At 35.4% G+C, this 127,509-nt stretch overlaps 4 protein-coding genes across 5 annotated transcripts in view; 3 read left to right on the top strand and 1 right to left on the bottom strand.

Moving 5' to 3' along the window:
- Nucleotides 1-11,471, top strand: part of LOC110446965 (kinesin-like protein KIF21A) — a 137,696-nt gene extending 126,225 nt beyond the window's left edge. Inside the window, exons 37-42 of the mRNA XM_021492312.1 lie at nt 1,260-1,421; nt 1,921-2,038; nt 2,890-3,060; nt 3,809-4,008; nt 4,670-4,713; nt 6,112-11,471. Of these exons, the coding sequence (XP_021347987.1) occupies nt 1,260-1,421; nt 1,921-2,038; nt 2,890-3,060; nt 3,809-4,008; nt 4,670-4,713; nt 6,112-6,392 (976 nt within the window). The 3' untranslated portion in view covers nt 6,393-11,471. The remainder of the gene's footprint in view (nt 1-1,259; nt 1,422-1,920; nt 2,039-2,889; nt 3,061-3,808; nt 4,009-4,669; nt 4,714-6,111) is intronic.
- Nucleotides 11,472-16,451: 4,980 nt separating this feature from the next.
- On the top strand, nt 16,452-47,327 carry LOC110446964. The gene is made up of 23 exons (XM_021492311.1): nt 16,452-16,826; nt 21,493-21,580; nt 26,489-26,584; nt 28,140-28,253; nt 31,685-31,924; nt 32,454-32,546; nt 32,773-32,868; nt 33,244-33,342; nt 33,832-33,894; nt 35,391-35,483; nt 37,322-37,420; nt 37,932-38,024; nt 38,347-38,469; nt 38,935-39,048; nt 39,362-39,469; nt 40,105-40,173; nt 40,400-40,483; nt 41,666-41,737; nt 42,696-42,782; nt 43,877-43,978; nt 44,988-45,101; nt 45,776-45,871; nt 46,415-47,327. The coding sequence occupies exons 2-23, from the start codon at nt 21,536-21,538 to the stop codon at nt 46,490-46,492; spliced, it is 2,178 nt and encodes a 725-aa protein (XP_021347986.1). The 5' UTR covers nt 16,452-16,826; nt 21,493-21,535; the 3' UTR covers nt 46,493-47,327.
- Nucleotides 47,328-55,599: 8,272 nt separating this feature from the next.
- LOC110446963 (protein XRP2-like) lies at nt 55,600-82,614 on the bottom strand. Of its 2 annotated transcripts, none has more exons than XM_021492309.1 (9): nt 82,462-82,614; nt 68,244-68,361; nt 66,572-66,663; nt 61,680-61,852; nt 61,066-61,169; nt 59,256-59,384; nt 57,999-58,079; nt 57,455-57,554; nt 55,600-55,799 (listed from the first exon to the last, which is right to left on the bottom strand). In XM_021492309.1, exons 1-9 carry the CDS (start codon nt 82,545-82,547, stop codon nt 55,624-55,626), a joined length of 1,059 nt encoding a protein of 352 aa, XP_021347984.1. In that variant the 5' UTR covers nt 82,548-82,614; the 3' UTR covers nt 55,600-55,623. The 2 variants fall into 2 exon arrangements, with proteins under 2 accessions (XP_021347984.1, XP_021347985.1); XM_021492310.1 differs by lacking the exon at nt 82,462-82,614 and adding an exon at nt 70,376-72,407.
- A 5,922-nt stretch (nt 82,615-88,536) lies between these two features.
- Nucleotides 88,537-121,582, top strand: LOC110446984. Its single transcript, XM_021492346.1, has 24 exons — nt 88,537-88,588; nt 89,022-89,125; nt 91,586-91,792; nt 92,214-92,378; nt 97,442-97,459; nt 98,230-98,427; nt 99,632-99,796; nt 100,609-100,629; nt 101,246-101,496; nt 104,528-104,614; nt 105,466-105,697; nt 107,043-107,239; nt 107,976-108,067; nt 108,422-108,518; nt 109,226-109,408; nt 111,045-111,289; nt 112,352-112,625; nt 113,214-113,324; nt 114,316-114,463; nt 116,787-116,980; nt 117,834-118,217; nt 118,681-118,804; nt 119,392-119,539; nt 119,925-121,582. The coding sequence occupies exons 1-24, from the start codon at nt 88,578-88,580 to the stop codon at nt 120,028-120,030; spliced, it is 3,762 nt and encodes a 1,253-aa protein (XP_021348021.1). The 5' UTR covers nt 88,537-88,577; the 3' UTR covers nt 120,031-121,582.
- The last annotated feature ends 5,927 nt before the right edge of the window (nt 121,583-127,509 follow it).

Below are 127,509 nucleotides of genomic sequence, written 5' to 3'. Positions count from 1 at the left end.
CTTTATCAATGTGTGGGACATTCGTACCAGTCCCTCCCAGTGTGTCAAAACTCTCAGGTAAGTATCACAATGTCCCAGTCCTTTATCAATGTGTGGGACATTCGTACCAGTCCCTCCCAGTGTGTCAAAACTCTCAGGTAAATATCACAATGTCCCTGTCCTCGATCAATGTGTGGGACATTCGTACCAGTCCTTCCCAGTGTGTCAAAACTCTCTGGTAAATATCACAATGTCCCTGTCCTCGATCAATGTGTGGGACATTCGTACAAGTCCCTCCCAGTGTGTCAAAACTCTGAGGTAAATATCACAATGTCCCAGTCCTATATCAATGTGTGGGACATTCGTACAAGTCCCTCCCAGTGTGTCAAAACTCTCAGGTAAATATCACAATGTCCTAGTCCTATATCATGTGTGGGACATTCGTACCAGTCCTGCCCAGTGTGTCAAAACTCTGAGGTAAATATCACAATGTCCCAGTCCTTTATCAAAGTGTGGGACATTCATACCAGTCCCTCCCAGTGTGTCAAAACTCTCAGGTAAGTATCACATTGTCCCTGTCCTCGATCAATGTGTGGGACATTCGTACCAGTCCCTCCCGGTGTGTCAAAACTCTCGGGTAAATATCACAATTTCTCCACCCTTCACTGGCGTGTTAGCCGGGAAAGATCAGCTTGTCACCTCCTATGGGGAGATAGCCTCGTGTCGATTAGCACGTGTTCAATTGTGACGTCATTGAAATGCGTCACCGGTAATTGTGACGTCATTAAAAGAGAATGACGATATTCATACCCCACTTGTGTTTTTGTTTACAAACTTGGAAGATTATTGTTGGTGGAGTTGTGACTGAAATAATAGGATTGGAGAAAAAAATCATACCCTACCTTGAGGGTGTAACAGAGAAATCATCAACACTCGGGTGATATTTGTTGGTTGTCTAACCCTCGGCAGAGCCTCGGGTTAGACAACCAAAAAAATCACCCCTTGGGTAGGAGATTTCTCTGTTACACCCTCAAGGTAGGGGAAGATTCTATTAGTCCCTGTCTACATAAACATGTGAGTCATTCCGTCTTAAGCTCTCAGATAAGTATCACTACGTGTAAGTGTACATAACAAGAAGAATTTAGTGATGGCTCAGTAACTCTTTAAAAAAGTTTACAAGCAGTAATGGGGAAACCACAATTTCACTGGTATTAATCATAAAATGGAAGGATTTTATCAAAATGATATTTTGAATGGCATACATATTTCTTCTGTTGCAGTTCTTCTGGTCTGACAGATGATGGGCCCGTCAACTTTGCGTCGCAGCGACAGGTTGAACTGCCCCCTGGTGAGCACAACATCACAGACATTGCACTCAACAAAGACGGCACGGCTCTGTACAGCTCTGTAGGAAGTGTGGTCAGAGTGTGGGACCTCAAAAGGTGTGTATTACACTTTGGGACCTCAAAATGTAATAGTCGTCCTAACTCACTGTACATGACCTTCAAAGATGTGTTGTCTGGCTAACTCGGAGTACAATCCTCTGATAGCTAGCAATAGATTTCAAGACCCTGTTAAATTGTTAAGTAACTTAAGGAGATGATGGCCTGATACACTAATGTGCAAAAAGTCTCTTTGCTATACCTATACATAAAACATGGGAAATGATAGATAAAGATTACGGAAGCAAAATTTTAGATAAGAACATGTCAGCAATTTAATATATATCTGTAAGAGTAGATATTCTATTATCAGGGCTAAGAACTCTTGTTGAAAAGTACTAGAAAAACTATTTTAAACTGTGAAACAGTAAATGTTATTTCAATCCTTGTTCAGAACTGGGTTATATGTATGGACTAAGGGAAATGACTGTAGGTTAAGTAGAACATTCTAGATGTGCCATATTTAGAGTAGTCATGTACGAGTTGTCACCCTTTACAGCTTCAGTGCCGTTGGGAAGTTAAACGGTGGCCACCAGGCGGCAGTGATGGTACTGGCAGTAGACAAACAGGGTACCAATGATATGGTCATCACCGGCTCCAAGGACCATTACATCAAGGTACTGCCTCTCAAACTCATGTTCACACAAACAGCGTAGGCAATCATTTCTATTGAAAAATCTTGTCAAATAATAATGTACTATAGTCATATCCTGATCATTGGCTGGATCAAAGGATGTTACTTAATTAACTCATTCACCCCTGAAGACATATTTGAACTCTTCTAATTCAAAGGTTGGAATATTATAGTTCATTATGAAATTTCAGGGGTGAATGAGGTAATCTACCACTTTTACTCAGTTTCAATATATCTATCATAATACTTATAGTTGGCAGAGTTTTTAGTTAAGCAATACATGTATTTGTAGCCATAAAAAAATGCAAAATGTAAACATTAAATATAAAACTGGATTCGTTATTCTTCTAATAGAGGGTTAGTTAGCACTATATAGACCATTCCAAACTTCACACTCTTAGGAAATTGAAACTAAATATTTGTACATATTATGCTAAAGATGAAAATGAATCTGAAAAAAAGTAGTAAGTTATGATAAGTTGTTGTCAGAATGTCATCAAACTTAATCATGTATAATATGGATTACATAGATTTAAGATTTTTGTCAAACCAACCATCGGTTACAAATTATAAATTATTAAAAGTCTGTTGATGCTTATTGGCATATCTGTAAGAATTTGTAGTAATTTGTAAAGTTAAAACACCGAGCAGATACATAAAAATATGCTTTTGAAAAATATTGCGATACAGCAATATTTCATCTCTGTGTTGTGGTACGATAATTTTTACCTGTGTATTGCCTGTTACCTGTTTTCCGATATATTGTGACAGCCCTATAGTTTATATCAGTAGCATGTCAACATTAGGTCCTAGTGTAATACTGCTGTGTTGTAGGTATTTGAAGTACTGGAGGAGCGAGCTGGTATCATGGTACCGAAACATAACCTCGAGCCGCCCCACTACGACGGCATCCAGTCCCTGGCCGTCAACGGCAGCACCCTGTTCAGTGGGTCGCGGGACATGTGTATCAAAAAGTGGGACCTCACCACTAACAAACACAAACTGGTCAGTATAATGATAAAAAATATTCAAACTGGTCATTATGATTGAAAAGAAATCGAACTGGTCAGTATATTTAAAAAAATACTCAAACTGGTCATTATGATTGAAAAGAAATCGAACTGGTCAGTATATTTAAAAAAATACTCAAACTGGTCATTATGATTGAAAAACAGTCTACAATTAAAAAAATATTCAAACTGGTCATTATTGTCAATATTCAAACTGATTACTATGATAAAAAATGGGATCTTACTGCAAATGAATTCAAATAAGCCCTGATACCAGAAAACTTATCTGTGTGAATTTTAACTTACTGAAATAATCTTAAACTTCACATTTCCTGTTAAATGTTCTTTTTAAGTTATATTTTCTGCAATTCATCCAATGTGAATTTTCTTCAATAAATTCATTGAAAATGAAAATAAGGAAATCTGGGAAATCCTATAAACGTAACTAAATGCCTTGTCTGATCAGGTATATATTAATGCTTGTAAAAAACTGAATGGGAGACATATTTTTTTTTAAAGAAACATTTGTAAATTTTGTACTCCTCACTTTTACAGTGAGTGGAAAAGATATGAAAATCTCACTGTAAAATTGAGGAAAAATTAGGCAAAAGGGAGAATTTTCTGCATAACCTGTAGATTTGTAATGCAATGAATGCCTTACTTTTATGTCACAAAGAGGCATATATATATCCTTAAAGTTGTTATAGCCCTGTTCATGCTGAAATATGGCTTTGTATCCTCAGTCTCTGAACTCGGCCCACAAGGACTGGGTCTGTGCCCTGGCCTTCATGCCCAGCAGTGACATCTTGTTGAGCGGGTGCCGTAGTGGCTTCCTTAAGCTGTGGAACGTGGACACATGTCAGGCCCTCGGCGACATCAAAGCCCACTTCATGCCCATCAACTCTATAGCAACCAACTCAAACTCGATTTTTACTGCATCTAAGTAAGTAATTTGGGGTACGCTAGACTGGGTTTGTTCACCATAGAGAGAATGTGAATCAAGTATCAGTACTAAGTTTTATGTTTAGCATTCAAAATTGAAAATAAATGATGTGGAATATGATCAGATAGTTTCAAGGATGTCATTGGTAACTAGATCACTAACACACAGTACCTGTTATTGAAGCGTAAAGGAATATTAACTTCAGCATTAATTTTGCTAACACACCAAACAGTGCTTTCTGTCAATCTAGGGAACATCAGGATTCATAAGGGATGATAACAGATCTTAAGCTTGCGAAGTTTAAATTATGCGTATACACGGCTCTGTCTTGTGAAGTCACCTGGGGCCTGTTCGTTTATGCGTAACAACCGGTTTGTCCATTTTTAAATGTAACAATTTCAGGTATAAATCCTGGCGGACCTGCAAATGTTTATGCAGGCCTTGCAAGGCTTTGTCAAGGCTCGCCTGAAAGCAGTATCAGACTACTAGGTCAAACCTTATTTAATAAACGACCGAAATTTAATGGTCCGACTGGTTCAAGCGTTTAAACGAAAACGGCCTTGGTGACACCACACGTCCTTATCTATGTAGCCACCCATAGACTCCCTGCCCAATCTTCCACTCAGTACAAAATGACATTGTAATGCATTTTATCTTCCAGTGAACCTGTGGTCAAAATGTGGCAGTACCGTCGCACTCAGACATGTGAATTTGATATATGATCTCTCACACCTTCAGTATTCTCCCCTCCACTGGCATGGTCTCGTGGAGTTACCCCCCTTTGTACTGCTCTTATCTCCCCTTTGTTTGAGCTGCAGTCCTTGTTTTTTGTTTCTTACATGTTATATATTTAGATGGCATACTTTTGATTTTATCCAGAACTTAGATTGATGTTTCACATGACTCATCAGAGTTGTCTGCCCTTTGCTTGTTATGCATGCCAAGTACAGTTTATTTCGAGTATGTTATTGGTGTTGTATTGAATTTCACTTTCCACACTCTGATGTTGACAGATTGAGTTGGTTGTTTGTTGTTTAGATAGTCAATTGTTTATTTAGAATCTTTTTGTTACTTTCGCACCAAGAGTAATAATGATATTGAACATTTTTAGCTCACCTGCCCTTGTTTGTAATACAAATAATTTCTCATGGATGATTTATTTTCAAAATGAGCGATACAGGCCCTCTTTTTTTTTTCTTTTTTTTTTATTAATCTTTATACAAAATGGAAGCCAATTGTTAGGATTATTCTTCAAAGATAATTATTCATTGCAACATAATACAGGTAGTTTTGTGATTGGATTATTTCCAAACTTAGCATTGTGAAAGCTTTATGCACACACATTGTAAACAATCTTGCTCGACTTCTTCAGATTAATATTATTCTACCTAATTTCTCTAATGAATGTTAAAAAGCATACTTCTCTGGATCAGATTTCGCATCAGACTACTAATTAACCTACCTTGGTGGCTAATGCCAAGAACATTTTTTAAAAAATATATATGAAAAACTTATTTCAAGGATAATGAATTGCAGTATTTTATGGTATTAATCTGAAATCTGTTCGTGTACTTTGTAACTTGTATATAGATATCACCCACAATGTAGAGTTCTAGAAAAGATGTAGTAGACACAGCACAAGAGAAATATTCACCACTGTCATGTAAACAAATACTCGTCTTTGGACGAACATTGAACCATAATGATGGCACACGATATATGTATCAAACACACAGCTATAAATCAGTAAATAAAGAATTTGAAATCTGTAATTAATTGTAATTAAACGTAGCTAATACTATTTTATTGTTTATATTGGTTATATATACCATATATCTTCCTGATTTCCTGTCTCAGTGATGAGGTTTGATGCAGTTTACATTTATTTCGGACATGCTTTTTTGCTTGGCTTTCTTTTCCCTGAACGTTCAAAAAACAAATTCTCAAAACTTTTTTTATTCTCTATTTTGTTGCAGCTTTCAGTATTACAGTGTTTTTCTTTGGCAAATATTTACTTTTTGTTTTTTTTGTATAGTGATTTGTTTGTGATGCTTATATATTTTGTTTCTTTGCTTATTTTTCATTTCTTTCCCTCCACCTTAGTGACCACACTGTGGGAATCTGGAAGATTAAATCGCTCTCAGACTCGGGCGAGTCCAGTGCTGCCACCTCCCCCACTGAAGCCGTGGCGGACGACAAGTAAATACAACAAATCACTGGCGCCCTCTGGTGTAAAAATTTACAATAGTCTTAAGTCGTCGTCAAGTGTAAAGATCGACAGCCTCTTTGCGACGAAAATGTCAGCAGAGCAGAAAAATGATACTAACAGGACCAGTAAGATTGCTATTGGAACACACAGATCTAGTCTACACAAGATGTTGTGATACAAGACTTCCATTGATATCGAATAGAAACCCCTGGACTGCTTCATGGTTCTAGGGCTTTCTTGGCAACAGGATGAAAGATGAGAGGTGGATAGTTCAAGTCGTAATTTATTTGTTGCATGACATATATGGCAACCAGGATAAGCATTGAACAGTCCTGAATTATCATTGAAGTCACCTGATGTTGAATATGTGTAGATAGAATAGCTGATATGAAATGACTGCGATGACAGATTGATTTGATGAAAATGCAGTGATACAAATGTTTTAGAGTTTTTGAGTGAATCTCTTTTTGACCTTGACTGCTTGACTGTGATTGTAGTGACATGAACCAAGGTCGTGTAACAGGATTGTATGGTTGCTAACCATGGTAGTTCAAATGGTCAGGTACCAGAACTTTACTAGCCTACTGTTGCAAGAACTTCATAAAAGCAAAAATTAATAAACTTTCATGCCACTGTTATTGAACTTTTAAGGGGTATTATTAAAACAAAGCATTTTATAAAAACAGAATTATTAAAATTACTGCCTAACTGTTTGAGCATGTGTTAAAAACTAATCCATTTCCTTAACTAAATACTATAAGCTGATTGACAACATGTTTGTGGTTTAACTCATTCACCCCTGAAATTTCACAATGAACTATTCCAACCTTTGAATTGGAAGAGTTCAAATGTGTTTTCAGGGGTACATGAGATTCGTTTTTGTCCATAATGTGCTATGATTACATGCATGTGTCTGGGAGAGAAAAAGTGTGTGAATTTGTGGATGTATTTTTGTATTGGTGAAGAGAAAAGGAATACAGCTTAATTGTTTACCTTCTCTGTTTACACTAAACGGGTCTTTGCTTTTGTTATCCCTGTCCATTAAGGGGTTTTGTTCTTAAATGATATATCATGTATTTAAATTACTTAAAATTAATTTGTGTATATACTGCGAGTAAACATGACACGTACATTGATTATAAAATACCCAAATGTGATAAGGCAACACAGAGAACAGATCCTCACAGGGAAGAGTGTTTATGATTATTTCTGCACCGTTCATTGTTATGGTAAGAAATGTTGACAATCTCTGATAATGGTTGTGAAATTATTCCTGATAAGCTTACTGTTATGTTGTTATGAGCTTGCTTTTAAGATTTATATTGAACTGTTGATAGCTCTGTTGATTCACTTGTAAATAAATTTGCTGTAACTCATTTCGTTCCGTACTTTAGAAGGTACTCTTTAAATCTAAATTCTGGGTGAATTTTGATTGTCTCAGTCTTGGTTCTGCTTTGTTTGAAGCTGTTGAATGAACTAAAGGTTAACAGAGTTGTTGATTTTATCAGGGAGTATGGTAGGCGAGTATACCCCCCTATTTACAAATTAAGCATTTTCACATTGAAACTCAAGTATGTGCTCAGCCCATATCTCAACCATTTCTTGTCCTGGGGTCAAAGTAAACAATTTATAACGGGGAAATGTTACTAATTTTCCAATTGACAAATTGCTTACAAAATCTGATATTTTAAAAGGTATACTTTCTGAAATAAACATCTTTACCAAGAACCATTGCAAAACATTGATAGACCACCTTTATACGTACTCACTCCATCCACTGTGAGTTTGCGAGCCTCGCACTGTGGTCAAGTTTTTATCCAGGGGAGAGAACTAGGGGTAATTAATGGACATTAAATACATTTTGATCAGAGATCACTGTGTATCAACCTCATTTAAATTAATGTACAGTATATAAATGGTGATTGTTCATTGGAAAGTAAAGGTTGATGGCTATTTGTTTGTTACATGTTCATTAATGTAAACAAAGCTTTAATAAGTCTTCAAAACGTCAATCACTACCATGTCATCTTCATATTTTTTTCATATATTGCTTTCTCTGCCATTTAGGCCAAACACTGCTTTCACCTGGAGTGTCAGTTCTGTACCCTGCTCATTCAGCCCATCCTGCTTCATATCAAATATCTACAAAGTTGCTGAATGGGTGATGCGTCTGTCCTGGTTTCTGTTCTACTTAATTTGCCCCAGCAGTACTGATACATAAAATAATGTATGTTATATGTAAAAATGTATGTATATTAGCATAATTCATATATTTTAAATGGCCAGAAAGCTGCATGTCATGTGAGTTTTCTGGCTGTCAATTCAATTCTCAAAGATAATGGATTGCTTGTGAAATCTTCGAAGAAAATTTGCCAGTATATATCTTGTAGATTCATTATATTTCAATCTGCTAATATCAGTTTTTCAATTGAGAAATACTGTAAAGTTTGTAGAAATTATTTTATATTGAATTTTGATTTGCATTGTTTTAAGTTTACATAATGATATATGTATGTATATTATAGAAAGATTTAGTTTGCTTTTGTAAATAGATTTTGAGATTTTTTGTAGATGTACTATTGATTGTTGTATGTTTAAATGTACCGATGCTGCAGGGTGTAAATAAACGCTATCGGGTATGTTGGAATATATAGCACTACAACTTCCAATAAGCAACTGTGATGCCAAAGACATAAATGTATGGTGTATGATATATGTCAGTATAGCTTTTGTTTTATTATTCCTCAGTGGCTTTGCTCATTGTTATTGCCAAGTCATGTTGTCACGTTATGGTGCCATCACATACACCATGTCATGATGCCACGTCACGGGGCGATGTCATGGTGCCACGTCATGATGCCATGTCACAGTTGCAAGTCATGTCGGGTTATGGGACCAGTTAAGCCATGATGCTAACTCGTGGAACTAAGTTATGATTTTAGATCATTGATTGTCAGGTCACGGTGCTAAGTCATGGTACTAAGTCATAGTGCCAAGTCATGGTACTAAGTCATGGTGCCAAGTCCTGGTGCTAGGACGTGGTGCTATGTCCTAATGCCAGGTAAAAGTACCTATAGATCTGATGTTTGATGCATTAATACATTTTGTATACAGTTATTGCACCATTCCAGCAGTGTACATAGAGTATACCTAAGACATTTAGGTACCTAAGAAACTTGATCATTATTTAATATAACTAAGTCTACAGAGAAAAAATTCCTTCGGAGGGAAAAATTCACAATAAATGCATAAAATTTACACATGTTTTACAATGTCACTGTCTCCAGAGAATTGCTGTCTTCCCAGAATCTTCGATTGAGTTGAATCCCGGCTGTTTGGTTTGGTCAGCTGAAGGATAACTCTTACCAGGTCTTTAGGATGACCCTGCCCTGGGCTGGTCAGTTGTAGTCTATAGAGATGACTCTGACCGGTCAGTAGTAGTCCTTAGGGATGACCTTGGGCTGATCAGTTGTAAAATGTAGAGATGTCTGTGTCTGGTCAGTTTTAGTCTTTAGAGATAATCTTGGGCTGGTCAGTTGTAAGTCTGTAGGGCTGACTTCTGACTGGTCAGTTTTCGATTTTAGGGATGACCTTGGGCTGGTCAGCTGTACAGTTTACTGGGATGACTCAACCTAACTCGGTCAGATGTAATCCATAAGGGAGACTGGACTCTTCAGGCTCTACAGCTGTACTCTATTTGGATGACAAGGTTAAAATAAAGTTTATGTGTTCAAAAACATGTCTCAAATTGTTTGAGTTCCAATGCAACAGATCTCACTGTTTACAATTTGTATAGTTTTGCTGGAGAGGACTATCTCCATCAGTTTATAACAAAGACACATATATCATTGCAGGGTGTGTCAATTCATCTGGAGACTATTATATGGAACATATTTTTCATAAACTGGAGGTTGTTTCTGTAGTTTGGAACGAGATTAGAATTGTTTCTGTTTTACTTATTTTCATTGTTAACATCTGTGACCTCATTACATTCCATGCTGGTCTGTATGATCCGTTTTTTTCTCTCTACCATGCAGCATTAATCATTATATCGCCAAAGGTCTTCTGTATGTGAAGGTCAAATTAGCTAGCATTTAAGTTTACTAAAATTAAACAACAAGTTTGACCACAAATACAAACACTCCTCTTTTTCAAACATTATGTTAAATGAAGTGTGAAGCCTCATTATTCTGAATCAGATCATCCAGGCATGACATTTTACTGATCATTGATGTATCTTTGATATACCGTTTGGAAATTGGAGTGTATGGATTAGCTCATTCTCCCCTGAAATTTCATAATGAACTATTCCAACCTTTGAATTGGGAGGGTTCAAATGAGTCTAGTTAACTTTACATTTTAGTTTGTTACATTACAATGATAATGTTGGAGTTACCTCCCTTACATGCTGTCTGCTGGATCACCTTCCCACATTGTTTGTGTACATATATAGTATTGCTTGTTAACCTATTGTTGCTGTCGATTGTTCTGCAATTGTTGCAACGTTTGATTGTCTCAAGACTAGGACTTATGCTGCCATTGAATATATATATCTCCATATATTTTACATGTCACAATAAAATATTCCCACGCTGTGCTCAGTAATAAAGTATTTTAATGAATATATATATATCAGTTTAAGAAATTGACTGATTTTCTTTGTAAGTTTTTAAAACCATGTTCTTCTTTAGTAGACAAATGCAGGTTACTGCAAAGATGATTGATTTATTAGCCAAACTATAGTGCTTACTCCATCGTTTCAAAATATTTACAATTTGTAGTTACCATGCATTCAATATGTCAATAAAATCACTAGTCGATTACATGTATACAAAAAGTAACAATGCTTCTATATATACTTCATCTCAGTGTATCTCTTTTCACCAGACTTATTTCCTTCAAATTTTGTTATTTTGTGATAAAAACTCTGTAGAAAGTGTCATCTGAATACCAATTTTTGAAGGTCGTTTGTCCATACAATTATTCAGGGTTGAAAGTTGATAATACTGAAAGCAGTAATGTCTCATATATTCCATACTCATAACATTGATCAGGTTTTCATAATCACCATGTCTCATTTAGTATAACAGAAGGGCTCTAGGTATCCATGTATTGAGAGTTATCCTCCCTTGTTGTCAGGGATCACACCAGTAATATAACTTATTTAATGGCACAAATTATATATGTTACATGCTTTCCAGTGGTATGCAATGTGCATGTCGTTTTGGAAAATAAATGTATATTTTTCAATTTATTTTGTTTCATGTGTATTGTTTTACATTACCAGCAAGATATTTGTTGATATTTGGAGTATTCAAAAACAATGTTTACAAGGTTTGGACATCAAAACCACCAAACAAATGTTTGAAAGTGTACATCAACAACACTGAAAAACAAATGTTACAAAGTTAACCAAACACAGGAGTTTGAATCGGACCTTCATGCTACTGGCCTTGAAGGGGTTGTCAGAAGAGGGTAGAAAACAAAGTGTTAGAACTAGCTGTGAACAAACAGAAATATATATTGATGTAAAAGCTTTCTCTAGAGTCTTCACTCAATGTTGGCTTACAGCCGATATTTCAGTGAAATAATGACAGTTGCTACATGCTATCGAGGAGTGCTTACACTTCCTAACCAGATGATTTTCTTCAATTTGTGGATTTTTGTTTTGCCGTCAACAAGTTTTATTTCCAACTTCTTTAGAACCACTAAACTGATTGACTTTAAATTTAATACAGATATTTCTTATGATAGCCAGAACAAGTATTCTTATTTTTTTGTACAAATCCGAAATATCCAAGATGGCCACCATGACCTCTGATTGGCTGACACATTTTTGATTTCTCAAAATTGGCACAAGCAATTGACTTCAAACTTGGTACAAATCTTCCTCATGAGATCACCAACAAGTGTTCTACCTTTTCACACTGATTCAAAAATCAAAGATGGCGTCCCTTGCATCTCATCGGCTGAACTATTTTTGAATTTTGAAAGAACAGCTGCAACTCCTTTGGTACAATTTTTCTTTTTGAACAAATGTTCTTACTTTTCATGCCAATATAAAAATCCAGGATCCAGCCTCTGATTGGCTGAAATATAATCAATTTCAATTGCCTCCAAACTTTGTACACATATTCCTTGTGAGGTCCCTGACGGGTGCTTTTATGTTTTGAACCGAGCAAAAAATCAAAGATGGTTCCCCTGTTGTCTGAGACATTTCCGACTTCTCGGGAACGAATGCACTGATTGACTCCAAATTTGGTACACGTTCTTTAGGAGGTTCGCAACATGTGTTCTTATTTTACTGCCGATAAAAAAAACAAGATGGCCATCCTGGCATCCGATTGGCTGAGAAATTTCCCACTTCTTGGGAATGGCTGCACTGATCGACTCTAAACCTGGTATAAACCTTCTTCATGAGGTCACAAAGAACTGTTTCTTCTTTTTTGCATCGATCTGACAATTCAAGATCCATTGTGGCCTGAGACATATTTCGATTTGAAATTATGAGTGTTAAGGCCCATTGTGCCTGTTGTTTGTTTAGATTTCTCCTTAGTTGCTGTAATGTTTTGGTTCAGATTTTGTCCTGGTATATCAATGTTGTGGTCTTGTTTCCCCTTGTTTCTAGTTTACTTGGAGTTAGATACACCTTTCATGTGTTTATAATGTAAGTTATCTAATTTCGAAAACATACTGAAATATTTATAATTCGTGTTTGTGAGTCGACTAATGAGAATTGACAGCAGTTAGATCTGGGTAATTTATAAGGTATTAAGAATATTTTAGAAAAAAATGTTATTGTTTCAATCTGAAACAGATTTGTGTGAAGATGGAAGGGTCTTAAGGTGCTTTACCAAAATTGTGAATTTCATGACCCTGGGGTCTCACGTTTCCCCCTGGGGAGGGGGTAAACTTTACTATAGTTTATATAGGGAAATCACATTTTGGACCAACATTCGTTTAATTTCCATTGGAATTAATTCAATTTAGGTTAGCATTATCAGTATTAGGTAGCAGTTTGATAGTATGCACATATCAGCCTTGACTGACCTCCAGGGGCTGATGGGTGGGGCCAAAAAGGGGTGAATTGACTGAAATTTCAAAAATCTTCTTCTCAAGACCCAGATATGGTAGAATCAAACACTCTTCATAGATGGAAGGTTTTTAAGATGCTCTACCAAAATTGTGAATTGTATGACCCTGGAGAAGTTTTGGCACATTATCGATTTGTACGCATTAATCTACTCTCACGGGCCTATACCTCCTCACACTCTTTCCCAGCTTGGGGTGAACCTATTGAGACGCAAAAACCAACTAAAAGTCATCAATTTGAAATATTGAATTCCATTTACTTTACGATGTGTCTCTGAGCGTTTAAATGAACATCTTGTTCAGTGACAGAACAATCTAACATTGCCATTGACTTTTCTTCACCTGGGCGAATGTTCAGCATTAAAGCCAAACGTGAGGTATTGCCAAGCAAGGTGTTAGGAAATAAAAGGTAGTTGGAGGTAGAGAGAAATATAAAGATCTCAACTATTGCAATTGATGCAGCAGATTTATTTTGGTCACTTTTGTGTCTCCAAATAAAGGGCACCAAAGCAAATCCCCAATTCTGCAGTAGGGTTCCCATGTTAGTCGCCTCTTACGATACATGCAGTGGGTAACAGCAGGTGTATTCTTTTCTCGATCCCCGACCTGTATGGGTGTCCCGGAAAAAGGGGCCGTCACTATGAGCTCCTACTTGCTCTGCTGTAAGAATCATGTGCTTTAATTAAGGGACGGGAATGAACCGGACATGTAACACATTAGATGTAAATTGCTGAGGCCTCACCCGATGAATCTAAGTTACGATTGATAGACCATCAGGTCTTATCAACCCATCAAAGTAAGTCAAAAAGAGCCTAGCGATAAACTGTTAATGTCAAAGAGAGCTAGGGAGTAGTAAAATACTGGCGGAAGAAAAGAAAGTTAATTGTTATTAGCATTTTGTCCCAGTTACTAATGCAAAATCAATCACACTTTTTATAACCAACACATATTTTGTGACCGTCACCAAAGGATTGCAAATAACAGACATTCGGACATTATCGTTAGAAGAAAGTAAAACAGCGCAATAATAATTATAGTGATATATACACAAGGACAAAATTAGACCTCGAAGTCGATATGAAAACAACAGGAACTAAAAGGACATTACGAGAGACAAAAGAGCAAGTGAACAAGATCTTCCGGAATATTCCAGTGATTAATTCTACTCGCGAAGTTCTCGTCTTGATGTCTATATCGAATTCAGGAAAGTATGTATGTCACTAACAATCTAAGATACTGTCGGTATAAGATAAGTCTTTGATGATTGTACATACTGAAACCTCTGTTGGAAATCAGATCGTGATGAAAACATTCCATAACATTCAAAGTCGTTTTATAAAGAAATTGATGTTCATTTCAATGGTTTATAGAACATATATCTAGAGAAAATCCTTACTCTTAAGGCAAGATATGATGTAGCGATTCAGTTATGACATAGAAATTCAATAAACAAAGCAAGCTGATATGTTACTATTAAGGTAAGGAAAGTTTATGACTGAGGAATCACCGGCTTCGTGTTTGCCCTTCAGTTAAAACAGGTTGGAGAAACTAAACTAATGCTCACGGCGTCCACATTTTACTTTAAACGTTTGCATATTGTTGTCGGCTCTTTTGTGAATGCATTTCACCTTCTATGTATGCATATCATACATGTCCTAATTGGCATACGTAAGCATTTAGTGTTAAGGTCTGATAATTAGACAAATGTTGAAATCATTTGACCACTCATACAGTAATTGATTTAGAAGTGGATCAAATTTTCTACATAGAAGAATTCATTCAAAATTAATAACAAATGTAATCAACAAAAAGTTTCCACATGGCCCCTGAATACATACATAGTGTTTACATGAGTGAAAGCTTTTGTCTGCACATACTTAAGAGGAAGTCGTATAAAGAACATTATTTTTTGTTTTTTTGTTAATGGTACAGTGTATTTCGTCATATTTGTCATCTTATTTTAGACAACGGATGTCGAGAGGAATCATACAGAAGTACATTTTAATAGCAATGCTGTCAAGAAAAGAAAACGTAGATATCCTATAAGTATGAACAAAGGAACAGCAAATCAATGCTAGTTTTCCCATTGTTCTCTCAGCAGGATATAACCACGATTGTGCAGGGGTTTATAACGTCGTGCAGTGGGATATACCGGTCTGACGTGTCTATCTGAATTCAGCAGGGGATTTTCTTCAGGCTGGTAAGTATGGATTATGAAAAGTGTCTTGTTACACAACCAATAAGTGTTTCTATGCGACGTTTCAATTTGTGGACAACTCGTACACATTTTACACCTTTGTGTTCATATGCTTCACTGGTCATTTGTCTGATGAAGGTGACAGAGTTCATACCGTACTAGTCATCGAAACGTCACAAATAAACACTTATTGGTTATGTAACAAGAAACTTTTCATGATCTGCAGGGGAAGATAAACAAAGTAATAGTATACGAATAAAGAACAACAGTCCTTTACCAGTTGTCAGACTACTTGAATAAGTTGTTGGAGGAATTAGTTCAATGGTAATAACGGTGCTCCTGTTGTTCGGGTAGTTGACGTTCTTGCTGTATTTTACCATTTTAAACTTGAGCTGACAGTCCAGCCGCTGTTATTTTTTTTTTTATACATTTGTATATTTTTTTTTACAAATCTTCAAAACTAAACCCATGTGACTTTGTGTACTTTGTTTTATGTGATTGTATTTCATGCAACTAGGGAACCGTTTACAAAACCAGGGTTCATGTTACAAACAGTTCCTTAGCTGACTGCACGCTGACACTAAAACATACAACTATCATATAATTTCTTTATGAAAAAATATTTATGGTCTGTTAACATTCAAATATATTTTTGCTACTCCAGTAAGGTCACTGTTAACGAATAAAATTAAATTATTTTGTTCTGATACTTCAAATTAAGCACTAAGTCTCTTTTGCACAGACAATTTAAACAACTCATTTGTATATATTTTACCGAATGCCTGTTCAAATTATGTATTTGCTATGCTGTCTTTCAGGGTATATTTCACAACGTAGATATGCTATATGAACATGGGTTTAATTCCCAGTTAATTCTGCCGCAGTGTATTATACCTATGTCAATTTAATTACCTACAAGCGGGGAGTATTTCACACCGTTATAAGTCTATAGGTGTATCGTAGGCCGGGTTTTGTTTACATTCTCTATGACGATGACTTTGCCGATCGCTTACGGTCTGGGACAATACGCTACCGAGCACTGTCCTTATAGTCTTATTTAAATATACGTGTACCATTGGCCTTGTAAATACCATCGACGACCGTGGTACCTCTGTGTTAAAACATTGATCTACACCTGTGGAGCAGGCCAGTTTGTGACTCCTATCTGCCTCAGTAAAACCCTATGGATATTGGTGCTAACACGGAGGCAGATTATAGTCTCTCTAACGTGATACAGTCGGATATTGATATCCATTAGTACGGGTTTATGTGCTAACGTGGAATGTGAAATAACACTTCTGTAGACACCTTTATATACAGGTAAGGTTGTACATACACATCGTCATTGTTTCGCAAAGTATCTAGAATGTTTCGTGTCATAGATCTATTAATTTAAATTACTTTTAGTTGTAACGCTAACAGTACTGGTTGCTCCTGGCAATACATCATACACCTAATTTTGATCACCATCTGTTTCTACCTTACGTTTCTCCTGGTTTCCAGACCTCAGCTCTAATAAGAAACATTAACGACACCTCGCACGAATCATAAATGTGAAAATATCACTAAATAATGTCCCCACTTATTGCTGAAAGCTTGGTATAAAGAGGGATATTATGAACGGGACTGGTTTCCATTTAAGATCAGAATACTTTCATTTGCTATTCGTGACAAAGGAAAATGTTATGAAAAGGTGATCGTGAGCTTGATTGTTTCACAAAACCAAACGAATCATAACATGTGAATCCAGCCCTATTGGTGTTCTAATAGTAAATGTATTTTAAGTCGTTAATGAAATATTCTGCTACACGATTCAATGTTCATCCATTTAAAAGCATTTGCATCATTTTGATATGAGTTATATTTAGCTGTCAATAAGACGATCCTACCAGTACGGTTTCCTGTGTTAGGCCAGGTTTCAGAAGGGTTAACGTTTTCGTTTAGTTCCTGTGCGATATAACTGTAGAACGTGCACGACTTGCTAGTCGTTCGTGATGAATTATTCAGACAGTGTGCTGCACCACGGAGGGGAAGGGTTGGCACGGACTTGGTGGAGGACCCTCTGATCCACTAAAGGTTGTTAGACATTCATAGTGTATTTAGATCTTAAGATGTCGCTCTGTACTCGAGGTCAACAGTTTTATTACTGAAATACAGATGTCATGTCAGCAGGCAGACCTTCTTGGTTACCCGCTTGTCTTATGCAAGGGCGTATCATTATTAATAAATCATTTTAATACTAATGTGGGAAAAAAGTTAAAATATATACATATTCTTTCGAGAAAAATGCATACCACCATTACTTAACAGTGTCCATCATACAAGAGACTTGATTTAGGAGCATGCATGCTTACTAGTTATTTATTTATGTTCTAACAGCGAGCTTTTGCTATAATGGATCTGTTATCGTTATGACGCTAGGTTACGTTAGCCGATTAATATGTACATATTATAATATAACAATTGTGTTTTTCTCTACGAATCGATCGATCTGTAAGACGTAGATAGAGTATATCCCTGATCAATAATGGTGTAAGAATAAAACTGTGGATCTTCTTTATGAATATTACTTTACCTTGACAATAAAACTCGCATATGCTTCATACCCTGCCAAATATCATGTATTAATATGCTCTGTATTTTTCCCACCAATAACCCTGCCTAGATACTCATCTATATACTAACAACCTTGACAGTATACCGATTTAAATCGTCCCTACCAATAACTGGATACTACTTTGTATCTCCCCGACTAATATTACTGTCCGGATACTACTTTGTATCTCCCCGACCAATAGTACTGTCTGGATACTACTTTGTTTCTCCCCGACCAATAGTACTGTCTGGATACTACTTTGTATCTCCCCGACTAATATTACTGTCCGGATACTACTTTGTATCTCCCCGACCAATAGTACTGACTGGACACTACTTTGTATCTCACCGACTAATAGTACTGGCCGGATAATACGTTGTATCTCCCCGACTAATAGTAGTGTCTGGATACTACTTTGTCTCTCCCCGACTAATATTACTGTCTGGATACTACTTTGTATCTCCCCGACTAATAGTACTGTCCGGATACTACGTTGTATCTCCCCGACTAATAATACTGACTGGATATTGTTTCATATCTCCCCTACCAATAATACAGACTGGGTTGCCGATAATACTGACTGGATACAAATCTTCCTTACCAATACTTCCGTTACTGCTTTGTATCTACAATGCTACTTTAAATTGTTTAAACTGTGTAAATAACACTTCAACTCCCTCCTTATATATTGTTTTTTTCCTCTATCCAGTTGAACTTGTGGGGTCATGTGTTTGTCCACAACAAACAGAATACCACCTGTCTGTGCTCTATTGTATACCCCTACCTCAGGGGGTATTGTTGTTTTTAATTACTGCCTAGTTTTACATTGTAAGGCATACATACAAATCTATACATCAGTTGATATACACACATGTTTACCATACCTCTCGTTCAGCCGTTAATTGTTTTGTGGGACGGAATATGTTCGGTTAGATTTAACACGACCCCCTTTTTCTGTCTGGTCGATATCTGTACGTATATTACTGTATACCTGTTCGCCAAGTATTTAAACTAACATATAAGTGTTTCCCATTTACCTGAACGTACGCCTTACAAATTCGTATATGCAATACATCTAAATACCTTGTATGTATACATATATTCTATTCACTAATATTCAACGCACTAAATTTCTTTACAAACATATTCACGTACATTTTAATCCATAAGGTTTTGGAATTGAAATCTGGATGTGATAACCGTGTACCAGGCCGAGTGACGGTTACCTGTGTGTATTTTTTGTTTGACTTAACATATAAATGTCGGGTAGAAATGAATTCATCAGACAGTTTGATTGTTATTTATTCTGTTATAATGATTGTTGTCCCAGATTGTATATTTTATATCAGGTGATTATTGGATGGGGGTAAATACCGTAACAATATTTTGTGTTGATTATTCAAATTAGCAAACATTCACTCAATGAAGGTATTCGATCAGCACCCTATCCACCACTTTCCTATTGCTGTAAAAAGTTAGGTTCATTAAATGCTCTTGTTTGAAAAACTTAATGATATTGTTCGTGATTAAGTGATTCACTGCAGTAAAAGTCTAATATTTTATCAGTTATATGTGGATTTACTTCCTATATATGTAAAACACGGCTGGCCATTCATTTAAATTACCAGTATAACCGAATATAGATCTACATGTATTTGTACTAGGATTCTGCGATCGTAAGCACCTAGCCGTTATTTACGTGCTTTAGGCCATTGTAGAACTATTGGTTGTGTTAGCTCACACATAGCATTGTGTGTTTTGTGTCAGAGTGTGTATAAGGCAAGCAATGAAACACTTGACATTTTCTGCTTTTTGTTTATTCAGTGATAATAAATTGATTTCGCACCTGGCTGTTTTCTGTCGGTGTATATTGGCGCATTTCCCCTTCCACATTGATATGCCAAAACACACTCAACCTGTTTGTATTGTAACAGGGTGATATTTGTCTCAATTGATAAATAATTCAGCACAATTTATTGTCTGCTAACTGATTGTTCATTTCAGCCACCTTGACAACAAAGAACGTTAATACTTGAACATGTTATCTACACACAATTAAAAAAATAAAAATAAAAATCCAAAAATGCCAAACTGATTCATAAATATGTCGTTTAAATAGACTTTTGGAGTTGAAATAATCCTACGGCTACTTACTTTCGTGTATACTTACAGTAACGAGACTAGTCATCACAAGGTAAGAACCTCATATATAGCAACTTTAAAACGTAATTGCCACCTCGTCGCGCATAAGTCAAAATACGTAATTGTTCAGGAGGGTGTAAGCCTGAGGCGAGGTAGATTATTCTGGCTCAAACGATTAGGATTTTATTATGATAGAAAATATCTTACACACCTGTACTAGAAATAATGCATGTGAAAACATGGTTGTCGGTTTAATTATTTTGTTTTGCTAAGATAAACCTAATTAGGATACGTTTAATTTGTTAAACTAACATCCAATATTTTTTTCACATTTTTAAAGTTTACAATAATTACTTTTCGTTATGTTTTATTAGTTGTTCGAGACTGAATTAAAGCTTATCTATGGTAAACTGACTACAAATCCTTACGTTACAGAACACTTATAATAATAATAATATACAACATTTATATAGCGCCATACATAATTTGTAATATTACTCTAAAACTCTTTACAACATATTGATAATAGCATTAGTTATAATTGTTAAACAAAAAAGGCTTACAATCACCATTATACATTAAGCAAGACGATTATCATCTCAATATGAACATAAATGAATAAATAAAGAATAGTATGGACATGATGTCTGTGCAAAGAGCCTAAAATGAAGACGTGAAGAGGTGAGTTTGTATGTCCTTCTTGAATATGGCCAGGATATTCGACTTTCTAAAAGCAGATCGTAAGCTAATTCCACAACGTGGCAGAAAGCCTCCATTAGCACCGATTTCCATAACTTTGACACTGACATAGGTAAGGTCTTGGATCACATCAACTATCGATATTTCGCTTAAGTGTGAACACATAATCCAACTAAACAAACAGAGCAATATGGCAAGCAAATATAACATTTGTACAAGGATCAATGCTGGTCCTATGTTTCATTAAATTATATAAGATATTTTTCTGTATATTATATAAGATATCTAATAAAGAAAATCACGGGAGATATTCTTATATCTTTAAAGGTATCTAAAATCGTTTATTTTAATATCATAATATGTAAGATTTCTCATTGACGTTATAAAAAATATCTTATAAACGAATATGATAAACCTTTAACAAATGATTAACTTTGAGTTCCAGTGTTATGTCTTTGTTTGGTAAAGCTTGTTTTGGTTGATACTGTACGAGGTATGTTTTATGCGGTTTTTTTACTTTAATGGTATGCTATCATCTTTTCTTTACAGATGAGGACGGATTAAACCTGAATATTGAGACACATTAGACACCATGCCGTCGGAACCGGGATTCGACGTTGAAAATACAGCCCAAAAGGTAGAAATATTACGGAAAATTCATCAGAATCTATACGATACTACTCATTTGTGACAATGACGATGTACCTTGACTGACTGTAAGCACACGTGAAAATGGTTATTCTTAACTCCGGGGAATTCAACATACATGTACATAACACAACATCATCATGTATCATGTTATTTTCAATATTGATTATGATATATCGTACTAATTCAAGATACACCAACAGGTTAATGCCGTTCAAATTGCGCTGGAAAGAGTTAACTATAATACAGAACAAGACAAATATACTTCAACTTTTGTAGCATGTAATGACACGATTGTAGTATTTACCATTCAGGATGTGACCACTTACAAACCGTCTGTGTTAGTTTAAACTTAGTTTTATTTACATAACATATTTATCACATAATGTACTGTGTTATCCAGTGAATATATTTGCGTATTAACCCATGTAATATGACCTATCGGCCATGTGAGTGTTGTAAGTTTCAATTGTTTCAATTGTGACGTCACAAAATATGTTATATTCAGGAATTCGGTACATAGGGCCAAGACAAATCCTCCTGTTGCGTCATCGTTAGTACACATTGGTTTAAACTTTGTTTTATTCAAATTTTGTTTGACAATACATCGAAGTACATGTTTTATAGAACAGAAAAGGAAACAAAAACAAGTGTCGTGACACTTATGTAAATTTGTTACCTGCTTAATAATCAACTTTTCAACACTAGCTACAAGAATGAAGTATTATGTACAACAGAATAGTTACGGGAATAGGGGAGGGAGTAATGGATTGGTATGCAGTACACCTTAACGTTGAACATTGATTTACAGAAAAATGTATATGAGTAAGATAATACATAAACAAGCTGCAATATATTGCTGATATATACAAACCGTCTGTATTTGAGTCTAGTACATTTTGAAAATATCTAATTCGTCATTATGCGTCAGCTGAAGAACTTTGATAAAAGTGGCCCTTCGGTAAATTTCATAAACTTAAAAACATCAAATGAATTTGAAACACGAGCCTTACTATCAAAATAAACTGGAATAAGGCATTCAGTTTATATTGAGCTGTTGTCAACGCTGGTTATTAAGATATGGATTATATATGGCGATAATCCGATTAAATCAACATTTATATATTAGCCTGACCTGTTATAACTGACAAATGGGTCTGGAAGGACAATCCTACCTAACGAACAAGTAGAAGTCAGTAAGTAATTTCTTATGAAACATTAACTATCGACAGCAGATTTAAAAAATCCGGAAATAAATAATAATTCAATAAAAATTAGACGCTATATGCATGGGCATTATCTATATATAAGATTTTTATCAAGGAGAAATGTTAGCGATGTAATCTCCATAACATATCTGTAGCAGATCATGTGGCATAGATACGTAGTAATGCTAATGTAATACAGCCGGATCAATTCGTCGAGTCGAGTGGACTGAAAGTTGGCGAGTGTATTGACAGGTTACACATCCGATCCCGGGTAGATTATGACCACGGGCAGTTCGAACTGGAATCAATACTTTGATCAGCGGGGTAACCTATCTATCATTGTTACTTACATGGAGAGGATCAAACACGGCAGGATAGGGCAGACTTATTGACATTGATTGAGATGGCAATAGACTCGGTTTGCTAAGCCTCTGGTGCCATTGTCAGTTAAATAACGTTAATGCAGTGGTGACGTCACAACCTTTTGTAGTTCCTGCTGCTGAGATGATCGAAGCCTGTGTAATTTCACACTCACATTCAATATAATTCCACTCTGAGGAAATTGACGTCACAACCTTTTGTAGTTCCTGCTGCTGAGATGAAGCCTGTGTAATTTCACACTCACATACAATATAATTCCACTCTGAGGAAATTGACGTCAATATGGAAATACATTACTGGCCTATTATTAATAATAAATCTAAAGAAGATGATCAACAGATCGGAATCGATATGAAACAATACGACAATCTAGCTCCACGTTCTATGCAGATGTGAGGATCACAGCAAATGAACCATACAGCATAACGTGTGATGCGGAAACAGATTATTTTATCTCGTTACTAATAAATATCATGTCCCTATGCAAGATCAAGCGGTTTCCAATTTAATGCCATTTACAGTTGTTGACAAATGCTAGTTTTGATTTCAAATATGTATATGATATATTTGCTATGTCGTTAGAACTCCCTTCTCCAAGATTTTTATTTTATTTTAGAAATTTAATTTAAAACAGTACAACTTGTCTGCTTTTAAAAGAGAAGACTCACTAGCATCTCGCTATGCAAAAAAAAGTCATGTTACAAAAGACTGAAAATAAAAAAACACAAAAAGTAAAATATTATTCCCCCGAGTATCATTACATAGGTTTTTATTGGCTACATTACACTGTTGCTATCAAACGATTGGGTGTGTAACACATCACAAAAATGGACAAAGTATGGTGTTTCTCTGGTTTGATTTAACGGTTCGTTTTGTTGTTTATACTATGCCCTTCGTACGCTAGATCGATATATAAAATCTAAAATACTTCGGGCCGTCGACATTCACCATTGAGGAATCCCGGTAAGATACCTCTAGTTCTATAAAACGTACACATGTTGTCTGGGAGCCTAGATTCTGATCGTAAAACTCGGATTTTTATAGACTGTTTTATCGTTGGTATCATAAAACTCACATAGACATACATACATAGTTGGGAGTCGTCTGTGGATTGTTAGTAAAAACATAACAATGGTCGTTTGCGTCGTGATGACAATGTCAATTTGTACAAAATATTGAAAAAATGTATAACTGAAATGTTAATCTTCCTTAACTGAAATGTTAATCTTCCTTAACTGAAATGTTAATCTTCCTTAACTGAAATGTAAATTCTTCTTTCAACAAAGAGATGACTCTCTATCTGAAGGGGTCTCGCAAATCCACTGTTTGACAGTGGGTAAACAGTAATATTATCTACCTTTTAAACCTCAGCTGTTTTTATCAATAGCAGGTGTCTTTATATATTATGTATACTTATCTATGCCGGGGAATCGATGGGTCATTTGATATCTTATAACAGATACTCGGTAGGGGATATATAAGATTTTGAACAGACCTGCATATGGAGTCAACACCCAGACATTTGACGCTGTACTCTTAACACCCGAAATATATATGCATTGATATATATTCAATTTTCTATAAATAGGTAAGTTTGTGTTAAATTTACACATTTGTATTTATAACACTGCACCGATGCAAGATTATAGCTAAACAAGGTTAATGTTACATGATATGTTAACAGGCAATACTTGTGACGACTTATTACAAAGAAATTAATATTGATAATACATGTATAACCAATATTTACGTTGTTCCTCTGATAAATCGCATATTTAATTTACTGTATTTGGTATAACATCATAGATGAGACAAAGTAAGATGTTATGGTTCGTTATAAATACAGAATTCAATTGTTTTAAAGTCGGTTGCTTTTTGTATCTCATATGATTAAAGCGAGTTACAAGAAAGTTGGTTTTCGACAAATAATCCATTTTTGATTTTGAGAGAAACGTTTCATGAATACGGGCCCAACATTATTGTAGATACATGTATATTTCTACATTAAATATTTCCTGTGGATAGCGGAAAATATTTGTTGTTGATATGTTAAGAAAGTTTTAGAAGTGTCTCACAGGGGTGTAAAGAAATCAATCAATATCAAAGTTTTGTTAAAACCACCAGGCAGTGTGACACTAAAGATAAATCTGTACATACATAGTGAAGTGTTATCTACCAATCTTTAATCCTTTCCTTGTGACACACTTTTAAAAATCCTGCCATCTCGTGTAAGGAAATCCCTGCTTACAGACAATTAATGTCTATGTACTGTGTGTACATTTCCACAGACTTGCCAATACTGTGATGGTACTCAATGCTCGGGTCGACAAACCATTAGTGATTGTGTGAGGTAATCCCTCTCTTACCTGTTAAGTACCGACAGGGACGTGTCACTAATGCATTATACTTGGAGTAAACACACTGTTTACCTATGATATCCAAAATCGTCGAAAATAAAATAAAATCAGCTTAATAATAAAATATTAACGTTTCTAAACTCATACAATGACAATTGTGTTGTTTCTATTTATGAGATCAACCTAAAACCTTTGATTTGTTTAATTATTATGAAATTAACAAGCTTGTGCTATTCAAGTTCTGGGCTCAACATTTAAACGCTTAACGACACAGTAAGATTACTTTTTAATATGTAATATTTATATAATTTTTATTACTGCAAACACAATAGGAATTCCACTGGACTCATAACCACCCTACTCAGATAATATGAACATGGAATCGGATATTTTCTGCAGCAATTAAAAAAATATTTTGAAACTTTTGAATAAAATTCTGGTCCTGTTACTCATTATCCATACACGTACGGTACTTTCAGAGTTGTGTGGAAAACGTGGAATTTTAAATTGTTTTCTTACGTTATTGACAAATCATTAGCGTACAATTACAAGTAATGTGTATGTATGTCGGTAAATTTCAAATATTGTCCGAAAATAGGAACACAAACCTTCAATATTCGTCTGAGAACATTTCTGTTTTAAATATATAGACAAAACACGGTAATAAAATAAACTTAACATTTCCCTGACTGTTTTTACATGTTGTCTAACTAGTATCTGTATATAGTGACTATAACTATGCTTGTTCATTAATCAGTAATGGATCTGAGCTACCACGCTGACTGATCAATACATTTGAAAGTTCGGATATTTATAATACATGTGTATAGAGTAATGTTACAATACCAGTGATTCAGATCCAACTGTCAGGACGCATTGGGTGTAACTATATCTCCATGCTCAGAGATCTAAGTGTATAGATTTACTACTCAAAACCTCTTTCGTTTTCAGCTGTATGGGTATATCAAACACGGAGACTTCAGAAATGTTCAGGAGACGCTTGATCCCATCACGGACCGGGCTGTAGTGAGGGCTATAGAGGACAGGGTGAGTATATACCTACATTTATAAAGAAAAATGTGAGAATATACAGGATAGGGTGGGCACATACCTACGGTTATAGATATTAGGGTGAATATATAGAGGATAGGGTGGGCATATACCTCCGGTTATAGATATTAGAATGAATATATAGAGGAAAGGGTGAGTATATAGAGAATAGGGTGAGTATATAGAGGATAGGGTGAGTATATACCTACGGTTATAGATATTAGGGTGAATATATAGAGGATAGGATGAGTATATACCTACGGGTATAGATATTAGGGTGAATATATAGAGGATAGGGTGAGTATATACCTACGGTAATAGAGAATAGGGTGAATATATAGAGTATAGGGTGAGTATATACCTACGGTTATAGATATTAAGGTGAATATATAGAATATAGGGTGAGCATATACCCACGGTTATAGATATTAGGGTGAATATATAGAGGATATGGTGAGTATATACCTACGGTTATAGATATTAAGGTGAATATATAGAATATAGGGTGAGCATATACCCACGGTTATAGATATTAGGGTGAATATATAGAGGATATGGTGAGTATATACCTACGGTTATAGATATTAAGGTGAATATATAGAATATAGGGTGAGCATATACCCACGGTTATAGATATTAGGGTGAATATATAGAGGATAGGGTGGGCATATACCTACGGTTATAGATATTAGAGTGAATATATAGAGGATAGGGTGGGCATATACCTACGGTTATAGATATTAGGGTGAATATATAGAGGATAGGGTGGGCATATACCTACGGTTATAGATATTAGAGTAAATATATAGAGGATAGGGTGGGCATATACCTACGGTTATAGATATTAGGGTGAATATATAGAATATAGGGTGAGCATATACCTACGGTTAAAAAGGATAGGGTGGGCATATACCTACGGTTATAAAGGATAGGGTGAGCATATACCTACTGTTATTAAGAATAGGGTGAGTATATAGGGGATTGGTTGGGCATATACCTACGGTTATAGATATAAGGGTGAATATATAGAGGATAGGGTGGGCATATACCTACGATTAAAGAGGATATAGTGAGCATATACCTACGGTTATAGAGGATAGGGTGAATATATGCATGTACCTATGGTTAGAGCAGATATATTGAGTACTTAGCATATATGTACTTATTGGTAAAGACTATCGGGGCAAAAAATGCACCTAAAGTTATATAGAACAGGACAAGACTGCTGATTGCACAATTTAAGGTAAAGAATAATATGGATATATACTTGGGTTTAATTATGTAAGGAATGTGTATAATGTGAAACGAAACTGTTAATGTAAAAATGGATATTAGAAGATGATGTATTTCAAAAATGCGTACTATAAAATGACTATTTTTCGTTTTATCCAATTAGTTTATTATGATATGAAAAATATTTTGGTCAAATATATTTGACTTTAAATATGTAATTGGTTGAAATGTATCTCATTAATACATACCAGTATAAAATAGATTACATTGATTGTATTTTTTCGATCTAGAATCGTATGTACACTTCGCTGTGTTACAGTTCATCGGTCGCCATACTGATACAGACCCCGTGAACCTCGCAATAAAGCAAAGGGAGGAGAAGATCGCTATATATCTAGTGGAGAAGGCGTTCTCCACAGACAGAGTTCACCAGGTCAGTACATAGAGAGAAGATCGCTTTATATCCAGTGGAGAAGGCGTTCTGTTAGAGGAGATATATTGAGTACTTAACATATATGTACTTATTGGTAAAGACTATCGGGGCAAAAAATGCACCTAAAGTATTTCAAAAATGCGTGCTATAAAATGACTATTTTTCGCTATATCCAATTAGTTTATCATGATATGAAAAATATTTTGGTCAAATATATTTGACTTTAAGTATGTAATTGGTTGAAATGTATCTCATTAATACATACCTTTATAAACTAGATTACATTGATTGTATTTTTTCGATCTAGAATGGTATGTACACTTCGCTGTGTTACAGTTCATCGGTCGCCATACGGATACAGACCCCGTGAACCTCGCAATAAAGCAAAGGGAGGCGAAGATCGCTATATATCTGGTGGAGAAGGCGTTCTCCACAAACTGAGTTTACCAGGTCAGTCCATAGCGAGAAGATCGCCATATACCTAATAGAGAAGGCGTTCTCCACACACAGAGTATACCAGGTCAGTACATAGAGAGAAGATCGCTATATATTTAGTGGAGAAGGCGTTCTTCATAGACAGAGTTTATCAGGTCAGTACATAACGAGAAGATCGCTATATATCTGGTGGAGAAGGCGTTCTCCACGGACAGAGTTTACCAGGTCATTACATAGGGAGAAGATCACAATATATCTAGTGTAGAAGGCGTTCTCCACAAACAGAGTTTACCTGGTCAGTAAATAGGGAGAATATCGCTATATATCTAGTGAAGAAGGCGTTCTCCATAGACAGAGTTTACCACGGTTATAGATATTAGGGTGAATATATAGAATATAGGGTGAGCATATACCTACGGTTAAAGAGGATATAGTGAGCATATACCTACGGTTAAAGAGGATATAGTGAGCATATACCTACGGTTATAGAGGATAGGGTGAATATATGCATGCAACTATGGATAGAGGAGATATATTGAGTACTTAACATATATGTACTTATTGGTAAAGACTATCGGGGCAAAAAATGCACCTAAAGTATTTCAAAAATGCGTACTATAAAATGACTATTTTTCGCTATATCCAATTAGTTTATCATGATATGAAAAATATTTTGGTCAAATATATTTGACTTTAAGTATGTAATTGGTTGAAATGTATCTCATTAATACATACCTTTATAAACTAGATTACATTGATTGTATATTTTCCGATCTAGAATCGTATGTACACTTCGCTGTGTTACAGTTCATCGGTCGCCATACTGATACAGACCCCGTGAACCTCGCAATAAAGCAAAGGGAGGCGAAGATCGCTATATATCTAGGGGAGAAGGCGTTCTCCCCAGACAGAGTTCACCAGGTCAGTACATAGTGATAAGATCACAATATATCTAGTGTAGAAGGCGTTCTCCACAAACAGAGTTTACCTGGTCAGTAAATAGGGAGAAGATCGCTATATATCTGGTGGAGAAGGCGTTCTCCACACACAGAGTATACCAGGTCAGTACATAGAGAGAAGATCGCTATATATTTAATCGAGATGGCGGTCTTCACAGACAGCGTTTACGAGGTCAGTACATAGGGAGAAAATCGCTATATATCTAGTGTAGAAGGCGTTCTCCACAAACAGAGTTTACCTGGTCAGTAAATAGGGAGAATATCGCTATATATCTAGTGGAGAGGGCGTTCTACACAGACAGAGTTTGCCTGGTCAGTACATAGCGAGAAGAGCGCTTTATATCGAGTGGAGAAGGCGTTCTCCACGGACAGAGTTTACCAGGTTAGTACATAGGGAGAAGATCGCGATATATCTAGTGGAGAAGGGGTTCTCTATAGACAGAGATTACCAGGTCAGTACATAGTGATAAGATCACAATATATCTAGTGGAGAAGGGGTTCTCTATAGACAGAGTTTACCTGGTCAGTAAATAGGGAGAATATCGCTATATATCTAGTGGATAAGGCGTTCTCCACAGTCAGAGTTTACCAGGTCATTACATAGGGAGAAGATCACAATATATCTAGTGTAGAAGGCGTTCTCCACACACAGAGTATACCAGGTCAGTACATAGAGAGAAGATCGCTATATATCTGGTGGAGAAGGCGTTCTCGACAGACAGAGTTTACCACGGTTATAGATATTAGGGTGAATATATAGAGGATAGGGTGGGCATTTACCTACGGTTATAGATATAAGGGTGAATATATAGAGGATAGGGTGGGCATTTACCTACGGTTATAGATATTAAGGTGAATATATAGAATATAGGGTGAGCATATACCTACGGTTATAGAGGATAGGGTGAATATATGCATGCAACTATGGATAGAGGAGATATATTGAGTACTTAACATATATGTACTTATTGGTAAAGACTATCGGGGCAAAAAATGCACCTAAAGTATTTCAAAAATGCGTACTATAAAATGACTATTTTTCGCTATATCCAATTAGTTTATCATGATATGAAAAATATTTTGGTCAAATATATTTGACTTTAAGTATGTAATTGGTTGAAATGTATCTCATTAATACATACCTTTATAAACTAGATTACATTGATTGTATTTTTTCGATCTAGAATGGTATGTACACTTCGCTGTGTTACAGTTCATCGGTCGCCATACGGATACAGACCCCGTGAACCTCGCAATAAAGCAAAGGGAGGCGAAGATCGCTATATATCTGGTGGAGAAGGCGTTCTCGACAGACAGAGTTTACCAGGTTAGTACATAGCGAGAAGAGCGCTTTATATCGAGTGGAGAAGGCGTTCTTCATAGACAGAGTTTACCTGGTCAGTAAATAGGGAGAATATCGCTATATATCTAGTGAAGAAGGCGTTCTCCATAGACAGAGTTTACCTGGTCAGTACATAGCGAGAAGAGCGCTTTATATCGAGTGGAGAAGGCGTTCTTCACAGACAGAGTTTACCAGGCAAGTACATAGCGAGAAGAGCGCTTTATATCGAGTGGAGAAGGCGTTCTCCACAGACAGAGTTTACCAGGTAAGTACATAGCGAGAAGATCGCTTTATATCTAGTGGAGAAGGCGTTCTCTATAGACAGAGTTTACCAGGTTAGTACATAGGGAGAAGATCGCTATATATCTAGTGGAGAAGGCGTTCTCCATAGACAGAGTTTACCAGGTCAGTATATAGTGAGACGATCACTATAGATCTAGTGGAGAAGGCGTTCTCCACAGACAGAGTTTACCTGGTCAGTACATAGGGAGAAGATCGCTATATATCTATTGGAGAATGCGTTCTCCATAGACAGAGTTTACCAGGTCAGTATATAGGGAGACGATCACTATAGATCTAGTGGAGAAGGCGTTCTCCACAGACAGAGTCTACGAGGTCAGGCAGGCGAAGTTATGTTGGGAATTTGTTGATAAACACACATTTGATAGCTTGCTTCTCTCTTTTTATTTCGACAGTGGCCAGATAGGAGCTGTGACCAGTGGTGCTACTACGAACACGGTCCGGACAAGTGTAAGGCCGAATTCACAGCGGTTGACCATTCCGAGAAAGAAAACCTATACAAACTCACAAAGCGAATCAAGGAAATAAGTCAAGGTCAGAGACATCCGGGGGACGGTCTCGTTATCTCGACAGTACAGCACCACATGGTGGGTCAACAACCTATGGAGGAGTCGAAATCTCCCAGATATGAAAGGGTATGTTTAGTTCCTGTTTAGTCATCCAGAACAACTAGGCAAGACAATATCATGATTATGACAGGTGACAGAGAAAAATGTTTTCATGGTTCCGGTTATCAGACTATTCTTAAAAGAACATACTGTTTAAACCAATATTTCATTTATTGAATGTACGTGTTGTCTGCGCTTCCAATTATGTTTTCTTGCTATCCCAATATTCATAGTCCGTTCCAAATGTCCAGTTTGACTACTCGAATTGTTCGGAAAAGCCCTGTTAAAAATAGCGCCGATAACGTCACGTGACGGTTTTGAAACGAGGCAATCACCGAACCCCAAACAAAATGTTGGTCGGACAGGTAGAAACCCCTATAATTATTTTTATATTGTACATTTTAATGAATAAATAGAAGCAAAATTCGACCGTCATTTTCCTTAAGGAGATTCACGTGATATGTTTATGTAGAAGTGTGAAAAAAAGGCAAAAGAAATATGCTTCATCATGATGTCGCTTTAATGTACAATAACGTCATCTCCTTTCACAATTCAGCCAATGCCAGCATATGAGACGAAAAGTAGAAAAACGGCAGCTGATGAGGCCCGAGAAAAAATTCAAAAATATGGAAGAAAATATGTTGATACGGTTTGTATTCCTCTATTGTAATGCATGTATTATTATTTTCTATATGTCTGAATATCATTTATTTAAAATTTAAAATATATTATTTAAGACTGGTTCTTTAGGCTCATGAGTGATTTATTTCTATTGTGGTTTACTCACGTGAGAATGTGTCGTTTCAAGTTTATGTTTAATGTGTGCATGGTAGCAGACGAAGGATCCTTTATTGGTAATGTTTCTTTGTTTTCAGAACGGAAATACTCTTCTACACTTAAATATACGAAAGCCCCAGGTCTACACATATGTGTTTGCAAACGGGGGTGTTCCGGTCAACATACAGAACAAGGTAATATAGGCTAAAGAGCCACAATGTTTCAAAATGATATAGATATATTTCAATTGCAGTTATGTTAACAGCTTTAAATCAAACATATCCTAGGAAATGCGATAATAGTAGATTTTCAATAAAGTAAAAATAGAAAGTATGATATCTTACATCGTCAATACACAAAAACAGCAATATGTTCTGAGGATATATCAAAACGATGTTTATCATAAATCTTCAAAGGAGAATCTACGGATGGAAATCAGCTACCAATTACCATTTGATTTCAGATAGATTTCATAATACAGTTGCAAATGAGAATTCTACGAACTGTTTTAGGCATTAAAATGAAATGAAATGGGAGAAAATACAAATTGCGTTTATTTGTGTTTCTAGGGAGGTGACTCGGCATTACACCTTGCTGTTCGTGAAGGACTTTACGAAACAGCGGAAGCTTTGGTACAGTGTAGCGCGGACATAGCACTGCGGAACTTTGTACGTATACGTGTGTAGATAATCTAACATCATTCTCAGTGTCCGATACTTTGAAGGAGAAAGATTATAAGACTCTTTCATGCCCACGGGTGTAGGATAGGGAGATTCCAATCGAGGGTTTTTCAAATGATGTTCCATCTTTTGATGTCATTGTTAAGTCTATCAAGTAATGTCTAAGAGAAAACATAATGAATCTGTAATTGTTTTGCAGAAATTACTGACAAGATGAACACTATCTGGAAATGTTATGTTATTTAGATGGTATAACCAAGAAACTACCCATACTCTATTATTACTGACTTTTATGCAGTAATCCTTTCAATTTTTCAATGTAGGTCAACTGCTAAAAGTCTGAATTAATACATACTTTACGGTAGTTATTCAATTGAATCAATGATATTAAAATATATTTGAATATTATTATTTTTAAGTTTTAATTGTCGTGTCTTTCCTAATTGTTATGTTTTATTCTGTTTGTTTTCCATTTAGATGGGTCAAACCCCTATTGATGAAGCAGAAGGTCCAATTAAAAAAATGTTGGAGAAATTCCAGGTAAACGTAAACCATTTCTCCGGAGGAAATACTTCTGACATTCTTTGTAATCATGAAGTAGATTATTTTAGGTTATCATTACTTTTTATATTGGAGTGTTAAAAAACTTAACCTTTTATACTAATTCAGGTTTATGCAATCTTTCATCAAGAATAACTGAAAAGATCAAGTAAAAATAAAACAAAATTCATTAATTGAAATATGTTACATCATAATATACTCTGTTGAACCTACGTTTAAAAAGATTTATAACATTGACGGATCATATGAGTTCAAATCCTGTCAAATACGTATATTGTGTGTTTGAAGACTATGTTGATAGTTAATGAGTACTGATTTACTTCTGTAGCCTGGCTTTCTCGGTGTCGTGTTGCGCGGGAAAACACGCCCTTTAGAACAATTCAGAAAGTTCTGGTGTAGTACCGAGGTCCTTCCCATTAAGGTATTGCTATCGTTAACGAGGCCTGTTGGCTTGACTAGCAGTACTGACGTAGCTAATATAGCAGATGTGTTTAAACTGTGCCGTGAAATGCTGTGATAACGTATTTCTGATTTGTTAGAGTAGATCACTTTATTGATCACTGTCGTCCTGTCCACCAGGTCTGTTATCACCGCTGATCACTATCCTGACCCCGTCTGTTAGAGAACTTCACTACTCATCCATGTCCTTATACCTACATTCAAACATCAAATTTAGTGTTTAAATCCCTCCTCTTGCTTTGTCTTATTTTGAATGGTAAAAAATAAATTCGTCACCCTAAAAGGAGATAACATATGTGACGTACTATTTATTCCATTCCAAATTAAAATGAATCTGAAAAGAAATAAAAAAAAATAAAACAGTTTGGTCCTTATACATACAATGGAAAATCTGCATGCAGTTTACGCGATTGATACTCCGCTTGTGATGTGAAGAGTTGCCTTTGAAATAAGTGTGACCAGTGCTAGTGGTCGACCTAATTGTTGATGTGTTTTGTGATATTTATTTCATGTGCTTTGAATAAGATGTATTGGGGGAAAAAATGGTCAACTTCACCTTTCATTATCTGTATGCTAAATTATAATTTAAACGATAAGTTTTCAAATCACATGAAATAAATGTCTTGTGTTTGTCGTTTGTCTAGGATAACACATTTTAATTCTAATGTGACGACAGTTTTGATAGAAAAGGGACCACTAGATGTGTTTTTGTATAGAAAACGGAATGACAACCAAAACGTCAAACTTTATTGACTATGGTACCACTTTCATAGAAAAAAGAGAATACGAAAATATTTGAACTTGGAATCAATTATCAAAATCTAGTCAAGCAAAACTGTTTTTTTACTCCAGATACATGTACCCAAACAAATTGCGAAATCAGCATTTGTATTTAAATATTTTAAGAAAAAGAACGTTGTCAAAGAAACGGAGACAATTTGGTTGTCATTCCTCCTCCATAAGAGGTTTTTCGTGGTAGGCCTGAGTAGTATAGATAAGTTGTTTTTGTTCTCTAGCCAGGCGTAGTGGAAGCCATGTGTGGAAACTATCGACATTTTGAAAGAATTCTCAGAATTCTCGCGTGGGCCAGTCTGAGTAGCAAAGTCAAGGTTTGTAATCTGTCAAAAGTATATCCTTCCTTTCATAAACTATAGAATAGCAAGTTTATATCACTGTCATCATTATGATGTTTTTGCAATGAAACAAACACGTTCACTTCTGTTATGAAATCTGCATATCACTTCTTTACATGGTTATTGATCAAATGAGCAAGTGGGTCGTTTTTATTCTTAATTTGCCTTTTTACATAATATTTACCATTATAAATCATCTAACAGATGAGTTTCCTGAATCGCGGCAAATCAAAGGTTGGTAATAATTGAAATTTAATGTTATAAACATATATTGTACATGTAAATGACTCGTGCTATTAGATATTTTATAACACACTGTGTTGTAAATGGTCAATAGCACTAATGAAAATATATAATAGAGTTATATACAGTACGTGTTTGTATCATTCACCACAATCTGTTATGTGTCTACGGTACAAATGCTAGCTGCTTAATGTCTAATGGTCCAGGAAAAACATTTAAATTCGTTGATACACAATGTAAATGGTCGAGGCCAGTGAAGATATATATGAAAAGCGGACGTTTAACTATTAACATTATTCCGGTATACTCATTAAATCCAAAAAAAGCACACACAACATAACAGCCATGTTTCTAAATGTTAGGCATACTTTATAAGTAAGAAAACAGTAATTAACATGCAAACTACATTTTAATGGCGTACGTGTATGCTAATAGAAAACCTGATATAGATTTATGTAAGATTCTGATTCCTTAATATGTTTTCGTGTTCGTGGCGTTACGTGTGAACTCTGTGTAGTAACATACTAACTGGATTTGACTTACGTAACTACACTTACTGTATAACGAGGTTAACTTTGAGGTGGAAATGGAAAATGGACATAACCTGTCATTTTTATTATTTTAGAAGAAAAGAAGAATTTCAATTAAGATAATAATATAAAGAAGTATTTACTGTTTTGGTTAATGGATAATGTTTCAAAGAGATACGTGTGAATATTTTGTTTGAGCTAATAGTTTGGTTAATGGCTAAGTCTGCCCTGTGCATATATTTTTCTAGAAAACAAAATAGCAAGCAGATTATCACATATCGCTCCTTTGTTGGCAGTTTGTAGACAATATTCTTCTACGTTTTTCTTGTAACGACAGTTTTATTGGCCCATTGCCTTGTAAAAATAGCAAATAACAAAACGTGCGTCCAATAATTACAAACATGTGGAACTGAGATAAACGTGTTTGCATGTGAATCAAGGATTTTTTTATGTTTTGAAATTTCTGGTTAATTTACTGTTCTATTTATTTTTTTAAATGATAGACAGTATGATTCATTAAGTAAAATACTCATTATTCTGATGTCCACTGCAATGTGAAAATCATACAAAATTTTCGATTAGCTATAAAAGAAAATAGAAATAATCATGAAGTTTGAATAAAATTGAAGAACTCTGATGGAATGTTTTGCATGGATTCGAAATTTTATACTTGACAACAACTTTGGTTTTCGTTCTTAGTCATTTATTTTGTTCAATATTTTACCTTCTCCTGACAGTTATATATTTTATAAGTAACCAACTTATTAATGAATTGATGAATATGGATGAATACTTGTTTCAAAACAAATATTGTTAATGCTGGCATAGTTTGCAAATGACACCGATTATCTTTTTCTAATTTTGTAATTATTAATCTTAAATATGTTTTGAATAGTACTGTTCTAAGTAAATTCGTTTTAGAAGTGTGAAGAAAAACATATGCCTTCATATTCAGAATATAATAGTTGATTTTTATTATCTGTATTCGATATTGAACATAGTCCGTTGATGTAATTAAACGAACCCTTTAATTGCCGACAGGAAGAGAAGACATTGATGGAGCTAGCAATAATGAGGTCTGAGGAGGATCCTCAGGTTCAAAATTGTGTGAGAATCCTCAAAGGCTATCGGACAAGCAGTGTAAGTGAAGCTAACAAACTAGGTGTTTTATCGACATAACTTGTATCTGGAGAAGTACTTGTCATCGTAGCTTGACCATCTGCAATCATTGTTATAAACACACGAGGGCCCGTATTTATGAAACCGTTGTCATGCTCAATCATGAACTCCGTGCTCAAACCAACTTTCATGTAACTCGCTTAAATCACATCAAACAATCAAAACGTCAAATGCAAACATGGAAAACGATATTTGGCTTTAAGTCTCATCTATTTTTTTCCCATATCATTGACAAAATTAGATTTTTATTATAAATTTATAAAAGAAACAATAAATTAGGCTTGAGAACAAAATCTATGCTGGAGCATGTGAACAGTTTCATTCATACAGGCCAAGGAATCACAAGGTGAAATCGTTTGGTTTGTTATAATAATTCCGTTTGGAAGTATTACTAAGTGTCAACAAACTGTGTACCAACTTTGGCGTATTGCGTTTTGACTTTTGTAATTAATAAGCATGTCTATGATTTCAGAGGCTCATACATGCTGTGTTGTGCGAGAACATGGACTTGGCCCGGGATATCATAGAAAAAGAAAAGGATTGGAAGACAAATATCCGGTTCATGGTCAGCAGTTTTCAATTACATAATGCATGTATGAAAATCCCTGAATAGGTTCAATTAATATTTTTATGAATAGATGAACATGATTATTTTTTATTCAAAGGTTTTGTGTAGCAGAGTGGACATTGCTTATTAAAAGAAGTATACTTTTACAATTTCAAGTTTTTAAATATATGATTAAGTCGGTACAAATTTTTTGAGAATAGTTTATACTATGTTGTCATATTTTTTTCAAATTTGATAATAATTTAATACTGCATGATTTTAAATATTATGTACAACATATGATAATTTATGTATTTAATGAATATTAATATATCGACAGGACCGTACTGGGAAAACACTGCTGTCACACGCAGTAGAGGCTAACAATATTGACCTTGTCCGACTGTTGGTTGACAGGGGAGGGGCCAAGGTCAACGCTATCAGGGTCAGAGAGAGTGGGATGGTAAGTGTAATGTTTAATAGGATTACTTAAGTATAATGCATGAAATGGAATGTCTCGATGCACAGCTTTGACAAAACAAATCAACTTACTCAAAGTGACAATACATTTATTTTTGTTTGTAGAAATATTGTAGACAAAAGATGATGTGTTTAAAAGAAAAGTGCATTTTAGTTGAATATAAGCGAACAAGCAAAATAAGGGGAGATCAAAATACAAAGTCATATTTCATGTATGGGATTTTTGAAAAGGAAATCACAGTTATTATATCTAATATACAGGTGTATGTTTCCTAGATCATATACAAGATTATGTAAATAAAGGTAGAATCTGAAAGACATATAATGTGACTTGTTACATATTATATGTTTGTCACACCCATAATATTGTTTTTGTTCTTGTTGAGTATATATAACAAAACAAACATTGTTATAGCTAAAAGTCATGTCTGTGTGTATATATTACCAGGTTGAGGAGACCGTTCCTTTATTCCACAAGTGCTTAAAAGCTGGATTAAACCCAGAGATTGCCAAATTTCTCAACGCAAGAATGGATATTAAGGAACGGTTAGAAAAGGACAAGGTATGACTAAATGAGAGACCATTACTAATTTTTGAGGACCTTCATTTTTGTTTTTTTCCCTGAAATGAGTTAGAAATTTCTATTAAATTCAAGCTGTTTTGTACACTAAAATATTAGTAATTCCTATTTTACAAAGCGTTTGTTCATCCATCTATTATCAAAGATGTAATTTGAAAAACAGGTTATTGTCATTTTCTATACCGCTGAGAAACCATTGTACATTAATGACTGTAACTGAAGTTGCATATGTGGTGTGTGTTCTTATGGCATTTTAATTGTCGTCAGCATAAAGGGATCATGCTTTGTTATACAGAATGGTAACACCGCGGTGCTACGGGCAATAGAGGAGGACGTGTCACCCAAACTTGTCCACTGGCTAATAGACACTAGCAGCGGCAGCTGTCTCGTGGAAAGGAATAAGGTAAAACAGTTTACCTCTCTCTACACTCTTCTTCCTAAAGTAGCGAAATTCATAATTATATCTTTAATATTCAACTCGGCTTTTGATGTTTCGAAATTCTGAATAGTTCTTTAACATTTCAAAAGAACCTTATTTTGACGACTGCTTTAGTAAATTCAGCTTTGAATAACATTCTATTTATGTAGATAACGAATCAAAGTACTTGAGCTGACTTTTCGTAATAGGTTACAGGATATTGAATATGAACTGTAAAATGATTAACACAGAATAATCCAACTGGGATTCGATATTGATCTGATTATGTAACGAATAAAAGAGTTGGGAGACATCATACAAAAATCAGCCAACGCATATTATTTCATTTAACTGCGAAAATATAGGGTTTTAGGTTAAACAAATTGTGTTTTTAAAGCATGTGAAATAAAGTATTAACTTCTGATGTCCCAACAAAAGCATCTCTTGTCTCACCAATAGGCGATGGCAGATGGAGTAACTGTTCACGATATCCAATCACTTTACAAAGAACAGAGAAGCGTGAAAGTGACAAAAAATCAAAGAATAAGTGAAATATCACATATCTAGTGTATTGCTAACGATTCCAGGGCCTTAACATGAATTGTACCTCATCATTTTAGGATGGCCTTACACCAAGAGAACTCGCGCTTGCTCAGAAAAACGACCCCATCGTAAAGGTTATAGATCGTGTACGTATCAAAGTGTTTGTTCTCTTTGATTATATAGAACAATATTAAAAAGAAAAATATAAGTTGTGAAATGGATTGTCATTTGTAAAATACTTTCTTATATATATAAGACTAATGTTTACTACATTAAAAGATTAATCAAAAATAATATTTTTCAATCATTTTACTCATTTTCACTTTTTAATTCGTATTTTTCATTATTATTTCAATGTCTTTCATTCTACAGTACATATCGCAAAAGCCAACAAACATACCAAAATATGCATCTCATTTGTGCCATGAACGAGATACCCTTGATGTAGTAGACGAGGTAAGATCAGTAGTCAAGGTAACGGATAAACGTCACAGGTACAGTCGCATCACGCATCGTCATATTAGTAACGAATTTAACAAGATTTTCAAAATAAATTTCGTTCTTCCTGTACCTATCTGTAAAAACTAGACAAATTGTCTGACTGAAAATGGTATTTTTTATTATATATCAAAACATGTAAAATTAAAGGGGGTTTGACAAGTCAAATAATTTATGTAGACTGTAATTCTAACGTATAACAACAGTATACAAATGTTTCATTGGTACTGGCATGGGGGAACAGTCAAATCGTTGACCCGAGGCAGCAGGGAAGACCTAGGGAACTGTTGCCCAAGGCCGAAAGCGGAGGGCAACAGTTCCTTAGGTCTTCCCTGCTAACGAGGGTCAAGGATTTGACTTTTCCCCCAGTACCAATGAAACAAATGATTTATTACCTGACTCTCTATTCAAGAAACTTCCTGAATTGTGCGAGTTAGGAGATTTAATTCTAAGTAAAACTCGTTCAGGTCTTCATTACTGCAGGTTTCGTCAATCATAACACCTTTCTCTGCACAATATTTATCCAAAAATATTCACAGCTCCCTAAATGTCGTTTTATTGTACTAAGAGAGTCACTATTTTCCATAAGCAGTTCCAAATCTTGCTCAGAAACATCCTCAAATCTGCCGTTATTCGCCACTTTCACCAGAGAACAACAAACAAATCTGTATCCAAAAGACGCTTGAGTGGTGCCGCCGACGGGGAAATTGTCTGCGCACGATTGTTGCGCATGCAACAGTTAGTGTGCAACAGTCGACTGTTGCACCCTGACATTATTTTACGGGCTTTTAGTCTTTTCCAGGGATTTTTATTTTATTAAAACAGTCAAAAATACTTCATATACACTTAAATAGAGAGTCAGGTAATAACAGTAAATGTTTCACTGTTACGGTGGATAAATATAAAAATCATCCCACATCTTCCTTTTCTACAATGCATTTGGAAATAAAAATAGATTGTAACATTGGGCAAATATATTTGTTTTGTTTAAGCCATATTTATATCCAGATAGTAAATACACTTAAACCAGGTAATTCGTTAAATATTTATAGTGGGGGACGTGTACAATAGACTCAGTAAAGTGTTGTGTGTAGAGAAATTTGACGTTCGAACACTAATTTTCATTTATTTCATTATCAGACCACTGGAAAAACGTTGGGAGAAATGGTACAGGAAGAAAAAAAGATTAAGCTTAAGTTCCAAAAATTCGAGGTAAGTAAATCTAGAGTTATCTGTCAAATAGAACTCGGGGTGTGTGAGATACTTATCATAATCTAGTATAGGAATTTACAATATATAAAAGGTCGCGACTGCCTATTCACATGTGTCAACTGATTTTGCTATAGAAAGGTATGCTCATAATTATGCCAAAAATGGTTGAAAAACCTTTGGTGTACGTAATATGAAACTATTATGGTTTTACTACTTATACGAAGAATGTCGTATTGCATTATATCTCCTCCCCTCGACAAAGTTTAACGGTGTGTCGAGTGGGGTTTATGGTATACCAGAGTTAGAATTTCCTTTCGGCCATCCGTGCCTAGTTTTACAAATGCTATTCACGAACGTCTTCAGTAGTTTTCTTCCATTTCACGAAACTGCACAGATATGGCCAACACACTCTCAAATTGTGCATTTACGATTAATATTTTGATCCGGCCATTATTAAAGGAGTTATTCCCCCTTTCTGATATCCTTATAAAGATTTTGTCTGAGGTAGTCCTACTGACCTGCTCGACCGATATATATGAATGTTTGAACACATCATCAGTACCCTACATAAGAGTTATATCACTTTTCTGTTTTCCGTTTATAACTTTTGTCCAAATTACTGCAATTTCAATCTTAACCGACATTTATGGTGCTTCGTTGACATTAACTATTACCTAGTTAGATATGCGCTTGTGATCTATTTTTGATTTGCATTCTTTTTAGTTATATGCCTCTTACTGATTCCCAATTATAATCAACATTGAAACTTAGTACTAAACTTTCCTTTGTAAAATGTTTTTTCTTCAATGGTATTTAATTAGTCTTTGGCTTTTAGTTCTGGTAAAGAACTGATTTTAATGTAATTTTAGATATGAATCAGAAATAATTAGAATATTTATCATTAAACGTGCTTCTCTATTATATGTACTAATTTCTGTTTTTTTAAATTTCATTTCAGGCGGATGCAGAAAAAATATCTAGCGCAGCGGCTAATGGTGATCTAGATGAATTAAAAAACCTGTATACTGCCAATTATGTGGACAGGGTAATACGTGATTTATTGACAAAATTTTCATCTATGTAACAACAAAATACAGCATGCTGCATCACATGTACAACAAACTAACACAGTCAGAAATTTGTTGATCTCACCTAGTTGTTTATCGGAAAAATATGCCAGTAACTACCAATTTTCATACGAATTAAGCATAATGTGTTCCTAATAGTAATTGAGGTGGGTTTTTTTTTTATTAAAGGGAAACAAAAGCGACCAAAACAAAAGCTGCTGCTTTCATTGCAATATTTGTGATCTTTATCTTTCTTTCTACTTCTAACTACATTTTACTTCCTATCGCCGTACTTGGCAATACCTCACGTTTGGCTTTAATGTTGAACGTTCGTCCAGACGAGGAAGGCAACAGGTTCTAGAAGGCAATGGGTTCTGTCCCCAGGCCGGGACATACCAAATTCCTTAATAATGGTATTTGTTATTCCCTGCATAACGTTCAGCATTTTGGGCAATGGCAACAACTGGTTCACCCGTTGTCAGTATAATGTGACCGGGTGACCGGGCGGAACCCTGCCTCCTGCATACACACACGCAAGCACGCATACACAACACACATTGGGGCACGTCCTTAAATGACCTTAGCGGTTATTAGGACGTTAAACAAACTAAAACCAAACCAAATCTAGATCGAGGAACCATCTCATATTAAGAATATATATGTAATTAATGGATTGTGCTGATATTTTCCATTAGTATGGAGGAAATTGTGCTGGATTTTGAGGTAGAATTTTTCATAATAAAAACAGCTCGATATCGGGTGTAATTCCTGGTTTCGTCTGCGATACCCAGTTAATACCAGTCCGGAAATTTTAACTGTTGTTAATATTGTATTGTCTAAAAAAAAGTGATAATCCCTTTTCTCTTGAGAAATATTAATGACCGTAAAACCTTTTTCTCTTCAACGTGGTTTTCTCCAGTAGAAAGGGCAAGTGACGACTTATGTTGGTAAACAAAATATGTTAGATTTGTTGCTACCTTTGAAATAATATATCATACAGAAACTCTTGTTCCGGCAAATGAGGCTAGATGACAAGTCAAATGAAATATTGGAATACATTGTTATTTTTCAGAATGGTTATACCGTCCTCACGAGAGCCATCGTATTTCACAAGTACGATATCTGTAAGCATCTGTGCACTGTTCGACCGGAACTCAGGTCTATTCCTGATAACGTAAGTATAGTGTTGGTCTTGTGAACTGTACCGCTACAACAACAGGTCGTCATAATTTGTTTGGGTCGAAGTTGTCCATATAAGTTTCGTGGTTGTTTTACAAAGGTCGTGATGGCAACGCCTTTGTTTGGTGGAGTATGTTTCCTGTAAACCGTACGGTTAAATAACTTGAAGATAATTTGCAGTATTTTTGGGTAACTCTTGATACATGTTAATATATTGTAATGGCAATAACATCATATAGCAGCTCATATGTAGACAGAACCGCCATTGAAAGGATAGCAACAGAGAAGCTAAGAAAAGAAACGCGCGTGCTGCTATTCCGTCTTTGCGTATTGCAGAGTTATATTCTCTTGTGAGCAGGTATTGATTGTTACGTCATTGGTTTGTGAGAGTAACGTCATCAATTTTTGAGAAAACGACGTAATTTCCTCACACAAACCAATGACGTAAAAATAAATACCTGCTCACAAGGGAAGACAACTCTGCAATATGCAAAGACGGAATTGAACAGCAGATCATTGTTGGTATTAAAACGACGATACGAAAAAACACGATCCTGACATTCTTGCAATTCAATGAGTTATGCTCTTTAAACCTTAAGTTTTTAGTGAAGATATGAAATATCAAGCGCTGAACATTTTGGATTACTGCATCTTACGATCATACGATCATGCAGCAGTACAACTATATAAAATATGTCTTTATATTGTTCTTCATATTTCGTTTCAAATAAAGCTGAAAGTCGTCCCCTTAAGTCTCGTTTATAGGCAAACTCCTGACATTAACCCGACGTTCAATGCAAAATTCAATTAATATGAAATGTCAATTTAAGTGTGCGAAGATTGTTTCGCATTGATTTGATTTTGATAAATCTGGGACATATACGCATGATTTATAATTGTATACTGGGTTAATCAGTGGACATACCTTCCTGTCCATATCGTCTGCATGCTGGAATTGAGATCACCATTTATAAGTTTAATATTTTGCATTATTTTACTTCCAGATGAACAGATACCCTCTCCATTATGCCTATTCTCTTCCTGCTAATGTCTGCATGAAATATGTGTGTCTGCTGCTGGAGAAAAACCCCGAGTCTATCGAGAGCAAAGTCGACATGGTGCGTTTACATAATACTATATATATAGGAACAGAAGCTAATGCTACAACACGTCTAATGCATGAATAACTTGTACATTTTAGGAAATTTGGATATTAAGAACCCTTTATAAAATTTATATGCATTTCATTCGTTAAGAAGATAATTTCGACATTTTTTTTAAGAACTCATTTGGAAATGCGTCGTGTTCTCTGTAAATGTATCAAAAATTATAACTAAGGGACATTTCGGGTTAAGTAGAAAATGATGAGACAATATTTGATATGCACTTAATATAGCACTATTCTATTTTATATATTCACTGATGCAGTTATCTCTGTAATGCCTTGATTTTCGACATTTAATGTGTTCAGGAGTCTTGTTTAGTTTTGCATGTTTTTGTTTTTATCTGACATTAATTCTCCCATTGTCCAATTCCGTCTTTGCGTATTACAGAGTTATCTTCTCTTGAGAGCAGTTATTGATTGTTACGTCATTTGTTTGTGAGAATAACTTCATCAATTTTTGAGAAAACGACGTAATTTTCTCACACAAACCAATGACGTAACAATCAATCCCTGCTCTCAAGAGAAGATAACTCTGCAATACGCAAAGACGGAATATAGACTAGTATCTTTATTCACCTTGCATCAACATCGATACCGGTCCATTATTTCTGTACTTGTCAATTCCAGATGGGGCGGTGCGCAGCCGAGTACAAGGACCTCCGAGAGACTGTAGAAATACAAACAATGTTGTACGACGCCATGACCCTGGATGTCTTGGGCAAGGTCAGCTTAGAAACATTATCTTCAATTCCTAACATTAAAAATAAACAAACAAATAATATCATTTTATGTACGGGCGTGTTGATGAGCACACAAGTGTAGACGAGTTCCAAAGCCGCTTTGTATGTTTGTGTTTTATTGTAAATCATAATCATCAAACGTCTTTCTTTCCCAATGAATTTTATTTACCAGCTTGAGTTAGTAAACTTCACAATTCTCAGTACAATTTTAATAGAACCACTAAGGCTTAGAAATCACATGATATATCAATTGAAAATATTTCTCCATTTAAAACAGTAAAAAAGGAAATTTTACCATAACTTTCCAGTCAATTATTTTGCTTGTCATGAAAATCTGTCTTTGATCAGGAAAAATGTCCATCAGATTTCCTTGTTTCCCTATCGACTCAGTACAGCAAGTAAAGACGTCAGGATTGTGAATATTGAAACAGATGTGAGATGTTACTTTTTTCTGGAAATTTTCAACCATTTTAGTCCATATGTACTAATATCGTGCTTTATTGCAATCTCTTATTAACCTATACAGAGAGGGCCGCCATTGGGATCGTGGCCAGAGGGAGCCAAAAGAACACCACCTGACAGGCACGTCATTGGACACTCATAACGAGGCAATAACTAAACGTCATTGGACAACGAGCACACTTAAAAGCTTTTCATGGGACGTCATTAACATGTCAGTCGACATGCGCAATGAGAATTAGATTCGTTACCGTTACACCAATCTTCCCTGGTCCAGTCCTTGTGTTACCCTCCACTGTTATAAAACGTAGACCAGTGTGAGGAATCCTCGAGAGTAGTGACATGTACTGGACGACAGCATAATCAACTCAAATTTGGACATGCGTAGTGGATATTTTTGCCATTAGGTGTTTAGGAAAAAACTAAAAATATGAGTTAAAACACCTTGAGGTAGTCGCGATGGAACGTGTATTTCATACATAATCAACTCGTTCCTAAGGGACATCGGCAAAACGTTTGTATTCACGACCAGTACCTGTACAGCATAGAGCAAAGTCTGTGGAACAGGAATAAGGATGAAATGAGGACATTTTTGAACCCGACTTAATTAAAGATAATGGAGGTTAAGCAGTGCAAACAAGGATTAAGCGTTGTGTTTCGCTTTTGGTGAAAGTGTGAAAACACACAAAGCTGAAAGCTCTTTACAAACAGATGTATCCACGTTATCGAAGGAATCGGCCATCACTCGTCGTAAATACCAAACAGGACCGTTTTCTTTTTCTTTTGTTGAAGTAATTTGTTATACTTCTGCAAGCTAAAAATCACAACTACATTTGTCGGTTGACAGACTGATAAATAAATGTGTGCTGTTTATGTAGACTCAAAAAAAAAAAGAAGTGATATTCTCTTTCTGTGATATTTAGTATTTGCTCAACAGTATTTATTTCCTTGTAACAAAAATAAATTTTCATTATAAAGTATCGCAGCTGTTGTTTTTACTTTCAGATTATAGGTACATTCACCCGTATCACTGAACTCCCGTTGCAAACAGTTACTGTACAATTTCTTGTTCCTTCTTCGTATGGGGCAGGTACTGGCCGTAGGTCGAGAGCTCCGGCTTTCCTCCACCACCAAAATCAAAAGTTTCCTTTCGGCTGCTTTAGATACTGCAGAAATAATCATTATGCAAAAAGGGAAATAAATCCTTTCTTGCTTTAACTTCGTTTGTCTCTCTGTCGGTTTTGGTCCTCTCGGCAAAGTCTTCCTGCTGACTGGAAACGTGTTTGACTGGAGAACCAGACGCGCTGAATGGCTACAGACGCCCCATGTACTTGAGAGCCTTATAAATTGTTTTAACAACATTATTTGTGAATGCAAAAAAAAAAATTGAAAGCTCTTTACAAACATGTTTCGACGTTATAGGAGGAATAGAGCATCCGCTTGACGTGAATACTAATCAGGGGCGTGACATTGGAAAATGTAACGTTTTATTTTATATGCATGCTGCAAACACTAATAGCTACCCATGTCAAATGCCAGGTGCGTCGCTGTTAGTGGCAAAGATTGTTTTTCGATGACTTCAAAGATGTATTTTTTTCTAAAAAAGTGTATAAATCATAAACAGTGGCTTGTTTCCAGTTGAATCTACCAGGCTAAAGCCGTTTCATTATGGGAATTTTACCGAGTTTTGAAGCAATTTTTGTGCATCAGCACAAATGATTAATGTTTTTCAACGAGTTTAATTTTTCAACTGAACATCGAAGAGAGAAAAGTTACAGGGTTCACAAATAATTGAAAGAAAAAGAAGAAAAAATTCACTTAAATGAAAAATATTATGCCGAGAAGTAAGTCACTACCAGAGATCTCAATGTGATGACGTGATATAACTTGGTTTTATATATATTTACATGGTGTCATCGATGAAGCAGAAAACGCTTACCCTTCCGGAACACGTGGTCTTATTCTTCAAGCTCAAGCATTCCATAATGTGTTCATATTTTGCTCTAATTTTATCGATTTTGAGTTCGAATTATGGTTTTGTTAGCACTTCGGTATTCTCCGGTTTTTTGAAAATATATACATGTAAGAAACATCGAATTCGAAATTATAATGGTTATATTTGGTAATATTATATAATTGCAGACTATTGAAGAGATAATTATGTCATGCGCAACACAAAGAGTTTCAACCATTTTAACTGGTTGAAACCAAGAGAAAACTACAAACACAGATTGAAACCGAGGCTGACCTTATTTGGCACGTGCATATTGAGGGGCCAAGATTTACCTGCCCAAACCTAAAAAGGCAGACTTTTTCTACACAAAACTTGGTCAATTCGCACATATTTAGGACATGTTATAAACTTTACAATGGTCAAAGAAGCACACTAAATTCTAGATATATTGCTGTTTATTTTCCAATAAACTCTGAAACTGCATTTTACGCTTTGCATATTTGGTTGACCCATTTCCTGTCAACGTCATTCATTTATCACGGAATGTTTCGGTGCCATTTCAATCAGGATACGCAAAAACAGACTGAATGTTGGATATCATTGTCGGAGAAAATCATATTTCTGACAGAAAAACACAAAACAAAAACACAAGAAAATTTCATCATTCATTTTCATTGTACAACAAAAATGACATGGGGACAAAACACACAAAACATTTGTTCAACATCGATGAAATTTAAGTACACGTATTAAGCAATGACAAAATCACGTATTAGCAATGATAAATGAGAGAGAGAGAAAAACCTCTAGTTCATCTTTGGTTCACAAGATTCATCATACCACATGGCACATTTTACAGAAAATCAAAACTTGTACAACATGACTTGTTATATACGTTGATAATAAGACCCTGACAATGTCCAAGTTATAGAAACATTAATTAACTGTTCGCACCATACTGGCAAACTATATATACCAACTCATTTACCCCTGAAATATCATAATGAACTATTCCAACCTTTTAATTGGCAGAGTTCAAATGTGTCTTCAGGGGTGATTGAGTTAAACATAAGAATGTCAAACCTCCTTCAGATGAAGAATAGATGAAACAACCAAATGAGCTGTTTTGATGAAGATGTGCAGTGTTCATTCTTTCATTTCATCAAAATAATGTTTATGTTCATGAAGAATTGCTCCTCAAATATAAATAGCAAGCACAGCCAAATTGGTCTTTTAACCCTCTCAAGTCTGGCATCATGCATGGTAATCAAATCAAAACAATTTAAGACTTGTTGGCTGTGTTGATAAACGATATATCTGAATTCTTCATTTAACGACTGATTTTAATACATGTAGCCATAAAAGTGCTGCAAGTTTGAAACATTACTATTAACTCATTCACCTCTGAAATTTCATAATGAACTATTCCAACCTTTGAATTGGAAGGGTTCAAATGTGTCCTCAGGGGTGAATGAGTTAAAGCATTGCTGACTCCAGTTTGAGATATGATAAATGAGAATTGATGAATCTAGCTGTTGGTCTATACAAACCATGGTTCTATTTACTCTCTGGGAGGTTTGATCAGGCAAAACAATCTTTAAAAGAAATTTCAATCTCCTCTAACATGTGGTTCCACAAGATTTCCAACCCAGGTAACCTTGGTATATCTGGTTCCACCTTTTAACAAAACTGGTTACTCTGTAAGATATATACAGAAGCTTCAAGAATTGATTGGGTTCAATGTATATGTGACTACCATAAGAGTAAATATTGCAGTTAACTCATTCACCCCTTAAGACACATTTGAACTCTTCCAATTCAAAGGATGGAATAGTTCATGATGAAATTTCAGGGGTGAATGAGTTAACTATATGTATAGAAAGAGGCCAGTGTTTTTAGTCCACCAAAACTGACCATAATCACAGATTTTGAAATTCCAATTTGTCAAACCAGTAATTATGATACGTTTTATTGGACCACAAATAATAAACATATCCATCAATGTTATGATTTGTTTCAATTTCGTGTTCAACTTAATTATTTGATAAACAATTGCTGATGTATAACAGTTTGAGGTGTTTATTGTTTCTAGTTAACAAGTGAAAAGTGAGTCTAGGGACCCTTTTGGTCTGGATTATGAAAAGGTTCATGTAACACAACCAAAAAGTGTTTCTATGTGACGTTTCGCTGACTAGTACGGTAGGTACTCTATCACCTTCATCAGAAAAATGATCAGTGAAGCGTATGTACACAGCTACTGTTTATTTAATACTTTGGTCTGACTTTACTGTTGACACTATTTCTGTGACAACAGTTTTAAAAGATATGCAAATTAGCAATAAAATAGCAAACATTTTAATGTTAAAAATACTGATGATTCTTAAAAAAACATTATTTACTGGAATCAATTTGTGAAGTATTATTTAAAAGCTTGTTAAAACTGGAGGACTCAAAGAGTCTCCTCTTTACCCTTCCACCACAATGGACTCATCCAGATCAACGCATAGTAAAGTTTACTTAAGTTATAGGGGTGAAAGGGTTAACTCGAAACATGTCATCTGGTCCTGACCAACATAGTGTTGATTTCTGTTACACAGGACACCAGGTTTTATTCAAACATCAATATTAAATTGATCTGTAATCACAACCAACATTCTGACCTGGATTATTGCAATAACAAAATTAAGCTACACATATCTCAGTACTTAATACATCAGAGATGCCATATAAGAAAAATAAATGACATCTGGAGAAAAGGTCAACTTCTTATCAAAGAAATAATAACAGCTGTATCACCACATACTGGCATACGATACTACAAGACCATCTATGGTACTGTGTATAAGATAGGAAGCATGCAGAACCAGTGCTTAACTTCACTGAATAGGTTAATTTAGCAAGAACTATATATATATGTGTGTGAACGTTCATATGATCACTGTTATGTAATAATAATAATAATTTGAGGTTCTTATATACAGCTTTACCACAACCTAGTCTGTAAGTCGTCTCAAAGTGGTTCACAAATTATTATCCATGGTTATAGGGCCTTTGCAACCAGCCAATAACTTTCTCAACTCCCTGCAGGGGAGCATACAGCCGGTGCTGCCATTTCAGGACTCACAGCTAGCATTCAACAATTCAAGCACTGCCCAACCATGTACTCATTTACAGCTGAGTAGACTGGAACATGCGGAGTTAAGTATCTTGTTCAAAGATACAACACAGTGACGTGACTTGAACCTACAACCTTTCGGTCACTAGCCCTAGCGTCCTACCACTAGACTACAGTGCCTCCTAAACTTAAAAGTTATTACCAAGACAGTTCAGACATACTGCCAGCTTGGTCACTGGTGACATCAGTACAGGGAGACTAAGCGAGAGTAAGACAAGTGAATGAAGCCATCCAGGTTAGAAAACAGAGACCAGGGGCTTACCTAGCTACTAAGCCTGGTTTACTTTGCCTTGCTCACCGCTGTATGAACAAGGGGAAGTAACTCCTGCTACACTAACTTCACCAGTGACCAAGATGCCAGAATGTCAGTAAAACTGTCCAGGTATGAACTTATGGACATTCACACATACTGAAGTGATAAACTTATACATGTCTAAAGCAACCTACTTGTTCCCTAATAAGTAATTTACACAGGTATGAGGATCATTGTAAAAACAAGCTCTAAGCTCTTCCTGAAACTCAGGGTAATATTTTTGGTAATGAAACCTACCCATTTAATTCTAAGTTAAGACAAGCAAACCTGAGCCACATTATAACTATTGTGTTATTTATGTACAGAGAATATCCAACCAGTGGTGGTTGATTGAGGGACTTCATTCCCAAGTCTGTAAGCTCCAGTATGATCTTTTGTTCGGGTTTTTAGTCCTTAATTAACAGCTATTGTCATTTAAGGACGTGCCAGGTTTTTGTGGCGGAGGAAAGCTGGAGTACACAGGGAAAACCATGTCCTATGGCCAGGACCTGCAAGTGCCCCACGCAGGCCACGACCCCACGACCCAGTGGTTGAGGGCTAGTTGTAGCAGAATGTCAGATGCCTTAACCACTTGACCACCGCGGCCCTGGCTTCAGTATGAATTAGCTCACTTGAATGGATAAAACTTATAATCGATTCAGTTGAATATTGTAATTCTCCCACAAGTGATGTTATTTCACACTAAAGCTTTTATCCAAACTAAATAACCCGTGGACCGAGAGCGATGAAGCTACAGACTTATAGGATATGTATAGGTACAGGATAAGCAGTATAGTGACCTACTTGTGACAGAGTATGAGGGAATGACAGGATCTGAAAGGCTTCGAAAGAATAGAATGGACGGAGAGGCTTTTTAACAAATATGCAAAGAAGTACAAAAATATTTTCAGATTAATATTTAATCTCGTACCCCACCCCCCAGCCTTACAAACTGTACAAACTTATTTACTGACAATACACAACTTTGTCAATGACAAATCACAACAGAAGCAGTAATGTACATGTCTGCTTGTTAAATAAAATCTTAATAAATATAGTTCACATTTAAATACATTAACAAAATGGGAAAATTATTAAAACTTCTCATATCAAATTAGAATACCTTGTAACCAGTATCCATCACATGGTGACAAAATGGCATGCTGACTTTGGTGGGTTGGAATAGAATTAATTTTATGAGAAATCGGTGACTTATTTCAAGATGTGATGATGAATTAAAATGAAGTATATTCTACATTAAGGTTAAATGCTACCTTACACATTATGCCTTTGATTTGTGTTAGAGTTATCTCCCTTATACAACAATTACTTATTAAAAGGGTTTAATGGGTTCAAGACAGAGTCATTAAAATATAAATATCTGTCAATGTCTTAAAAACACTTTGGAATAAAACTTTCTGTCTTTTCTCTTCCAGATACTTTCTGTTGTCACCAAGGATAAATTAACAGTACTCTGGATGCCTATGAAATAAACTCATTAATTTCCCTTTTAAAAAGTCATTAAGCATCTGAGTTTATAATTCAAAATTAACATGATTTATTAATGAGCTCTTTTGAATTACATCATCAATGTGTAATTACTCTTTATGAAGGATACTTATATAAATATATAATAGTGCAGAACTTTTTCAAATTGGAGGTACACATCATAGTAGGATATATAGTACACCTCCTTAAGTCTGTCTCCACTTTAAAGTACATTAGTATCCTTTCTTATGTCTCCATGTTAAAGTAAGGTAGCATACCCCCTCAAGTCATCATGTTGAGGTAAAATATCTTCTTAAGTTTCCATGTTAAAAAGAGGTAGGATACCTCCTTAAGTATCCATGTTAAATAAAGGCAGCATACCTCCTTAACTTTTTCACCCCTGAAATTTGATAATGAACTTTTCCAACCTATAAATTGGAGGAATTCAAATGTGTCTTCAGGGGTTAATGAGTTAAGGTAGCATACCTCCTTAAGTCTCCATGTTAAATTAAGGTAGCATATATACTTCCTGAGGTCTCCATGTTAAAGTAAGGTACTTTATGTTTCAGTATGGTAGCGTAAATTTGTAAGTCTCCATGTCACAGTAAGGTATGCGTAACATTTATCTTGAATAATGCACAACAGTCAGCAAGTTAGGTAGCACACATCTTTAACAATACAACACCTACATTAGAACACAAACTTATCTAAGATGATTTAAAGCCAAGGTGGTATTCAAACATCACTTTCCCTGCTTCTGTAAGCTTTATATTTATATAAAGCCACAACAGCTCTACATAAAAAAAAAATCAAATTAAGACAATTTGAATGTGTAGGGCAAGATATTTTTTATATACAATAGAAATTGTATATAAAAAAAGGAAGTTTTGTTCATTTTAACCGATTGGGGTGTTTAAGGGTTTGATGAAATTAAGACTTAATGCCTTGCAGACATGTAAAGAAACTGTTTTCAAATTATGAATAAATATGATTTTGAATACACAATGTTATTAAAGAAATACAAAATTTAATCTAACAGGCTTTAAAATAACTCTATAAAAATGTTGTTTCGTAAAACAGGCATTTGATACCATGTTACTTATGAAATATTGAAAATTCATTTAAACAAATGAAAGACATGATTTAAAAACACAGATCAAACGACTGTGGCGATTCTGCAGTTAGTGTCACAAAAATAATATCAGTGAAAAATAGGAAATCTTTCATTTGATAAATAAAATTCTATTCTACTTGTCCTACTCCTGCCAGGAGTCTGAGATTTGTAACTCTAATAAAACACTAACCTTTGATCTAGCATACGAATATCTGTGTATTTTAACTCAGTCATCCCTGAAGACACATTTGAACTCTTCCAGTTCAATGGTTGGAAGAGTCCATTATGAAATTTCAGGGGACAATGAGTTAAAGTACCTGTACTGGAATTATATAAGAGATTACTATACTGTGACCAGCGCTGTTACTGTGTCACGCTTGAGTGGTTTTACGTGGACTTCGCTACCAACTAGTTTGTTTACCCAGCAGACGATCTGTGTGCAGCTAAATCTATCATCATTTATACACAGTCCGCTCCTACAGTCTGAACTACAAACAACACAAGCCTACGTACTTCACAAATCCATTGCATCGATCTTGCCTGCTACCATCATCCAATAAGACTGAAGTACCATATAAAGCATGTCTACCATAGTCGTCCAATCAGCTCTAGAGTTATCTTCCCTTCCGCCCTAGTCCAATAAAACTGAACTACAAAATAAGGAATGTCTGTTGCTCTGGTAATACCAAATAAGGTATTTAAACAACACTAACCCAGTAAAACATGACTACCAAATACAGCATGATTGATCAGAATGTACGACCAAATAAGGTAGGTCTGTTGCTCTGGTAATACCAAATAAGGTATGTAAACAACACTAAACCATTTAGACATGACTACCAAATACAGCATGATTGATCAGAATGTACGACCAAATAAGGTAGGCCTGTTCAGAATGTACAACCAAATATGGCATGTCTTCTAGGAATGTATGACCAAATAAGGTAGGTCTGCTCAGAATGTACGACCAAATAAGGCATGTCTACTCGGAATTTACGACCAAATAAGGTATGCCTACTCAGACAAAACAAATAGCAGATCACATCTTCCTTCTACACCACAGATGAGATTCAATCTCAATATCTGGTCCAATAACATTTCTTCTGCTCATATTGCAAAAAAATCCTATTCCTATTTCAGGAACAGAAAAAAATCCTTTCAAACTGTTTGGTACTATTCAAACTTAATTACTCTAAATAACTAGATAGAAATGATGTTGACAAGCTTCATTAAGGACTGCAACAAGAAATTCATCACATTGTCATCTGCATTTCAGCAAAGTTGTAGAAGTCCTCGATTTGTTTGTCTGCGAGTGCCCTGGACTGGCTGATGAACACAAGACCTGTGGTACCCTTCATAAACTCGACTAGTTCTACCTGACACAGGTTTATAGAATCCTCGCCATTGTACTCCAGACCAATCACAGCGCCTAAACAAAATAGGGACAGCCAGTCAAGTTATGTACAAGCCAATCAAACGCATTGTTTATTGTAACTACAAGGGTTCGTAAATTACTACAAGTTCTCCATGAAATATAACACAAAATATATGGTAAGGTTTTATTGGGGGGGCACTAAGGGATCACAAAGACATGTTTCTCCCTAACAATGAAATTAAGTACTAATTAAACATCACCTCAATTTTATAGCATGTAAGAGTCACTTTAAACCAAGTTCAATTTATCAAATTTATAGCATGACATTGGATATTATTGCATGAAATAAAATTTCTTCAATCTGTAGTACTGACCTTTGACCTATTGACCGCAAATGCAATCCACATTAATTAGATGTTTATAATGAGAGTATTGTTATCTTCTTTAAATTGCTCTAAATTCTAATACATACTGTAAGCATGCATGGATACTTTCACTAAGTGTTATGCCTGCATTTTGCACTCAAAGCCTGCTTTTCATCGACTTACTTTTTACGAGCCCTGGGACTAATACATTGTGACAAGCCATTTTTACATGTGAGGTAAACTTACATGACTAATATAATCTTCCCCTGCCCTGAGGGTGTGACAGAGAAATCTCCAAACCGAGGGGTGAAGTTTTTTGGTTGTCTAACCCGAGGCTCTGCCCCGAGGGTTGGAGATTTCTCTGTTACACCCTCAAGGTAGGGGATGATTGTTTTTCTCCCATCCTATTATTTCAGTCACAACTCCACCGACAGTAGTCTGCCATGTTTGTAAACAAAAACACATGTGGGCTATGCATATCTTCATTCACTTTTGATGACGTCACAATTTCCAATGATGCATTTTTATGACTTCAAAATTGAACATGTGCTAATCGGCATGAGGCTTTCTCCCCCTAGGGGGTGACAAGCTGATCTTTCCCGGCTAAAACGAGAGACTCACCTGTAAAGGGCAGGAGAAAGCATGATCACTGTGTAACAAGCGTAAATTATCCTGCACCTAACTTTCCATGCTTTCAAGTCAGGAATTGGTATGTGTTAGTGCAAGCTTGGAGAGGTCAGGACACAACAAACTACTGTAAACTTAATAATAATAATAATAATTTGAGGTTCTTATATACCGCTTTATCACAGCCTAGTCCGTAGGTCGTCTCAAAGCGGTTCACAAATTATTACCCATGGTTATAGGGCCTTTGCAACCAGCCTATATCTTTCTCAACTCCCTGGGGAGCATACAGCCAGTGCTTCCATTTCGGTGTTCACAGCTAGCATTCAACAATTCTGGCACTGCCCAACCACATACTCATTTACAGCTGAGTAGACTGGACCACGCGGAGTAAAGTATCTTGCTCAAGGAAACAACACAGTGCCGTGCCGTGACTCGAACTCACAACCCTTCTCTCAGGAGCCCGGCGTCCTACCACTAGACTACCGTGCCTCCTTACATATTTTAATTGTAATGTTAGGTGTTTTTCACAGCTAAATATTGAGAAAAATGATTGTGCTTATTATTGAAGCTTCAGTGTATATTTTTCCAGCTAGCTGTAGCATATATTACGAGTGTGGCAATTAATCAATGCGCTAATCTGTTAAGATTCTATAATGCCCTATGGCTCATCAAATTCCGTAAAATAAGTCTTGTTTACAGTACATGTATGATACGCACCCTGTTGTACGAGAGACTGGTAAGCGTCTGTACCAAACACCCGCTGTGCGTCCTGTGGCTGCATGTCAATTTCTTTGGTCTGTACTAACACACACGAGGGCTACAACACCAAAAAGAGACACAGATCTTCATATTAAATCTGTCAACACTATTATACCGAATGCTATGTAAAATTCTAGCTATTTTAGTCTAAGTTGAAATCTGTGAAACAAGATAATATAATAGCCAACCCATTTTGGCCTATTTTGTATGCACTCAAATTTTGCAGTCACTTGATTCGTTATTTGGTTTATGAATATTTCCCCTCCTCCTCTCCTTAATCCAACCCTTAGGCTCTATAGTAGTATGAGCCCTTGGGTCCCACACAGACATAACCCCCTCCCCGAAAACGGTCAAGTGTGAACCTCGACCCTTTAACCTCGTCTGTTGTCTACAGTGATCCCAATTCTGTAAATTCCTTTGGTTCCTCAATTTATAAAGGTGTTTTACCAATAGGTTTTTTGCTAAATCTTATCTTCTGTGTCTACGTGGCATGTATGCTTACCTGGTTTTGGCTCATGATGTGCATGTATTTGCGGACACGATCTATCGCACTGCCGTCATTGAAGAACACAAGCAAACAGGACTAAAAAATACAAATGTACATTTTGGCATAGAAATCAGGCAATGAATATAGCTAGCTACTCAAATAGTAGTCAAAGAGAGTAAATTTTGTGATATTTATATGACTCAGAGGTCTCATTTCTCAACACTAAAATCTTGAGTGACACCTGGTACAGGTAAAACTGAACTAAATACAGTCAAACCTGTGTTAAGAGACCACTCTCTGAGAGTCCAAGAAGTGGTCTATTTATGCAGGTGGTACATGCTTAATTCCAAATGGAATCACTACGATAAAGAATGTTTAGACTACAGGGCCCATATATTCATGAAGCCGTTCTCATGCTCAAGCATGGATTTTGTGCTCAAACCTAATTTCTTGTTCTGGTTATAACTCAATAAATAAATCTTATTTTGTCAATGATTTGGAAACATATTGAAGAGACTTAAGGCCAAATACTGTTTTCAATGTTTTCATTTGACTTTTTGATCGTTTGACATGATCTAAGCGAGTTACCAGAAAGTTGGTTTGAGCACAGATTCCACGCTTGAGCATGAGAACGGTTTCATGAATACAGGCCATGGTCTCTTAACACAGTCTCACACAAATGATGGACTCTTAAGGTGTTCTCATGAGCAGGTTTGACTGTAGTCTGTATTCGATTCAATACCTGCCCTACAAACGCCTCCCCACAACTTCTCTGTATCACCGACCCAACAACAGCCCTAGGAAACTCGTATTATCTTTTGACTTAAACATTACATATAACCAGACAAGTAACATAGAGTGTTAATAACTGGTAGAATAGCCTTCGTCTTTTTCTCTTCAATATTTCAGATTGAGATGTCTAGCAGTCAAAATGAATAAAAAAAATACTGTAACTGGTATATCAGATAAAATTTAGAGGTTTCCTCCCCCAACATCTGATACATCAATCCATGAAAAACTGTCATGAATATAAATATGAAGTTAAATTCCAGGTATTAAATAAGTTACTTTTTGTCAAAAAGGTAACTTATTCTGAATTTCTTACTAAAGATCAGATATCTATCTTAAAATTAACTCCTGGGATTTCACCAAAACTGACATGAAGCAATTTAGCATGAAAAGAGTTGAAATACATTGGGGAATATATCACATTCCTATTTCTATACAGGAATAAATTACAATATTTTGTTAACAGTCAAGTTTGGATCTTACCTCATCTGCTGCTTTGCGGCGTAGGCCCAGTGTTCTCGGTACAACACTTTTACCTACAGAAAAGTCGATCTGCATGGCAGAAAACTGCTCGGCAAGAGAGAGGGGTAATACATCTTCTATCTTAACATCCTGAAATTATACAAATATACAAATATTCATGTCATATTTCTCAACAAAACTGTTTTTAGTTTCAACCACATTTGCTTAACTCATTCACCCCTGAAACATAATGAACTATTCCAGCCTTTGAATTGGAAGAGTTCAAGTGTGTCTTCAGGGGTGAATGAGTTAATTAGCTATGATTAATCAGTGAAGTTAACGACACAGAAAATGTTTATTGTGCGCCAATTAGTATTTATTTTGCTAGGTAAAGTCTCCTTTTCAATTCAATTTCATTGAACATCAGTCTAAGCCTATTTAAGTCTGTTCAAAACTACAGAAAATACAAATTGCGTAGTGGAGACAAACTCCAATTTCTACTTTTACCAATTTATGTCCTGGTAATTTATGAAATAGCATTTCTCATCTATTCAATATTCAATCATTGTTCATGTTTTAGAAATGTATTTCTAAATATAAATCATGGATATCTAGATCTGTTGACGACCTGTCCTTGGGAACAAGCCATATAGTGATATACAGTAGCCATCTTGTATAAACACATCTATCATCCGCTCACTGGATATACTGGTTAGGTTATCAAAAACAATATCATTTTGTGTTATAGTTAAGATTTCGATATGTATTCACAGGGGGGGTGGGGGGGGTGGGGGGGTGTTGCTTAATAAGGCCAAACAAAAATAAATATCTGAATTTCTGGTATTCCGTTTTCGCGTATTGCAGAGTTATCTTCTCTTGAGAGCAGGTATTGATTGTTACGTCATTTGTTTGTGAGAGTAACGTCATCAATTTTTGAGAAAACGACGTAATTTTCTCACATAAACCAATGACGTAACAATCAATACCTGCTCTCAAGAGAAGATAACTCTGCAATATGCAAAGACGGAATTACTCTTCCTACCCCAAGTCAAGATCACTCTCCTATTTAAACCACATAAAATGATTTTTTGAAACTCGTCTGCTGGATAACCAAAAAACATGGTAGTGAAGCGGATTTAAGACCAATCAATCAATCAATCAATTTTTGAAAATAAATTTTGTTTTTTATCTTCCTTTCCTATACTTTTCAAACATTTTACAGCACACACACTTAATCTTATGCTTGGCCTTATTGAAAAAAAGATATACATCAGTATACTGATATCTATCTGCAAAGTGACACTATATTTATGACTTTCACTTACCATTAGTAATTGCCAGTGAGATTTTATATAAAATCTATTAGTTTGAAGAATATAATTAGATATATTTTGTAAACTGGATATGTTGATATCAGTGCTTCATATTTCATATCCATTTATCAGAGTGTTTAGGTTATAGTGATCATGGCAATATGTGAAAAGGTTTGTACTTATTGAATACAAATATAAACTTTTATCAATTTCACAATAATTACGAAACAGGTTGAATCAACTTAATATAAAAATCACTCTTGTTGGCCCGGGTGACAATGCAAAGGGTTCTTAATGTGGAAGGAAACCAGAGACAACCCATAGAAAATTAACCCACATAGTCATCGGCAGGTGACCAAATACCTTTTCACGCATGATGGGGATGAGTCAAACACCGGCAGTCTTGGGGAAGGTAAGTCCGCTATCCACTGTACCACCCGACCACTTCTGACTATAATCATACTCGTAAGTTATAATAAAATGGACATTCAAATATAAAATGGTGTTGACCTTCTTACCTCTGGGATATAACTGTAATGGTTTTCACTGGGATCTTGTGAGAAGTCATGGATCTTACTCCAGTTGTTGTTGAATAAACTCATCCCCGCAGCCTTAAACTGATCTGAAAATACAGTCAGTCACAAAAGTTTTGTCAAATTTCGCTGAAAAATCTTGCTTTATATTTTCTAACAGTTCTCTCCGATATCCTTAATAGTGTAACAGGTGAAAGCGAAATGCAACAGTCAGACTGGGGTTCGAAACTGGGACCCTCTGAACTAGAAATGCCAGTTGAGCTATCTGGTCGCCGCCAATCGACCCAGTCAAGTTCAGCTACACTCCTCCCACCTTCAAATTTAACAAAGTCTTCGACCCCGAAGACACATGAGACCCTATACCACCTTAAGCTTCCGTGGGTATATTTTGTTGGGCGCCAAATTTGTAACAGGAAAAAAGAGAAATGCAACGGCCAGACCGGGGTTTAAACCACGGACCTTCCAAATTCTAGACGAACGCTCTACCAATTGAGCTATCTGGTCACCGACGATCGACCCAGTCCGGTTCCGCTACATTAGTCTCCTATGTAAGATCTTGCTATTTTGATGTTTTTGTATTGCTACACATTTATACTTACCCTCAAGTTCCGGATAGAAGTATGTAAAACAGCCGAACTTCATTCCTGACGAGTCTTCAATGATTGGTTGGGAGGTACAGAACAGGAACGTCTCAATCTTACTGCAGTCTCGTGTACGAAACTGCTGGCACACAATTCCAAGCTTCAGATTCTTACAGTCTCGTATAAAAACACTGAAAATAAAGAGATATACAATAAAGGTGTATTATGAATACACTGAAAGTACAAGTTTCCAATATTCCTTTTGTCTGTATAATGTTTGATCTCCACAGGCAAAGCAATTTGGTTGAAATATGTCTAATTCACCCCTATAATTTCATAATGAACTATTCCAACCATTGAATTGGATGAGTTTAAATGTGTCTTCAGGGGGTGAATGAGTTAAGGTGGCTCCACACTTTTGCAATTAACCAGCAAAATTTGTTGAAACTTTCATATAATTGTTATGCAACTATGTCGAGTTGATTTTATGAAAATCTAAACATTCCGATAGTTTGGGGAATTTTTTGGAAAAAATACCAAAAAATTGAATTTTCGTCAATTCTAATATTTTCCGGGTTTTTTTGTGTGTGGCATTGTTCAGAACAATAACAACAATAATAAAATGAAAAGAAGCATTTCTAATTAACCCTACAAATATTTTATTTATCGCAAAATATGTAACACATGTTACACAAAGTGTTTTTTATTGAATTTGTACGGATAAAAGTGATTATCTACAAGCTAAAAGCACCCAGGACACAAAGTTCTATACATATAGAGTGGGAAATTGAACAAAATATACACAATGGCTTTATAATTAATTTATCTTACATTTTTACAATCACTTTGATCCGGGTGAGAGTTATCTTCCTTGAAAAAAATCGGAACTTTTTGCAGAGGGGTGACATTTACACAATGACAGTTGTCTCTGTTTACATATAACAAAAATGATGGAAATAAATCAAAAATATGATATCAAAATTATCAATTTATTGTTCTTTAATGGAACCAAATTACCCTCAGTCATGTACTCTTTGGACATCATTCCACAGTCCGCTAACTCACGGTATATCTATAATTACATGTCAGACCAGAGGCTATCGCATGGTATACCGTTCTCACGTGCACTCACACATGCATTTCATAGGTATCTTGATATTTTACAAAACATTATTTTCACAGAGTAAGCTAGTAGACTACATTTGTAAACACGATTTAATCGACAGAGCGGAACTCCCTCAACAGCGAAAATCGTAACGACCTCGAGCTTATGAACTCGTGTAAACACGCGATATGCACATGTGAGGTTGGTACGTCTGCATTCCATGTGTTTCCTATATGACCTTCTTGAGGTCGTCTGGTCTCATGTCACTGTCTTCCCGTGAGTCTGTTTATGTCTATGAATTGGAAAGCTTTATTCCTGAAGTACGTGTGAGTATTCATTTCCCGGTAAAATCTTGATATCGGGTGTTGACATATCATCGACACGCACGTGTACTATTGTTTACCATGGACCTGTTCGTTTATGCAGAACAACCGGTTTGACCGTTTATAAATGTAACAATTTCGGGTGTAAATCCTGGCGGACCTGCAAATGTGTATGCAGGCCTTGCAAGGCTTTCTCAAGACTCGCCTGAAAGCAGCATCAGATTACTAGGTCCGACCTTATTTAATAAACGAACAACAGTGGTCCGATCGGTTTGACCGTTTAAACGAAAACGGCCCAGCAAGTGTTACTATAATTTGCACTACGATATTGAATGCCCGATACGCAATACGGAAATGACGACACGGTGTACATGCACATTTCGATTAAGATAATTGAGTCCTAGCTGTACTTTTTCCGGAAGTATGTCACGAAAATGGACGCTGATGACGATGTGTCGAGCCACCTTAATAAGGATACTTTTTTGTTAGATATAAAACGCAGCTCTAGAACTCTCTTACCTTAATGTGAAATGGACACAAGCCTCATGTTAAGGCTAGACGTACTAAAACTGTTGTTTATTAAATGCTTTTATTCTTAAAATAAAGTGTCTGGTGCCTTAGATTTTTAAAACATCACACGAAATAAGAGCATCATGTCGTTAACTTTATGAGACAGAAACTGCACATTAAATGAAAGTAATATCAAGCACTAATGGAAAGGTTGTATTAGATCTGAATCATGGGGGAATTTCAATCGGAGGAAATTATCAATAACTTATGTCTGTAATCTATCATAAAGGTATACACAGGGGTTTATTAGGAATAATTTGGTTTGTTTGTGTTTACGTCCTATTAACAGCTATGGTTATTTATGGACGTGCCAGGTTTTGGTGGTGGAAGAAAGCCGGAGTTCCCGAAGAATAACCACTGACCTACGGCCAGTACCTGGTGACTGCCCCACGTAGGTCTCAAACCTGCGACTAAGTGGTAGAGGGCTTATAGTAGCAGAGTGTCAGACGCCTCAACCAGTTGGCCACCTCGGCCCCACACATCTTTATGAGACAGAAACTGCACATCAAATGAAAGAAATATCAAGCTCTAATTGGAAAGGATGCATTAGATCTGAATCATGGGGGAAATTCAATCGGAGGAAATTATCAATAATTTATGTCTGCAATCTATCATACAGGTATGCACAGGGGTTTATTAGGACTTGTGTCTTTATGAGAAATTATCCAATATGATAACAATAAAAAATCTTTATTAAATTCTATTGATTAGTGGTTCGTATCCCCTGATAAGATACGGATACCTGGTGATGAAAAAACAATGTAAACGATGATTACACACTTCAGTTCTACACGGGCCAGACAGAAACACACAAATCCTATAAATCCTTGGCAACAACATCCTACAGCTGATCAGATCTCACAGGACAGACAGATTATGTAGGAAATGAATTTCTCCTGGAGAGATTTCACAACATCAGCAGGAAATAGAATATTTAAACCTTCAAAGGACTTGGAGTAACATTGTTTAATCATAATACCAGTCATACAAAGTTATTGGTAATGTCTATTTCACTCATTCACCTCTGAAGTTTCATAATGAACTATTCCAACCTTTGATTTGGAAGAGTTCAAATGTGTCTTCAGGGGTGAATAAGTTAATTGTCTCATGGATTCACTTTTGTATCTTGTCAAGTTGTGCTATGTAATATAGTGGATTTTTTTTTTTATGAATACCATGATATATGATATTGTTTAATGTGTACGGCAGGAAATCTTCATTTTCATTAGTGTGAAAATATTGGTATCTTTTGCAATAAACATATTTATCATTAAAAATTTGAACCATATAATTTTTTTTCTCCATTATTTATACCAATTTCCATTTTCATCATTTAGAAAGCTCCCTGACATAATATTTTTTTTCAAAACACTTTTCATTAGTGATCTTTAATGGTTTCATCTGGATTGCCAATTTTTCCAATAACTTGAAAACAAAATTTATTCTCTTTGTGATAAAATGTATTTCATTAAAAGCAGGTTCCCAATAATTCTGTGTATCTTTAAAATGGTGTAATGATATCTAACAGCCTTGTGTAAACATGGCAGTTAACTGTCCATGTGACGGTAAAAATATATATAAAAAAAACATGAAGAATACAATTTGCTAGTGCTTATGCTCATCTTGGAAAATTGCCTGAAGAGCCCCAAGATGGGCTACAGCACTAGCGAATTGTATTGTTCATGGTTTTTTTAATTACACTGTATATATATATATATTGATAAAGAGAGTGAGCCTAAAAATTACTTTTAAACATGTATTTTGAATGGTAACCTTTTTGCATAGTTCCAGAATTGCCAAGTGATATTTTAGCTTTTAATGAGTGAAAAAAGAAAAAAAAAAACACCACTGGTTTCGAAGTTCAGAAGAGGCCTTATAAAAAATTCAGACCTAAGCTTTATCACTCTTTTTACTGACATCATTATTTATTAAACACCATATGTTAAACGAGCTGCACAGCCAGCAGGTAAATACAGGGCTAACTGACATCATCATTGAAATCAATACACTCTCTGGTATCTCTGACAATAAAACAGCTTGTTATGTAACCTGGAGACCATTAACTCGGGCTCGGACTAGTAAAATAAAAACAGAAATTTTCTCCATACTTTATTTCAGTGAAATCCTTTTATCTAATTAAATATTTTTTTTGCAATTTACATGTGGGTCCCTCAAATCACCAAATCTGTAAACTTGCATTGAAATCGGCCCAGTAGTTTCGGAGGCAGACAAAGGTTTTTTCAACAAAGGGTCATTACTCCTTTTAAAAGGTTCGGAATGAAAAGTACTACTTGGATGCACAACGTCAGGGGGCAGTCACCATATCTGTAAACTGTCTTTGAAATTGGCCCAGTAGATAAGGAGAAGTTGTCAGGACAAGGATCAACAAAGGGCCATAACTCCATAAAAAAGGGTTGAAAAAAAATACCTGAATGCATAACATCAGGGGGTAGTTATCATATCTGAAAACTTCCATTGAAATCGGCCGCATAGTCTTGGAGGAGTTGTGCGGGCAAGAAGTTTTCGACAAAGGGCAATAACTTTGTAAAAAAGGGTCAGAATGAAAAAATAATACCTGGATGCACAATTTCAGGTGGTGGTTATCATATCTGGAAAGTTTCGTTGAAAGTGGTCCATTGCTTTAGAAAGAGTTGTCCGGACAAACTTCTTGACGGACAGAGAAACAAACTTCTTGACAGACAGAGACGGAGGAACGGATGGACGGAGAGACAGACAGACAAGCTGAATCCAGTATGGGCCCCTCTAACTTCGTTGTGGGGGGTATAACTAACAGGGTATAGAGCCAATATCTGGGGTAGGTTACATAAAAAATTACAGGGTATAAAACCAATATCTGGGGCAAATTAAGGCTTCTAGCAAACAGGTATTTAAGCCAAATGACATGAACATACCTTTCTGCAATGGGTCCCATAAATATAGTGCAGTTTACGCAGTCGTCTATCGTTACTGTCGATAAGTTGTCGTATATGTAAATATTGCAGTTCTGAAAGAAATGATAAAATAAAATTTACATTTTAATGAATAATATTTCTATTTCTCAAAACAGGATGTGACGATTCATTAGTGCTGGAATGTATTATAAAAACATGGGATGTTTCCTAACCTTAATTTTTTGTTACACTTAAATTCATCAGTGCATACGTGCCAATTCCCTTTGAAATTTTAAAATAAAAATCATAAATAAAGTGAGTGTATATATATACCCCTTAGACACAAAATAACCCTTTTAAATGCTATATTTTTAATTTGTCTTTTCAGATAAAGTAATTAGGTCTTAGAAAACAGGAATACATGTAGTTTAGCAATTTCACTGGTTGGAAACATCAAATTTAAGGGTCCAAAATTGGGAGTGTCCCTCCTAAATAGGGAGAGTTAGCAGTGTGCATCACCAGATAAGCTGTCAAATGAAAAGTAGTTTTATTTACATTATGAAGATTTTTTTTATAACATTGTAGTAATGTTCATAGAAAAATTCAGAAACTGGTATGGATGATTTTATCAGTAGTGCATATTTGCTGAGCACACACAAAAATTTCAAGGAGGAGATAAAATATCCCATAATCTTAAATTCCCTCAAAAGTATGATTTATTTTTGACAAAACAATAATAAAAAATGTTTAAGCTGTTTTTTGCCTAGTTTTACAGCCGAAAACAGGCTGCTAGTTCTGGCAAAAAAAGTGCTTTTCTTTCCAAAAATGGAGAACAAATTAGGAATATCTTTCCAATTTCCCCTCAAAATGCTACATTTTCCATATTATTAAAGGTTGCTGTGAAATAAAGGTAGAAACGACATTGCAATGATGGGCAAGGCCTTTCTTTGTCCCATCACAGATTCTTGAGGAATGTCAAACTCAAGAGTTACAACAATGTTGTCTTTTACTCCGAATGGCTGGCCGATATCACACCATCCTCGATACTCCAGGTGTTATGCTCATTTACGCTCTCAGCACCTCTGGGATATGTCATAGTAAAATTGAAGGCACAAAGAAAGCTGTTTGATTGGTCTCAGGTGAAAAAGCCTGACCAATCACTAGGCTGATACCTGCCCTTTGAAGATTACAGAGGAGCGATACCCGATTTCAAAGCCAGTCAATTTTTACCGTTACGCGACCACGAGATCATTATGATGTGCATCAAAAAGGACCAAACTTGAAGCTTGAACAACATGTCATGATTGATGACATCAATGAAGCAGAGAGATCCAGATTAGCACTGGAGATGTTAATGGCCTCAGCAGTTTCATGGTGCAAACTCAGCATGGTAAACAAATTGCTGTAAATGTCTTGGAGAAAGTTGTCAACAAAGTGTTTTTCAAGCTGCTTGGTAGCCAGTTTTCAAGAGTTTTGGACAAGAAAGACAATCTGACTGACAGGTTTCATAACTTTTTAAAATTTAATCTTGTTTGAAGCTTAAAGAAAGACAATCTGACTGAGAGGTTTCATAACTTTTTAAAATCTAATCTTGTTTAAAGTAAGCTTCTTCAACAGTGGTTTATCCTTTCACCACCGTAGACCATAATGGACTCATCCCCGTAAATGCACGGTTGAGCCGTACGTAACTCACCTCACAATTCTGTATGACGAACATTTGTCCATTCACCTGTCCCGGTGTCCGGCCGAGCGTGGCATCCTTGTGACCATCAAATGTGTAATCCTGTAAGTTTAACTTTTCCCGACGTTCCCTGCAAATCAAAACAAGGAAGAAATTGTAATATGATTTTTTTTCTGTAATTCATCATTTTCATATTTCGTACCACATTTCATTTTCTGGTTATACCTCCCAGGTTAGGTTTTATGTAATATTCTGTTTTAATGTCATATTTTTTTTTTATAGAATTTATGAAAAATAATAATTGTGGACTAATTAACATTTTGATTTAATTTATGTATCACTCAACTTAAATATATATTTCAATGAAATTTTAATTTGATTATTAAAACCCAAACTAGAAGAATCCTGTAACCTGTACAAAAAAAAACAAAAAACAAGAGGCCCAAGGGCCTTAGCGGTCACCTGAGTTATATCATAGGTACTGGTAGCTTTATTTTATTGTTTAGATGTGATGTGGAAATCAGCATGTAAACTAAGTGAAATACAATACTTGTCATGTCATCAATGGATAAGAATTTGAAAATATTGGTAAATGTTCCCTTTGGGGCCCCGCCCTAGCCCCTGGGGATGGGGCAGGAATCCTAATTTTACAAAGTAAAACTCTCATTTACCCAAGATGATTCTGACTAAGTTTGAGCAATTTTCTGCTGAAAATGGATAAAATATATACCGAAAAGTGTTATTTCCCTATATAAACTATATTAAACGTTAACCCCTCCCCAAGGGAGAACGGATAGCTCGGGGTCCTGATATTTTCAATTTAAATAAAGCCCCTGATGATCTTTCTTTCCACGTAAAGAAAATCACTGTAGTACCTCTGAGTCTGGAGAAGAAGATTTTTGAAATATTGATTAATTTTCCCTTTGGGGCCCCGCCCTGGCCCCAGGGGTTGGGGTAGGAATCCCAATTTTACAATTTTGAAGCCTCATCTACCAAGGATGATTCTGACCAAGTTTGAAAAAAATCCATCCACTGGTTCTTGAGAAGAAGTTGAAAATGTAAAAGTTTACGCACGACGCACGACGGACGACGGACGACGACGGACGAAAAGCGATTGGAATAGGTCACTTGAGCAAAGCTCAGGTGACCTAAAAAAAGCACAGTTGAGTTCTGTTTTAAATTTAGCTACACAAACAACATCAAAACTGAACATCGATGTTTAAATACTATAGTTTCTGTGACAAAGCATTCCTGAAGGATATTTGTAGTGTTTGAAGCATGTTGTTTGGGGCCAAATCAAACAAATACTTACAAACTACAATTTCTTTATGTAATATTTTTTTATAACCATCCATTGATAGGTTTTGACAATTAGGGCCAAAATCCTAGGTATAATGGGTAAAGTAGCATACACCCTTAACTGCATGAAAGGTAACACAAAATTCACCGAATAAGTCTAAAACCCTTCCCAACTGGGCTTATCACAGTAGTTAAGCATTGCAACATAATTCTACGTTTTTTCTAAAACATGAATCTGACATTTTTTATTGTACTTGCGGTATGATTGCAGGATCAGTATATTCATGAAATCTTTGGTATGCAATTATATTTAAGTTCTAGGTACCCAAAATTAAGTGCATAAAAAATTGAATATTGGGTAGATCTACCCAGTGACATTTTGATGAATGCAAAACTAAAATATCCCATAACTAAAATAATTTCAGGTACCCCGGCCAGAACATTAACTTTGACACACATATATTACTTCGGTGCCACAAAAAGGCTTACAATTTACAGCCATTGTAAGTTTCACATGCGAAAATGGTTTCATTATGATTCAATCGCCAGACACAATTATTTGAGAATATGACACCATTATGTCGACATGTGGCTATAAATACATACTGACTACGGCTATTATAATACAATCTATTACGTCTATCAACATACAATTTATTTAACTTACAAGATCTTGTATTTAAAATACTGATAGAAATTCAAATTCAATAGTCTTCAACATGAAAGAGACAACTTGTCGGGGTTTTAAAGAAGAAAAGAGTGAGGGGCTTTGCAGATATTGAACATCTATACAAACTGCCTTGAGTGTGATTCTATTAGTATAGATACGAGTATAAAAGTCTTACCGACAGTGTTTACCCGGGGTGTAACAGGGCACTATGTTCTTAAGACACAACATTTCTGTAAAATAGAGGCACTGTCTAGATCTGCAGGAATGTCCGGAGAATCAACGCATCGTCAGGAAAGTCACTGATTACACTGCAGTTATGGTTGTTAATTCATCTTTTATAATCGGGAGGATTAATCTCCTGTCCATGTGTATAATCCGGATCATAGCGTCTGTCGTCATGATCTGAAATCTCATCCCTTTCCTATTGGAAACCAAACCTATTATATAATCATTCCGTTGTCGTTTCCAGTACTGTAGAACGGTAATTCTCCAGCAACATCATTCTCTGTAATTATAGTACCGCTATAACAACCTGTGATAAGACTCCAAATTAAACACTGTTGATTTGATTGCCCGAAGACTCCTTGTAATTATATTCCAGTTCAAATCCCAAATGTCTAGGACATCAAAGTAGAGATCAATTAATTCACCATTTCTGCCCTATTCAGGAGAGAAAGCTATAATGATTTATTTATCTATGAACACGAGTATATGTCTGTATGGTCGTATGCATAAATTTAAAGTCTTATACACATAAAATGTCCAGTCACAAAAGGCAAAATGTCTTCTTTTTCACCTTGTTCTTCCCAACGTTAAAGAAAATACATTGTATATAGTCACGTGAAATACATTAGTTCAATATTTAAATCTCCGACCGATTTTAAGTACTTGGGGAATTACTTATGAAGTAGAAAATATCGCCACAAAGAAAAAGACATAATCCATTGTTCTTGAATAGTCTGATCATCATAATGTCCAAATACAACACCCATTGTTTTCACTTTTGGGAGATATAATTATGTAACCACAAACTTACTCAAACCAAATGTATGTCATGTATTTATACATGCAATATTTCATGATTTTGGCTTGAACTTCAGAATTTACAGTTTGGGTTTAAATTTCGAGATTTATCAAACAATTTGATTAAATGTTCATATATCTGATGATATTTAAACAGACATTAATGATACAGCTTTTATAAAGGCATTATGACCCAATTGTTGGACTGGTACCCAGGAGACTGTCTATGAAATAAGACTGGTGTTTATACTCAGTGACGTTTACAGTTCTGTCTAATGTTATTGTCCTTTATAGAGTTTCCTGAGGCACCAACTGGTCCAAAATAGATTTCATACACACGAACATCGAAACATCCCAATTCTTTAACCACTAGATCACATCCTAGTCCACCTCCGTATGAAAGTTGGATATCGGACACAAATTCTTCTCCATCCCAACGCCGATCACATCATAGTTCACCTCCTGGTAAAGTTAGATCCCAACCCCGATCACATCTCTATATATATACCTGTAGTCGGCTTCCTGATGTGATAAACATTATTCCCATTTAGATACCATCAACCATTACACAAACACAGGTAAGCAGACAAATTACTCAGTTAAAAATAATCATCATCAAGTGTAACTTGGCAACACGTTTCCCTCCAGCTGTTGTTGCATGTTTATCATCAAAGTGTTGATGTTAAGTCGGGGGCACTGGAGCCTGGCCACCCGATAGACAGGGAACATCAAAACACATTAAAATTTGTTCTAAAACACTGTCGACTCATCACCAATTTATCCCAGTTGTTTCTACAATGTTTCAATCCTTATGTGACTTTTCAAGAACTAATGGTGTGTGAAACATAAGTTTATATTTCCTCCATGAATCACTACAGGTACATACAGGTGGTCAGCACTGCATATATATACTGTCCTCTTATAAACAGGGTGGATCAGTCAAATAGCCTTGTATCAAAAGATAACTAGCGTCGAATTCTCTCATCAAAGACTGATAAACACAGTATCAATCTATCCACGTCGGACATATGTTGATGGAGGGTCCGGGGTCTTTTAACCATTTCAACTCCACACAAACTTGTTAGAACCACCACACGTCATTGTGGTCTGGTCCAAGAGATCTATTGTTCACTGTACAACAAATCTATGTTCATATCACAGGCCGCGTACGTAATGTCCATTTAAAAGTCTGACGTGGAAAATAATTTCAATAATTCATCATCAACACCAGATATGAGAGCTCGCTATAAAATTTCCCACAGGTATTTCAAGCATGGAATCATACAATTAACATCTATCGTTATACAGGTAAAAACATCAATAAATTGGCGTCAGGATAAAACAACACACTTGCGATTTGTGTGTAGTATTGATCTGATTTGGTTGGAGGCCGAAACATAAGAAACATCTATGGAAAAAAATCCATTGAACATTGAGCTTGAAAAAGGAATTCATACTTGAACAAATTCCTTCCATTATAAAATTACTTACATGATGTAGACAAAACTGTTACTTCCTACAAATGGAGAGTTCTTTGTTTCAAAAACAAAGACACAGTATTCCTGTATGTTAAATCGCAGTAATCTCTAGAAATATGAAGAACAGCTGGCACACCAATTTGAAAATTTTGTTCGTATACGATGCATGCGCAGAGAGTCAAACAAATTGAGCTTTTTACTGCATCGTCGCCATTTCATTCATTTATAGGCCTAATCAGTGTGATTGGAAGTCAAAAGAATGAAAAATCCACGTTTTAGGTATTCTAAAATGTATGTACAATGTAGTAGAGTACAGTGAAAGGGGAAAGGTGCCTAAAATCCCTTCATAACGTAACAAATTACTGCTACATAGAAGTAAGTGATAATATAATCAAACACAACATATACATGTATATATATGTTACTGTATCAAAAATTCCGTTTTGCAATCTTCATCAAATCAATGATGTTCACTGACGTAAATACAGCTTAAGGCAGAAATTATGTGTATAATTAACACATATCTATTATCATGTCATTTAAGTCTGTTCCATGTGGCACGGACATCTGGAATGTTTGCAAGCACTGGAAAACACTGTAATGCTTGTAGCCATTAGCTCATGATCACAATATTAATAATGACAGTGGCAAATCATACGTGGATAACTGTTAATTTGAAATGTAGTACAGTTCTCACTTAATTTTGTAATACAGTACCAAATAGCTGTCAACACTCCCTCATTTACATGTAGAAGGGAGAGACTCGATCCCTCCTTTTGACCAAAACATTTCAAAACAAAAATTTACCGATCTCCCTTGAAACTCCCTCGATCGCTCAACTCCAAACTCACAAACTCAAAACCTACATCCTGAGGTCAAATGATCTCCTGGTTACTGCAGGGTGTGTGTAATGATCATAACAGGTGTGTCTGAATCAAATGAATACTTTTGGAGTTAATTTAAGACATCAAATGGGATAAATTGAGCAAAGCAGTTTCAGTCGTGTTTCACATACTTTCTCCCTCATTGGAAATGAGCGATGAGGGAGATTTCCCTTACTGGAGGTTTCAGAGGTTGACACCTGTGAACTACCAGGTATATTACTTCAGTACAATAAAATTCTCCTGTGTCATAATCATTTATTTCATAAAAATGTGATATGCATCTAATTATGATATTCAACAGAACAATTCATTTTTAAGTGAAAGTAAGTGAAAATAAAATTAATCTATCTTGATATGTAGCTAAAATGAACATTTGTACTGCTACAATTGTATTTCTTTTAAAGAAATCTAATTTTAGATACAACACATTAATCTCACTTATCCCATAACTTCTGGCTGGGTCAATGGAATCATCTCAAAAACTGTTTTATATCCAGCCAACGTAAGAAAATTGACCCTTTTTTGTATACCTTTTAATGTCTGTATACATGATAAGCTGGGCAATTTGTTATTTTAGAAAATGACATTAAAAGGATTTATGATTCTACATTTGAGTTTTTTTGTTGATATAGAAGATGAAGCAACAAAAAAACAGCTTTTCTACCTTAGAGTGACTTCCCTTGTCAATGTATTTGTCCAATATTTCATGGTTTGAATTCATAAATCCTAAATTTAGCAACACTGGTAAAGTGTAGTATACGGTCTATAGGAGCCAAGTTTGATCCATATCATTTTGTTCTTTTTTTTCTCGTGTTTACGTTTGTTTTCAAATAAACAAATTCTGATTCCTGTGAATCCATAAAATGCATCATGAGATGCAATTTTCATGAACAGCTTCTGTAGAAAAGAAGTTCAAATGATATTTCATAACAGGGACAGTGGTTATAGATATGTTCAAACTTGACGGGACTCTTTATAATAATTACCATAAACCAACTTAATTATGTACATCTATTACAAGGAGGGAAAATGGAGTTCCAGAAAAAAAAGACATAATATATAACCAAAATGTGACAATCTAAGGTGAATCCACTGAATGTGAAATGAAACTAAACTGACGAGACCCATGACCTTTTAAACTTAATATATTTATGAAACAGGCCTAAGGCATACACACAATATATCAACTTTATATTATCTATATGTGGTGCTGTTTAACATATTGTTCTGTTCACACAGAAGTAAAACATGCCTATAACAATTCAACAGTTTCCGACTTGCCTTAAGCCAGCAATTACATTTAAGCTACTTTGGTGCACTTCTAAACTAACAGGAATTATTGCTATCCATCTAATGTATTGCATTAGTTTTGAAAAACTTCTCCGAACAAGATTAAAATGTGGGTAAAAAAAAAGATCCTATTCCGTTTTATTGATTTATAATTATTCCAAAAGTGAAACACAACTGTAGGTTAAAAAGTCTACAAAGTTACGAGAAAATCGGACAAAAATTAATATTGGGTATCTCGATCAGGATAATTTAAAATTGTTCAGGAAAAAAACTGAAAGATAAATCTTTTAAAAGTTGTTGAATCTAAATTATGAATTAGAAAGCAAAACTTCATGTCATGATCAAGCCCTATAACAAATATTATGGTTTTGGAATTATTTTTTTTCCCACTGTTTTTTACCCTTTCATCTGTATGTAAAATCATTATGGTTTACATTGGTAAAAGGGTTAACCCTTATACCCCTATGTAACTTTAGTAGACTCTACCATGCATTGATCTGGATGAGCCCATTATGGTTTACATTGGTGAAAGGGTTAACCCTTATACCCCTATGTAACTTCAGTAGACTCTACCATGCATTGATCTGGATGAGTCCATTATGGTTTACATTGGTAAAAGGGTTAACCCTTATACCCCTATGTAACTTCAGTAGACTCTACCATGCATTGATCTGGATGAGACCATTATGGTTTACATTGGTGCCTTTCACCCCTATGTAACTTCAGTAGACTCTACCATGCATTGATCTGGATGAGTCCATTATGGTTTACATTAGTAAAAGGGTTACGACAGTCACTCCTCCATGTGATGCATTTCAATATTTTCTAAACACACATCTACTAAACGTAGGAAACACCATACCTGAGACGTCGACGTAGTTCATGAATGTAACAGTAAACTAGAAAATTACATGTAGGTATTACCTGTTACCGAAACTTTTAAAAACTCTTTGTGCTTTTGTTAAACATTCATACCTAGTTGTGATGTATAAACTATATTGTGTTATTGATCGATACAGATCATAGGCCTATATGGCTATACATTACCTCGTCGTTAGAAAGTGATAATGATTTATTAATTACGCTGCACTTAAACTGCAGTAGTACTGTTACCAATCCATAAATATCTCCCATAGCATCAATTTATTCAGCTGGCCATTCTCATCAGTCTAGTTTAAAATTGCGATTGGTTTCACCTAAGCATGTAAAATATTCATAATACTGTATCACACGAAACGTTCGTGTATATACTTCCTTCATAGTTTGAAGCCTTTTAGATTGTTTCGTGGTACAAACTTTCGTGGATATCCTATATTAATAAACAGTAGACACGTGCATCATTCAAATTCGTCGTATTTATTTTCATGGTTAAATAGCAACCATGGAAACCATGAATGTTTATACACAACGAACATTTCATGTGATACAGCAGCTTTAAGGGTCCCTGTTCCGCTGCATACAAAACTGGAGAATTTCAATGTTATTTTTTCTATATATACAGTAACCTCCCCTTAATTTCTTTTGTGTACATATAAGTGTATAGGGTGACTGAGCCAGGCAGACAGACCAGCACTGACCTCTGTCAGTGAGACAAAACCTGTATGGGTGGAATCATGTAATAATGATAATGTTAATACGAGGTTCTTATATACCGCTTTATCACAACCTGATTCGTTGTTCGTCTCAAAGCTGGAGAATTTCAATGTTATTTTTTCATAGGGCCTTTGCAACCATCCAATATCTTTCTCAACTCCCTTGGGAGCATACAGCCGGTGCTGCCATTTCGGCGCTCACAGCTAGCATTCAACAATTCCAGCACTGCCCAACCACGTACTCATTTACAGCTGAGTAGACTGAAACAAGCGGAGTAAAGTATCTTGCTCAAAGATACAACACAGTGCTGTGCCTGCAACCCTTCCGTGACAAGCCCGGTGTCCTACCACTAGACTACCGTGCCTCCTCTAAGTGTCTATACTGTCAGGGATATCTAGCCATTTAATCAACTACATCAATCTTACCTCAAGAATTTCTTCAATATACAATTATTGGTACAGTTTATCATAGAGGACAAGGCGAAGCAAGATTTTGCCATTTAGTGAAAATCTGATCACACTGGTATACTGGCGAGTCAGGTACATTTTAGACCAGCTTTGTACCTCGTGGAATAACACACAATAACAATGTTTTATAGACAAGTTTTACTGCAAAAATAGAAAAATCAATGCTGTTTTCTTTGTCTCCTCCACATCAGCAGCGAAATAAAGTAAGTATCCCACCTGCAGGGTCATCCATTGTTAATGAGATAGAGACATTTAATACAAGCCCTGGTGTTGTCAACAACCTTCAACAACCTAACACAGATAGTTGTTTGTCTATAGCTACTAAATATATATATATACACTCAACAAATAAAAAAAGAACAATAACATGTAGAAAACCTGTAAACCATTGTTTGTGAGAAACCCTGTAAACCATTGTTTGCAATAAACCTGTAAACCATTGTTTTTAAGAATACCTGTAAACCATTGTTTGTAAGAAAACCTGTAAACCATTGTTTGTAAGAAAACCTGTAAACCATTGTTTAANAGACCTAAAACTATCTATGTTTATGCAGCATACTGACAGCATGCACAGAATCCTGGCAAAGTTTTGACAGCATACTGGCAGCATTGTCCTTCAATACCTAAAACTATCTATGTTTATGCAGCATACTGACAGCATGCACAGAATCCTGGCAAAGTTTTGACAGCATACTGGCAGCATTGTCCTTGAAACCCTATAACTACCTATGTATATGCAGCATACTGGCAGCATGACCATGCTGCTGATGCAGCATTCCAGCAGCATACTCGCAGCCCATACTGTAGTCACAGCATAATTTGCATACCATGCTGCTTGCATGCTGCTTGGTCTGCAGCATGCCAGCAGCATGCCAGCAGCATACTGGCAGCCCATACTGCAATTGCAGTTCATGCTGCAGATCTGTAAGGGTAATAAGATGGATCGAGTTTGAATGATCTGAAATCTCTCTTTTTGTTAAATTCAGCCAATGTGTGACGGGACAGGCTTTTGCTATACTGAATGTGTTGCTCCTTTTTACATAGAGTAAAACCCATGTAAACCCATGAGCAATTAGACTGAGAAGTCCTACCCGCTAAAAAATCATTAAGGTTTGGTTACAAAATGTCAAGTTAAGTAATTTTTAATAAGACAATCGACCCTGTACACCAGTCATGTGAACAACTTTACAAGTTTGATGCAAAACAATGTTGAAATGCTATATTGACCTGCAAATTGTCGTCTATCCGTCACTCATAGGAAATGATGGGGGTGTTCTAGGGAAAAGAATACGGCCAACATCAGATCAGTAATTTACAAACAGTAGCTCAAACATTGATGCAAAAGTTGAGCAACATTCTCGCTGAGATATCAATACCACATCAGACAGTCCATGTGGCATACCAACAAATGCAGCAATACAGCTGTAACAGAAGAGGATAAATACACGGCCAGACCGGGGTTCGAACTCGGGACCCTTTGAACTCTAGACGGACACTCAACCAATTGAGCTATCTGGTCACCGACAATCCACCCAGTCCAGTTCCGCTATATAGCCAATGATGGACACACCCTCTATCATTCACTATGCACCCAACAGTCATTGAAGACCTGTAGAAGCAATCAGGTCGCGGTTGTTCAAAGGTTAGTTAACTATATATAAATTGTGGTATTTATGTTATATTTCTACAGGACATTTCATTTGTATATTATAGCTTGATCCCTTTCTGACTTCAACTTAGGATCTTGTTTTTTCCTTTTATATAATTAAACATTTTCACATCAAAATAAACCTCAATACCGAAACACAAACTAGAGATGACACCTAATAATTGGTTGGACAAGTAGGTTAAATATGTTCAAATGGTGATTTTATGATTTCAGTAGCATGGTGATGTCACCGCAATTATGAATCAAGGGACTGTATATGCCTGGCTTGTAAAATGACCTATAGGAGATGTCAGCAGAACTCTGGAAGATCAGGACTTTAAGCATATAACAGGGAGAGTACCAATATTCCATGAACTAACAAACACATTGATTTCTTTTCTGAGTGCCTATTTCTTAATACATTGTACCAGGTAAACATTTCTGAAAAAGTATTGATTGTTGTATATATAATAACATCAATGCAATTATTAACTGAGTATAATATTTTAACATTTCTTTTATGACCTGATATGTCAAGCATATAATTCTTCAATGTATGTAACATGAAAAGGGAGATAACTGCAGGAGAGACTAATTACCTGTAGGAACATATTAGAAGACTGAATTCTATATGTTTAACCCTTTCAACACTGTAGACCATAATGGACTCATCCATATCAATTAATGGTAGAGGTTATTAAAGTTACATAGGGGTGAAAGGGTTAAGACAAATATTATGCACAGAAAACTAGTTATTAACTTTTAAGTCAATAAAATATTTATATCAATGAGATGTGACTATACCTGGTATATCACAACAAATGGTAATTTTGATGAACTGAAATATTTGGTCTATACTACAATGTATTATGTTTTTTTGAGTTTTTAACAAACTAAATACATACATGTAGTTTCTCTCACACCAGTGTGAAAGTAACAGGATTCTCTGGCAAAGATACCAAATGTTACTGGGCTTAGGGCTATGAAATTATATTGACAATATCATTTGTTTAAGTAGTAAAATTGACAGTGGGGTTATAATAATTTCTCACACACATGTCGCACAAAAAATACACAAGATTACTTGCTTGTTGATCATGACTCCAAATAGACCAGTGCCAGCAATTAGCGTTCAGATTCTGACAGTTTGAGAAACTAAACCAGATCACCGATTGGATAACGTAGAAAATCACTGTATAGGGTTGCATTGTGTGAAAAACTGATATTTCACAGAAGGTGTAAGAAAAGACCTTGCAGGGTAAACATGTATACGGCTTGTGACTCATTAACCATATTGTTTAACTAATTGGTCCAGGTATTACAGAAGAATCAGGCGTATTGAGTGTGGGTTGTGTATACAGACATACTCTGGATCCCCCATGTCTCCCCCCCCCCCCCTCCTATGGATCTGCCACTGAACAGCTAGTAATAACACACATAAATGCGACAATTTTTGTGTACACTCATACAAGATGTGACAGCCCTAACTGAACATGAATAGACACTGTTTAGAATTTTGATATTATAAATCATTGGATATTTAGAGAGTTCAAAGCTATCGCTATGAAGTAATCACATGCATGCATGATTAGCTGGTACAGTACCATTTTACAAATAGTAACTATAAGGTCAAAAAAAACCTAAATTGCCCGTCATAAAAGGACCTTTTCAGCAAATATAATACTAATAAAGGCTTTTTTTTATTCTTGATAACATATTGAGCACGAAGCTCATCTTACATATATGGTCAAGATACAATGTATGATAAAATGTACAATATCTACAGCTTTAAGCAATTTACATGTATAAAATACAGGATAAGGGAGGAAATCATAAATCATAAATCATTTCAAGCAAAATTGCTTTGTAGATCTTTTAAATTCTAAAAATGAAGTAGATTCCATGTAAGGGGTCCCTGATGTTAACAATGCTATTGATAAGTATATATTCTTCTCCTCTTGTACAACCAGTCTGGTAATCTTGTGCTCTCAAAACTTAAAAGTATTATTTTATGTACATTTAATAGTAGCCTTGTCAAAATTTAACATTAATATCCCTTAAATAGGGTATGGGTTAATTATCAACCAAAACTATGCACTACTTTTTATAGACATCAAAGGGAGAGAAAAGTAAACATTAACCTAAGCCAGTTTAGAAATTATGCCAATAATTTCACCATTGCCTTTTTATTAGATTGCCATGAAATACAAATGAAGGAAAACATCCGGTACATTTTTATTTTATTTTTGTAAACCGTAACTCCTTCTTGTCTGCTTACAAAACCATTGTAGGGTTATTTGTATGGCTATTTTACATCGAATGTCTGAAAGTATGACATCCAAACATTTTTTACTGTAAGTTAGTCACATTATTATATTTATTTTAGGAAATGTAAGCATCCCGTTTTTGTCGTTTAAAATGTTTACAAGCATATTTGCCAACCTTTTGAAATTTTCATGGGGGAGATTCTGCGAGCTCAAAATTAGAAACATAAATAAAATGTGTGTATATATATATGTACTACCTATATAGCTATAGGGGTCAAATAAACCCTTTAGTATGATATATTTCAAGTTGTTCTTTCAGATGAAATAATTTACTGGTTGCAAATGCTAAATTTAAGGGCCCAATATCTGGAGTCTCCTGCCGAAATAGGGAGGTTTGGCAAGCCTGATACTAGTCATTATTTTATAAAGCAGATACACAAATGGAATTAATTTTGATAATCTCCACTGAATTTTTGAGATATTTTTAAAAGTATCATATGTTACAACTTTTGACAATAATGTTGTTTACAATAAACTTCTGTAGTAACCAGTGAGTAAAAAAAATAAAAATAAAAAAAAAAAAAATCGGTTTCCCTGGTTTATATTTCCATAGTTGTTGACCTCAATAGTATCATGTATTTTGTGATATGAATAGCATGACACATGATCATCGCATCATTTAATGAAAATGGGATTGACTTTGTTGCAGTCATTATGTGGTAAACACAGCAATGACACACTGAATGTAAAGGTTAAAGGACAGACTCAACATTGTTGGTTAACAATGTGGAGGAAATATGGCTTTTTATTTAGCTATATAATATGTTTATTTGACAATTTCCAGGTAAGGGGCTCGATTTGAACTGGTCACACAAGGTTTACAATAACAATTACAATTATTTCCCACCTCTGCACATTATTTATTGGTGCGCAAGATTACTGGACAGGCTGTTGGACAGCACTTTACAATTTACATGATATCGAACAAAAATAATGATAGTGGGCAAAAATTTCCAGCAAATATCTTCGTTTGAGAAAATTGTAATAGTTTTCTGATTATTAAACATTGTGTTCAAGAACAGGTGTACTTACCGTATTGTAATATCATGATCAAACACCTACTAGCATACTTTACATCTCGCGCAAACTTTTACTGCATTGGATGATACACAGGTGCTGGAAACACTAGTATATATTCATTCACAGGAGCCTGAAATTCTGTCAATAACTAATGATAACAGTAATACAAAAACTGTTATTTTTAATTATTGACAGAAGTTCAGGCTCCTGTGATATATTATATAATATTAGTGTGTCCAGCACCTGTACATGTGGGATTATGGGGTAATATGCAGAATGAAATAGTGCAACGTTAGCTTCATTGAACAAACAGCATAATGAATCAGCGATGCCGAATATGTAATACTGTACAACATCAATATTTAACTCTAAATCAAATAAGCGTTCCGGGAAAATTAAGTATGGTAATTATTATATACTAAACGATTACGAATCTATTTAGACCCCAGCCGACGGCTGAAACCAAATCGCAAACCGGTTTGTTTACACTCGGCAACGAGCTGAAAACCATGAAACAAAATTATATTTTACCATGAATACTTCGGAGTAGCTTCTTCTTGTAATTCTGCATGATGTCTAGGCCGGAAAAAGCTGAATTTCGCGAAAAGGCAACCCATTCTCTGCTTCTAATGTGAATAACAAAAGGTAAACGTGAGACAAGTGTCGACAGACTCACAAATTCCGGAAGTGAGAGCGAACAGGATAGAGCTGAAGTGATGCTCCTCTCTGATTGGTTGAAATTTAAAATAGAATGGTTATCTTACGTTTGTCTGCTGCATTCTATTTACTGTGTTGAAACTGGGTAGAAGTTATTTTGTAATAGCACGTCGCAACTGAACATAATTATTAAATTCAGTCTAATTATAAACATTGAACTGCTTACAGTTGACGGTATTCATAGGCAATATGAATGCCAACAGGACAAATGTCAATTCCATGAAGCTCATATGCTAGCCTATAGCTATATGAACATAAAATGTATTAATGCCTTAAAGCTTCTTAAAACAGTTCTTTTCTAATATTTGCCAGTTTTAGAATTTGTTAATCTGAAAGGAAATATAATAACCTTATTTTCAGCATTTATTTCAAACTAACTAGTACATGCATATTAAATGTTCAACAAATAGAACTAAATAAATAAAGATAAAGGGTTTAACGCACCTGGCCCTCTGATCCAACTGTAGTTTTAGAAAATTTGTGTTCTCAGCTTTTTGCCCCCATGTAAATGTAAACTATTTATGTTTCAACAATTATGAAACAAGTTATTTTAACTTATATTAATCACTCTTCTTGGCGCAGATATGTTAGCGTGCGGGGTCGATCTTAATGTGGGAGGATGGCTACAGCGATCTCTTTTGAGTGGTGGCACGGTTCATAATATACACACTTTATATATAATATTTTACAATTAAGGGGTTTTAAGCACATTCCCCCTCTGTTTCTACAGCACTTATACAATTTGGATTTCCAACTTTTTAGCCCCTGGCATTACCGACGAGTCCCAAAAGGACGAAACAGCTGTAGCCAGCTGTATACTGCAGTGTACTTCAATATTGGTATATATACGGTATCCATTCCCACAGGTGCGATCAACTGTGCCTGTGTTACGTCCATCCCTCCAGTAGATCTATTAGCTGTGATTTAGATCTTAGATCTAAGCCAAAAAGATTCGTTCAGAAGCGAAGAGAACATTTTACTTTTATTATAATTATCTAGGCAACATTAAGATTCACACTCCTTTGCCAAAGGGAAGCTACTCCCGAAAGCATTTGTAGAATTAAGGTTAAGATTTCTAAATGGTAAGCTTTTGGGCGACTGTGTTACATCAGAGACGTATATACACATGGCTTTATTCGTCTCTGGTTAGATCATTTTACTTGTTCTGGTGCCAAAGGAGGTAATACAAGAATGATTTAATGTCATGTGTCCCAGTAAATTTTCAGAACCTTAACTTGTCAGTATCAACCTGACAGACGTGCATACACAATTGATACTGGGTGATAATATTGATGAATTTGATAATGTTGAATTACTTTGCATGAATTTTACTTGGTCAACGGGCATCTGAGGTGAGTAAGACATTTTATTTCACAGCTTATATATGTGACCTAATGGTAGAACTATATACAAAGAAAACAATTAATATACAATATGGATCGATCAGTTATCGAAGGAAATTGTTAATATAATTAAAAGTGTAACAACTAATAAATGTTAATTTAAGAAAATGAAATCAGTACAAAAAAAAAAAGATAATAATTCAAAAAATTTAAATAATTTAAATCCAAACGAAAACAAATGGTTTACTGTTTTTCCCCCGAAAGATGTCAGCGAGTTAGTAGAATTTGAAAACATGATCTCCAAACCCATTATCACAAAAAAAACACATTTTCGACCGCTAAGAAAAATCACAATACTTCTACCCTTCTTGTTCTTGAAAAAAATAAGATTCTTTCAATCAATATATAATCAGTTGCCAGAAATAGATTGTAGTGACTGTACACTTTTATCGTCATAAAAGACAATGTGAAAATAATCTCTAGTATTTGGAAGAAGGAAACACTCATTTAAAGTTTAGTATGACAATTAAGAAGGCCAGACAAAGTAAACAATTATAATTATGATGATTAAGTAATCGTAATTTTAAATTTTCTGAAACGTGTAAATACGGTTTAAGGTAAATATGTTTATTAAGCCCTCTATAACATTACAAATACAGCCTTTGGTTGCAAAAGATATCTATTCTTTAACTAGCATTTAATGCAAACAATGTCAGAATATATTCAAAATAGAAGGCGCTATCAAAAAACTAATTAGAATAAATGGTTCTTCAATTTTAATCACAAACGTCAAAGACGTTTATCTAACTCTGAAAATACAAACGACATAAGAAACTAAGAAAAACAAAGTACTAAATGCGCCTTTTAATTGTAAAGAAGAAAAACAGACAATGAGAAATTCTTTATCGCGTTTCGATAACAACTCGAAAGAAGGAATAAACCGCATAATCTTCATCACTGAAATAACAGGAGTGCCTTAATCAGATTTTCCAGAATATATGCGTGTGTTAAAAAAAATGTTCCAGACTTATATCGTCTGTGAAAACCCCCAAAGATGAAATGATAAAAATAGTTATATTGATTAACAACAGTGCTCTATGCTATGTAACAGGAGAGTAAAAATGAAACGGGGTCAGACCAGGGTTCGAAACCTGGACACCCGAAAGGTGAGTCACACAAACGGCCAAATGAGCTACCCAGTTACTATTATAGTCAATTGATCTCTTCCGCTACTGTTTTATAGAACGAAAATATTGGAAATCAGTTAAAGAAAGTTGCGTAATTGTCGTAAGGAAAATCGGAATTAATTAGTGTATGGACGGAAAATACAACGCAACGCTCTTGTCTTATCAATTTGGTAAACTAGATTTATCACATACCTGTTGAATCTTGTTGTAGGAATACAAGCAATTTTCAGACCATGAAATACAACATTCTGTATTGAACATGTGCAATACGGAATGTTGTATTTACCTACTAGCCGGAACTACTTTTTATGGGAATCCCCTTGTCATGGCGAACTGAAATGTTCCCGGTATTTGCAAAAAATATCAAAGTTTATAAAATCTTTATATCGATCTCTACCAAATACGGAAGGTATGTGATAAAAGCAAGACCACACATTTGTGTTTTTCTAACTCATTTAATGCGCACTCGTGAATATATTCGTCCGCGCAATAAACTCGTGCTTTCTGATTCGTTAGAAATGCATCTGTTTTAACTATATATAAAGTAAAACCTTGGTACATGAAGTTTTTTTTTAAATGTTTTACTTTCTCTTGGGCTTGAGATTAATATCAAAATAAGATTTCCTCATGGTTTGAGATGATACTTAAATTGGGTGTTCGGTATAATATTCTCGTATTTAATAAGTGTCAAAATATGATTTGCTAATGATGCAATATGATATAAATACAATTTCCCTCATCATAATATCAAGAAAGGTACTGTATACGTAATGCATGATGATATTAAATAGTTCAATTTTCTTTAACTTCTCCGTCATAGACTTATCAAATTTCTGTATGTAATTCAATATTTTTATCCAACAACATATACTATGCAATTCAATACGTCTTTTTAAAATGTTTGATTAATACATCATAACGATCTCTGATTTAAGTACAGAAGTAGACCAAGGCCTTAAACATGTTTGTTGGTAATAACGATGAGGGTAATACTCAAATGTAAATCATGTGTATACCAAGACGCCCACATTTGAATAAAAGCTTTCCCCGTCCTTTTAACGTTCCATTTAAGCACTGATGGGGGTTAAGTGGTTTTAAATAATAACGTTGGCATAACGGGAGATGTGTTAAATTGTAAAATAAATCTTAGAGATGTTGTTGATGATTAATTGACACGATTCATTAAGAGAAAAATATGATAGCGTCAACGACGAGGAGTTTCGTTTGCATAATTTCAATGCCTTCTCGGATCGGTGACAGTGTGAGGTAATCAATGTACTTTAATATATGACGTGTATTTCGTAGTCATCACCATTTTAAACTATCTGTTAAATTTAATTAGAAATAAAGTATCCAATTTCAACATTAAAAAATCGACCAACATATCAGCGAATATTTATATATTTCCTACGCCAAGTGGTTTTCCGAAATTAATTACGTGTATCGGAACCAGCCGAGGTTTTAACCGAATGCGATGGGCATATGAAGGTGTGCGTTACGGGTTTCATTTTCGGGTAGATTGGTAATCAACATGGCCGCCTTGGTGTATAACTGATTAACATATCTATGTGTGTAATAAGCCAATGTGATGCCAACGGAATTAGCGATTATAGGGGCAGTTTTAGACACCTCTGTAGCGGTCCCGAATACAATTGGTTCTTTTTCTTTTTGTCTTTTTTTTCTCTCCATGGTTTCTATTGGCCCGTTTTCGTATTTGCTTGAATTTTTATTTTGGAGACGCTGTAGAATTCTTTTTCATGTGGTTTTATCTTCAAACTGATAACTGGAAATGATAAATGTCTATTTCATTGGTGGTTAACATGTCGAAACAGGTAATGACTACATACTCTGCTGGATGTACGGTTTTACTTTTGATATGTGCTAATTAATTGTATATTAAAATTATACACTAGAGGACAAGTGTGAGCTCAAAAAGTCGATTTAAAAAAACAAATCCGGAACTGAAGAGACGCCAGAACAAAAGATCGGACATTATAACCGACTGAAATTAGAGGCAAACCAGGTGTTCCTAAAGAGCGAGCGTTTCCTGTCCCACACGTGGTATCGTCATGACGTCAGTCGTTAAATGTGGGGAAATAGATAGGCAACTTATGATTTGAGATTCAGTGAACATGTCTGTCATCATGGCATAGTCATTAAAATCTTACAGTTGAAATCAGATCACTAAAGACGACAGAAACTCTTCCTCAGCGTACATTTAATCGTCTACGGTAGAGAACCTTGGTTAAATGTTTTTTGGCCGACATGACACTACGCTCTGGAGTTCTGAATCAACTGTGACATGTACACTTAATAAGCAGAGTAAAGGGAAGCATAAATAAAATACAAGCTTGAAATATCAGGCATTTATAGGATACGTGTTTTAAAATGCCAAGAAGGCATCGGCAATTTTTTTTTTTTTCAAAATTGTTTTAAAAAAAAATACAGTGAACCCAACTGGTTTACAGTTAAATGTGTTCAAAAATCTTGCAGATCGCCGATGCATTGTTATGATGTGTACAAGCTAAGGTACCAGCATGGGGGCGATTCTTTAGTAGATATGAACTTACAGGGTTGTCTTCTTCATGTACGTTATATGAAATGATTTATAAATACACTTCATTCATATTAGTTTTTTAAATTGTATGTATGACGAATGTAGCCTCATGGAATTCCATTAATTAAACTTGCTTTTTGTAAAACAAACGTTGAACAGCTGTGTTGTTGTGCTAGTCGTTCCGGAGCCTCTATATTACCACATTTTAGCTGGTGTTTTTGCTTTATGTGTCTGTAACAAGATCAACAAGATCATACATTTGACGAAACATTTATTTTCTTAACGCTTTAAAATAATAAACATGAAACGTAATTATTTGATTCCATTTCCTCCGTTATGATTGATACACATGATATAAATCAATGTTCGTCAATTTCACATTATATAATCAATTGATATTCTCATATGAAAAAGAAAGAGTATACAATTTGATGTTTTTTTGCAATGTGAAATACTGATTTTTTAATGCCATTTACATATCTTATATCTCATAAAAAAGAATAACTACATCCTTTTAACGTTTTCGTTACATCGAAGGTCAAAACATTTGTTAACTTGGCTAATGGTATGGAACAATCTTAACTGGTCTATTTTAGCTGTTACTGTAAAGTACCCTGTTATCTTGCTTAGTGTGTCAATAAAAAGCTGATTCGGCATACGAATGGCCTTAATTGAAATGGCAGAAATAATTAAACGTGGTTCTCCTCGTATGAATTACATGGTAGTGCTTGGTGATTGAAATGTACATTTTTACGACCAAAAGGTAACTTCAAATAAGTTCTTGCCCATATTTTAACACACGCTCCGAGTATGTCGTCCAGATAGTAAGGTGGAAAGGAATCTATGCAGTGTTTGTAAGTATCGGGATTCTCCTCTTTAAGATTTACGATAAAAGGAAACTAGTATTTGTAAGTAACGTTTTTATATTGATACCAACTGGATTGTTTCCTGCTTCATTTAATTACCATAATTGTTTGCGTGTATTGTTTCGTTTTTCGATATAAGATCTTTTTTTTTTTTTTTTTTTTTTTTTTTTTTTTTAAAATTTTTTTTTTTTTTTTTTTTTTTTTTTTTTTTTTTATAAAATTTGTATTTCGCCGTATCAAATAAGAGACAAAGTTCTGTATAGAGCTTCAATTAAAATAAATATGTTACTTCTTCTCTTAATGTAAAGGCATGACAAAAATAATAAAAAAATAATATACAGTACAATATCATATAGTGCAAATAACAAATGATATAAACATAACGTGAGCTCCCGTGAGACCTTTTATAATTTGTTTTCAGAGAACATTTCCAGTCCATAGCGACAAATATGGAGGGATATTTTCGGCCTGTGATGTCCCCTTTTGTCATTGGAATGCTGCTTTTCACAACAGTTTTGACCCAAGGTAAACAATCAATAACGTGATTGGATAATATGCTGACATATTTCAATCCGAATGATGAAATATAACTCATTTGGGGTGATATTTTTTATGAAATACATACATGGGGCACGTATATCATTCCCCCTCTGATCTTAGTCAACCATTTATATAGACGTATTGCAAATGCCACTTATATTTTTCCAGCGCCTGAATTATTTTGGGATTAGAGTGACATTTGTTCTATATTTGAATTATAAATGTTTGTGCAAACGACGGCTTCTTTTAATTGATAAAAAGTTGGGCAAAATATAAACGAAGCAAAGCTTTACACGGAGATCATTGATAAAGTACAATGAGAATAAGGCCAATGTTTCCGAAGGGTAAGCGTTTTCTCTTTTATCGGCGACACCTTCAATGTAAATCCAGGTCAAATACAAGTAATGTCGCGTTCCCATAGTACAGACTGGCGCAGTGTAAGAGACAAGACACACTAATTAGCATAGTATCAAGCCATTCGGATTGATATGTATCGCCTGTGCCTTGCTTTGACCATCAATGCACATATCAGAGAAACTAACGTAAACGCAAAAACCTAAGGTTAATGGAGAAAGGTAGGCTGCATCCAGCATTTGACACATGGGTTGAGATGTACTACCTAAGATGCATCTATGGTCCAAGTTTGGTTGGTCTAACACTTATACCTTCAGTGAAACTAACTTCAACGCAAAAACTTAATGTTGACGTCGACGCCGTCGCAAGAAAAGCAACACCATAGTATCGCTTCCGCTACTTCGTGGCGGCGAGACAAAATCTAGATCTGTATGTCTCACAAGGAAATATAATAACTCCAAATGAGACCATGATAACGACCATTAGATTTTACCATCGTTTTTGTACCAACCTGCATCTCTTAAAACACTGCGTTGTTTTGTTAGTCGGTATGTCAGAGTGGCCTTCTATCGTAGACATTATGATATTCGGAGCGAACCATTGAATACCGTAATGACTGCGACATGTAAGCACCGTGAGATGAGGGAGGAGGGACGCCACTATGGTGCATATATGAGCAGATCTAGATAGCACATTTAAAGTTGTGAAAAAAGTTAACAAAGAGTAAAAAAGATTTTCCCCCATGCAATCAGGCTTCACATTTATATTCACGTAAGGTAGATTATTTTACTACGTTGCAAAATATTTGGCGAACAATTGTTGTATTGACCTACTATATCGGTGTTGAAAGGGATACGTTTTTATTGAGCGATATCTGAACTTTTAACCATTTATATCAGATAAATGTTAATACGTTTATTGTAAATAAGCACAGCATTGTTCAATCACTTATCATAATTGTACCACATTTATAAACTAAGCAATTTATGATGATTTTTGATGATTTAAACAAAATGGAACTTTGTGGACCAATTACTGAATGACTGGTACTAAATATTTGATATAATGTTTTTTTTATGAATTTTGTGTTTAAGTAGAAAATATATAATGTGCTGTCTATAAGTAATATTCAGACAAGTATGCTTACTTTACATTTTGTCCATCTATAATGCCATAAACTATGAAAACAAGGGTAAATTTGAGGGAAAAAGTGTACGCAATATGAATATTATGTTAACAAATATTTTAATACATTGTAACACACATTTCTTTTTTCAAATTAAAAACCCCCCAATTATAATCAAGTTTGTCGATCATTGTCTTCATAACAGTAGACATTTACAAAGGAATAAAAAGCATGGATCCCAACACAGTTGTCTCAAGTAATAAGAAATAATAAAACATAAATACAGTTTTTCATGCAAATCTGCAGTAGCACAGTAAACTATAATCTCTGACAAAATAACGTCACTTGAAATATATTTTGCGTTAGTTTGAAAGAAATATCGATAACAAGCAATTGAACTAGACGCATTTATAAAAGCGAAGTATGATAATTAAAATTCATCCGTTAGCTTTTGTTTCTCGAATCAAAACCGTCTTGTCTATCGTATTAATAAAGACTTGTGCATTTCTCGAACAGGCCATTCGGATTGATATGTCTCGCTGTTCCCGTTTTTACCATCAGTGCATCTTTGGTGCAAGTTTGGTTGGTCTAGCACTTATAGTTTCAGAGAAACTAACTTAACTGTTGATGGAGATGCTGACAAAGTCAATGGACCATGAAAGGTAGGCCACATCCAGCATTTGATGTATGGGTTGTCATGTACTACATAAGATGCATCTATGGTCCAAGTTTGGTTTGTCTAGCACATCTACTTTCAGTAAAACTATGTTAAACGCAAACACTTAATGTTGATACCGTCGCCGGAAAAGCAACATCTTAGTCTCGCTTCGGCTACTTCGTCGCGGCGAGACAATAACACTCATCTTGTCAATCATATAGATACAGACGTTGCATATTTTACATGATTTTGATCTTTATTGTGCCATATTGTATACCTGACTCTGTTACCGTATCGTTTCTTTCAGATCCCTGTTTAATACAGAACCCCGATGCCGTGCCAGATCTGGAACTGAGAGGACCCAACACCGTCAACATTGGTTTAGAGGATTTATTCTCTACAAACACTGATTGGTACAGTGGTACCAGTAACTACGATATGGTCACCACCTACGATCCGGCAGAACAACATCCAGTGGACAAGTGTGGCTCCCTGTTTCCTGTTATGATCGTAGGTATGTAGCTGGACCTCTTAATAGACATTTTAAAATTATTTAATGGGAAATATATATATATATATATATTATTAATTCATGTATATATTGGGTTCTGTCAAAATGGGATTTGTTACCCAACCCAGTTCTGTCAAATCTGTCAAAACAGGAAAGTATCCTCCACAGTTGTTTTTAATTAACTGGCATAATGCATATGCATAACATTAAAAATATGAAGTATACATAAACATGTATGATTACTGAATATTGTCCTTTCTGTTCATCATATTTTGTTAAGGAATTCTTAGTTTTGATTTTTTTTTATTGTCTTAAGGAAATTTGTCACCCATTATTCAATATTTTCAATTATATGATCGCAAGATATTATAATTAACTGGAACATAGATACGTCTATATATTCTGGTGTATATTTATATTGCAGGTCCGAATTCTACCATACCTGACAACAATACACAGCAGGTTGTAACGGTTAGGTATTACAACGTGGCGTCTATGACCTGGGACACAACCGATATCCAGGTCAAAGACTGTGGTAGCTACCGAATGTACCAACTGAAGTCGATACCAATGGGGACATACTGCTTCGGTAAGTTCCGGATTAATACTTCATAAGGGGAGAAAGACAACATGCTAAGCATTTTATCTCACATATCTTGTTCAATGTACTCCGGTGGCTGGAGGATATTTGAGGCACGGTAGTATAGTGGTAGGACGCCGGGCTCGTGACCGAAGGGATGCGGGTTCGAGTCACGGCACGGCACTGTGTTGTATCTTTGAACAAGATACTTTACTACGCTTGTTCTAGTTTACTCAGCTGTAAATGAGTACGTGGTTGGGCAGTGTTGAATGCTAGTCGCTTTGAGACGACCAACGAATTTGATTGTGATAAAGCGGAATATAAGAACATCGATTATAATTATTAATTACATATATTATATATGTACAAGTGTATGTATAATGTAGTACGTGTAAATGGTTTAACTTGAAGTAAACTTAGCACGGTCCGATTAATTTATTAAATGGCAAACTGTCAAGAGCAAGTCCATCTTTTCTATATCGTACTGTCAGTGTGGGTGAACACAGGGAAAGTATCTTTAATTCGACCACTTCTCCGATGTAACGACACTTTTCATTGGTTAATAACCATTTATTATTGTACGATAGACCATGCTTGTGCGTGTATCATTTTCCAACAGACCAACGCTCTTCTATAAACCTCCACTGCAAATGTAAACAAGAACGAAGTGGGACTGGTTTCCTATTTCAATGAGGGTACACGCATTACATTGTGTACGTTGAAAGATTTGCTAAAGGACAAACACAAATATTCTATAGATCTACATCAAACCTGTAAAGCTTACGGGCAGAATGTTCCGCCGAACATGCCGCGAAGGTGACTTAAAATTGTGATTGAAAATTTGTCAAATGCTGGTTTCATGTGTTGACGAGCGAAGTCGACCGATTGGTGGTTTTGATTAATTGTTTAATTGATTGGAATAAATATCTTGTATAAAGCATGACGCCAGTGCCCATTGTTTATCATATGTCGAACAATTACAACTGAAAAGGAAAACTCCTTCCCAGGTTAATCAGATAAAATATGACACCTGACCACAGAGTCAGATAAAAACATACAAGTTTTTGTGAAAAAAGACATAAAGGCGTCACGTAACGACTGTTTGAACGCGCAAAAGAACAGTCTTATTTAGACAATAACATTATCTTAGTCATCTTGCTTATTATCGGCGTATGGACACTAAGGTAGTCGTGAAAAAGACTTCCAAATAAATGTAATCAGCATATGTATTATGGTGGAAAATGTAACTCGGGACTCGAAAAATAAATTCTGTTTAGGCGGCAAGCGGCCTTCGTTCATTTTTTACAAACATTTTCTCATCCTCATCTATTCAACCACATGAACACTATACATACATGTATGTTTATAATGTCCTAAATAGGTGTTTTGTCCTTAATCAAGTCATTCATAAGTAACATACATTTGTTAAAATCAACTTAAGATAATCCAGTCTAACATCCATCTTACAATGGACAACGATAAAATGCTAGATAAGCTGTCGTTTAAACGTCGTTATAAATGACGGCGATTAAAGAGAGGCGGATAAAATAAAGAAATAAGCATTACGGTAATTCATTTTGTGATTGTTATAACCAGTATATAAGCATATAAGGCAGGTTTGACTGCATTTATATATCAATATTTCATTATTACTATTTAATAGCCTGTTGACAATTTAAGTCATTTCGGGTCAGTGAAGTTATGGTCATATAATAGGTATTTAAGGAATGAAATATATTTTTCAAACATTCATGAGGTTATGATCTCCTGAAAGTTGAAAGCACACATTTTATTTTACAATTTTAAGACCTTGAATTTTCCGATGCAAGAATAAATGAAAAAAAATTCAGGTACTTTTTTCTATTTATACATGGGGGCAACGCAGTAGAGAGAACAGTGTGTTCTCGCGTTGAACGTAAAACTTTCCTTGCAACAGCATGACAATAAAACAAAAAGAATATAGTTCATATTTTTGAAATTTTATTTGTAGAATTTATACATGTCGTATATTATTATCATATCCTTTACAAACCTTTTTATCTTTAAAATCAAGCCAATCATGTTTAATGTTTATTCATATTACCATAACAGAAACACATCGAAAGCTGTTTCACGGTGGACGTGAACTATGTACGCCCTGTGATACTACGTTGTAGTGTATCAATACGCGGTGGTCAGGTCACCTGTGTTATGCCATTTTCGTCAATGGGTCCAAGCATACAGATTGTTAATATATAAAGCTGATCCGTTGGTTAGGTCTGTCTTTCGTTACATAGTTATATACCGGCGGTCAGTAAGGCAGGTTCGACAATAATTATATAAACGTGGTACATACAGGTGGTCAGTAACTATATAAACGTGGTATATGTCGGTGGTCAGTAAGGCAGGTTAGACTAATTATATAAATGTGGTACATACAGGTGGTCAGTAAGGCAGGTTCGACAGTAATTATATAAATGTAGTACATACAGGTGGTCAGTAAGGCAGGTTCGACAGTAACTATTTAAATGTGGTACATACAGGTGGTCAGTAAGGCAGGTTAGACAGTAATTATATAAACGTGGTACATACAGGTGGGCAGTAAGGCAGGGTCGACAGTAATTATATAAATGTGGTACATACAGGGGGTCAGTAAGGCAGGTTTGACAGTAATTATATGAATGTGGTACATACAGGTGGTCAGTAAGGCAGCTTCGACAGTAATTATATACATGTGGTACATACAGGTGGTCAGTAAGGCAGCTTCGACAGTAATTATATACATGTGGTACATACAGGTGGTCAGTAAGGCAGCTTCGACAGTAATTATATACATGTGGTACATACAGGTGGTCAGTAAGGCAGCTTCGACAGTAATTATATACATGTGGTACATACAGGTGGTCAGTAAGGCAGCTTCGACAGTAATTATATACATGTGGTACATACAGGTGGTCAGTAAGGCAGGTTAGACAGTAATTATATAAACGTGGTACATACAGGTGGGCAGTAAGGCAGGGTCGACAGTAATTATATAAACGTGGTACATACAGGGGGGCAGTGAGGCAGGTTCGACAGTAATTATATAAATGTGGTACATACAGGTGGGCAGTAAGGAAGGTTCGACAGTAATTATATAAATGTGTTACATACAGGTGGTCAGTAAGGCAGGTTCGACAATAATTATATAAACGTGGTACATACAGGTGGTCAGTAAGGAAGGTTCGACAGTAATTATATAAATGTGTTACATACAGGTGGTCAGTAAGGCAGGTTCGACAGTAACTATATAAATGTGGTACATACAGGTGGCCAGTAAGGCAGGTTTGACAGTAATTATATAAATGTGGTACATACAGGTGGGCAGTAAGGAAGGTTCGACAGTAATTATATAAATGTGTTACCTACAGGTGGTCAGTAAGGCAGGTTCGACAGTACTTATATAAACGTGGTACATACAGGTGGTCAGTAAGGAAGGTTCGACAGTAATTATATAAATGTGTTACCTACAGGTGGTCAGTAAGGCAGGTTCGACAGTACTTATATAAACGTGGTACATACAGGTGGTCAGTAAGGAAGGTTCGACAGTAATTATATAAATGTGTTACATACAGGTGGTCAGTAAGGCAGGTTCGACAGAAATTATATAAATGTGGTACATACAGGTGGTTAGTAAGGCAGGTTCGACAGTAATTATATAAATGTGGTACATACAGGTGGCCAGTAAGGCAGGTTCGACAGTAGTTATATAAATGTGGTACATACAGGTGGTCAGTAAGGCAGGTTTCGACAGTAATTATATAAATGTGGTACATACAGGTGGTCAGTAAGACAGGTTCGACTTTAATTATTGGAATATGGTAGCTTTATACAAGTGGTTTATTTGGCAGGTTTGTCTGAAGTTTTATAAGTGTGCTGGCTATATAGAGGTAGGCGCTAGGGGAGGTTTGCCTGCACATTGCATCTGATTAATAAAAGAGATTTAAATTATCAAGTCCATTAGTTAATTTACATGAAAACCATCATATATGTACTAATTGAATTAACGGAATGTACAACTTCAAGTGATAGGTTTCTAATAAATTTTAAAACCACTTGTCACTGTTCAATTAAAGATGGACTGATTTACGTACCTGGTACACCAATGCCATTCCCTTTAAAAATATTAAATAAACATTAAGAAAAATGACTCAACTCAAAAAATCAATATTGCCAATCTTTCATGTTTAATTAGACACATATATGAACTTGTCATGATAAATTGACATGACACGTATGTAACCTAATCAATTTTGATAAAAGTACACAATTTATTTAGATATTCTAAGCATCTTTGTTTTTTACACGTATATTATACAACATATTTGGTTTAGTTTACTATAAATATGATATTTTATACATGCATTCGACATGCTGAACAAAACTAAGCCGCATAGTTCATATCAGAAATTTAATATTTTGTTGCGATGGTCTGAGACACTAACCTCAGTTTCTATATATGAGCTTTATAGAGATGTACAGTATTCACTAAAGAATATCACTATTGTGTTAGTGTATGCTGTCTTTCCTTCTTTATATGGTGTCTCTAGTTCTAACTTTGAGGTATTAAGGTAAAGCGAATAAAACTTACATATAGGGATTGGTCGGCGGCTTCATGTTTAATATGGATATAACCGATTTGCGTTTATACCGACATGAAAATAAAAAGAAACGCCGTTCAATCCATATATTTACATTTTTACTACAGAACAGTTGTTTATTTATTTGTTCGTTTATTTATTTGTTCGTAAATAATTAATTTATTACTGTGTTTTGCATATGCGTCGTCCAATAATTAACAGTAGTCATTTTAGCGTTTGACGCAGGGGCATTGTCCATGTTATCCAAAGCTAAGCGACAAGACTCTCATTGAACAAGGTTAATCTATGTCGTCATAAGTAAACCACGTGTTACGTCATGAGAGGTGTTGCTTTCATACGCAAATGCAATGCATTTCTGCTGGAAATGTTCATATAGTCATATAGTGGGTTGCAGTACAAATATAAATATACATTCTTGTTTCATATATATAATATATACTTTTTCTTTTTCAGCAACCAACGCGAACGCAGGTAAGTTATCCAACGCATTTATCCTCGCAATTATTCCTTTTACTGAGCTAACACCGCGCCCTTAAAATAACAGACAGTTTTCTTGTTCAATCAGATATGTTACTAATAGTTTTATATCGTCACAATGTACACAACTAGCGAATACTCGGATACTTATCAAATTGCCTTCGTGTAGTTATTGATTTCATTTTGTTCGTGTTGAGATATTTGTGTTTCCTCTATTGTTGCTATTCTTTCTATATAGTTGTACTTGTCTCTCTTTAATCCAAACCACTGTTTACTAGCTTTCTTTTAAGAGTCAGACATGTGTGACCTTGTTGTATTGATGGGCCATTAATCTAGTAACACCAATCATGTTTTAGAATTTACACTATGCTAAAACATTAATTTAATCAGGTGCAGATGGGAAGAAGTTCGTCATATCAATTATCAAATGACTGAAGTCATCGCAACTCTATGACTGCATCTTCTTGACAAACCTCATCAGCGCCATTGTTGTCAAAAAAGTCCGGCGTCATTTGATAGTGTGACGTCGATCACATGTGCATTCTGGATTTGCCAAAAGCTGCAGTGCCGCAGTTAAATTGAAAGAGTCTGTTACTTTCTCTTATACGCAAATATATATAACACGACAGTTCGAAATAGATATGATGAAAACAATCATATTTAAAACCAGAACACTGTTAATGTATAGATAAATCGATAAAGATGATATTTTAATCTATGCCTAAAACATCAGAGTTGAAATAAGTCTATTCTTTCTTTTCCAGACCTATGTGTTCGGAACGACATTCCGGAGGTACAGGACATTTTGGACCGCATTCCTATCATCGATGCAGCATTCATTGACGACAGTAACTTGACAACAGGCTGGTACAAAAGTTCCCTACTAGATATATCTCAGCCATTCCTTGTTGACAACCAAACCTTCTATCACTGTGGCGGATCACAACCAATATATGCCGAAAGTAGGTTCGATTACCATTTCTTTCTTTAGATATGTACCATTTTACAGTAGATTTGTGCTAGCGTTAAGGATGTAAAGTATGATAACAGATTATATCAGTGATTGGTGTGACTGATCTATCCGCTGGAAACCAAAACAGTAGAATTTTCTAGAGTAGTTTTACATGTACATACATACAGTAAGCTTCATTTGATTTCGTTGTTTTGTATAGATCTGTACTGGAACTGGGTCAGGGAATAACCGCTGAACGGGTAGGTCAGTTGGTTAGAGCAACTGTATTGTGATTAGAGGTCCATGGTTCGAATCCCGGTCAGGCCCTTTGCTTTTTACTCCCAGAACACTTTCGTTGATTTAAAAAAGAAAAAATCATTACTTTTCATGAAAGTTGCACAATGTATTGGGTTCTTTTCGGGAATGTTTAAAAAAGCAAAGTTAATGTATTGAAGACAAAAAGGTTTACAATTAATGGTAATAGTTTAAGGAAGTAGCATAGAGAATTTTAAAATGATTTACATTTCTTTATCTTGGATACAGGATTGATTTATAATTTCCTGTGTGCATGTGTATTGTGTCAGGAATTAATTATCATTCATATGAATGGAGCGGACTCTTTTAATATGATCAAAATGTCACAGTCATGCAGCAACAATTTGTTAAAATAAAAACCACTGATAAAGTCATATGTGTTACATGTAACATTGTTTACATACTTAATTAACGTATCATTTCACGGAAAACATTTTTCTGAAGTCAGTATTGTTTTTATATTTATTTACTTATTCATTTATCTATCTATTTAACGATATACCTTAGTTATATACATGCATGACCAGCACACTGATTGGCAAAGTTCATATTTATTCTTTACCCCAAATCTTACAAACCTTTCCATTCTAGCAGCAATTTCTTGGTAAAACCTAGCTATGCACGTCGGAGCTCGAGTCATGTTGATGACATCAGCAGCAAAATTGTTTTCTTTCCAGATTTATTATCTCAAATGTATTTTTTTTGTTTGCATCGTGCGTGAAATTGTTATTAAATTTTGTTAAAACTGATATCATTGCAATTCATTTGATGTCATTTTGTACTGTGAGTGTTAACATAGGACATTTTGGGTAGGCTGGTCAACGTTACAGTATTATAGCTTAAGTGACGGTCTTTTTATTTGTTATATCTAACGGGTCACTCTATTCAATACTTCGTAGGTCCATTACCAGCTGACGACGGGATGGTGCACGATATGAATTTGACTGTTTTCAATATAAGTGGAGGTGATCACTCAAACGTCGAGATCCAAGTGAGGAATTGTGGAGGGTTTCGGCTCTACCACCTCTCGGCCATGGTACCCAGCGGTGCGTCCTACTGCTTCGGTAAGATTATGATTTTGACAGGAAACACCCATTAAAGGTGCAAAATGCCACACAGAAAACGATCAACCTAGTTTTGCGTCTGTTATATGCTGTGTTTTTCCCTTTTTGCTATGTCCTAGGATTCTGTTAATTTCTTTGTCTACACTTTGAGGTAAAATGAAACGGGGACTATGAAATCGATCAGGAATTGTATTTGTCCCAAGCTTAATTAAGTCGTATTCGTTTTTGTGAGGGGAATTACAAAACTTTTTGACCTTCTAGTTTGTGCTAAATAGATATATCCAGGTATTTACATAAAATAACTCCAGCTAGAAAAAATAGGCACTGATGTGCAATCGATGTAAGATTTAGTGTAAATTTTGCTAATCTTCATACCCCCGCGCTAAGTAATGTAAATTCCTACTCTAAATAAAAAATGGAGCTACAACTGATGAAACTTGTGGATAAGCTAGTGACTGAATGTCGTATTTGTAAGGTACTTAAGATTATAACTATTAACTACAATAAGACACTTCGTATTTAATTATATTCAGTATATATACAATATGACGAAAGAGATTTAATTTCCAAAGTAACCGTTCTTAGGTAATCGCCACCTAATAGGTATTAGGCATACAACTGCTTACAAAGTTCTATGGCTATAGCCTGCACAGTTTTACACATTCTCCGTACTTGTGTCTAACAATGGGACATTTTGATTTAAGAATGACTCTTTTGAAGGATATTAATGCGTGTTTCAGTATTTCAAACTTGTTTATATGTCGGTAACGGGAAACTTTTTTATTGATGAATTCCTCTCTTTTTTTCAACAGATGTTCCCCATTCAACGGATGGTACGTAAACATTATGCTGAACGATGTTCCATTACATAATTCAAATATACATTGAACGGCCTTCAAAAAAGGATACCAATTTCAAAGAAAAAGCGATGTTCTAGAGCATCCTTCGTTCAAGTACACAGTTAAGCAATGCGTAGGGATGAACGTTGTTTACAAATGTCAAATTTTCTATTCAATGGAATGTTGATGCATTACAGAATGTAAGTATAAAGGGAACAATGCTCCTTTACAAAATGGAAGTAAACAGGGGAGTGGTGCTTATTACAGTATGTAAGTAATTAAGGGAACAATGCTCCATTCAAAATGTAGGTATATAGGGGACCAATGCTCTATAGAAGGAAGTATAAGTGCGTTTCCCAAAATACATTTCAGCTACAAGGTTACGGCCAATCTCGGGGACTGGTGGTCCACACACAGAGTTAACAATCGTAAGCTTGTGACGTATACAATCCTATCGATTAAAGAAAAGCATCATGATACGTTATTGATTAATTGACACATTATTATACATTTTAATTATGGTAGTAAAATCGTTTTACGGCTACTTAAATTTATAATAAAATAACTAGTACTGTCGTTTCGTAGTTTTGTTAATCATTTTATGTTGCAGAAGCTGCGCCGGGATATCAACCACAAGTGGCGATTGACATCTACCATGAGTGCGTGAATGGCACAGAAAGGATAAATGCGGTGTGTGAGTTTGAACCCGAGGCTGTAAACGACACGTACTTTTACCTGATCACGTGGTACGTCTCCGGTACACCCCTCCAATATACGCAGCAGATTACCGCAGACGAAAGAGAGATGGCTATATTAACGGATCAAGATCTCGTCAATCAGGGATTCTACCGAGAAGTTGAGGTGGGACCATCCAACTGTTATTTTTAATGTAATGACAGCATTATTGTTTATTGTGATCACAGCCGTTTGTCTAACGTATGGATACCATGACCAAATGTCTAGTGATGGTTACCAAAGATTATTGCATGGTAGATTGAGAAACCGTTGTCAAATGTGTCTTAATTTATCTGGTCTTCACTACCAATTGTCTACTATATAGTCATTACAATCAATTGTCTACTATACGGTCATCACTTCCCATTGTCTACTATTAGGTCATTTACAACCAGTGTTTACTATATGGTCGACATTACCCATTGTCTACGATATAGTCACCACCACCCATTGGCCACTATATGGTCATCACTCACCCATTGTCCACTATATGGTCATCACTTCCCATTGTCTACTATTAGGTCACTACCAACCAGTGTCTACTATATGGTCGACATTACCCATTGTCTACGATATAGTCACCACCACCCATTGTCCACTATATGGTCACCACCACCCATTGTCCACTATATGGTCCCCACCACCCATTGTCTACTATATGGTCACCACCACCCATTGGCCACTATATGGTCACGCCCAACCATTGTCCACTATATGGTCATCATCTCCCATTGTGTACTATATGGTCACTACCACCCATTGTCCAATATATAGTCACAACCACCCATTGTCCACTATATGATCACCACCAACCATTGTCCACTATATGGTCGCCACCCCCCCTTCTCCACTATATTGCCATTTCTTTCCCATTGTCCACTATATCGTCACAACCACCCATTGTCCACTCTATAGTCACCACCACCCATTGTCCCCTATATGGTCATCACTTCCCATTCTCTACTATTAGGTCACTACCAACCAGGGTCTACTATATGGTCGACATTACCCATTGTCCACGATATAGTCACCGCCGCCCATTGTCCACTATATGGTCTCCTCCAACCATTGTCCACTATATGGTCACCTCCACCCAATGTCCACTATATGGTCATCACTCAACCATTGTCCACTATATGGTCATCCCTTCCCATTGTCTACTATATGGTCACCACCACCCATTGTCCTCTATATAGTCACCACCACCCATTGTCCCCTATATAGTCATCACTCACCCATTGTCCACTATTCGACATTACCCATTGTCTACGATATAGTCCCCACCACCCATTGGCCACTATATGGTCACCACCACCCCTTGTCCACTATATGGTCACCACCGCCCATTGTCCACTATATGGTCATCATTCACCCATTGTCCACTATATGGTCTTCCCTCACCCATTGTCCACTATATGGTGACTACCACCCATTGTCCACTATATGGTAATCACTCACACATTGTCCACTATATGGTCACCACCGCCCATTGTCCACTATATGGTCACTACCACCCATTGTCCACTATATAGTCACAACCACCCATTGTCCACTATATTGTCACTACCACCCATTGTCCACTATATTGTCACCACCACCAATTGTCCACTATATGGTCACCACCACCCATTGTCCACTATATTGTCACCACCACCCATTGTCCACTATATGGTCACCACCACCCATTGTCCACTATATAGTCACCACCACCCATTGTCCACTATATAGTCATCACTCACCCATTGTCCACTATATGGTCACTACCACCCTTTGTCCACTATATAGTCACCACCACCCATTGTCTACTATATGGTCACCACCACCCATTGTCCACTATATGGTCACCACCACCCATTGTCTACTATATGGTCACCCCCACCCATTGTCTACTATATGGTCACCCCCACCCATTGTCCACTATATGGTCACTCCCACCCTTTGTCCACTATATAGTCACCACCGCCCATTGTCTACTATATGGTCACCACCACCCATTGCCCACTATATTGTCATCACTCACCCATTGTCCACTATTCGACATTACCCATTGTCTACGATATAGTCACCACCACCCATTGTCCGCTATATGGTCACCACCACCCATTGTCCTCTATATTGTCATTAATCACCCATTGTCCACTATATCGTCACCACCACCCATTGTCCACTATATGGTAACTACCACCCTTTGTCCACTATATAGTCCCCACCACCCATTGTCTACTATATGGTCACCCCCACCCATTGTCCACTATATAGTCACCACCTCCCATTGTCCACTATATGGTAACCACCACCCATTGTCCACTATATGGTCTTCACTCACCCATTGTCTTCTATGTTGTACTCACCGACCATTGTCTATAATGTCCTTTTACAGCCCATTACTTCATATATGGTTATCATACGTATGTAGGTCAATTTCTATAGATTTTATTATTATCAATATGCTTAATAGTCTTTAGAGTGATGCTTGGGAAGGTCAAGTTCCCTCATTTATCTTTGTATGTCTTCATATCAGTAAGAAAAATCACCTTCCTCACTTTGATTACATTCGATAAATGCAACAACCAGATTTTATTCTTTTTTAAATATGATTTGCATGTAAACTGAAATAAGATATACATATCATTGTCTATAAATAACGTTTTCGCAGGACCACTTATGCAACCATTCAAATTAAGCATAGTAATATTTTTACGTGGTTTTGTCTTCAACTTTATTATTGAACATAAAAGAATTATTCTGAATTATCGTGTAATGTTTTTTAACTGCACTACATGTCTTTTAAGAGAATCATTTTGACTTGTTCTTCAATTGCAAAACAATTCTTACACAGCATTAAAATTACATTTTGACTTGGCGCGAATTCGATAACACCGAAAAATTCTGTTGGAGCACACAAGGAATGTTTTGACCTGGCCATGCTTAATTGTTAAACAATACTATTGAACATAATACGAAACAAATTGACGGATCACTTAATAGGATTTATTCAGGGTAGCATGGGCACAATATATTTATGCATGGTTTATATGCATAACGATTGACATTGAGCATTGGAATATATTTTATACGTATCGTATAATTGTATATTTCCTAACCCGTTAGCTATTTTCTAAATTTGATAAAGGCTTCAGTCGAATATTTGTTTCAGCTGTCGTGTGGAGTTGCTGTCCGATCAACAGCGACGGGAATTGTTGGAGAATTTTTCACAAGTAGCAAAGTCTTCTTCGGACTAAAGGTTACCTTCATATATTATGAATGCATATCCTATGCCATACTTATCCTATACGTCAAAATGAGGTCAAAATAATTGTAACTGAAGAGGTTGTTTCCGGAAAGATATCACCCAAGCATTTGATTTGAATCATGTTCAGAACTTACTACAAGGAATTATCATAACTTGATTTTGTTCTTAAAATATTGATGATAGGATCTTACGTTATACAGTTAGTAATTTTAAAGCGATTTGGTCCATTGGTGATATTATCTTACGTTATATAGTTAGTAATTTTAAAGCGACTTGGTCCATTGATGATGGCATCTTATGTTATACAGTTAGTAATTTTAAAGCGACTTGGTCCAATGGTGATTGCATCTTACGTTATACAGTTAGTAATTTTAAAGCGACTTGGTCCATTGGTGATGGCATCTTATGTTATACAGTTAGTAATTTTAAAGCGACTTGGTCCATTGATGATTGCATCTTATGTTATACAGTTAGTAATTTTAAAGCGACTTGGTCTATTGGTGACGGCATCTTACGTCATATAGTTAGTAATTTTAAAGCGATTTGGTTCTTTGAAGATGGCCTCTTAGCTGGTTGCAAAAGCCCTATAACTAACTACGGATAATAATTTGTGAACCGCTTTGAGACGACCTACGAACTAGGTTGTGATAAAGCGGTATATAAGAACCTCGAATTATTAATCAATTTTATTGTAAACTATACATATAGCTGAGGATTGTTTTAATACTTCATTCAGATCAAAAGAACGAAAATTGAGGAGACGTATACATGTTTGAAATAAACATCGGGATAAGATTTTAGTATACGTAAAGGTCATTTCATATAAATATATTCTATTTCAGACAAATGAAACATCAATTGAGATTGAGCCCGGAGAATTCCACGATGTTGTCATTTTCGTCAACACTCCTATCTCTTGCGCATGTGGAGAAGAGTTCTGCAATATAAAGCTGTTTGTGGACGATTTTAGTGTCCCAAATACGCCGGTGAACCGCAATGAGGATATGGCTTTCATCGTAACAGAGGGTATTGAAGATGGTGAAGGCGGCTTCGTATCCGGAGTTATCGTAGAAGGTATGTATATTTGTACCATAAGCAATGATGATACTTTCACAATATGCCGAGCAAATGTTCAGCGGTGCATTAAATCAAATTCTTTCACGTTATTCACATGCAGATATGTTTGCATTTTATCATCATCTTAATTTTTTACATTACTACAATACGTTTTACATTAAATTTTGTTTCAGACTTCAAGTTTCAACGTTAAGCTTACGATGTTCAATACCTTCGCAAATATTGTCAAAATACATCTATATAAAGACATTAATTATAAATTGTATTGATGCCAAAACTGGATGAAGGACTAATAAAGAATGATTTTACTGCTACATAAAGAGTCACATTTGTCGTATATATAGTTATGCTTGTAAGCTACATTTATCACATACATGATACGTAAGCTCATTTTTAGGTAAAGTCTGGTTTTACAACTTTTACATCTTGATTATTACGAAATCGGATTCGTTTGTTGCCCAAATGATGGTATATGTTTATGTATGTTACTTGGATACATCGGTTGTCTAACTAATGTTATAGTTCTATCAGCTTTGACATACCGAGTTTAACACACCCTTTTTATCATAGCCCTGTCGCATTTGAAACATTGAAGTTTAACTATAAAGACTTCTGATAGGAGCTTACATTTAATGACCTCTCTTTGTTATGACTGCTACAGAATTAACAGTTTGTAAACAGCCAACCCACTCCAGGCCACGTTGTCCTAGAAAATGCAGTTGTTGATAGCTGAAACTAACCGAACAGTTCTTTACCTCTATGTTCTTTTAACCACGATCTAGACATTGCTATATATGTTTTAGTTCATTTCTTACTGTATAAGGTTATTCATATTCTATTGTGTGTAGCATTACCATTAGAAAGAATGCTGGTTAGCGAGAAGAAACGTACAATCGAAACACGTGTTTTCCATATGGTAAGCGAGAAAATAAATATATGATACACAGATATCTTCATTTAGAGTAATCAGTTTGGAAGTATGCAATATTTTTTTTTTTACTTTCTTCACGAACAATGTACATCTTAAACGTGTCGCAACGTGTCGTCACAGCGTTGTATTGGTACAAAAATATACAAATCGCTCACTACGTCATAGCTTGAAAAAGGGACCAATCGGTCTGAAAACGTTGCGACATGTTTAATACGTACATTGTTTGTGTAGAAAGTAAAACTTTGATATCATATGATATACTGACTGAAATTGTTCTGGTATATTGTTTGTCTGGGAACTAATATAAGAAGGATCAGTGTACTATACATTAATGTGGTGTTAATTTAATTACATGTAATATTTGCAGTAGAAGTATGATTGTGCGGGTTAATGTTTTTAATATTGACACAGGTCAGGGCAGTACCCCTCTGCGAAGACGCCGAAGTTTCAGCCCAAGTGACGGACCAACTCGTCTTGGCATTAAAATAAAGCACATGTTCCCGTACCGAACAAAGAATTACATAACCAGAGAGAGAATACCTCTGATGTTGCGGATGAACACTAATAGAAACGCATTTTGGCCCGACGGAATTTTCGGTTGCATTGATGTAAGTTATATATTGTTTTAGAAAAATATATTGCGGTTGTGATCACTCACTTTTCATTATTTTCCTCACTTTGAAGTGATCTTAGCTCACAATAGCTTAGATTGAGGGAATAATATCTGCACTGTATTGATATTATCTCGAACTGTAATGATATTATCGTGAACTGTTTTGATATTATGTCGAACTGTAGTGATATTATCTCAATCTGTGGTGGTAATATCTCAAAACACTATATTCTTATATTGTATTTCTAAACATTTTCTTCAGGTTGGTAAGTATGGATTATTAGAAGTTCTTTTTTACACAACCAATACAATCTTCTATGTAACGTTTAGATGACTAGTACGTTATGTACACTGTCACTAGATTATCACATGTATAAAAACCATATGAAACATATGAAAAATTCAACACGTATTCAATATCCTTTACACAACATAACATTTATTACATGTATATAAAACATAACACGTCATAAATACCTTCATACAACTTGTCATTTATTATGTAATGTCAAAACACAACGCATATCAAATACCAATCCTACAGGTTGAGGATTATCACATCATTAAATAAACAATTCATTATACTTTCAACACCAGTTCACGCAACTTAATATTTATCACATGCATAAGCAATTAAACACTTTCAAAACAGCATACACGATACTGAACGTTTTACAGGCAATATCTGGTATTCTAGCTTTTAAACATAACGTATTCTTTTTGGATTGAAGGTCCGGGTACGTGACCGGCCTGAACGAATTCACTGGAGGAAGAAGGAATGCCACGCTGTCTGTGACCCACACATGCTTTCGTTTGACGGCAGGTATTGAACGTTTTATAGAAACCTAAAATATGACTACACCGATAGCTGAGTATTTAGAGACAGTGGCTGGGTGACAACGAAGAAGTAACAATGAAATGATATACAGCCACAAACTATTTAGGGAAAAAAACATTTTTTTATCACGATTTCGTTTGAGAAGTGTACCCACACAGCCTGATCGCTATATATTTCGAAAACATATTATCAATGACGTTGTATATTCCATCCATAGTCTCAGTATTTTTGAAAAATATTCACATATCATATTCCAATTTCTGATTAGTTCTCGTATTGTGCTTTACTGTTATCCCGGTCTCGAGCTTATTTGACACTAACGAACCTTAACTTTTGTAGGAAATACGAGTCACAGGATGAGGGAGAATTTTTGATGTATAAGTATTGTCCCGAATATTTCCCGCATTGGTATCCTAATTCAAACGTCAACCTTAAGGTAAGGTTGTGTCTAATCCTATACCGACATTATTTTAACACTATATAGCTATAGCAAGGACTGACCCTGGTTTTACGAAGCGCCTTCGCTATAAGTACGTTCTTAGCTTACATATAGGATTAAGTTTTACCTTTTATTTTAGAAAACACTCTAAAGTTAGAATTTCTGCATTCCATAAATTGCTTTAAGTCAAGATAAGAGTTTCAGCACTACGTCATAGATTATAAGGTATTTCATTTTTTCAATCAATGCTTTAGGAATTATATCCATGAAAATAACTTTGATTTCGAAATTGAGAGCCCCTATTGTCTTTTCGATATTTGTTTTGAGCTTTTGAAGAAGGATTAAGATAATATCAATAAAATAGTATAAAATAAATGATAAAAATAATAAAGTAGTGTTAATTGAATATTCATAATTTTCATTTAAAATGATTGACTTTTTTTGTTGGAAATTATATGTATATCTAAACATATGAGCACTTTCCATAAGTTTGTGAAGCCGTTTAATTTAGAAAGGTGTTTCCAAGGTTTCAATACAGACGAATACACCATAATCTGCAACACATCTTAGCAATTCTTTACAAGTAAATTCCTGTGCGCATGCTTTTTCTATATGCAAATTAGATAAATCAGCGTAACTCTACATACCATTGGGTGTAATAGTATTATAGGCTAGTTATTCGAATCATCCACTATTTCCCGCAGGTTCATTTAAAGACAGTTTCATGTCGGGGCGACGGCAACATTCCGTTTTGTCCCTGTGGAGTAGCCGTGATGGCTGGCCATGATATCTACGTGGTAGACACATGTGGTGATACCCGCTACCAAGGCTTCACCCGCTGTGAGGATCACATACTCCATGTAGAAGCAACCGACACCCTAGTCAAAGTAAGTATTATAAGATGTATAGGATCTTACACGAGTTTCAATTTCATATGAAATGAAAACGGGTGCAAGATCCTTTTTATCACATAATCAAGATTTGTGGCATCTATTCGTATGAAACGACAATTTTAATGCGACCTTGAAATGTAAAAAGCCGCCATTTTTGACTCCAGTGCGTAAGTCTGTGACGTCATATACTTGTCCAAGTCGTGATGTCACAATTGAAACAAATGAAACTTACTACCAATAACAAGGCTAATAGGTAATATTACATGGGTTAATACGCAAAAAATATGACATAGGTATATTCTCTGGATAACACAGTACACTATGTGATAAAAACAGATAGACAAAATTAAAGTGTTATAGAAAGGGAAGTAACTGATCAATGGAAGTGTTGTGGACAGGTAATAGGCGGTTGTACATGTCAAGGTATAAAACAGATGTAGAGAGGTAAACTACAGAAACATAAATATTTAACAATGACATTTGGCCAGTTGCATGCTGGTTTAAATGGCTATCCATTTTTTAAATGAATGATCTTGACTTACTTTCAACGATACAAGGTCAAATATGTTGAAATATTTGACCGACTTCTTGTGAATATCAAATAGGCCTAGGTTGATTATATTTGGCCAGTAGCGAGGTAGGATAAATGACTATCAAGCTTGAATCACTTCGAAGGTCACAAGACTTATTTTGTTAAAAAACATTTTAAAGGACTCTCGATTTATTAAAAGGCAGAGTGTGATGCTATTTTGCCTGTAACATGCTGTGATAAAGGGCTATCAAGTTTGTTTAATTGAATGACCCGGCCTATTTCTAAGCAGACAGCAGTCGATTCTTGGATGAAGGGCTAATTTTGTTCAATTGCATTACCTTGACCTACTTTCAGGGATAAAGAAGTCAAATGTGTATAAAACTTGAACAACAATAAAGAGTAAAAACAAAACCACATAATTTGTAAAGTTTTGTTTAGTTGATTAAAGTAATTTAACCTGACCGTTTTGGAAAGTTACTGATGTGAAATGAATGACAGGTCAGCGATACAGGCCTATTTGACATCTTATGCATTCTTTTGTCGCTTAGAACCTGTGAATAGTCACACGGTGCTGGACATAGACAAGCTTAATTTTAAAGAAGATGTCCTTTTCTTCATATTTACAGTGTTCATTTTTTCCAGAATAATTATTATTAAGATTTGACTTCTTGAAGTTGATATCTGAGTAATCGATATATAAGGGTAATAAACAAATATTCAGCTGAGAGTAAATTTAATACGAAGGTTAATTGTGCTGAAATCACGAAATTGCCTTTGATATAAGCCCTTACTTTTAACAATGATAAAACACTAATATTACTTATTAAAAATGTCATGAAATATTGCATCTTGCATAATAAAGGATACATGTAATACATCATATTTTGATATGTTGATGAAAATGTATATAATAATTGATGAATTTGGACCGATGTAGAATTTGATGATTTTATAGGTGTTATTGAGAGGAAACTCAGTGATGTGTGTCAGATAAAAGTATGTATTACATTTATGTTTTTGTCAAAATATGTTTTATATATTGAAATTAACAGATTAGTATAACCCGATCAAGATTACTATGAAATGTTTATCCTTCAGATATGGCTACCCCATGGAACTCGTGTGGAAGCAAGAAAGACTGGAGGAAAGAGTTCATTTCAACTGTGGAATGTGTGGATATATCCGTCTATACATGACATCCACAGCAGCTGTGGTTTGTGTGGATCTTTAGACGACAACTGTGGCAATGATTGTGATGTGTTTAATGGCCAGACATACCAAAGTCCTTATGGAGACGACTGTAGCTCACACGGACTCGTCAGAGAATTTACGGAAAAGTTTCGGTAGGTATTGACAACAAATGTAAATTGAAAGTTGTACAGCTTTCAAAAAAACTAAAACTAAAAATGTCTAACCGTAATCATGAGGAAATTGATAGGTAAACATGTAGCATTTTTTATGGATTTGAGTGTTTCTTTGGGCTTATTGTGGTGGCTGAAACAAAATATTAATGAATGCGCTAACAAATCGCCATTGCTCCGAAATAAATCATATTTGTAATCGATATGAGTATCATCATTTAAATTTCCCAAATAGTTCAAGAATATCTATAAATATGCGTTAGTAAAACATAGCTTTTATAACCGTTTTAATTATAAAGCTGTGAATTTTGTAATCTTAGTTCTCTGTGTTGTCGTTTTTTTTTCTTTTTTTCTTCTTTTCTGTAAATGTAATAAAACATGGGACTCAGTGAATGGTACCCCTTATAAGTTGGATAGAAAAATAGTTTCCAAAACAGAGTCTTATGTTGTTTTAAGTGTGTCCTTCTTTCTCCCGACCAACACCCAAATCTTACACACACCTTTACCTGGATGTTATCCGTGTGTCCTGCTGTCTCCCTCCCACACACCCCAATCCAGCACATACCATTGCTCCTGATTTATGCAATCAGTGTTCCTATCTTTCTCCCTGCCTAACACCGAAATCTAACATGCCATGCCCTGGATGTTATCCGTGTGCCCTTTTTTTTCCCACACACACACACACACACCTTGCCAACACACACCTTGCCCCTGATTTATGTAATCAGTGTACCCTTTTGTCTCCCTCACAAACACACCCAAATCTAACAAACACCTTGCCCATGACTTTTGTAATCAGTGTGCCCTTCAACCTTACTCACACACGCAGAAAACTAACACACACCTTGCCGCTGATTTATGTAATCCGTGTGCTCTTCCTTCTCCCTTACACCAAAATGCAACATTAGGGTGTCTACCTTCCTCACCCAACATGACGGTTTTGCCATTCATTTTCTCTGATTAGAGGGCATTAAAAAACTGTTACATTGTGTGTATTGTTTTAAATGCTTGACATAGTTATGGTTTACCCCTCTACCATTTCAGAGTAGCAGAGGCACAGACACTTTTCACGCCATTAAAATACGATAACATTGTCTACATCAATCCAGCCCCCTTTAGACCAGATAGTTCAAGTTACTGTTTCTGTGGACACCGACAGTGGCCCGGAGATCCAGTCTCGTGCTCGTGTCAGCAGACACATTGGTGGGGTGACGTCAGAGATACGAAATGCGACGAATTCTTAGAGATACCGCCAAATCCGTTACCTTCTGTCAAACAACTTTTCGTTGGTGGAACCGGAGTAGTTGTTCCCGACCCGGTAGAAATCTTATCACTTTTGGCAAAGCACGATTCGTTATGATAGAAAAACTCATGGATACATTTATTTTGATAATGGATTGGTTGTGCGGAGTACTTTAATATCTTTTCACTGCTGTCACATGGAAGCACTGGTACCTCATCAGCACCTGTTTTTTTAATGTGTCTTCTATGAATATTATGACATTTTTATGACAGAAATACTACACGACGTTACAATATCGATAAAGATACAGCCGTTATGTTAATATGAAACACTTCTTATGTATCAATACCATTATTTACTATAAAAAATATGTATTTCTGCTACAAGTTTCATCCGTATCAACCATGATTTATTATTTAAATAATTTTACTCGGCATCATGCCACAATATCTGAATTTGTATATTGCATTTTGGGAGAAACAAAATATTCCACTGCTGATCATTGTGAAGGGTTTTAATTTCATTTGTCATAAAGAAACTCCCAAGTTCACCCTCACCCATTTTTGAGGCGTACTTTATTCTCTAGAATAGATATAAAAAAACGAATTTTTCATGTATCCTCTTAAAATGTGGATTATTGTTTGATGAATGTTTTGTTTGAAGGCGACACAAATTGAGTGTGACACTATGATGGCCGAACTGAGGGAAACATTTCTTAGTTGCCGTGCATTTGCAGAACAACTCCAAAACTGCAGGGCAGATCTTAAATTAGACGTAAGATGTATATTACAACAATACAATTATAACATTTTGCAGAAGTTAACGAAAGGTCCTAAAGCATTCTTTAGGCTATATAAATGAATTTCAAAGTCTACTTAATAACAGAAACTGTTTTGTCTTTCTTAAAACAATACTCGTTAATTAATATCAATATTGGCATTCACCAGACGTCACGAAGATCGGTTTGTAGGCTACTTAAGATGTGCTGATTTTGCATTTACATACGCACGATATGATATTTGTCAGTAAAGCTGTGCCATTTATATACACTGTAAATGCTATTTCAGCACAATTTAATGTTATATCTACCATTTTTGAAGTACTCTATGATATTATCGAAACAACAATCTGTTTAATAAAACTCAGCGTATAGTTCCAATTTCTGTATGTATCGTATGTTCTTGTTAAATGAATAAGTTAAGTCCACCTTAAATGGAGGTCAGTAGCATCTAAAGTTTAGGACGTCAAAGATAATGATGACATTAACACATGGGCGATGGCATTAACAGTTTAATTTAATGCCATCTGAATTTGGCAGGATTATATAGAATTTTACTCATTTAGGTTGATAACAATTAATACAAAACCATATTATTCCCTCAGTGAAATTTCTTCAGTTGTATTTTTCAGTCTCTTTCATGTGTGTCTTAGATTACAGAAGACTAGCCCGATACAAAAACCAATTAGTGCTTATAACTTATAAAGGTTTGATTGGGATAGTGGTGCAGACATCGAATATTGTCAAGTCTGTCGTGTTTAACCTATAAATGTCGTCAGAGTATAAACTGTGTCATATGACAAATAAATGACTTTCAATTTTGTCGATATATCTCAGTCATATATCACCATTTTAGGTTCACCAATTTAAGTAACAGTGTTAGAAACAAACAAATATAAGACATTAGGTAAGAAAGATATGTGACTAAAATGACAAAAACGTTAGCAAAATAACACCGCACTGTAAGTGAAAATATTAACTTTTCAGCCGAATGCAGGCACTGACTGGATAGAAAACTCCAGACAAATCCTGGAAGCCTCATGTCAAACAGAGAACGCAGCAGAACGTGAGCCGGTGCTGGCCATTACGAACTTATGTCCGTTAGGCTGCGGTGACAATGGGCGATGTGTGGAAGGTAGATTATCTTGTTCATTCTATATATTATATGTTAATAAGAAATATGTCCAATATGTTAAGTGTATATTATACTAATCTAACCATCATATACAAACAAACAAATATTTCTTACTTTACATCAGATGCATATATTTATAATCAATATGTTATTTGAGCAGCATTATGAATTTCTTGACATTTAATACATCTGACCATTACAGCGTTGTCTAATACTGTGCATTTAATGTCAACAGGCAGTGCTTTAAAAGGGGAGGTAATCATAGAAAGTTATTCTTAAACAGTATGTAGCAATAATCCACATCAAATGAAGGATTGTTGTACGAATTTAACGATTACGTAATGACGGGTGTTACTTGTACCTGATGTATAATTTTACATGTTGATATTAATAAATGTATGTCATCTATATTTAACTACAATATTTCATTTGATAGTTCTATAATCTCAAAACTTTCGGTTCTCTATTGTTCTTCAGAAGAAATCATGATAGCTGTCTTACTCTGAGTAGAGCAATGCCATAATAGTAACCAGTTGTGACTAGAAATTTACTTACGATCCTCAAATCCCGCTCTTTTATACATAATTTTCATTATTTGTCTAATTTAGTTTTCTTATTGTTTGCCTCGAATACTGGGAGCAGCACATGTGTTTATGTTGTTGTTGTTGTAATTGTCGTTTACTGAAAGTTAAAACTGTGAATCAGGAGTGTCTTAGTTAGACGAACGTCTATTGGCGTGGCCCTTGTAAGGCTCCACAGGATTTACCACTTCGACTTTACACGATAAACAACGCAAGCCACAGCTAGTGTTTACTTACTATAAAACAAGTGTCTTGTCAATATAATTAAATAATAAGATCATTAAGTTTGCGTCTGTAAAAACAATAAAAGACCGATTGCATTGGTCTTATTTACCTGGAACAGCAAATATAGTTGACAGGTATGAGTGGGTTGTTTATACAGTTCTATGTTTTGTTTTTCAAGTTTCAAATTAACTGAAAGCACTCCTTCCCTTTGGAGGTGACAAACGACTCTACATCGCCCTTTCTCGTTTCTATATATCCTTATCTGCTTCGCAACCCAAAATGTACGATGTCGTTCTGACTCATCATATGAATTCAGGAATCTTAAAACAATAGTACATGTATGTAAATTCAAGATGTGTAGATTCAAATAGCAAAAGTATGTGTCGGACGAAAGAAAAAGAAAAAAACCCACCCCAGCAATATTAATAATGAGATTATGGAAATCCCGGTGTGCGTACTGTTTTCTTTTCCTGGCTGCCGTTTTCTTAACAGAGCATTTATAACATTTATTCAATTTACAGCATGAAACAAGTTTTTCCAACTTACGTTAATCACTCTCGCTGTTCCGGATGGAAATGCGAGGATTTCGGATAAAGCCGGAGATACCTAAAGAAAACTTAAGTTGTTGGGCAGGTGACGTCATATCGGTTAAATAAACCTTTTCGGGCGTCCTTCTCCTATTCTGATTTGTCAGCCTTTCTAACATTCGGAAAGTATCTAAATAGAACAGCATCAAGCTCATTTACTGGAATGTTTGCATGGTTACAATTTCACACACACTAACCAAATTATCATTTGCAAATTTCCAGCATCGCAATTCGTCTTCCTTGCTGTTCCTCTTTTGCTCGATATACAATACATGTGATTATGATCAACAAATCGTTCCTGTACCTGTATTGCTTTGTGTGTTGTTAAATACTTGGTTAAAAGAACAACACTGTTACGTCGGCACGTTGTAGTTATAGTAACACTACCATGTATAGGCTTATTGGCTTGGGTTTTAACGTCTTGGCAACAGCTCATGTCAATTGAAGACAGGTGCATAGGAAGCCACTACCGACAAGAAAAAGTAGTAAAATGAGTAAAATAGATGTAGATCTCAGGTGTTACCTTGAGGACAGTAGATTAATGTTGGTCTCTTCAATTGCCTCTAGGCCGAAGAAAAAGAATAGGGGCAAAAACAGTAGTCTCTTACGAAATGCAGTGTGGTATAGTAGGTTTATTCTGTTCCAAGAACCTGCAGGTGTACGAAATATTTAATCACTGGCAATGACAACAGATAACCAGACACATTCATTCAAAAGTTGTTGTGTAATGATTGAGGCCTGGTTTAAATGTGTATAACAGAAAATTAAATTGATTTGTCGCTTGCTTGGTTGAAAGACAAAGCTTGCAGGCGGACATAAGTTGGTCCAGGTAGTTAGCAAGATATGTTTGATGTTTTTTGATCCCCATTCACATTTATAATTTAAACCAGGTACATAAAAAAAATGTTAAAATAAAATAAATTTTACTAGGGGAATGCGAGTGCAATCCAGGATTCGGAAACTCCCGTTGTGACACAGCGATAACAGACCAAGTGGAAGTACTTGGTGTACGAGATAATTTGTGTAACAGAAGGCGTCTCCCGTGTAGAAGCTTCACCATTAAACCAAGGTCAAGGGCATTCGTCCCCGAGTTTGCCTACACAGCAAGCATCGATGTTAGATCAGTAAGTTTGAATTAATCTTCATCAAACGGAAGTAACAAATATAATTCAAAATAATGTTATATTTAATTGAAAGTGATATTCACATCACATCGCCATTTTAATGATATTTACACAAAGTCCCTGCAATTATTTCCTTGTTTCGTCTTTCACCTCACTAATGTTGATAGATGAAAAAAGCCAATCAAGGTCATACAATTTTTTCTAAACATTTTTTTCAGGTTAGTAAGTATGGATTTTGAAAAGATTCATGTAGCACAACCAATAAGTGATTCTATGTCACGTTTCGATGACTAGTGCGGTATGTACTCTGTTACCATCATCAGACAAATGACCAGTGAATCGTATGTACATAAAGGTGTAAAATATGTACGAGCTGTCTACGCAAATTGATGTCGATTAAGCGACGCTGTAAGCGTGTCATTTAGTTGTACCGAAATAACTCGATTCAGCTATGTTATGAAACATCAAATATAAACATTTATTGGTTGTGCTACATAAATCTTTATACATACAATGTTCATACTGCATAGTATTCTGACGTAAATCCGCATTTCTGATAGTAAAATTGATTTCATCGTAAATAATTAAAGGTATATTATTTTTTCACTTCATCTATATTCAGAAAAAGAATATGGTTTAAATAAAAATATAAACTTTGTTTATTTTACAACAATTATGAAACAAGTTATTTCAACTTATATAAATAATTCTTGTTGGCCAGGATATCAGCACGCTAGTTTTTTTTGTGGGAGGAAACTGGCGTAACCGGAGAAAACCTTTGTGAAATTTATTGCTTAATGAATGACAGCTATTAGTTCTTTGAATAGTGAAAATGTTTAAAATGTCATTGCAGATAACGCCGAGTGGCAGCAGATCTGTTTTTGGCAGTGGAATAAATAGACAATGTACTGTGAAGAATTTTATGTGTCTTAGTGTAGACATGCCGCTGATTAAGCCTTCGCCGTACCAGTATTATCGATATGGTACCAGATCTAAACGATCAACAACCAACGAGATAGACAATGGTATCGAAATGGAAGACAGTGACGGGAGACAAAGGAGGCAAGCTGAATCGAAATCATTTGTAGAAGGCCAAGAATCATTCGTCATGGAGTATGTGATCACCATAACTACGGACAATGTGACCTACAGTGACCCCGTCAGCGCATTTAGTTTTGACGCCACCTGTGTAGGGTATGTGGATAACGGTGGTGGTGACGTCACGTTCTTCATCAAGGTAAGTTTCAGAATGCTAGTAATAAATGTCAAGATTTCGATGCACGGTATTGTGTTCGAAGGTTCATAATAATATTATGATGACTTTATTTATGTCTCTGTTGTAAACACTTCAACTGTTGTAATGTCTTTGCATTACCATTCTTTAATATAGTTTTATATTCATGTATCTAGAATTGTTTCATAAAATATTTTACTTATAATTGATGTAACCGGTAAGGGAACAACTATCTGACTTAAATGAAGCTATGCACCTTTCAAGTTGTTTTTATATTTGATTCAATTAGTTTAAATTCCTATATTATCATACGTCCATCAAAGAAACGATACACTGCAGTAAGACCTCGAAATAAATCTTGGTATATAAGGACCTTATACAACAAAAATCCTTTAGTCCTATAGGATAAATAGTTGGTTCGAATGTTGGTAGATATTAATCTTACATAGATTTATTCCTTTTTCAGCCTTCGTTCTGTTTCCTGGACTTTGAGTGTGTGCCTAATGGAACATATCACATTACTGACTGGTGTAGGTTTTGTCACACTGATCGCAACCCGACAGACTGGACAGTAGATCTCGACCAAGCAGGTAAGGACAGGGTATGCGGTCAATGCTTAGGTGTATCAACGGCCAAATTAGTGCATTGGATTTAAATAGGGAGCAGTCAGTCCTGTTTGTGCAGAAAATCTTACTTAGAATGAATCTTATTAAATACACCGCCAATTAATAAATATATCTCTAGCAATTCGGTCACCAGTAGTGCCAGTGTTGTAGAAAAAGTAAGGTATTTTGATAGTAAAAAAGGTCTTAAAAAGTTTGGCGTACATGTGCAATTTTAAACGAATTTTACAATTATGACATCAGTACAACGAAACCAGTAAACAAATGAACCTTTTGTTTAAAATTAATCAGTTGTAAATGGTGAAGTCTTGGTAGCAAATATTGTTATTTTCCTTAACTCATTTCCGCATACAAAGGTCACAAGCGTAGGTTAATGGATGGAACGTGTATCTGTAAAATTAAACATCTGTAGATATTTGTTAAAATTTAATGAATTATGTATTTAAACCCTTTGTGTATACATATAATAAAACTTGATTGATTTTAATGTTACGCAACATAGTAGAAATAGTTCAGTCTCTATCTAACTGTATGGCGACGTATTTACCTTGCAGAGTGTATTGAGGTCAAACTCAGTAAACTGCCAGATCCTGTCGAACAGCCACTGAGTATAGCGGTCATAGCTTGCATTTCAGCAGCTGTATTGGTCGTACTCATTGTGGTGGCCGTCTTCATTCTATACCGCATTTACCGCAAGACCATGTAAGTACACGTGGTTACAATGGCTTACTCGTCTTTATAACCTCTTAGTAGTTACTGTTTCTAATGAAATTATTGCCATGTCATGATATGTCCCCAGTTTCAATTTTCTTTAATTTTGCATTATTTAGCGAGCATGATACTTCCTTGGTATTATTCTATAAGTTAGTAAACTATTTTTTATAACATACACTTCAACTGTTTAATGTTCTATACTTCATCTATATTGAAACATAATTATAAGGAGTTCATACCGGAAATTACAATTTCCGGAAATCGTATGAATAAAACAGCCATTTCTGCGTTTTGTAGGTTCAGTTTTTGTATTGGTTGGTTTTAATTCACTTTTGTGATATAACCATTGTTAAAACATGTTTGATGATTGCAGACCAAAGAATGCAACTTTTGCACAAATCGGACATGCACTTGGACAAAAGAATCCCCACTTCCAGCCAAAGGAGTTCCTACCCGAGAAAAAGAAACACATTATCTGAAGATGTCCTGACCTTTCATTTATCTATCATATGTATCTACCAACTATGCCAGACAGCTACGAATATGATATGTCTTTCTATGGTAAGAAAATAGTCTTAAACCAAACAAAGTATGTTAAAATCATCACTATATAAACAAAAAAACCCCAAAACATCCGTCATATTTAACAAAATATGACCATGTTTGTTCAAGAACTCGACATCTGTTAGATATGAAGTGTGACGTCTTCTTACAGGTTTCCTTTGAAACCTTTAAGCAACTGTTTTGTAAATGTTAATATCTTCTCTTCCCTTTTCAAAGAGGGATGAAAAGAAAATACTTTTAAGTTTATTTTTTTCTTAAAAAAAATTCTTGTATTCTTTTTATTATCAATTTTTGGCTTCTAACACAGAAAACATACCCTATGGCCAGATTGGTTGAAAAGATTTCCTTTTTTTTTCAAAGCAAACAACACTCGTGTCTATGTAAAATGTGTGAATTCCTATTTGCATTGACCAAATAACAACATACTAATAATTCTTTTTATTATCAATTTTTGGCTTCTAACACAGAAAACATACCCTATAGCCAGATTGGTTGAAAAGATTTCTTTTTTTTTTCTAAGCAAACAACACTCGTGTCTATGTAAAATGTGTGAATTCCTATTTGCATTGACCAAATAACAACATACTAATAAGTTTTTTAATCAATAGCAGCGTGTTTTCAAATGGTACACACACATTGAAATTAAAGTCAATTCTTTTTTAACATATGGAGACGGATGTGAAATAATGCGGATGTATTAATTGATATAATTATTAATCAAGAATCATGAAAATATATATATATGTATATTCGGATAATTTTATCATTCTGTTGTGTATTTATATAGAAATACGATAGTCGTCGTTAATTTTTGTTAGTTGTTCATTCGTTGTATAAATGTGTTGTTTTGTTACGTAACTTGCGATTCTATTCCAACCAACAATGATCGATTTTTTTTATTTTTTTAAAATTTATTTCGAAACGAAAAAATATATATATGGATTTGGTTTAAAAACCTCTTTTATCAATTAGAACTTGTTTTTATCACCAAAAACGGCTGTTGCATTTAATAGTAATCATTACGTTTTGAATGACAATTGATTTTAATTTCTAAATTATCGGTATACTTTTATGGTTCAATAATCAATATTCAAGAAGCATGTGTAATTCCTTGTAATGGTTTGGAGCTATTCAGTTGGTATGTTTAGGTTGACCTCATACGTAAGTTTGTAATACGCTATGTAAAGCAATATTAATTTGCCTTATGACTGCTTCGCTCATAAACATTATCTGTTTCTGTAATGTTGTATAGATAACATATTATGTTTAACATATTTATTTGTATTTATGTAATAAAATATAATATAGTTGTAAACTCCTACCTGTTTAAAAAGTATCAAAGAACGTTGTGAATTTATGATTTGTGCTCCATTGTTGGTTATTTTATAGAATACGTAATAACTTTCATAAATATATATATTTTCTTTCTTTGCGTTTAATTGCGTTTAATTAGTAATACATGTAGTTTGAAACATCATAATTATTGCGCTGTTGCACCTGTGTTTCATTCCTGTATAGAATTATAAAGTTATTGCAAATACAGTTGTTAACGTTTGTTTGTGTTTTACGCCCTTAGAACACAGATATGGTAATTCAATATAAGGACTAGTCAGCTTTGGGTGGTAGATGAAAATCAGAGCACCCGGAGAAAAACACCCACCTGCAGCTAGTACTTGGCGACTGCCCAGCGTAGGCTTCGACCCCTGATCAAGAGGTGGAATCGTAGACAGTCACTTTTAGTTTTGTTTATCTCATCATAATGGCACGTGGACAAACACGTCAATACGAGAAAACAATTGTTTATAATTTCTCTTGTTGGCGTGTTTGTCCTACAATGTAATATCAAATTTATGAGATAAGTTATAATATGCACATCATCCGTATACAGACTCTGTTACAGTTTAATACAGACTCTGTTACAGTTTAATACAGGCTGTGTTACAGTTTAATACAGACTCTGTTACAGTATAATACAGACTCTGTTACAGTTTAATACAGGCTGTGTTACAGTTTAATACAGACTCTGTTACAGTATAATACAGACCCTGTTACAGTTTAATACAGACTCTGTTACAGTTTAATACAGACTCTGTTACAGTTTAATACAGGCTCTGTTACATGTACAGATACAGACTCTGTTACAGTTTAATACAGTACAACAGATTTTTCGCGATATTATTTTTACGAATTTATAATCACAGCGAAAAATCCTGTCAGGGTACCACTATAATCCAATCAATCAAAACTCAAAATTGAAAACTGCTCCAGCTTTTATTCTGCTACCTCAATGCTAGTCTTACATTTCGCTTAATCGAAGTTCTATAACGACGATATTCCGAGGCAAATTCAGGATAAACACTTCACAACAGGAACTAAAAATCTGTTCTATCAAATAAAAACTATTAGGTTTATTAAATAACCAATATAAGACAACCCACAAAAAATGATTTGGTGAGTTATCTTTTTATTATATCTATGAAGTCTTATCGGCAAAACGATGGACAATTTGTGATGGACACAGCGTTTTAATGAGCATACTCTAGTAAAAAATGGCCTTATAGATTCCGTCCGAGCGATTCATAAACAAAGCAATTATTGACTTGGGATAGAAATAGGAAGTTGTGTTTTGCGATATATGCAAAGCATTTACAGTGTGTGACATACTTACCTTATTAACTAACTTATAAATATTTGGATAGACAGTAACGGTAAAGTCATTCAAAGTTCTGATAACTACTACACGTACAGAAAACGAAAAGTTATTATTAATAGGATGGGATCCTTCACGGTAGATAAGTACCAAGGCTGAAGTTCCAAGAGGTTTGAGTTGAATGTTTATAATTTAGATCATTAATGATACTTGCTCGGCCAGTAAGATTTTTCCTGTCGAAACCCAATTGACTTTGAAAAAACTCAACGAACAAATAAGCCCGCACAGACAGTAGACAAACAAAATAACAAAAACGACTTTAAAATAATATAGAAAAAATGATATGCTCAAGGTACATTCTGTAGTTTGGCTACACTGACCATCCCTAGTTATATCCCTAGATAAAATATTTTATCTTACAAACGTTAACATGTTATATAAAACACGATTAACCGTTGATAGAAACAGATTACAGATATCAAAATTTGCCTTTTAAAACCTGTTTTAGAGAATGACGACGTCGTGTAAGACAAAAAAAATCAGGAACTTTTTCCGGTTTGTGCCGTCTAGTATTTCTGAAATACACCAATACTGAATATCAGATACACATATAAGCTTCATCTGTCGATAACTTCAGAATTTACCGTTGACACATGTCAATCACTTCAGTGTCAGCCCAGTACATCTGTCAACAGCTTCAGCATCTACCAGCAACACATGTCAATCAATTCAATATCAGCCCAAGAATCTGCCAACAGCTTCACCATCTACCGTCGACACATGTCAATCACTTCAACACCAGCCCAGCTTATCTGTCAACAGTTTCAGAATCTACAGTGCATACCTGTCATAACGAATTGTGTGATGTTACTACCAGTTGGTATGGTTTACAAGGTCAGAAAGAGCCAAACTTACATTATTACAACATGATCTAAGTAATTTAGATGATATTCCATCAACACCTGTGCTTTCTTTGCATTGATTTTAGTAATAGTTTTTTTTCTATGAAAGCAGGCGTTACGTCGCTAAAATCAAATTTTGAATCAGTCGGAATATGATCTCTGATATTGTTAAGGATGTCATTCTCCGTTGTCTTTGAGTCTCCATCGTCACCAATATCAGAAGACACATTTACATAAAATTTGTTAAAAACATTGCTGACTTCAGATTGGTCACTTATAATTATTTCATCCTCTTTCAATATAATATTGTTTTTATGGTTAAAACCTTTACTGGATAAAAAGGGTTTGATAGTGGGTCAGAAGTCATTGGACTTTTTTTGACCTCCAGAACATCTTTCCAAAAAATATGTTCACATTGATTGCTTTCTAATTTTAGTAACAAGATTTCTCTGTATTCTATAGGATTCCCAATTTGTAGTAGTGTGAAATTTCTTAAATTTGTTAAAAACCATACGTTTTTGTATATAGCCTTTCTTAATTTTGCATTAAAAATGGATTGGGGCATGCTCCTCTATAACACCTATGAGGAGTTTCTCAAGGGCCCAATAGATATCATCCACATAATCAAAAACATACGCAGTATGGAATGGAATTTTACTGAGTCTTCACTAAAACGTTTCTCATCAAAATGTTTAAAACTTCTAAACCTAGTTTTATCTTTAGTTACAGGTTGAGTCTTACCTTTAAAAAACAGTACAGATCATGTTGTGCCTGTCACTAAGACAACACAATTGATTCTTTTGTCCCTATGCATGCTTCAGACCGCATTTGGTTTATATACCTTCACTTGTATAGTAGGAGAAAATAAATTCCTCTATTTCCCCTATTGGGCCCCGCCCCTCTGCCCCCAGATGGGCCACACCCTCCTTTTATACAAACATGAGGCTCCTTTGTCCAAAGATGCTCTAGAACAAATTTGGTCAAAATCCTTCAATTGGTTGAGAAGAAGAAGATTTTTAAAGATTTACCTATTTTCCCCCTATTTGGTCCCGCCCCTATACCCCCAGGGGGACCATACCTTCCGTTTATACAAAACTTAGAAACCTTTGGCCAATGATGCTGCAGACCAATTTTGGTCAAATTCCCTTCATCGGTACAAAAGGAGAAGGATCTTTAATGTTTTCCTCTATTCCCCCTAATGGGCCCCACCCATCTGCCCAAAAGAGGGCGGCCCACACACTTCAGTTTATACAAAATTGATTCTTTTGTCCCTAATTATGCTTCAGACTGCATTTGGTTTAAATCTCTTCCCTTGTATAGTAGGAGAAAAAAATCCCTCTATTTCCCCTATTTGGCCCCGCCCCTCTGCCCCTAGAGGGGCCACACCCTCCGTTTATACAAACTTGAGGCTCCTTTGGCCAATGATGCTCCTGACCAAATTTGGTTAATTACAAGGACTATTAGCGTTTGAAAGGAAAATGTTGACGGACGCCGGACGACGAATGCTGCGCCATAGCATAAGAATAATAAAAATTTAACTTCATCAATGTTGATCAACAGTATTCTGTACGTACACCCAATGGACGACAATGCATCCCGTGAAATTGGTCACGAAGCGTGGTCATGCTTAAAAGAAGTCTACAGTTAAAATCACAACCTAGGACAGCTTCACGGGTTCTTGTTTTTATAGGAGCGAGGGCTTTGAAAGTCGATCGAGAGACTTAAGAACAATATGATAATTACTGTTTATTACATCGAGTTGAGGAGGTGTTAGGTGTCACATTTGGCGTTAATGACTCAATGTGTTACATGTACGATATAAGGGTTGTGTGTGTGTTTTCATTTACATAATGTCTTAGTTTTCTTTCACGCTGATGATGATGATATTATTCTTTATAAAATCACAGGTAGATATACAGGTAAAATATCCATGTAAATATAGTACATATATGATACAAACTATAATTACCCTCCCTTTGATGTTTCTACCTATTGTCCTAAAGATGTATGCGTTCAGGGAACTTGCAAATACAAATGTAGACCTGAAAAGACTTTGCCAAGAAATAGACTAGCCAAAAAACAACAATTTAATAACTATAGGACGTCCATATTAAATAACGAATTCACAATGTGGTAAAATTTTAAGACCTTACCAATCACTTGTCGGAAAAACTATGAAAACATAATAATAGGATATATCACTTATTGAATAAGTGATATCACTAAATGGGAATAAATAGTAAAACGGCGCCCTAAACTATTCTGTCTTTTTCAAATTTTGTAACGAACCTATGTGCATCTGAATTCGGAATACAGAAATTCAGCAATAACGGAATAACAGTTTTTATCGATTGAACTTTTTCAATCGATAAAAACTGTTATTCCCATATTGCTGAATAAAACATCACCAACACAATTTTGAATGCCTATAGCTACTACATATGTCTTTCAATGGTCCCTGGTCTTCCTTCGTTGTCTGTGTTTTTAACTTTACTCAACGATGACAGGGTCTCGCTGAACAAAAAAACCAGGATCAATATACGTTATGCCTGTCATAATTATTTTCCTTGCATCATAACATAGGTTGTAACTCCTAAGTTCCGAAATTAAAGCATGCATATCAGCGTTGCCGCCATTAGATAGGCCCTAATAACCTAGTCATTGGCAAACCGGAAACCGGCATCATAAATCCGGATTTAATTTCCAAAATATTTTTCACTCAAACAAAACACGAAAATAACAACATCGATTTCAATTGAATACACTGAACACTTCAGCAATACGAAAAACAAAGTTTGAGAGATTAATAGAATCGTACCTAGGTATGTTCCGTGAACAGGGATTTCAGTACCAGGACCCTGACAGTACTGAGATAATACTAATAGGGAAAAGCCTCGTGCTACAACGTAGTGTAATCGACCGTTGGTATTCGACGATGCAATTTACAAACTTTGAAAGTTTTACTCTCGGGTTGAGATAACCTTGTTTACGAAACGCTCGAGATTGTCCTTCGGGTAAGATCTGGCAATACAGTACGAGGCTTTACATAATTTGCTGGGCTTATCTACTGGAGCCTGATCAATNATCAACATTGCTCCATGAATAAATGACAACTTGGCTTGCCATAACACTGTGTGCCTCCGGGCGTCTGTATAGTGAAATTGATCACGACGGGAAGTGACGTCATTTTCAGATTATAACATATATAGGCCTACATGTAGTTCTCGCATTGCCGCACTCGTCAGCTAAAAGGCCGTAATAGCAGACGTAAAACCCGTTGAATAAATAAGCATTGCCGCAGTTTTTCGAAAACTATATAGATCTATAGGTCTAGACTGATAATACCAGATTTTCTCTATAATTAAAAAAACAGATTTCCTACAGTTTAGGACATTACCATTGCACTATAAAAAGTATTAGAACCCAGTGCCAGCTACAGTGTATAATGTATTACCACACAGTTTTTTTTTTAAATCTTCAATGAACACGTAGGATAGACACGGCGGCATTTTAGATGCAGTAGCTATAGGCTAGATACCTATATTATAACAATCTCGGCTAAGTGCGCAGGCGCGCCACTATATCTCGCGCTCGATATATTTCCGTTTAGATAACAATACGTTGAGACTACAATATGTCATGCGTGACTCAGGGAGAACAGCGGGAGTTGCGATTCCCGATTGTTATTTAGTTCTCTGAATAGGTCTAATATATAAATACTTATTACCGGTTAGCTTTTAATAATAATAATAATAATAATTCGAGGTTCTTTTATACCGCTTTATCACAACCTAGTTCGTAGGTCGTCTCAGAGTAGTTCACAAATTATTATCCTTGGTTAT

Source organism: Mizuhopecten yessoensis, unplaced genomic scaffold, assembly GCF_002113885.1.
Source record: "Mizuhopecten yessoensis strain PY_sf001 unplaced genomic scaffold, ASM211388v2 scaffold3091, whole genome shotgun sequence".
NCBI classification, from domain to species: domain Eukaryota; kingdom Metazoa; phylum Mollusca; class Bivalvia; order Pectinida; family Pectinidae; genus Mizuhopecten; species Mizuhopecten yessoensis.
Note: the sequence above shows the minus strand (reverse complement) of the source record. Positions and strands in the feature narration are given on the sequence as shown.

Coding starts and splice junctions, on each gene's coding strand:
- LOC110446964 (XM_021492311.1), top strand. CDS start 21,536: ATGCCGTCGGAACCGGGATTCGACGTTGAAAATACAGCCCAAAAG. Junction 38,470..38,934: donor GGGTCAGAGAGAGTGGGATG/GTAAGTGTAATG, acceptor ATATATTACCAG/GTTGAGGAGACCGTTCCTTT. Junction 42,783..43,876: donor CTGCCAATTATGTGGACAGG/GTAATACGTGAT, acceptor GTTATTTTTCAG/AATGGTTATACCGTCCTCAC.
- LOC110446963 (XM_021492309.1), bottom strand. CDS start 82,547: ATGGGTTGCCTTTTCGCGAAATTCAGCTTTTTCCGGCCTAGACATCAT. Junction 61,853..66,571: donor ATGGGACCCATTGCAGAAAG/GTATGTTCATGT, acceptor CTTTATTTTCAG/TGTTTTTATACGAGACTGTA. Junction 57,555..57,998: donor ACATCATGAGCCAAAACCAG/GTAAGCATACAT, acceptor TTGGTGTTGTAG/CCCTCGTGTGTGTTAGTACA.
- LOC110446984 (XM_021492346.1), top strand. Junction 107,240..107,975: donor GAATTTTCGGTTGCATTGAT/GTAAGTTATATA, acceptor TTTGGATTGAAG/GTCCGGGTACGTGACCGGCC. Junction 118,805..119,391: donor AGTAGATCTCGACCAAGCAG/GTAAGGACAGGG, acceptor TTTACCTTGCAG/AGTGTATTGAGGTCAAACTC.